This window comes from Heptranchias perlo, chromosome 26 (genome assembly GCF_035084215.1).
Source record: "Heptranchias perlo isolate sHepPer1 chromosome 26, sHepPer1.hap1, whole genome shotgun sequence".
Classification (NCBI taxonomy): Eukaryota; Metazoa; Chordata; class Chondrichthyes; order Hexanchiformes; family Hexanchidae; genus Heptranchias; species Heptranchias perlo.
In genome coordinates this window covers 38,884,863-39,020,171 of record NC_090350.1, presented here as the reverse complement: position 1 = coordinate 39,020,171, position 135,309 = coordinate 38,884,863, and the positions used below count along the sequence as shown (strand labels likewise).

The 135,309-nt window shown below is 41.8% G+C and overlaps 1 protein-coding gene across 6 annotated transcripts; it reads left to right on the top strand.

Annotated features, from left to right (window-relative positions):
* Nucleotides 1-15,569: 15,569 nt before the first annotated feature.
* On the top strand, nt 15,570-135,065 carry LOC137342716 (cAMP-dependent protein kinase inhibitor alpha-like). 6 transcript variants are annotated; one of them, XM_068006856.1, is made up of 5 exons: nt 22,469-22,621; nt 47,782-47,888; nt 48,931-49,044; nt 127,468-127,636; nt 130,273-135,065. In XM_068006856.1, exons 4-5 carry the CDS (start codon nt 127,492-127,494, stop codon nt 130,353-130,355), a joined length of 228 nt encoding a protein of 75 aa, XP_067862957.1. In that variant the 5' UTR covers nt 22,469-22,621; nt 47,782-47,888; nt 48,931-49,044; nt 127,468-127,491; the 3' UTR covers nt 130,356-135,065. The 6 variants fall into 6 exon arrangements, with proteins under 6 accessions (XP_067862956.1, XP_067862957.1, XP_067862953.1 ...); XM_068006852.1 differs by lacking the exon at nt 48,931-49,044 and adding an exon at nt 28,844-29,000 and having other exon boundaries at nt 22,470-22,621; nt 130,273-134,955; XM_068006853.1 differs by lacking the exons at nt 22,469-22,621; nt 48,931-49,044 and adding exons at nt 28,573-28,637; nt 28,844-29,000 and having other exon boundaries at nt 130,273-134,955.
* The last annotated feature ends 244 nt before the right edge of the window (nt 135,066-135,309 follow it).

The following is a 135,309-nucleotide window of genomic DNA, read 5'->3' as shown; positions in this document are numbered from 1 at the left end:
CTGTGATTCGAGTACGTCACATATAACGATGATTATCAATCACCTTGTGCTTTTCTCAGCAGTCCAGACGCTACGCTGTCTGTAATCAGTGCAGCACTTCCAACACTGAGTAACGAGCTTCATCCAACCTACTTGTCTCCTTCAATAACCCACAGAGCTATTTGTGGGGTAATGTTTTTTGATCAGGGCAGAGGGCAAAGGGGAGGAAAAAGCAGCCAGAGATCCCGCTTCTGATCACTATCCATTGAGTTGTGCTAAAAAATGTGCATGTGTTGGCATTGGGTAAGGACAGGATTGGACTCAGCTGTGATGCTCCCTCTCCTGAGGCCAAATATCTTGCCAACACTCACTGTCTAGGCTCACACGTGAAGATGGCCATTTGAGTGAGGTACTGGGAAGGTTGCTGGTGCTTGTGGAGCTGAATGCCAATAAATGTCAGCATCTTCAGGAGAGAAAGGAAAAAACTGGAAAACAAACAGACTGATGCAAAATGAGCAGTAGTTGAGATTGGTTTGTTGGACTCAATGGCTGTTTCCTGTTCCTAAGAATTATTATGCTCTTTTCTAATTAAGCTAAACTCAAACAGCTTATAATTAATCTGAAAGTAAAAACAAAATGGTGAAAGTGCCAATTATTTAAAACAAAAACGTAATAGGGCCGATTCCCTAATGTTGCATTCAGGAGGTGACCCCTCACAGTTGATGTAGAATCTATAACCTTTTGTTATTTTAAAGACCTAAAATTGAACGCAGTAGGAAAATAGGCAAATGGCACCTTTTTCCATTTCTTGCGTCTTGATTTTGGAGCTTATACACAGACTCTACATTTATCTGTTATTCATTTTCGGGATGTGGGCGTCGCTGGCAAGGCCGGCATTTATTGCCCATCCCTAGTTTCCCTTGAGAAGGTGGTGGTGGGCCTTCTTCTTGAACTGCTGCAGTCCGTGTGGTGAAGGTGCTCCCACAGTGCTAGTTGGGGAGTTCCAGGATTTTGACCCAGGGATGATGAAGGAACAGTGATATATGTCCAAGTTGGGATGGTGTGTGACTTGTAGGGGAACTTGGTGGTGTTCCCATGCACCTCTGCCCTTGTCCTTCAAGGTGGTGGAGGTCGCGGGTTTGGGAGGTGCTGTCAATCGAACTATCTGCACTAACTTATTGCTGGCTGAATTGGATGAAAGTGAAGATAAGCAGGAGGTTGCACCAGCATGGGGCTTCTAGGCTGCATACCAACTAAATGCCATGGGCTTCACTAGCTTTTGTTGAAACTGTCAAGAAGCTGTGAAGATTTGAGTGTCCTGAAAAGATTGCAGCAGCTGAAAATAACATTTTTAAATCTTAGATCATTAAAGCTAAAATGAATGTTGTCACAATTCTGTCAGGAACTCTCCACTGCAATGAGTAAATATAGTAAGTACACACACATATATAGATATATATATAGTATGTGTGTATATATTATATATATATGTGTGTATATATATATATATATATATATATATACACTATAAATATATTTGGGACAGGAGGAAGGAGAACTCAGAGAACTTTAGCTAAAGGATTCTTCTCCATACTTGAAACTGAGTTGTAAAATCCAAGCGTAATCTATAACATCATATTTGTTTCTGTCTGAGTTCTACTTGAATGTCACTGATGGGGAATGCTGTGCCCATCCTGGGATTGAGCAGGTCACCTGTCCTATCTTTTTCTTCCCCTCTTTTTCTTCATTCTTCCCAGCTTTGCTGATTCTTTCTTGTTTCTGATTGGTGGGTTACTTAAAAAGAGGATTGCAGTGAGTCTTATAATGGTTCATTAACATCAATGGCCATGCTTTAAAAATAATAAAGCACTTTGGGATATCCTGAAGACTTGATGAGGTAAATGCAATTTCTTTCTTTCATTGAAATATTTGCACCGCATTTTATGATTTTTACGTTTTACATATCGAGTGCATGGTCATATGGTTCATTGTTTCTGACTGTAGTTTGCGGTTCATTAGATAAAAGTAACATTTTGTTCATTTAAAAAGAATCTCCTTGGTGTTTGGGGAGACAGTAAGATCCATCAGTGACACAGTGTGGCAAAACTTTAGCTACATTCTATAGCCCAAATACAAGAGCAACAGTTTTGATGAAGGACCTCTACCTGTTTTTTTTTCCTTTTCAGAGGTTGATGGATCTGTTGTGTATTTCCAACATTTTTTTGATTTTACGACAGGAACCAGAATGTTTTCCATTAAGCCTCACAATGACCGCAGTATTGAGAGTCGTGACACATGGCCCCTTCTCCGTTTCTCCAGACTTGTCTGAAGCCAAAGCAGATTATAAGAGTTCCATTATACACAAGGGCACTTGGGCAACATTGGCAATGATTGTTTTTCCAACTTCTCAGTTTAATGTTTTTCTTTCATAGATGGAAATGTAACATAACTTTCACCTTAACTAAACATGGTCATACTGTACAAAGAGAGCTACATTCCCCCCTTCAGAATTACTCAGTCAATAGAAGCAGCTCCAATTCACTGTACCGACTATTTTCAGAGAGGGGAAAGTATTTCAATGCAAAAGGAGCCAAACATTGAAAACAGGTCATTTTTAGTCGTATTGCTTTGGTTAATTGTGTTGGCATCAGTCTTGACAGAGATCCTATGACTGCCGGTGCAAACAAAATCTTTGGTTTGGTACTACTGATGTGCTCCCAAAACTATTCAAGGAAAGCAAACCCTCGATATTTACGGGGAGGTGGGGAGGGAGCGGGGGTGAGCTGTGGTGGCCAAGAAACCCAGAAGTACGGGTTTTCCGGTGGTCCTGCCGAATTTAACGGCAGGACCGGATTTAAATTTTTTGACTCCGTTTCCAGGCCACAACCAGCCAGATTGAGAGGCGGGAAGGCCTGAGGCACCAGGCTGCAGACAGGGAGCAGAGAGGAGGGAGAGATCGGGGGTCAGGGGGTGGGGCCCAGAGAGATCGATCAGGGGGGACAGCGGGGGGGGGGGGGGGGGGGCGGAGAGATCGATCAGGGGAACATCGAGGCGGGGGGGGCGGAGAGATCGATCAGGGGAACATCAAGGCGGGGGGGCGGAGAGATCGATCAGGGGAACATCGGGGGGGGAAGGGGGTGGAGAGATTGATCAGGGGAACATTGAGGCGGGGGGCAGAGAGATCGATCAGGGGGGACAGCGAGGGGGAGGGGGGTGGAGAGATCGATCAGGGGAACATTGAGGCGGGGGGCAGAGAGATCGATCAGGGGGGACAGCGAGGGGGAGGGGGGTGGAGAGATCGATCAGGGGAACATTGAGGCGGGGGGCAGAGAGATCGATCAGGGGGGACAGCGAGGGGGAGGGGGGTGGAGAGATCGATCAGGGGAACATTGAGGCGGGGGGCGGAGAGATCGATCAGGGGAACATTGAGGCGGGGGGCGGAGAGATCGATCAGGGGGGACAGCGAGGGGGAGGGGGCGGAGAGATCGATCGGGGGGACAGCGAGGGGGAGGGGGGCGGAGAGATTGATCAGGGAAACATCGAGGCGGGGGGTGGAGAGATCGATCAGGGGAACATCGGGGGGGGCGGAGAGATCAATCAGGGGAACATCGGGGGGGGCGGAGAAATCGATCAGGGGAACATCGGGGGGTCGGAGAGATCGATCAGGGGGGACAGTGAGGCGGGGGGCAGAGAGATCGATCAGGGGAATATCGGGGGGAGGCGGAGAGATCGATTGGGGGGCAGCGAGGGGGGGGGAGCGGAGAGATCGATCAGGGGAGCATCGGGGGGGGCGGAGAAATCGATCAGGGGAACATCGAGGAGGGATGCCAAACAAATCAGTCAGGGGGGGACATCAGGGGTGGGGGGGAGGGAGTGAAGAGATCTGTCAAGGGAGACATCAGGAGTAGTGGGGCCCGAAGAGATCGGCCGGGGGGATATCGGGGGAGAGGGGCCCAGAGAGATCGGTCAGGGGCTGGAGCAGTGGAGAGGGTGTCCAACTGATTGGTTGGGGGGGGGGGAATGGTGATTGTGATTTTCCAATCGAGGGGAGGTTAACAGGTTAGCTTGATGGGCCGAGGGGAAGCATCCTGCTCCTCCTGGCCCACGAACAGCGCTGGAAAGGCACCTACCTTTTGGATCCAGCTGTTCTCACCTCCCTTCAGCTGCCGGGTTTCCCGGGGCCTGGGAAGCCTGACCGGCCAGCGTTAAATCTGAAACAGAAGTAAAATTTGAGCCACGCAGCCTCATTAAAATATTTAAATTAGGGACCCGCCTCTAGAGAGCAGGTTAGTCGCCCATCCCCCAACCCACTTATGTTAAAACTGCAAATGGGCGCGTTGGAGGCGACTTGGGGCTGGGTTCTCAATTTTTGAAATTTTAATCCCCCCCCCCCCCCCCGCGCATCCTGCGGGGTTAAAATTCCCCCCAAGAGTCTGCTCTGAGGATCCACTGAAAGAGTATTTGGGCAAAAAATGTTTAATCATTAGGTTTGAAATCTTGTGCATTCAATGATCTCAATTGAACTGTTGAGATGTAGGTTCACCCCCAAGACTCCAATATGATGAGTTCCCAATCTCAGAGAGGTCATCAAGGAGTCAACCAGGGCTGCCCCCCACACTTTCTAGTGTCCAGACTGCCTGTTCATCACTCCTGGGTGGGAAACGGTTAGGTACATGGCAAATGGGTACCTAAAGAGTGGAGAATTATAATAGTACTTATATTTATACAGCTGCCTATTCCTGTTATGTTTTTGAATCTTTTCTGCAATTCTCATCCTTGTTTTCAAATCCCTCCATGTCCTCGCCCCCTCCCTATCTCTGTAACCCCCGCCAGCCCTACAACCCTCCGAGATCTCTGCGCTCCTCCAATTCTTGCCTCTTGCGCATCCCCGATTTTAATCGCTCCACCACTGGCGGCCGTGCCTAAGCTCTGGAATTCCCTCCCTAAACCTCTCCGCCTCTCTACTTCTCTCTCCTCCTTTAAGACGCGCCTTAAAACCTACCTCTTTGACCAAGCTTTCGGTCATCTGTCCTAATATCTCCTTATGTGGCTCAGTGTCAAATTTTGTTTGATTGTGCTCCTGTGAAGCGCTTTGGGATATTTTACAATGTTAAAGATGCTATATGAATGCAAGTTGTTGTTGTCGTCGTCGTCGTCGTCGTCGTCTTGTCCTATGTATGTCGGCTTCTATAGTTTAGACTACGTTTATATGGGCTCACAGCCTCAAGAGTACTTTCACTGCCACTGATATCCAGCTAAGTTTTGGTAATATGCCCAGATTAATGACCAGTAAACTTTTCTTCAAAATTTTCTGTAGCTACTGCATCAATCCATTGCGTCCACAGAATCCTTCTCATGACTTTGAGAAGTGGCAGAGTATCAGAATGTAAGACTTTGTTGCAGACTTTAACTATCAAGCGAGTGTATTGAACTGTTTCCCATTCCTACTCCACAAATGATAATATAAATGTGCAGAATCTTCACAAAGTGAAACCGGTTCTCACAGATCTACGCTCATTGGTGGCTGCAGAATATACTATGGGTGGAGCTGGGATGAGATCGGAATCCTATTGGATCCACTCAGACTAACAGGCAGCCTAAACTGGGCATAGTTCGAGGTCCAACCCTCTAATTTTTTTCTCTCTTTTCCTTATGTTGGGGTGTGTTTCCACGGTCACTGGCAGCTTACCAGTACCCCACACAACTGGCCACAAGCAGTGAATATCGGCAGGCTGTTCAACCACAGTTGATTCTATCTTCGCCCAACACCCACACACTATCCGGCAGAAGTCAATGTATGGTGATCAGGAATGGGAGCTATGGTTAATTTTTTTGCCCCCCTCCCCTCCTCGAACCAGGGGTGCTGAGGCTGTTTGTAGAACCACGACTGCTACACAACCCGAGATCAGCGAATTAATCCCGAGAAACTTTAATCCCGTTCTTAGCCAGATATTTATCCCGTTCCTTTTTAAGGGAGTTAATTTGACACTTGATGGCCCTGTTGAGGCCAGGGACTTGCACTTTACCAACTTATTACCAGCATCCAGATCCCCTTGTTCCTTTCTTTTATAATCTGTCTAGTCTTGTTCCATCTTGTTTCAGTGGTTCCTACATTATAAAATTCTGGTGACTGAGTAATGTGAAATACCCCTGGAACCTCAATTCAGTTGTTAGTTGGCCTGGGTCCAAAGTACTAAACTACCATTAATTAGCACTAAATTGGCAATCTCATTCAGAGAAGCCACAGTCCCAGTGTCATCAAACAAAAAAGAATCCAACAAAAATGCCCCCTTTTAAAGGGGCACAACTAATTGAAAACGAAATCATAAAAAACAAAGGAAAGTTATCACCTGATCTCAGAAGGCAGATACCCTTCTAAGGTAGGGGTGTCAACTCTTGTTGGACGTATTCCTGGAGGGTTGATCGTGACATCTGATCACGACAGAGTTTATGAGTTTTGGACCATTTAGAGTTTGTCGTTGGGCAAGGAGGTTGTTAGAGATAGCCTCACTCACTGGTTTTCAGTCAGAGAGAAGTTTTTTTTTATATTGTGTTTTAACTGTGGGTAGTGTTTCTTCCCACATCCAACCGAACACTCTCCTGTCGCTAACCACTTTCTAATACCAAAAAGAGTGAGGCGCAATGGTAGCGCCGGATACCCACAATGCCCTGCGCTGCTGAAACTGCTCTATTATGTGAGCTGAGCATGCTCAGACACCCTTCGTGTTGGCTGTGGAAGCAGCTGCGCCGAGTCAGGAATAAGCTGGGAAAGAACAAATTGCCCCGTTCCAGATACAGCAGCAGCAGCGGCAGTCACCAGTCGAGCTTACAATTTTTTTTCTCCCGACTTGATTGCAGGAGTGCCTGAGAGATCAATCCTCAATTCCAGGAGACTCCCGGACAATCTGGGGGGTTGGCAACCCAATTGAGGAACACTATTGGAAGCAGAGTAGAGAGAGCTTTACCCTCGATCTAACCACGCTATCTCTGACCTGGGAGTGCTTTATTGCTGTCACAGGGTGCACTGGTCACTGGTCTGTCATGAGAAATTTTTCATTTGTTGTCATGAATTTGTTTGAATTTTGTTCTTGTGTTACACATGATCACCTGATTAATGCGTTCCCCGTGGTGTAAGCACGGGAGAAATATGAAGAGACGTTTTTTAAAAATTACACTTCCTATGGCTGATTGGTATTTCCTTTATTTTACAGCATTTCTCAGAAGACAGGCATGCCATTGCAGCATGAGTTATAAAGCTCCATTGATTACCTCTACGATAGAAAATTGTAAACAATTTTACAACACCAAGTTATAGTCCAGCAATTTTATTTTAAATTCACAAGCTTTCGGAGGCTTCCTCCTTCCTCAGGTGAACGATGTTAACATCGTTCACCTGAGGAAGGAGGAAGCCTCCGAAAGCTTGTGAATTTAAAATAAAATTGCTGGACTATAACTTGGTGTTGTAAAATTGTTTACAATTGTCAACCCCAGTCCATCACCGGCATCTCCACATCATGACTACGATAGAAACACATTTTTCAGTTTTCTTTCTTACTTGATGTGTGCAGATGTGATTAATGAGGTGAGAGATGATACTGAGGATCATCATTTAATTTTTATACCAACTGATAAAAGTAAGCGCCCCCATATCAGGTATGGCACAAGACAGAGAAAAGAAAGACCTGGATTTATATAGCGCCATTTATGACCCAAAACGCTTTACAGCCATTGAAGTACTTTTGAAGTGTAGTCACTGTTATAATGTAAGAAACGTGGCAGCCAATTTGTGCACAGAAAGGTCCCACAAACAGCAATGTGTTAATGACCAGATCATCTGTTTTTAGATATTGGTTGAGGGATAAATGTTGGCCAGGACACCGGGGTGAACTCCCCTGCTCTTCTTCAAAATAGTGCCATGGGATCTTTTACGTCCACCTGTTAAGATGTTTTGTAATGTCATATTTCAAAAGCCAGTAGAGCTGACTTCTGTTTGTTTCTATAAATGGAGTGGGTCAAAACTAACCTGAACTTAATATAGAAAGTTAGGTCAATCTTTGCTCCAGTACTGGTTTCTCCATGTACTTCTTAGCTAATCTCTTTGATTATATTTTTACCACCTTGTTGGGCTCCTTCTCTGCTGTCTCATTTCTCAAGTTTCTCTTTATGTCTTCTTCCTTTGTCTGGTTTGGAGTGTCTGACACCTTGAATCGCTCCTATTTCTTTGTTGCAGACTTGCAATTAGATCTGCATAGAGCTCAAGGTTGTTCCATAAATGGAATGTAATGTGAACCAGGGAACGAACATTCATGGTGCTGGTGCATTTCTCTCAGTCTATTTTAGAACATTCAGCTTCAGAAGCTTGCAAGAAATTTTTTTTTTTACACACATAAAGGAACAAAGTGTACTTTGAAAGCTGAGATCTATCAGTGCTTAGATGATTCATTTTCAGATTTACATCTCCAAGGTGTTTAATCCAGTTATCAAACTACTGAAGAATTTTCTTGGGGATTTTTAATTATTTTTCAGTGCAATTTTTTCCTGTTCAACGAGATGAGAGATATCAGTGTTGGTGGGTGGAAATCTTACTTCCCAATTTTTGCACTCAGTCAGCATTAAGTGATCCAGGTTAGATATTCCATGGGTAATGCGCAAAGAAAAACTACATCTATTCAGCCCCAACATCACCTGTTGCTCCAGTGTAACATTTCTTTGTTTTTCTACACCTGCCATCCTTATGTTTCCTTGGAAGTTGCCAATTTTGTATCAATTTGTGCCACTATTATTTCTGCACAAATGAGTTTCAGTGTTTGCTGGTTCTTGGCAATTGGTGTAGTTGGTTGGTACACTACTGTGTTGCCCAATAGAGATGCAAGGTATGGGTTTAACCAATGAACGGGAGTCTTCTACATGGAAGAAGGGAAATTGGAAGGCAAGTGAATGCCTCCTAGTAGCAGTCACCCACTTATATACTCAGCAAGGAATGGTATATGGTACAGAGACTTGAAAGACTGGAGAAAACAGCAGAAAACTAACATGGCAAATACCTAATGTCTGCAATAAGTGCATTGGTTGTACTCCTCTTGGTCTATGAAGAGGTACACAATTTTATGAATTGAATATGTCTGATATTTTTCACCCCCTTTCCTTCTCTGACTGTTAAAGAATAATCATTTGGGTGAAGTATTCCATTATGTGTTAGCCTAGACAATCAGTGTCAGCAGGTCACGTGCAGCCGAGCCTGATCTTGTCTTCACCCAACGACCACACATGCGCACTTTTCAACAGAGGTCGAGGATAGCAATCGGAGCGAGAAGCATGCCTGAGGCCAATAGTAGTGCACTAACTGCTGCCCGGCTAAGGTCAGCTAACTCAGCACTGACACAGGATTGAACTTAGGATCCTATGGTCTGCATTGGCCTAGTAGTTTGACTTCAATCATAGGCAACATGCTCGAAGGAATCATAAGAAATGCTCTCTATGATCATGTGGCTACAGAAGGAGTTATCAGAGACACTCAACATGGCTTTTGACAAAAAAAGGTTGTGTCTTACTAACTTGATTGGATTTTTTGAAGAATTTACTAGGTTGGTGGATGAGGATTGTCCAGTCGGCATTGTTTACTTGGATTTTGGTAAGGTATCTCACAATAAGTTCTTCTACATGACAGAATCTTGTGGAATTGGTGGAAAGTTGCTACATTGGATTAAGAATTGGCTGCATTCCCGTAGGCAGAAAGTGGTTATTTATGGTTGTGTATCTGCTTGGAGAATGATTACCAATGATGTTCTACATGGATCGGTTAGGGCTGTTGCTATTCACTGTCTTCACGAATGATCTGGACGTAGGTGTTGAGGGAATGATCCACATGTTTGTGGATGATATGAAGATCTGTGCAAGTATTAGGACTGTGGATGAGAATAAACTATTGCAAGTGGTTCTTATTGCAATGGGGGAATGGACCCACATTTGGCAAATGGTATTTAACTTAGATAAATGTAGTGTTATGCACATGGACAGGACCAACACCACATATACATACACCCTACAGGGTACAGAACTGAAGTCTGTTGAAAAAAAATCTTGTTGTTGTAGTACACAATTCTCTTAAGGTTTGTGACCAATGCCATGAAGCAATAGCCAAAGCAAATAGGGTATTAGATTTCATTGCCAAATGATTCAATATAAAAGAAAACACACCATTTTGACCTTGAATAAGACTTGAGAATACTCTGTCCAGTTTTGGTGCCTTCACATAGTGGGTGATATAGATGCTTTGGAAAAGGTTCAGAGGAGGGCCACAACAATGATTCCTAGTTTAAAACACTTTAGTTACCTAAATAGGCTAAAAAAGCTGGGTGTACTTACTTTAGAGATGCGTAGACTCCAGGGTGATCTGATAGAGGTGTTTAAAATAATGAAGGAACTAGACTTTGTTCTTACTTGATAGAATATTTCAATTAGATAGGTTGGGGAGGACCAGGGGTCATGTGTGTAAGTGAGGGTAGAATTAGGTTAGATGTCAGGAGGTTCTTCTTTTCCCAAGAGGATTGTCGACCTATGGAACAAGTGCGGTGAGTGCTGATTCTCTGCATACCTTCAAAAGAGAGCTGGACCAGTTCCTAGCTGAGACAGAGATCATGGAACACAAAAGATAGGTGGAATACTAAGTAATACAAATCATGGTCAATGTGGTCTCTTGGACTAGTTTTGATTGCCTAAGGGGTGGGGTTGGAGAGGAATTTTCCAGTTTTTTTCCCCTAGATTGGCCATGATGTTTTTATTTGGCTTTTTGCCTCGCCCCAGAGATCACATGACTGCTGGCAGGTGACGGTTGTTGTGAATCACGGCTGTAGGGGGCAGACTCGGTGGACCAGCTGGTCTTTTCTTGTCCATCACTTTCGTATGTTCATATAGAAAGAAAAAACATGCATTTATAAAGCACCATTCACAACCTCAGGACGTCCCAAAGCGCGTCACAGCCAGTGAAGTACTTTAGAAGTGTCGTCTCTGTTGTAATGTAGGAAATGCAGCAGCCAATTTGCAAGATCCCACAAACAGCAATGAAATAATGACCGGATCATCTGTTTTTTTTTTAAGTGATGGTGGTTGAGGGATAAAAATTGTCCAGGGCACCACGAAAACTCCCCATCTCTTCTTTGAATAGTGTCATGGGATCTTTCACATCCACCTGAGAGGGGTCTTGATTTAATGTCACATCTGAAAGACAGCACCTCCCGGCAGATTTGTCCAGGTGGGGAAGTCACCAGTGCTCTCTCTCTCTCAGGTTAAACTAGCAATGATGTCATTGGAGCCTGATTTGCATATTTAAAGAGGACCCTGCTGGCTTAGGGCGGGTGTCCTTGCCGCCTGTAATTGAAAATTGCAGTTGGCCAGATAGGAGCAGGAAAGGAGTGGGTAAGTCCCCCACTCTATTTTAACTGCCCCCGCCCTCGCCTGGTTTTCGCCAAGGGGCTGGAGGAGTTAAAAGTGACCCCTTTATTCCCATATAACCTTTGTTGATAGATTTTACAGTTATTAACTAATCTTGCAAGTAACTCCCTTCCTCTCCTTTCAATCCGTGCTGTTGTCAAGCTGGACTATTGGCAGCAAGTAGAATTAATGATATATGGAATTATCATTATTTTATGTTCAAAACATTTAGATTCCGAAAATCTCATCCAAGATTAGTCACATAATAGAAAAATGGAATAACACATTCACAGCAATGGGATGTGATTAGTTGAAGCAGATGCATCACGATTATTTTATCTGCTTTTAGTTAAGACTTTCTGTGACTCATTAAGTTATTTGCAAGGCTGAGAGAGATGTAACTGGACTAGAATCTATTTGTACGGTCAAGGTGGCTGAAAAGGTTTCTCACAGATTTTCTCACAGGCAGCTAATCACTTACTGGCTACATAAGAAACAAAATTGGGACACATTAGCAACAATTTCCGTCTCTTGGAACATTGACACAAACTGCTGACATCAAGATTATATTTTTATCTGGACTTAATTATAACAAAATGAAATGTTTGAGTCAAACTTTCACGCAAAGTATCGTTTATTGCCAGGCTAAATGGAAGGAGTCAAAGTATTTGATGACGTTACAGGCAAATGATACTGGGCTGTTTGTTTTACAGTTTAGAAATTTCTGTCTCCAAAACGATATGGGTAGTGAGTGTATTCAAAACTACAGAGCCAAAATTCAACAACGTTGTGCCTTTTTATGGGTTTAAAACGGGTGTAGCAATAACCAAATTAGCAGGGCAGAGGCCCACACCCATCAGCATGGGCGTGGAGCCATTGCTCAATTGGTTGGGGCCTTTTTATTAGGCAGCCCTGGTACCCACCTGAAATGAGCGTAGACCTCACTTCAACATTGAAATGAGGTTCCTGCGCCCATTTCAGACCCTGATTCCTAAATTCATTGAGACTAGTCTTGCTCTGACTAGTATTTCCGGGTTTTGAGCTGCCTAACCAGCGGACCTTAAAAGGACCACTGGAGACCACCCCGCAAAAGGTCCCAAAACTTTTTTTTGTGGAGTCGAAATGGTCAGGCGGGCTCCTCAAAACTACTGCCCCTCCCTGCCCCTGCCCTGCGCCCCGCACTTAGCTGTGGCCCACGGCACTGGCCAAAATTGGTTAGGGCTTGGCAGGCTTGATTGGCGCCCGCAGCTCACCTGTATTATGATGATGAGGCCCGAGCACAAATTTAGCTTGGTTCACAGCCCTCTCCGATCTAGCACGCCATTGCTGCTGCTGCTGGAATCGCCCCCAGTTTGGGGCACAAACTAATTTGGGCCCCGCTGTGTCAGGGATTCGCTGCAAAAGACTTTTCTCCAGCTCCCATTGTACTTTCTCAAATGCTCCACGCGGGTGCATGTTGGCGATGTCTGTGTGCACATGCATGGAGCCTTTTCCCTTTGAGATTGGCCTGAGTTAGGAACCAACTTTTTTTTGGGACAATTGTAGGATGTCTTTTATTGTGGCCAGCTTGAGTCTGAGAAAAAAATGGGCAAGTCTGGGATGCATAAGAATTCAGGAAATATCGCAATAGTCATGGGAATTCAGGGAAAGCTAGAATTTGTCAAGTGTATGTTTAAGAAGATTCAATTATAAAGGCCCTCCCTATTAATTTCTACAACGGTAAGTTTGGTTCATTGTTTCGGCATTTTCAGTGTATGCATTAACCACACATACAACAACAACCGCCTGTTGTTGTAGTTTATCATTTTGTAGCCCAGCAACACAAGTAGACAAGTATTCTTCCTGTATCCACGACAGCCTCAAACTTCCTGGCCTGTTTTGATCACTTTTTAAATACAAGCCTGACAACAACAACTTGCATTTATATAGCGCCTTTAACGTCGGTAACTACAGAGGATTAAACAATTAGAAGCAAAATACTGCGGGTGTTGGAAATCCCAAATAAAAATAGAAAATGCTGGAAAAAAACTCAGCATGTCAGGCAGCATCCGTAGAGAGAGAAACAAGGGTGAACGAGTCAGGTTGATAACCTTTCATCAGAACAGGTGATGGGAACGCATTCTGATGAAAGGTCATTTAATTACACAATTAAGGTTATCGCACCTCAACAAGGTGGGGGGGGGGGGGGGGGGGAGCTGATTGAAGACTTGACTTTGCCTGAAATACAGTAACCGGAGCTTTAAAATCGGTACAAGCAGTGCTTTTGTAATTGACATCTATGAAAATGGCAAATAGCTACCGCTAATTGGCCAGTATAAATGGTTGCCTACAATAACCATGGGGGCGTGTAAGTGGTGGGGACTGTATTTCATCTATCCCCAACAGCCAAGTGCTAATCTTCTATGCTACTGTTAGGGTCAGAATGACTGAGCATTTGGACAAATGTGAGCTGATCAGAGAGAGGCAGCATTGATTTGGAAAGGGTAAGTCATGTCTAATGAACTTAGTTGAATGTTTTAAGGAGGTAACTAATATGGTAGATAAGGGAGTGTCTATGGATGTTATTTATAAGGACTTCCAGAAGGCATTCCACAAGGTTCCATATAAGAGACTGTTAACAAAAATGAGAAAGCATGGGATTAGAGGCAACCTATAGGCTTGGATATGGAATTGGTTCGGAGGTAGGAGACAGAGAGTAGGGACAATGGATATGTACTCAAATTGGCAGCATGTGACTAGTGGTGTCCCCCAGGAATCTGTACTGGGGCCTCAGCATTTCACTATATTTATAAATGACTTGGATGAAGGAATAGAGCACCATATGACCAAGTTTGCTGATGACACCAAGTTAGGTAGCGCAGTAAATAGTGTAGATGGGAGTGGAAAGTTGCAAAGGGACATTGATAGATTACGTGAGTGGGCAAAACTGTGGCAGATGGAGTTCAATGTGCGGGAGTGTGAGATGATCCACTTTGCACCCAAGAAAGATAGATCAGAGTATTTTATAAATGGCGAGAAGCCAGGAACTGTGGAGGAGCAGAGAGTTTGAGGGGTCCAAGTACAGAAATCACTAAAAGCTAGTGGACAGGTACAAAAAACAATTTTAAAGGTTAATGGAATGTTGGTCTCAATAGGGCTGGAATACAAAGGGTCGAAGTTATGTTAAAGCTGTAGAGAGATCTGGTGAGACCCCATATGATGTATTGCATTCAGTTCTAGGCACCGCACCTCAAGAAGGATATACTGGCCTTGAAGTGGGTGCAGCGCAGATTCACCAGAATGATACCAGGGCTAAAAGAGATAAATTATGAGGACAGGTTGCATAGACTGGGCCTGTGTTCCCTTGAGCATAGAAAATTATAGGGTGATCAAATTGAGGTGTTTAAGATTATTAAAGGAGTTGATGGGTAGATAGAGAGAAACAATTTCTTCTGGTGGGAGAGTCCAGAACAAATTAGAACTCGGCCGCTCAGGGGTGATGTCAGGAAGCACTTCTTCACTCAAAGGGTAGTGGAAATCTGGAACTCTCTCCCCCAAAAAGCTTTTGAGGCTGGGGGTCAATTGAAAATTTCAAAACTGAGATTGAAAGATTTATGTCAGGTGAGGGTATTAAGGGTTACAGAACAATGGTGGGTAAATGGAGTTGGGATACAGATCAGCCATGATCTAATTTAATGGTGGAACAGGCTCGAGGGGCTGAATGGCCTACTCCTGTTCCAATACTATTAATATGAGAAATTTATATATTCAGTTTTATTTTTTAAATCAGGCCAGGGAAAGATATCCTGATGGGATTGCAAGTTGGTGGTGCTGTAGCAGGAATAACTATGCTCTAAATGCAAAAAGCGGCTAAAAACCAAATGAAGATGATTCATAGCTCTGGCGAGGAGTTATAAAATCTTAGGGGAGGGAGGAATCTGTATCCATGTTACTATGGAATGTTGCCAAGTAGCATTCCTGGCTTATGGCCAGATGGGAAAAAAAGCTGAGCACAGCCTCAAACAGAATGTTAAGACGCTAAGAGATTCTCCTGGGGAATCCTTGCAAAAACAACGGATTGAAAGGATAAAGAAGGAGGGTTTACAAATTGTAAAAAATAATTCAAGTCAATGCAAGGCACAGCTGTGAGGACGTAACAGCCTTCAATTTACTTTCCAGTATTTGCTTAAGGTTGTAAATGGTAAGTAGGACGGCTGTTTCTCTGATATACTGTAAAACAAATATTATTTGCCTGCCTGGTACAAGCATAAAATTATGTCTGCTCCAGTTCAGAATTTTGCCCTTCTGCAAAACTGCAGGCAACTGGTGAGGCCACACCTGGAGTTCTGTGTACAGCTTTGGTCTCCTTACGTAAGGAAGGATATACTTGCGTTAGAGAGGATGCAACAAAGGTTCGCTAGATTGATTCCTGGGATGATTGGGTTGTCCTATGAGGAGAGATTGAGTGGAGTTGGCCTACATTCTCTGGAGTTCAGAAGAATGAGAATTGATTGTATAAGATTGAAAAGTATAAAATTCTTAGAGGGCTTGATGGTAGATGCTGAGAGGCTGTTTCCCCTGGCTTGAGAGTCTAGAACTAGGGGTTATAGTCTCAAGATAAGGGGTCGGCCATTTAGGACCGAAATGAGGAAAAATGTCTTCACTCAGAGGGTTGTGAATCTTTGGAATTCTTTACCCAGAGGGCTGTGGATGCTCAGTTGTTGAGTATATTCAAGATTGAGATCGATAAATTTTTGGGAATCTATTGATACACTAAGGGAATCAAAGGATTATGGAGATAGGGCGGGAAAGTGGAGTTGAGGTAGAAAATCAGCCATGATCTTATTGAATGGCGGAGCAGGGTCGAGGGACCATATGGCTTACTGCTCCTTCTATTTTTTATGTTCTTATGTTCTTAACTAGTCCTGAGGATCATTGAAGAGCAAGAGCCAGCATCAGGCAGAGTGATGGGCACTGAAGCGGCCCTAATCAAAGTCACAAATGACATTCTCTGTGACTGTGATCATAGTGCTTTATCCCTCCTCATCCTTCTCGACCTCTTTGCAGTCTTTGACATGGTTGACCACGCCTTCTTCCTCCATTATTCAGCTGAGTGGGACTGGCCTCACCTGGTTCCATTCTTACCTATCCAGTCATAGCCAGAGAATCTCCAGCTCCTTCTCTTTTCGCCCCACACCGTTACCTCTGGAGTCCCCCAAGGATCTACACATAGCCACCTTATATTTCTCATCTACATGCTGCCCCATCCGTAAACACAATGTCAGGTTCCACATGTATCTGACGACAGCCAGCTCTACCTCATCACCACCTCTCTCGATTCTTCCACTGCCTCTGCACTGTCAGACTTCTTGTCCGACATCCAGTCTTAGATGAGCTGCAATTTCCTCCAGTTAAACATTGGGAAGACCGAAGCTGTTGTCTTTGGCCCTCGCTACAAATACCGGTCCATCACCACTGATTTGATCCCCCCTCCCTGGCCACTGTTGCAGGCTGAATCAGGAGAGCATTGTAATAGTCGAGTCTGGACGTAATAAAAGCATGGATGAGGGTTTCAGCAGCAGATAAGCTGAGGCAGGGATGGAGACAGGCGATGTTGCAGAGGTGGAAGTCGGCGGTCTTTGTGACGGAGAGGATATGTGGTCGGCAGCTCAACTCGGGGTCAAATAGGACGCCGAGATTTCAAACAGTCTGCAAGACTAATTGATAGATATTGATTGCTATCGTCAACAACTCCATTATTGTTGTATAATGCGACACAGATAGAAAATGAACTAGATGGATCGTGTTCTTTTTTTATCCAGCAATTCCTATGTTCCTAGTGAAGAAGTCAGCACATTTAGGAGAGGAGAGCAAGGGGAGGAGAGAAAATTGGAGGAAAAACAATTTGATTGAAAGCCAAACATCTGGCACTGCTTCAAAAACTGACACGAAATTTTGCAAACTCACAGACCTCAGATTCAGTTAGGTTGGTGAGTAAAATGCTGCCAATAAACATAAACATAATCAGTTAAGAGGCAGGAAGATTCTTGTGCTGAAGTGACTGGTCGCTAAAGACAAAAATATTTACCACAATGGAGAAAATTATCAGTAACTTGAAAGCCTGGGTCAGTTATGATCTAATTTACTGGACTGGATTGGATTTGGTAATTTATTATTTATTCTTTGAGCTCACTAATTGTTTAAAGGGGCACTCTCTTCATTACCTGGGTGGGAGAAGAGCCAGACCAGCTATGCATCATTTTCATTGCGAGGTTGACCTTCATGAGGGACACCATAATGTCTTCACAGAAAAAAGAAATGTTTTGAAGAAAATTCTGTTGTTTCATCAAGTTATTGGTAAAGATTTCCCCCTTGAACTTAGAACATAAGAAATAGGAGCAGGAGTAGGCCATACAGCCCCTCGAGCCTGCTCCACCATTCAATAAGATCATGGCTGATCTTCTATCTCAACTCCACTTCCCGCCCTATCCCCATATCGCTTGATTCCCTTAGGGTCCAAAAATTATCTTTCTCAGCCTTGAATATATTCAATGACTGAGCATCCACAGCCCTCTGGGGTAGAGAATTCCAAAGATTCACAACCCTCCGAGTGAAGAAATTTTTCCTCATCTCGGTCCTAAATGGCCGACCCCCTTATCTTGAGACTATGACCCCGAGTTCTAGACTCTCAGCCAGGGGAAACAATCTCTCAGCATCTACCCTGTCAAGCCCTCTAAGAATTTTATATGTTTCAATGAGTTCATCTCTCATTCTTCTAAACTCCGGAGAATATGGGCCCATTCTACTCAATCTCTCCTCACAGGACAACCCTCTCATCCCAGGAATCAATCTAGTGAACCTTTGTTGCACCCCCTCTAAGGCAAGTATATCCTTCCTTAGGTAAGGAGACCAACACTGTACACAGTACTCCAGGTGTGGTGTCACCAGAGCCCTATATAATTGCAGCAAGACCTCTCTACTCTTATACTCCAACCCCCTTGCAATAAAGGCTAACATACTTAGGAACATAGGAACAGGAGTAGGCCATTCAGCCCCTCGTGCCTGCTTCGCCATTTGATAAGATCATGGCTGATCTGTGATCTAACTCCATATACCTGCCTTTGGCCCATATCCCTTAATACCTTTGATTGCCAAAAAGCTATCTATCTAAGATTTAAATTTAGCAATTGAGCTAGTATCAATTGCCATTTGCGGAAGAGAGTTCCAAACTTCTACCACCCTTTGTGTGTAGAAATGTTTTCTAATCTTGCTTCTGAAAGGTCTGGCTCTAATTTTTAGACTGTGCCCCCTACTCCTAGAATCCCCAACCAGCGGAAATAGTTTCTCTCTATCCATCCATACTATTTGCCTTCTTAATTGCTTGCTGTACGTGCATGTTAACTTTCTGTGACTCATGTATAGGACACCCAAATCCCCCTGACTACCAACATTTCTTAGTCTCTCACCTTTTAAAAAATATTCTGCTTTTCTATTCTTCCAATCAAAGTGGATAATTTCACTTCTGAAAGAAAGAATGTGCACTTATATAACACCCTCAGGTCATCAGGATGTCCCAAAGTGCTTCACAGCCGAGGAATTACTTTTGAGGTATAGTCACTGTTGCTTTTGTAGCATACACAGCAGCTAACTTGTGCATAGCATAATTCCATGAACAACAAATAACATAAATGACCAATTAATCTGTTTGGTGGTGTTGGTTGAGAGTTGATTATTGGCCAGGGCACCGGGACAACTTCCTGCTCTTCTTCCAATAGTGCCATGGGGTCTATGTCCATCCACCTAAACAGGCAGATGGGGCCTTGGATAAAAGTCTCAGCACTTCCTCAGCACTGCACTAAAGTGTCAGCCAAAATTATGTGCTCAGGTCCTGGAATGGAGCCTGAATCCAGAACTTTCTCAGAACCAAAAGTGTTACCACTGAACCAAGCTGATACGAATTCTGTAAATTGTTTTGATCTGCTTATCTTCTCAGGGCTAAATTATAGGTGAAGATAAATTAGGTCAAAGGAATTGGGTAGAACTGTGAGTTCTCACAATTCCCATTCAAATCCAACTCAGATCAATGGGATGAAAATCTCCTGACAGTCAGCTGCAAAAATCCTATGTGAAATGAGGCTAGGCAGTCTTTTAAAAACGAAGCACTGAACACCAAACACTGCTTATTACAGATGTAAACTGACAATCTCACTCAGGGAAGTCATAAAGATGGTTGGTGTAGGAAGTGGACTCTCACACTGCAGCAGGAGAGGATGTTTTTCTGACGTTATGGCTGAGGTTGGGACAAAGTACAGGGAACTTTATTCTGCATCTGGTTGTGCTATACCTGACAATGGGACCACAAGTGTAGGACTTGTTCCATTCCAGTAACATCTCTCACCCTGCTGAGCACAAAAAAAGTCAACAAAAATAAGTAAGGTTACATGCTGCAACTCATTAATGACCTTGAACAATGATCCCAATTTTACAAAGTTGATAGTTTCAATCTCTTTGTTAACTTCTGTTGAATGTTTTAATTTTTTGTAACTTCAGGATAGCTGCTCCAGTATAGTACAAGATAATAACACTGGGACTTCATCAATGGTATGTCATTACTTGCCTCATTACATGGGTTCCAATAAAATTCCAATTTAATTTTATTGATTTTATTTTCTTGCATGATGCATTACATTTTCACACTAAAATTCATTATTTTTTCACAAAAAAGTTCTTTCTATGGTGTGATAATTGATATATTTTCATAAAAGTACAAAGCACGAGAAAGCCTTGAATGAGAAAAAAAACTATTTGGCCATTAAAAAAACCAATAGCAATCTTCTCTATTATGTGTCTACTGAATACATTTGATCTGAGGAAATATTCTGCGCTCTCTAAAATTAAATCAAGATAACCTCCATATATATTTCTATTCTTACAGTATATTTCTTAGACTTCCATTGGCATCATATAGCCAATGTGCCAACATATTGGGAGTGATTAACTCCATCCTTAATTATTCTTACACTGCTCAATCCCATTCCTAAGAAGATAATCATTCAGCTTTTTAGAGAGGTTAATCGATGCAATATTAACTGCTTTATTGAAGTGTACAAATACAACAATGATAAAAAGAAATCATTTTGATCTCAAGTCCAGCTTGAGGTTTGTTAACTTTATTCTCATGTCCTCTAGTTCTGATGATGATATTGCTAGTAATACCTGAATTTATATAGTCTTATTACATCAAAGCTTTTCACACAATGAATTACTTTGAAGTGCAGTGACTGTTGTTATGTCAGTTAATGCACTCATGATCTAAGTTAAATGGCTTTAACAACTGTTGAATTTAACACTGTGTGTACAAACATATCAGTCTTATCATAGGCATTTCCAGAAATATATGTCCCATAAGGGTTAATCATATTTTAAAACATTACTCAATACAATTGTTGTATAGCCAGTTTAAAAAATCGCTCCTGTGAAGTGCCTTGGGATGTTTTACCACATTAAAGATGCTATATAAATGCAAGCTGTTGTTGTTTATAGGTTATGAAATATTATGATGATATTAACAGATGTTTGTTGAATAAGACATGGCAGCGTCAGTACACTAATCCTATTTAAAATACAGCCATGTAGTATGCTTCAGTGTCAGTGAAGAACGGTGAGATATATGAAAGTAGTTTACTAGATGACCTCAGCAAGACATAACCAAAGAGCCCAAATCCCTTCACTGTCACATCATTGCGGTTAAATTATGTTTATAATACTTCAGCATTACCTGTTGTATTCATACCATATGTCAGCACAGCACAATCATTTCTGAGGAAAGCAATTGCTTATTTCTTCAAAAGTGCAAGACTTGAAGCCATCCCATACCATCAGCACTACTTCCAGGTCATGAAATGAGCTACCAACCAAACCAAACCAAACGTGGTCAAGAGTCCTCTGGTCCCTATGCACAGTGACCTTGTAAATTGATTGAAGGTTTCCTCTATTGGGTACTTCGAGTGAAATTATAAACGTGCCCTTTTCGAACTGTTACCTGTATTTGTGCGATATAATTACCCGTAGATGGAGAGGAAGTACTGTTTTGATGAAAATTGTGTGGTGCTATTTCTAATCAAATATAGATTAGATTAACGACTCAAATAGCTTTCATTAGCATTTCACCTCTGTAATGGAGACTGCAGGTCCAAGAAAGAACACATTTTATTTATTTATATAGAGAGAGAGAGAGAAAGAGCTGCCAAAATGGTAAGCAGTGACCTATCGTAAAACAAAAAAAACCCTGCGCTTTCAGTGAAATTGCATTTTATTTTGGGGGAAGCTGCCAAAAATGCAGCCACTATTTTGAAAGTTTAAAAATTAGGCTTGAGGCTTCATCTTTCTATGGCTCGCCAATACTTGTGGCTCGGTGCCATCTGCAGTCCATTACTGCTGTAAAATGTCGAACGCGATCCAGTCATTCGGGGAAATCTACAGAAATTACCCCCACCCCACCCCCCCCAAAAAAAAAAGATCTGCAGAAAGCAACCGCGGAAAGAATCCAGGGTCTGCATTAAATATGGTAACATTCGCCATACCATAACATTTTGGGTGGGGGAAAAAAAAAAGACCCCAACTGGGTTAATGCAAAGATCCCGCAGTTGTTTTATTATTCGCGTGTAACAGGCACCAAGGTATGTGTTTATTGGTTTCAATTTCTCACAAGTTGTATGTGAGGGTTTGATCTGCGTGCCTGGTGTTGTAATCTCAGATTCCGCTCATTGTCTGTATTCGCTCCGCGTCTTGTATTTGGCAACACTGGGCATTGTTGTGGAGCGGACCACTTTTTCCAGACAGTAGGGGCGGCGACGGACACGTAAAAAAAAAAAATCAAAAAAAAAACCGAGCGCAGGACATTCCGTCTTCGGATTCAGCACCAAAAAAAAAGTAGACTTAGAGCGGAGATAAAAACACTCACCGTGGACCTCTGCTTTAATTCTCATGGGCATTCGAGACAGCAACCGCTCTTCCTCACCACCCCCCGGTGCAGGAATGGTGGCGGTGAAGTCGCTGTCTTGGTACCCGATACATTGTGTCACTAGTGAAACCTTGAACAGAGTGACGCGGTGTGGCTGCGTGAATTACAAGGGGATTCCTGCCATCTCTTTAACTTGATCTGCACCCCAGTCCCTTTTCAGCTCAAAAAAAAAGACATTTTATTTCTTGCCTCTTCATTTTCATCACTTGGGTAAGCGATGTCGACTGCTTTTATATATATATATATTTTTTTTTTAAAAGAATTTGATGCCAAACTTACATGAATTGCATTCAGGGTTAATAATGTCAGTTTTAGGAAGCGATTTTCACCTTATTTTTTTCTCTCTCTCTATAAGTGAAGACATTCCCCCCCCCCCCATGTTTGGAAAGCCGCGTTTCCCTCTTTCGTCAATCATATAACTGGTTTATTTCAGTCGAATTGGTGTCAGTTTCATGAATTCAAGACCACGGCTCCCTGTTCGGATTAATTTAGAAGCAAAGCAACGAGTCAACGAATTGCAATTAAATATCAGTGGGCCAACTGCTACTGAGCCAAGTAATTGCTATTAAGTGGGGAATTTTTATTAATGGCTTTGAGGCACAAGGAATTCGCAATGTCCAGTTTTTTTTTAAAAAATCGCCCGTCCCCCTAATAAATCTGTGCTGTAGTACATGAAATAGCTCCAACTCAGTTTTTAGTTTCCCCACAGAATCGTTAGTGACTACATGGAAATCACATGCATTCGTAAATCATGTGACTGTTTTGCCCCGCAGAAAGCGTATCGTGTTGTGCTAAGCATGGGGATTTACGCCGCGTCAGGGTATATTTTGTGTTAGCGTGCCAAGGGTATTTCAAGATCTTGGGAGAAGTTGTCTGGTCAGACGCCCTTTTAAATCAGAACGATGTTATTTCATGTATTTAACTCGTCTTTTTGTAATGGTATATTTTCTTAACAACACTGTGTTTGGTTTCTAATTAAATTGATGAACAATTTTAATTGGCATCAAAAAAAACTTTGTACAACAACTGGAAATGAACCTATCCCAACGCTGATGCGTCTTCGTTTTATTGCGATTAAGTAGCTATTCTCTGCCCAGAGTTAGTCTCGCCACTGTTTATACTAAAACTGTAAATATTGGTTCATTCCACATTTCCAGCTGTTTTAAATTAAAACTCAAAACATGGCGGACTGGGTTGGTATTGGGAATGCCCAGACAGGCTGAGTTCCTGGAAGTCAGAAAAAAAGCTTCTTCCCATTTAAAAAGCTACAATTTCGAGTTGTTGTCCTGCCGTGTCAATTTTTTTCCTGCAGCGGATCTGTCCTGGGACAGTAAGAACCTTTGCAGCGCAGTCTATTTATAGGTTGTATTGAAATGACACCAAACAGTGCTGTGTTTACTTGTAATAGTCAATGCACTTCGAAATACTTGTATGCGAAGAGCTTTGAAAGATGTGATAAATGCAAGTCTTTTAAACGAACCAGTTTGTAAAGGTGAGCGCAATGAACGACTTCATCACAACGATAATGGAATGATCCGTTGTGCCTTGTTCCAAATGTAGTAATATGTCTTGTTACCTTGTACTGTGTTGACACTGCCTTTTAAATGATACTGATTGTATTTCTGCTTTATAAAGGATACACGTAAAGTCAGTCGTCCGCCTCTGTTGAACACAATGCTTTAGGATTTTGTTAAACTGTAAGCGTCACATGGAAGCTTCACTCTCCTCCTCTGGACCTTTAAAAGATGGACATTTAGTCAAACTTGGCTTTGAATTTGGAGTAAACCTGGTACATGCCAATTCATTTGGTTCCAATATAGTCTAGTTTGTAACCTGTTTGCTGTGGAATGAAGTCTCTCATAATCTTGAATCAATCTCTCTCTCTCTCTCTCTCTCTCAATTCTCATCGGTTCCTCCCAAGCTCCCAATGTTCATATTTAACGCTCCTCTTCCTCCTACATCCCCACTGTTTTAAAATCAACTCCTTTCCCTGTCTCCTATTCTAACTCATTCTTCCACCTTGAAGTTGTGGACTCCTTGCCTTCTACAATCCACAGGCTTTTCAACCTGAAGCTTGGCCTCACCTAATCATCACGCTGTGCTTTGCCTTGTCTTCTCCCCTTTTCAATCTTTGGTTTTTTGCACTATGGGCCTTCACCAACATTTCTGAATAAAAACGGGTGATTTGCATCCATGCTTGGCACCTGGCTTGTGAGACTCAAGCACACATCTGTTGCAATTGTAATACAGTACTGTCTAATGATTGTTGAAGGAGCACTGATGAGACAAAGCTTAAATGGTAGGTAGGTCACCTCCAGTATTATCTTTCCTAATCCTCGTCACATTGAAAACTATTAAAGAATAACAGCTGCCAGGATTTATTCGCTTACATGTAGAAAGAATGACATCAGTATGCAATTTCTGAAAGACAGATTTTTGTTTCTGTTCACTTTTAAATAAGATGCATTATTAAAACCTGATTTATTTTTAACTGCAAAAGACTGGTCTTCAACTTGATAACCATCTATGAGTGAGGCCTAAGTAAACCCAATGCAGCAGTTTTTCCTGCAGGCTTCATTATTGTGATTGGAGGTTCATTTCTATCGCTCATATTTAACGTGTCTCGGGGGGAGCCACAATGGGAGGGGAGGAGTCGTGGGCTTATTAATATTATTTCCTTTCTAGAATATTTGCTTTTACTTAGAACTAGTCAAAATCAAATATGTAGTAGCTTGCAGTAGAATTGATCTTTTTTTTAAGTAGGTCTCTTTTTCTCCCCCCCCCCCCCCCCCCCTGCCTTGCGATTGGTGCCTAGGTAATACACATAACCAATGGGTGTGGTAGAGATGCATTGGTTTCAGTCTGTGGCAGCTCAGCTCAGCTGGGTGGGCAATAGGGAGTGCAACATGTGGTCTCAGTGTCCCTGGGTTAGGGAAATTGTGGGTCTGCAATGGGCTCAGCTTGGAATTCCCCCCTTCTCTCATGGTTGAGGAATTTCCATTGAAGCCTAGGGTAAGGTTGACACCTTTATGGTTGAGCTGGTGAAACCAGTGAGTATCTGAGCCATACAGAGGAGAAAGCTCCCAGGTTGATTCTCAGTCTGTGCTGCATCAGCTCATCCCAGTAGCGTGGGGATGGGGGTGCTAAAATTGGCCTTAACGTCCTTGGTTAGAGAAATTACAGGGATGTGAGCCAGCTGTGATCACCACCACACCCACCCCCCCCCCCACCTTTGTTTTCCTGGCCCATTGTCAAGTTGCTTGCTGACACTGATAGTTGAAAGTCCTCATACAAATAATGACTGCTTGAGGTGAGGTAGTGGAGGGTGCCTTGCACAATACGCCAGCAGAGAATCATTGGGATATAAATTCGTCTTGGACGGTTACGCTAAATGGGGAGCATTGAGTATTGTGTAGGTGACGTCAATTGAACTGAGTATCATGCAAAACCTGCCCATTATACGCCCTGCAATAACGGCCAAGACACAATGCCTTCAAGAAAGGAGTTGACCGTAGCTAGGGGCAGGGTAGGCTGCCCCAACGACTGAAGTGATAGGTTCGTTGGTAGTTTATCACTGTTTATGTCAAACAGCTGGAAAGGAAGTAGAGATGAAAATTATCTGAATGGATCCTGGTTGTGAACTTGTATATAGAGCAAGCTGGATGAGCGAAATGGTTTGGTTTTGTACTATATACTAAAAACAATTCAGCAATTGGGATGGGGAATATAACACCTAGCCAAACTGCGCATCCCCGATTTTAATCGCTCCACCACTGGCGGCTGTGCCTTCAGCTGCCTAGGCCCGAAGCTCTGGAATTCACTCCCTAAACCCCTCTACCCCTCTCCTCCTTTTAAGATGCTCCTTAAAATCTACCTCTTTGACTGAGCTTTTGGTCATCTGACCTAATATCCTCTTATGTGGCTCGGTGTCAAATTTTGTTTGCTAACGCTCCTGTGAAGCACCTTGGGACATTTTACTACATTAAAGGCGCAATATAAATGCAAGTTGTTGAGTAGAGCAGCAAGTAATCAATGCCTTGGAAAATGGAAAAATGTGGGGTGGGGGAGGAGGAGGAGGAACGTTGGCAGAAAACAAAGAGCGGGGGACATGTTTTGGGGAAAAAAAACTTAGGGCAAGATTTAGATGGTATTAAATTGTTAAAAATATCCTTTTTTTGGCTAGTTGTTATATTCCCCATCATAATTGCTGAATGGTTTTGTACAGTATATTGAAAACAAAACCATTTCGCTCATCCAGCTTGCTCTATATATAGGTTCACAACCAGGATCCATTCAGATAATTTTCATCTCTACTTCCTTTCCAGCTGTTATTGACAGTTTCATTGGTAATTAAGTTGTGCAGAGGTGGGAGTAGTAGCCTGTCGTAAGTGATAATGGGATCAAAAATTTAATGCCACTCTCTCTGCAAATGTACTCAGTAAACTGGGAGAAATAAAGAATTCTGAACAACAGTTGGGAAGGACAGTTTTGTTGAAAAATCACTTAATGATCTTGAGCTTCAACTGGAGTCCTTGTGCTGAAATGTACTCTATACAATTATAACTCTTCTTCCGGACATCCATTTATAATTGCATCAGCATGATTTGATTTGGATTAGTTTTCCGGTGCAAGTGTTATTGGAGAGAACAGCCCCTTTTTTGTATCCTCTAGATCATTTAGAATAGAGAGTTAGCTGTTTCCTTGCATGATTGCCTTTGTGGTAATACCATCGTGTTATTAAAGGCACTTTTGTAACTTAAATGACTTGAAAGGCATTGCCTCCACAGCCACTGAAACCATACCCAGGAGGTAGTTGCATTCTGTGCCTCTGAAGTTGAAGTGGCATTGGTAGCAAAGGTTAGGGTACTGTCACTGGTATTTTCCATCGAGTCTGCCATTTTGATTAAGACCATGAGTGGGTAGTAAAAATGGGGCATGTGCTGTGGATGGGAGCCACACTATTAGTGCTCTATAATAAAACTGGATATGAGTGATATCAGCATGTATTAGTTAGTTCCTTCAGTTGATAATTCTGGTCTGATGGGATAGATGTGGGTGGGTTGTTGTTGTTTCAAATTACATTCTTTGATAAGGACCTAACTTTTTGCCACCAGCTCCATCCATCACGTTGATAATGAAAATGTGAAAAATCAAACCTTTTTAAGAGCTCAGGATATGACTATTCCAGTTCTTTGATAGTATTGATTGCCGTCATCTGAGAAATGTTAGAGACTTTATTTAAAAAAAACAATGCTTATGTAAAGTCTGGAGATTTATTGCAAGGGTGTTGGAGTACAAGAGGAAGGAAGTCTTACTATAGTTGTACAGGGCTTTAGTGAGACCTCACCTGGAGTACTGTGCACAGTTTTGGTCTCCTTATCTGAGGAAGGATATATTCACCTTAGAGGCGGCACAACGAAGATTCACAAGATTAATTCCTGGGATGAGAGGGTTGTCCTATGAGGAGAGGTTGAGCAGAATGGGCCTATACTCTCTGGAGTTTAGAAGAATGAGAGGGATCTCATTGAACATATATAAGATTATGAGGGGGCTTGACAGGGTAAGTGCTGAGTGATTGTTTCCCCTGGCTGGAGAGTCTAGAACTAGGGGGCACAGTCGCAGGATAAGGGGTCGGCCATTCAAGAGATGAGGAGGAATTTCTTCACTGAGAGGGTTGTGAATCTTTGGAATTCTTTACCCCAGAGGGCTGTGGATGCTGAGTCATTGAATATATTCAAGGCGGAGATGGATAGATTTTTGGACTCTAGGGGAATCAAGGGATATGGAGATCGGGCGGGAAAGTGGAGTTGAGGTCGAAGATCAGCCATGATCTGATTGAATGGCGGAGCAGGCTCAAAGGGCCATATGGCCTACTCCTGCTCCTATTTCTTATGTTCTTAGAGACCCAAAAGAGAACAATTAGTTAATATCTCCTGACCCGCATATGAAGTCCTTATGTCGACTGATCCCTTTGAGAGCTAATTGAAATCAAACTCAAAGTACTAAAATTAATCTACTTTTTGGTTCTGAATAAATTGAATTGCAAAATGTCTTTTGATTTTTGCATATTTCATGAATTCCATTTTATTTTACTTAATTACCATATATTCACTCCAATTATTTTTCTTACCTTCTAAGTTCATCCTGTGTCGCTCCTCGTAGGAGAGGGATACAACAACAGGGACAGTTCACAACTTCCATTTTTGAACAAGGACACTCTTGAGTGGTACAAAAGAACTTTTTGTTTGATTCTTGTAGTTCATTTTCTTCTCTGCAACTTCCAGAGAGCAAATATAATAAAACATTCCTGCATTTTTATGATGTAATGTGGGAAATATTGCAACACTTCAAAAATACTTAATTGGCTGTGAAGCGCTTTGGGAAGTCACAAAAGGTGCTATCTAAATGCAAGTCTTTCTTTTCTTTCATTAGACCAAATTAACCAGGCAATTTTTTGGCTTGGCGGGAGCATATGAGCAGGACCTGCGGATGAATAGTTTGAAGATACACTCCATGGTACAAAAGTATTTTTCATGAAAATAAAAAGGATGTTTCCATTCAACAACAACAATTGAAAACAGGCCCCAAGGTATTTAACCCTTGTCCAATGAAAACAGCAGCGCATCAATTCCCAAAGCAAATGCAGATGAATTCCAACTGTCACATTGATTTTCTTTTGTAATTTTTGTAACCAATTGCCTTGCAGTATTGGTTTTATGTTCTTGTCAAGTACAGCTTTGTGGCAGCCATTAATATTAGATACTCAAAGTTTTTATTGACTTCACAGTTGGCAGTGATACTGCTTGGTTCTAAACTTACTCATTGTATAGGCTGGGAAGCAGGGCTATGGGGAGTGGGACTAATTGGATAGATCTTTCAAAGAGCAGGCACGATGGGCCAAATGGCCACCTCCTGTGCTGTATGATTCTACAGGAAACCTGCATTGGAAAATTACAAGGTGCATGAAGGTTTACCCTTTGAAGGACATTCTTGAGTATCAGTCAATGTGTATTTGATACAAAAAAGTGTCTCCATTATCTAATTCCCTGAGGTAAATTGAATTTATGAAACTTGCTTCGAAGGGTGATTATTGCTAGTGGGCAAATTTTAAAGCGGCAATGTCTTCAAGCATTTGGCAAATCTTCGGTTCAAAGATAAAGAGCATATATCATTTTTGTTAAGATGACTTTGCACATAACTGACACAGTGATGTACTTTGATCTGGCTAAAACCAATGTGGGCGGAGTCTTGATTATCCATACAGACTGCTGGCTAGCCCACATCATGTTGGCTATATCAAAACACACCGCAAACTTTAGGCTGGGCCTCATCGTTGCATCCACAAACAGGACAATCCACATCTTGGATACAGCATCAAAACAAACTCAATGTGTGCAGTGTTCATCTGTCATGATTTGTTACACTTGCAAAAAAAAAATTTTTATAAAGAGAAAGGAACGAAGCATTCGTTCTGGCTTCTTTTATCCTGGAGCCTGAAATTTACAAGCAATTCACTGACCTCTAATTCATCTCAAGATTTACAGCTACAATGACTGAGATTCCTGTTAGGAGTTTTTGATTAGTGCTTATAAAAGGCCATGCCAAGTTAGCAGCGAAACATTACAACTGTGCTCTAGATCTTAAATTTCAAATAACAGCATTTATCAAAAGCAGTATTGCTGTCACTAATTATTGCCATGATGTGGAGATGCCGGTGATGGACTGGGGTGGACAAATGTAAGGAATCTTACAACACCAGGTTATAGTCCAACAAATTTATTTTAAAATCACAAGCTTTCGGAGATTATCTCCTTCGTCCGATGAATTATTGCATATGTGCTCATAATAAATGAAGAGTAGACTACAACAATTTGCATTTAGCTAGAGCTTTTAATATAGAGGAACATCACAAGGTCCTTCAGACAGAAATGGATGCCAATACATGCTGATACATACCGTGTTGATGGGCACTACAGTATTTCATTTGATTCACTGTTCATTGCAGTCTGTCAATTGGTGGCTGCTAAACATATAGTCTAGTGAGTGGCTGTTAAGATATAAAATAATTAAGGACTGGGTGTACAGTAGCTTAGACATACTGGCCTGTTACCTCTGAACTTTGGCTCAATTCCAGCCCAGGCTGATCGTATGAAGGTGTTCTCTCTGCTAGCTAGAAATGCCCTGTGTGAAATGAGTTTCCATAGGCTTAGCCTACAACACAAAACAGCCTGTAATTTGGTACTAAAATGATTCTCATACAGAGAGGCCACAGGATGTTGTGAGAAATCATGGATGCATTAGTGCTTTGGACCTGAAGTGCATTGTTGGGGTAAAGTAGAGGAGGCCATACTCTGTGTCTAACTATGCTGTACTTGAGTGTTTGATGTCCAGTACTTGGTGCCTGAAATGGAAAGTGTTCCATTCTTGGCACTGACATGCTGTTCCTTGATGAGCTTCCAAATTCACAAAAAGGACATGTTGATTACAAAAAAAATTGTGGGGTTGTTGCATCACACCATGGCAACAATTTCATAAAAATGAAAATTCCAAATAAGTTTCTACAAAAAGTGCATTTACAGAATTAATAACTTAATGGGGCCTTGTTCTGTAATATTCCGTTAATGCTCATGTTCCTGCACACTCTAGCAGAATTGCACAGAAATTTAATATCAGCAGTAATGGAAAGGACTGGATTAAGTCTGTATTTAGCACAAAACTAAGTAGTGTTCACATCAAGACGAGAGCATTAGCATTATTTAGCATCAACCTTACTGCAATAAAACCCAGTCCATGTAATAACTGATCACACCTCTAATTCATTAAATCTCCTAGAATAACTGCATTGGCATCACAGCAACTTTCTCATCACATTTGTAAAGTGGCTTAACTCCCTGCTGTTTAATTTGAAGTGGACTCAAAGAAACATTTTAATTCATCTAAAATTGGCTTAAGGGCAAATTTTTATTTTTAAATGGCTTTTATTTAGTGAATTTTTGCACTGTGGAAGTGTGGGATGCTAGTGCCAGGGAATGGCACGGTTTCAATCTGTCACTACTGGACAGCATCAAAGACTCCCAAGTCAGATATGAAGATGTGAACATCTGAAAATGATGGGCAGCGAAAGATCATCTGGTCCATCAAGCCTGCCCCACACAGTCGTGATGTCTGAAGCATCATGATTAGACACTCTTTACTCGCCAAAAGCTATGTCGTCATCTTCTAGAAGGGCCAAAAAACAGATAAAAACACAAGGCCAAGCAAGGGAAAAAAAAATCTAGAAAATTCCTCTGTTAGGCGATTGAATCTAGTCCAGGAGACCATGTTGACTGTGTTTGCATTATCTGGTATTTAACCTCCCTTTTGTAAGGTTTAATCTCTGCCCCAGCCAAGAACTGGCTGGCTCTCTTTTGAAGGTATGCAGAGTCAGCACTCCCCTCACCAGCCTGTTCCATAGGTCTACTATCCTCTGGGGAAAAGACAATCTGCCTAACATCTAACTGAGTCCTACTCTCGCGTAACTTGTATGCATGTCCCCCTGGTCTTCCCCAATCTATCAAATTGAAATAATCTATAGGAACACACTAATCCTTTTTAACTATTTTAAAAACGTTTATCAAATCACCCTGCGACTACGCATCTCTAAAGTCAATAGGCCCAGCTTTTTAAGTCTATCTTAGTATCTAAGATTGCTTAAGCTGGTTTAACAGCAAAGTTAGATGTGGAGTAAAGCCCCTTTGGCCCTCGGCTCTGCCTAACATTGTCTTCAGCTCAAACCGTAAAAAGAGATGCCCTGCTTCACCGGTGTGACATTTTTCCATTCCCCCCCATTGGCTATCCTGTGAGCTCTATCAATGAGTATGTCAGTTCGTGCCAAATTAGGGGTAATTTTATGCTATGGATCCATGCACATGTATCCATGATACAGCAGTGAGTAACAATGAAAGGAGCAAATGATGAGGTGCTGCATAGAAGATTTATTATGAAAATTAAGGCACATGATGTTGGATGGATAGAGAGATGCTTAGGTGATAGGAAGGATGGAATGGGGATAAATTGGACAGCTCTTTCATAGAGTCGGTACAGGGGTGATGGGCCAAACAGCCTCCTTGTGTACTGTAAAATCGTATGATTCTTAATCTTCTTAACATCTTAAATCATTAGCTCACTGAACCTCAAACTATCCCAGTGTTGAGAGCAGGTGGGAAATTACACAAGAATTTGCAACCCTCCACTACTACAAGCCAACAGAATTAGAAACAAAGCCTCACTATTTCTGGCATTAATGCCTGTTGATAACTCAATGTTGGGTGTAGCTTCTGGCTAACATTACAAAGGAAAGGAAGTATGATTAGAATGGCTATGTATTGTGCCCCATGATTACTAAAATATTTTCAGGATTTGCTGGAAGTCCTGGTGAAGTGATTTGAGTTTCCTGTCATTAAACTGGTTGTAAACAAAGACAAAGAATGACATGACTAATGATGGAGTAGTATTGTGCATTACTAGTTGAATCCTGACTAAATATATTAAGAATTCTAAGTTCATTTTTAAAGAAAAGCCTTGGCTGCCCCAATGGTTCAGTTGGTAAATGCACTGTCCAGCATGGAACCGAGACAGACAGATAAGGAAGGTTCTATCCTCACTCTGTGCTGAGTTTGTTGATCTCCGCCAAGACAGTACGAGGGCTGCGACAATTGGGCCTTTGGGTTAGGGAGAGAACAAGTCAGTGTGCGGATCCTGATTCTGACTGATGTCCACTGATAATTGCTGGAAAAAGTGCGCAATGTAGGTGTCAGGTAAGGACACCATTTATGCCTTCAGTCCCTTCGCTGTTCTGGGCCAACTCTCACACTCCCTAGGCTCGCACGTGAGGAATGGCCGCTCAGGGGATGTGCTGAGGGTGGACAGTGCCTGTGAAACTGTACCTTGGTAAGATGTCAATGGCTTCGGGAGAAAATTGGAGGAGGATGGGGAATTTAAAGGAAAAAAAGAAAACTGTCAGAACAGTTCATGCTAATGGTATAACAGGTCTACTGAAAGTGAACTTTCCCAGTGGCTAATATGGTGGCTGTGAAATACAGCTGACAAAGCAGACTAATCCTAGCTGATCCAGGGACTGAATCCGCTTGAAAACTCGCTGATGTATAGCAGCTTCGTGTTAAGGAAAGGTTCCTAATTAATCCACTCATTGACCGAACCAGTTATGTGACAGCCTAATAATTCTTTACTTCCTTCCTTTTATTTTTAACAGTTTAAGATAACTCTGGGTGGACTATCTTTTTGTTGGCTCGTTGGCTGACACCTCTTATCATGACAGAGAATTTTGGTTGAGCTTACATTGGGACTGTGCCAGCTGAGCGTTTCTGTTATCAAATATTCCATTAAATATTAAAAGATGAATCTTGTATTCAGAGGCATTAAACTAGCGCCAAACAAAAAAATAATGCTGTGGCTTCCATGTATGCTTTCAACTACTTGTACAGTAATGTTTTGCTGTCAGACTTGCTTTGCTTATGATAGATGCTGAGGATAGCACACCTTGGTTGTGCGCTTGACCTGCGTTTGTGAGTCAGTGCCAATGAAAATGTGATAGCATAACCATCTGCTGTTCCATTTATACTGTGAAACTGATGAGAAGTGTCAGCACTTTTCCTGAAAGGAAAACAAGCTTTTGAAGTCATTTTTTTCTCGTACATTTTCGTAAAGGAACTTAAGTCAAGTATGTAACCTCCTTAGAAACAAGGGTAGTGATGACATTGACACCAGTTTGGATTTGGAATGGGAGCCTATAGTCTGACTGTTAAAATGGCTGAATTTATTACCAATACTGCTTTGTATTGACGAAACCTATTTTACATTTAAGTTGGGATCCTGGGACAGCGATACTGATATAGGGATGTACAAACACTGTACGTCGTTCTCTTGGGTTTACCTTTCTTCCTATTACTGACCATCCAATGGCAGTCGAGGCCACATTTTTTTTTTACCATTAATAGCCAATTAGTAATGGAAGGCAATGGAATATTAACGGTAAACAGATACACAACAGCAGCTCATGGTACGACTCCAGTCTTGTTTATTTGTTCTTGGGAGATGGGTGACACTGGAAAGGCAGCATCTGTTGCTTGGTCAACCACATAGTGTGGGACTGGAGTCACAGGTGGGTAAGGGTGGCAGGTTCCCTTTCCCAATCTTAACAGCTTTCATGGTCATTTTTTTTTCTGCGAACCCAAAAATACTAGACTTACTGAAATAAAAACAGAAAATGCTGGAAACACTCAGCAGGTCAGGCAGCATCTGTGCAGAGAGCAAATGTCAATGACCTTTCAGAATTAGAAATTTATTGAATTCAGCTTCACAACTTGCCATGGTGGGTCTTGAACTCATGACCCTTGAGTTATTAGTCCAGTACTATAACCGCTAGGCTACTGTACCTATGAGATGATGGAGGCACCATCCATGCCGGAGGTACTCATGGTTGGAACCAAAACAAAATCCTGATAGGGATGCCACAACCTCACCCAATTGCCTGCCCCACCAACATGCCCATTAACTATTTCATTAATCTCATTATTGCTGAGGCAATGAGCATGATCTCCTGTGTGTAGGATCTTTCAACAGGTTTGTGTTTCAAAGAGCAGCACATACCTGGTTTTGATGAACAAATACTGAAGAGAAACATCTCTTAACAATACTTTGACTTGTTACTGATGCTGCTACAGCCTGTCTGAAGACATTAATTGACAGCCAACCCACAGACAGCAGCCAGTCCAGACCACCCACCCCATGGTCGGCTACAAGCAGGCAGCTGGTCCACAGTCGGCAGCCACCCACTTGCAGTGAACCACCAGCTAGTCTTCTGCAGCAGAACGGGGTAAGGCAGGACAATGACGAGGAGGAGGAGGACGTTGTCTGTTCAGGTGCTATCAGTTGCAGGAGTAGTGAGTGTCAGAATCAGGGGTGAGAGGGGAGCAGCCAGAATTGGGAATTTGGAGGCAGCAGCACAGGTACAGTATGAGTTAATACGCAGGGGAGGCAGAAGAAATAGCACAACATTTCTATAATGGACAGAGGCACACAGACAAGAGATAGATACATACGGGGATCAGGTTAGAGAGAGTAAATAATGTCCAGCAGTTAAAAATAGCCCAGACCTTTATTTCTGCAGCAGCGGGTGAGTTTCCAACTCGCCTTGCTACCCCCCCTCCCTCCCCCCGAGTTAAAATCGGGGCCCAGGTCCCCATACCAATTCCAACAGTATCCCTAAAGCACCCTGAAGGAAATTGGCTTCCTGACTTTCTGCGTGCAATGTTACAGGAGATCTACTGGTCTATTTTATTGTTTCTAGTTTTCTTCTCCCTCTCGAAAGTGCTGATTTTTGCTGAGGTATGATTGCAGACCACAGCAGCCTGTGACCAATTGGTCACTTTTTTCCATGACTAGATGTCCTGTGTGGATCTCAGGTGAGGACAGGATTGGATGCAGCTATGATGCCCCCCATGTTGGAATAGCCTGATATTCATTACCTAGGCTTGCATAGAAATGTCTATTAGAAAAGAATAGGAGTACTCCTGCCATCTGGGTATAAGGTGCCCCCCTTTTCCCTTCCCCTTCAGCAAGGGTCACTGCTGTTAGGAAAGGAAGAAGAAAATTGGGGAAACAATGGGGGGGGGAAATGTTTTTAAAAAATCCATTGGTCAATCAAAGCAAAATTCCCCCCACCCCAAGGCCACTTTATTACAAATTGTCAGGTGTGACCAAGAGCTGCAGAGAAGGAGGGAACTGATCTTCATGACTCCATCTACCAATACAAAGGTCAGTAACCCTCTCCAGCTGTGGAACAACATGCACCACTACGTTGCAGTGAGACACTTACATGCTCCAGTGATTGCTGATACATTAAACGGTGCATGTGGTCTCCTCGGTGATGGGCTGCAGGAGGCAGGTTTTTCCATTACCCAGTGGTAATATTACCAACGTCACATGACCTCAGGTCACACGAGGGGTCATAAATATTGCAGCATTAATGAACACGTGCATTTGTCAGCATAAATTAGAAATACAGTAACTTGGAAGCAGTGGCGCAGGCAAGAAAATAGAAATGTTCTCGTGAAAGTCTGATAGAAACATGCCAATCGCTGAATTTGCATTTAAACTACTGAAGCAATCGAATCCCAGTTAAATGGCTGTCTATATACAAAAAAAAATTAATCTAGGTCCATAAAAATATATCTCTGCCAGACAATTATCAGAATCTCAATTAAAAGTCACTGCTTGATGTCCAAATATTCACTGCTGCAGGTAAACCCCATTTTTGACTATTTAAAGGGGAAATGCAGTCTGCTAAACTGACCCAGAATCCTAAATGTTTTATAAGAGGCGGTGTCCACCATGAAGAACACAGGCTTGATTTCCATTCTTGGTCACCCTCCAGAGACCTCTGCTGGATGTGGACGCTAGGTGAGAAAAGGTATCAGGCTTGGCTGTGATGCCCCATGCTGTCGAGCAGTCTGCCACCAATCACCCTCTTGGCTTACACTTGAAGAAAAGTGCCTGAGAAGAGGTTTCCTGTTGTGCAACCACTGGACTGCCCACTGAAAAATGCAGCTCATAGACTTCCATGATGTGCATTTCTTTCTACGTGAGATATTGGAAGTCAAGTCAGCTGTGTCATGGTTTGAGACACTTACGTTTAAACTGTACAAACCAAGCTGAGTTTTACAGTTCATTTGAAACCACTGAAAAGGACATCATTTACACTCACACATAATCTGCTCAAGGCAGCCATCTCCCCAACACAGCTGGATACCAGAAATCACAGATTTATCAAAAGGGCGCTCCCCCCGTCCCACCCCCATTAAATTGGACAGACCTTTGTTGTTTTATCTGTCATGTTTTAATTTAAATTTTATCTGCTGATTTTGGGGGGGGGGGGATATGGATGTTGATCTGATTCCAGATGATTTTCATGATATAATGATACAATCTTTTGTAGGGCACAATGACCTACTTGGAGAAAGAAAATTAAAAAATTCAACTATAGGAATCACAAGAAAGCATGATGGCCGTCAAGCCCATTCCTTCCACAGTCCGAGCACAATTTTTATCAATCGATTTAACTTCCTGAGGGAGAGTTTTGGATAAATACTCAGTAATCCCTGAAAGTGACCAAGCAAAGCTTCAGAATATTCACCCATACTCACCATTCAACCCAGAGCTGTTCACCTCCAAAGATAACATTCCCACGTGAATGAAGCTCTGTCTAGTGGTAGAAGTGTGCACCTGCAGGTGTGACTGTGACAGGTGGTTTTATAATAGGAAAATCCCATTGACAAGCCCCCCTCAAGGCATGACCGAATGGTGATGCCCAAATAAGCTGTGTGTAACAAACATGGCAGATTTAATACATTATAGATGTCTTTTTGGCGGTGTGTTTCGATTCTGGGAGCTGCAAAGGTTTGCTGTGTACACTTCATTGTACATTTGCATGACCTAGAAACTGAGCCATTTGCAAGGTGGTTTCCTTGCTCTCATTCTATTTTTGTATCAAGTACAAGATGTGTGTTATTGTATCTTTCCACTCTGAAGCATTGACTGATTATTATTTATTCCTTTTGGTACATTTTATGTGCAAGGCACAACCAGCTGGCAGCATCTAAATTAGAAGCTTGTGATGTGGTGAATTCAACAGTCTGTTCTCCATTTTAAAAAAATGATTGATTTGTTTGGATTTTCCCCTTTTCCTAAATAACAACCATTCACTTTCTGTACATCAGTTTCATTGGCATCGAGGCAATTGATCGGAACGAGGTGGCTTGCCTGTGGAAGCCATTTTTCACTTGGATCTCAAGATGAAAGAGACAGAAAGACATACAAAAGCGAATTGATGACTGTCAGCCTGTTTGCTCCTCCTTTTCTGACATTAACCTTAACTTCCCATTTGACCGTATCTCCTGGCTGTCCATCAATAGGTCTTGCCCCTTCTCCTTACATTGCGAGCAACCTTTTTGAATAGATTGCACATCCATTAAAAGTGTTTTGAAATTGAGATTCAAAATTGACTGCACTCCAAAGTACCTCTGGCTGTGAAGCGCTTTGGAGTATCCTGTGGTCATGAAAGGCATGATATTAATGCAAGTTTGTCCGTTAGTTCATTTGTTACTTTTTTCAACCCCAGTGATCTCCCGCAATATGGGCCTTTACCCTTCATCTTGTGCTTCCTGATTTATATATATATATTTTTAAAATGCCTGTATTCTCCTTTTTTGGTTTGCAAAATGCTCCAAGGCACTTTGTGCATTAGTGTCATTGTCACATGCAACTGATGTATGTATTGATGCAATTTGCATTATAGTGCTGATTCCACATTGCAGGAAATTATGCTTATCTGTCCATTATATTTTAATGGACACTTCCTGTGAGTGCCGCTTCCGACTGGGAATATGCAATCAGACCTTTTTTTTGATTATGTACAAACAAATTAAAGGTTTGCCAAATATGTTTTCCATGAAGACGTTGCCTCTTTAAAACATTTGGATCTGACACTCTCTCTTGAAATTTAAGTACTCCAGAATAATCTTGTGCAATGTTGCATTTTGCTGCCTTCTGACTGATGGGACTTTATCTATTTTCTGTGTTAACATGGTTAAAAGTAGTGCCTTAATGTATATAAGTGGTGTGTGTCTTTGTATTTGTAAAACTTGTGCTGAGCTAACAACTGTGTCGAATTAAGTAAAATGAGATAATGTTAAATGGGCGATTTTAAAAAAAATATTGTCAGTGTGTAATGTTGAAACTGAAACAATTTCTCCTTTGATGTCTGTTATAAATTGATTATCTTGTAAGGCAATAATTCCAAACTGCCTTCTGTGGTTTGGGCTGTAAGTAACAAGAGGAGGGTTGCTTTCTGTACATTGTCCGCTGGCAAATTTGGCAGCAGAGCACATTTGCGGTCTTTTGCACTAAATATTTGTACTAGGTGCATAACTCACACATGAAAATGATAATAATTGGGGCTAACGGGTCCCAGTGATGGCTTGTGCTGGGAAAGGAGAAGAATAAAGGAGTGAAGGCTGCTCACATGGTATAAATCCCACCCCAATCTTTCACACAAAGGGTAGTAGAAATTTGGAACTCCCCCCACCCCGGCCCCAAAAGGCTGTGGATGCCAGAACAATTGGAGCTTTCGCGACATGGTATTGACAGATTTTTGTTAGGTTAGGGTATCCAGGGATATGGAGCAAAGGCAGGTAAATGGAGTTGAGGTGCAGATCAACAATGATCTAATTGAATGGTGGAGCGGGCTTGAAGGCTGAATGGCCTACTCCTGTTCCTATGTTTAGACAGTAAGAACATAAAAAATAGGAGCAGGAGTAGGCCATACGGCCCCTCGAGCCTGTTCCACCATTCAATCAGATCATGGCTAATGTTCAACCTCAGTTCTGCTTTCCTGCCAGATCCTCATATCCCTTGGTTCCCCTGAAGTCCAAAAATCTACCTGTTTCAGCCTTGAATATATTCAATGATTCAGCATCCACAGCCCTCTGGGGTAGGGAATTCGAAAGATTCACAACCCTTTGCATGAAGAAATTCCTCCTCATCTCAGTCCTGAATGGCTGACCCCTTATTATGCGACTATGCCCCCTAGTTCTAGACTCTAGCCGGGAAAACAATCTCTCAGCATCTACCCTGTCAAGCCCCCTCATAATCTTATATATGTTCAATGAGATCACCTCTCATTCTTCTAAACTCCAGAGAGTATAGGCCCATTCTACTCAATCTCTGTTCATAGAACAACCCTCTCAATCCAGGAATGAATCCAGTGAACCTTCGTTGCGCTGCCTCAAAAGCAAGTTAGATAAGGAGACCAAAACTGGACGCAGTACTCCGGGTGAGGTCTCACTAAAGCCCTGTACAACTCTAGTAAAACTTCCTTACTGTTGTACTCCAACCCCCTTGCAATAGAGGTCAACATGCCATTTGCTTTCCTAATTGCCTGCTGTACCTGCATGCTAACTTTTTATGTTTCTTGGAGGACACCCAAGTCTCTCGGAACACCAACATTTAATAGTTTCTCACCATTTAAAAAATATTCTGTTTTTCTATTCTTCCTACCAAAGTGAATAACCTCACATTTCCCCACATTATACTCTATCTGCCATTTACTTGCCCACTCACTTAACCTGTCTGTAGCCCTTTGCAGACTCTTTGTGCCCTCCTCACAGTTTGTTTTGCCACCTAGCTTTGTATCGTCAGCATACTTGGATACATTACACTCTGTCCCTTCATCAAAGTCATTAATATAGATTAGAAGTAGCTGAGGCCCAAGCACCGATCCTTACGGCATCCCACTAGTTATAGCCTGCCAACCAGAAAATGACCCGTTTCTCCCTACTCTCTGTTTTGTCCTTTTAACCAATCCTCTATCCATGCTAATATATTACCCCCAACCCCATGAGCCCTTACCTTGTGTAACAACCTTTTATGTAGCACCTTAACGAATGTCTTTTGAAAATCCAAATACTACATCCCTTTATCTACCATGCTGGTTACATCCTCAAAAAACTCTAATAAATTTGTCAAACATGATTTCCCTTTCATAAAACCATGTTGACTCTGCCTAATCATATTATTCTGCATGAAGGGGAACAGCGTGATAGCCAGAACAGAATGGGCTTCCTTACTCATGGGTTATTTGAACTTCACTTGTCAACACTGGATTCTCCGTTACCTTATACCTCTGTTTTACTCCTACCTGCAAAACTGCTTTTATATTTGCAGCCTGGAGAAAACCTGTGCAGAGGAGATTTACTAGAATGGTACCAGGGATGAGGGACGTCAGTTATGTGGAGAAGCTGGGGTTGTTCTCAGAACAAAGAAGGTTAAGCGGAGATTTGATAGAGGTGTTCAAAATCATGACCGGTTTTGATAGGGTAAATAAGGATAAACTGTTTCCAGTGACAGAAGGGTCGGTAACTAGGGGACACAGATTTAAGATGATTGGCAAAAGAACCAGAGGCGACATGAGGAAACTTTTCTTTTTTTACGCAGCGAGTTGTTATGATCTGGAATGCACTGCCTGAAAGGGCGGTGGAAACAGATTCAATAGTAACTTTCAAAAAGGGAATTAGATAAATACTTGAAGGGAAAAAAACCAAGAGCTATGGGGAAAGAGCAAGGGACTGGGACTAATTGGATAGAGCAGGCACAGGCACAATGGGCTGAATGGCCTCCTTCCATGCTGTAAAAAGCCAATTAAAAAATAAAACTATATTTTTAATCCTGAGCTGGACCAGGTTAGTTTTAAGACTCACGTTTTCTCCAACAGGGAGGGGAGGGCAGAAGGTGAAATAGGCTGTGGAAACATGTGCAAAAGATGGACAAAGGCACAAATCCTGATAAAAGATTTTTAAGAACAATGAATCGAGTAAGACTGTGAAAAGGTCCTTTTTTAGTCTATCTAGCTTGTTTCATCATCCATGATATCTTCAGGACCCAATCTGACCACTTTATTTTTATCAAAATATTTTCTTGGGTTCTGATGACTCTCTTCTCTCCCTCATCAGCTGTAAATTGATTATTGCTTGAAACCTCCGCACTAGCAGTCACACTCCAAGTGTGTTAGTCCTACTTATCCACCCGTGTGTAACGAGAACACCTCCCACACATTAGTAACGCTGCTGCCGCTTTCTGAGAATAAACTGCATTTCTGAAGAATTACGGTTTACTGTATCAATCTGCTCTGTACATGCCAAACTGCAATGAGCAAAAGCCGATCGTCTGCTTCAAAAAAGAAAAGCTGGCACAACCCCAGAAAATTTGACAACTCAAAAAATGGCCCTGGATACAAGATTATCAGGCAAAACATGCAGCAGGACAAAAGCTTTATTGCAACTTAAGCAACAGATATCCCCAGCATTCCACACTTGGAGTCCAAGTAAAAAGGGCTGAAGTACAGAAAAAGCAGTTTGTAGCAGTGATAGGTTTAGAAATGTCGAAAGGGGATTGGTGAGCACCAACGGTGCAAGATTTATTTTCTGTTGTGATTTTGGTCTGGGAGCATCTGCCCTGAAAATTCTTATTTTTAGCACTGGGTCTAGGGACGTTCCTTGATTGTCTGTCTGTTTTGTTTTCTTGGAGCATTTTCTTTTGGAACTCTGCCCCTTAACGCCAAAAATAACATCCTGGAAGGATTGCATTTATTTTCAACAGGAAGCTACAGACTTTAATAAGACTTTACAAGATCCAGCTCCTTCCGTTAGGAATTTAACTTCCGATAAGCCATGCTAATCTGCTAATTCATTCAACCTGCACCCACAATAAACTAACAGTTGAAGGTGCCTGGTCGACCTTTATATAAGCAGAGATGGGATCTAGCCCTGCTGATGGCACTAATCGACCCATTTGTGTCAGTGTGAAAGTTTAAATGTGGCAGCGTATTTGCAGAGAGAGGGTAAGAGTCCCTCAGTGTTGGTGTGGCCATGACCTGTCCATCCAATTCCCAAGAGCACCATCATTACTGTAGTAACTGGCTGCAGTCAGACAGCTGATGCTGTCAAATTAGTAAGGGGGATGCTGCCACATTCCCTGCATTCTCCCTAAAAAAAAAAATTGAGGGTGGTTATCAGGTCATTTTTAGCTGAAAACCAGGCAATGTAAGGGTAATTCCACAATCCCAGCTTTGTTTCTGGGTTTCTATGATACTAATCGATGGTTTCCATTTATAGAGCATTCATGTTTCTCTCCATCAGTATTGGGACCCATGGAACTAGGTCCCAAGACATTCTCACTGAAACTTCCAGATTCATACAGTGTCGTCGTGTGTTGCAGAGAAATGTGAACTATCTTGAGTTAACATAATTTCCCCTCTTCTTCACCTCCTTTGAAATCTTTGCTGTTGAAAAGTGTGGATCTATAACCCTCCTTCCTCAACCCCACATAGTCACAAATCAGAAACGAGAGAGGCATCCTCTTTCTCCATCTGTATTAAATCCCTTCACTGCCAGAGCTTAAAACCAAATCTGTATTCTTTAACTTGTTATGCTACTCTTGGGACCATCTGACTGTCCTGTTCAGTCCATGTTGCCTTCCAGCAATCTGATTGATTGATTGGTGTGACCTGCGAATAGGTGGGTACTTACTGATTTATTTTCTTCTAGTAACAGTGATCACTCTTCATGCGTCGTCTCCTCCCGGCGCTGCTATCACCTCATGTCATCTGCCAGGGGCTACAGGTTCCTCACTCTCTCTGACCTCCTGCTCAATAAAGAATTTTTGTATTAATTAAAAATGTTAAATTTGGCACTCTGCTCCATTTTCCAGGCATGAACTGAAAATGGATAGGAACACAGCATGCCTGCACTCTGATCCAGGCTGGGCAGCTAGTTCCTTCCAGCTGTGACCTTCTGCTCAATCCTTCCCTCCCACTAGTAACTCCCAGTGCTGGCCTTCCGCTCTCCCCACCCTGGCAGGCCTGCCTCGAATGCTCTAGCTCTGCTCCCTCCCTTCCACAAGTGCTCTGGGCCCTGGAGTGGCCAATCAGTGGGGAGCAAGATAGCCTGGGGGGGGGGGCAGCTGAGAGGGTAGATCCCATCTATTAAGCCTTTGAGCTTACATGGGAGATTCACTATTTGTGTGTTAAAATGGATGGGAAAACATGTAGCTCCAGCAGCTGAGTTTGAGCCACCCGTAGCACCAGTGATTGAGAGTGTCTGCCTGGTGTCACTGTCATTATGGTTTGGGCTGTCTGCTGTGCTTGGCCTCGATTGGAACTGGGCTCATGTACGCAACTATCTCCAGCAGCTAGGTATGAGCTGATGAATGAGACAACCGTGCTCGGGTCCTTTTTAATATAATAAAATGCATCCACTACGATAAGATTCTCAAATGCATTATATTCAGTTCTATTTATAATAATTACAACAATCAATATAATGAGAGAGAACCCTGCTAAAACTCACTGGATTTCCCCTCCTTTTTAATAATGGTTACAGCCCTAACACTCCCAATGTCACTGCCACTCTTGCTGGCCTCTGTCCTGGGTCCTCTCTAGATCTGTTCCTGACTTCAGCCCCACTGCTTCTGTGTTTCGTCCCACTGATACCATTTGCTCTATATCTTGGATGTCCCTGCTTCCAGACTTCATGCGTTAGCAGATCCATGAGGTGTTGCACCATGGTCCAGTTTTCATCTAGCTGCCAGCTCCATTCCTCATTTAAGTGCTCTGCTCCCCAGTGCCAGGTTCACCTTCCCTACCTACCTGCTCCGCTGCCCATCATGTGCCCTGGATGACCCATAAGAAATGCCATGGGAGATCTGCTAATTATTGCTTGCATAACAAGACCATATCATGCAACCCCAAAAAGCAGGGTGTCAAAGTGTGCCTGTAAATAAGAAAAGCACAGGTGTGGAGGGAAAAAGCAAATCCGAGAAAAAGCCTGAGAAATGTGGAGATGCAGAAAGACCAAGGGCGACAAATGGAAATGGAGAGAGACAACAGAAGCTCAAAAATCAGAAAAAAGTCAGGAAAAGAAAGAAACAGACAAAGATTAAAACACAAAGACTGAAGGAGTGAAAGGGGACAGACAAAGAGAATGAGTATTTGTTTGTTTGTTTGAAAATGACAGAAAAATAAAAGCATTGAGGGACAACTCCTCTTTGGATCAGGAAGATAATTGCTATGCAACTCTGCAATGTCACTGCATAAACAGAGTAATCCATACTGTAGCATGTAAAGATTTTCTTTTGGTAGCCACTGTTATAATTCTTCACTATGTCAAGGTGTTACCTTCAGGGCCAAATTGACAATTTCACTGAAATGCATTCTTTAACACAGTGGCTGCCATTTACATATAACTGGTATCCCAGCATGTGTACTGGAACCATTTTAAAATCCAGACTTGCTACATCCTGTTCTTGACAGTTACATGGCCTGAAGCAGTATTGGAATCGTCTGTGTAACTCTGAAGTCCGGGATCTGCAGAATAACACTGCCACAAACAAGCAGCTAACTGCTGCAGAGGTATGACCTTAGGATCATTTTTAAACCTACAGATTTGTTTGTCTTAATCATTTTACAATTGAGGGTGAGAGCAAATATTACCAATTACGTTACTGATACTAGAGCTGTGCTGTTTTCACAGTACAGGTCAGTGCAGCTGTACATTCATCATGGATTTTCATGTATTTGTTGCGCACAGTCCCTAAAGTTGCACAGGCCCTGTCAAATTTTTCCACATCGTTCACCTGAGGAAGGGGGTAGCCTCCGAAAGCTTGTGAATTTAAAATAAAATTGCTGGACTATAACTTGGTGTTGTAAAATTGTTTACAATTGTCAACCCCAGTCCATCACCGGCATCTCCACATCAAATTTATCAGTGATGTCTGTATTGCCATTGATGAATTTTACAGGGTCTCCCTGATCTCTGACTCCATATCTGTCTTTGGTTCGTTAGAGTTAAATAACGTGTCAGTCTTTAGTTAATTGATCACAGCTGTAAATTCAGTAGAGGTGTTATGATTGGCCTCCGTCCCCTTTGGGTTAAGGAAGAAAAAATACATTAGACAAGGTTTGTGAAGCTGCTCGCTATCCAGTGACGCCCCCCCCCCCCCACACTCCATTCTCGTTACTGGAAAGCATGCTAGTGTGATCGTTGCATAAGGACAGGATTGGGCTTGGCTGAAGTACGTACAATGGAAGAATAGCCTGCAAACACTGATCTAGGCTCACACATGAGAGATAGCCACTTGGGTGAGGTACCAGAGAATACCTCAGCAAGGGCAAGCATATTAAGGAATGGAGGGAAGAAAAATAGAACTGAATAATACAAATTATATCAGTGTAGTCACATCTGTGTTTGGAAAACTGCTAAAGTAACACCCTTATTTAAAAAGGGTAGTAGGCCAGAAGGCTGGAAATTATAGACCAGTTAGCCTAACATCTGTGCTGGGTAAAATTTTGGAGTCTATTATTAAGTAGACGGTAGTGGAACATTTGGATAAACATAATTTAATAGGACAAAGTCAGCATGGTTTTAGGAAGGGGAAGTCATGTCTGACAAATTTGCTTGAGTTCTTTGAGGACATAACGTACAGGGTGGATAAAGGGGAACCAGTGGACGTAGTGTATTTAGACTTCCAGAAGGCATTCGACAAGGTGCCACATAAAAGATTATTGCTCAAGATAAAGAATCACTGGATTGGGGGTGATATTCTGGCATGGGTGGAGGATTGGTTATCTAACAGGAAGCAGAGAGTTGGGATAAATGGTTTATTTTCGGACTGGCAGCCAGTGGCCAGTGGTGTTCCGCAGGGGTCGGTGCTGGGTCCCCAACTCTTTACAATCTATAACGATTTGGAGGAAGGGACAGAGTGTAACATATCAAAGTTTGCAGATGATACAAAGAGGGGAGGGAAAGTAGAGAGTGAGGAGGACATAAAAAGCCTACAAGGGGATATAGTCAGGCTGGGTGAGTGGGCGGAGATTTGGCAGATGCAATACAATATTGGAAAATGTGAGGTTATGCACTTTGGCAGGAAAAATCAGAGAGCAAGTTATTATCTTAATGGCAAGAAACTGGAAAGTACTGCAGTACAAAGGGATCTGGGGGTCCTGGTGCAAGAAAATCAAAAAGTTAGTATGCAGGTGCAGCAGGTGATCAAGAAGGCCAACGGAATGTTGGCTTTTATTGCTAGGGGGATAGAATATAAAAACAGGGAGGTATTGCTGCAGTTATATAAGGTATTGGTGAGACCGCACCTGGAATACTGCATACAGTTTTGGTGTCCATACTTAAGAAAAGACATACTTGCTCTCGAGGCAGTACAAAGAAGGTTCACTCGGTTAATCCCGGGGATGAAGGAGTAGACATATGAGGAGAGGTTGAGTAGATTGGGACTCTACTCATTGGAGTTCAGAAGAATGAGAGGCGATCTTATTGAAACATATAAGATTGTGAAGGGGCTTGATCGGGTGGATGCGGTAAGGATGTTCCCAAGGATGGGTGAAACTAGAACTAGGGGGCATAATCTTAGAATAAGGGGCTGCTCTTTCAAAACTGAGATGAGGAGAAACTTCTTCACTCAGGTTAGTAGGTCTGTGGAATTTGCTGCCCCAGGAAACTGTGGAAGCTACATCATTAAATAAATTTAAAACAGAAATAGACAGTTTCCTAGAAGTAAAGGGAATTAGGGGTTACGGGAAGCGGGCAGGAAATTGGACATGAATTTAGATTTGAGGTTAGGATCAGATCAGCCATGATCTTATTGAATGGCGGAGCTGGTTCGAGGGGCCGATTGGCCTACTCCTGCTCCTATTTCTTATTTCTTATGTTCCACTAACAATCTTTCTGTTCAACTTCTATCTTTCACAGATTGGCAGCAGTCAATATTAAGATGGAAAGATTCTAACCTTGGAAAGCAACAGATTGGGACAGAGCCATTTTGAAGAGTACGGAGTACTAAATGAGCCTGTGAGGAGGTAAGTTGCCTTTTTGCCCCCAAATTATTTAGATACTTAACACCACCGAAGGATTCTCAGAGAACTGTATTAATGAATAGTGGAACGAGGGAAGAGAGGAGGAGGCAGAAGCTAATAACTTAGATTTTTTTTTGATTGTCCATGAAATATGTTGATAAGACTATTGCCCTGTACCTTACCCTTCTTTCAAAGAGTGATGCTTGTTTAAATATGGTGCAGATCCCCTTTAACACTGTGGAATGAACCTGAATGTTAGGTATTCCAAGAGCTTGTGTGTTCTGCTTGGGAGCAGGCAGTAAGAAAAAGAATGACAAAAGGCCATTCATCCCTGAAGTATTCTAGAGCTGCTACTGTACTGCAGCCTTAGTCTTGGGAGAGGGAGCTGCCTGCACGCTCTCCTGTATTTAATTCTGGATGGTACAGCTGGTCTTACTTTTAACCTAGCTGTATGATGTGGCTCAGTATTGTGCACTTGTCCAGACTGGCTGCGCAATTTGCCTAGTGCATTTGCATGAAGTAGTAACATCATGGCGTTGTGTTTGTAATGTCACTGCCCCAGAAATATCTACGGCAGTCAGATGGACCAACTTAAAAAAAAAAAAGGGTTTTCCAGAGTGCCCGTCTAAAACTTGTCCATTTAAAAAAATCTAAATGTTGTTGCTGGTTTTGCAAAACGGGTGTTATGGGAGCTGATGCCTTAAAACCAATATAAAATCAACTTCACTCTCCCAGGCTAGCATCAAACTGCATTTTGAACTTCCTGAATGCCTCAGCTACCTTGTGTACCAGATTATTCCAAACATTCACCATCCTTTTCAGTTTTTAAAAAAAAAATCCTTTCTAATACCTGTGCTAAATTTATTTTTCACTAACTTAAATTTATGCCCTCTGATCCTCTCATAACCTTGCTCAACACACGTGGACATCATTTTCAGTGTTGTTAGTCCTTATAATCTGCTTTTCACAGGACCTTTTTTTTTCTTGCTGCTGTGTAATGCATTGTGAGTGCTCCAATCCCAGTGTTTGGGACCCTCTTTTTCAGATATGTCAGTGCTGGACTGTCAATCAAGCTCTTTTAGCACTCTGGTGTGTTTTTCTATCAGTCCTTCAGATTGCATTTCCAAGAGTCACCGTGGAGGAAGAATTACTGTAGTTGGTATGTGCAGCAACATTGTAAATATGTTCCATGACTTTCCCCCTATTTATTTTTCTACACTTGCTATTACCATGATATATTATGACCAATTGATATTGGCAGTGCTGTGCCCACAGAGTGGTGGGAAACAGTTCTTAATCTGTGATTCCCCACAGAACAGCATCACTACCTCAGCCTCGCCAGTGAAGTGACGTCCTTCATTACAGAGATGGGGGATAAAAAAATTGAAGATTAAGTCAAACAGGTTACTCCTGTGTACTTGTTAATGCCTGACCCCAGCAGAGTAGGGAGAGGTCAAAAAGATTGCCTGCTCTTCCTCTTGGCTGGGGCAGATGCATGGTATAGGGAATCCTATAAAGGAAGTAGAATATGGGTGGAAATATGAGACTTACCTGTAAGCATCGAGGAAGTAATTATCAAACTGGACTGCTCGAGTGGATTTGATCCATGTATGTAAGTCGGCAAGATAATGGCAGATGACTTTTAACGCAATCGAGTTTAATGTGCCTTGGGTGCATGGAGCAGATGCTGATCATTTTGGTACCACATGATTGTGATGAGGATATTCATTATGGCAAAAGCAATGGATTTGAATTGTTGGGCGGAATCGCTGGAACTAGCCTTGAAGAAACTGGGGTGGAAATATGACGGTGCCTGGTTTCGAGTGCGAAGGCGGAAATGCAGCCACAACGCACGCCTAAACCGGAAGGCCCGAGACCAGCCCAAAGTTGGGCCACGGGCCTCACTTAAATAACCTAGCCATTACCCCTCATTTTAATATATAAAGAGACCTAACACCTGTTTTAGATGGCCACCAGGGACACCTGAAAAATGACCCCATCCAATTTTGCATTGGACAATTCTCAGACATAGAAATAGGAGCAGGATTAGGCCTTACGGCCACTCGAGTCTGCTCTGTCATTCAATCAGATCATGGCTTATCTTTGACCTTAACTCCACTGAACATCCTTTGGGTGCAGGATGTTGGTCCCCAAAATTGGGCCTCGTTGCACTCAATAAAACAGGCACAACGAGGTCCAATTTCTACTCCTGTGATTTGCAGTGGTTGGTGTTGAATTGATCTCCAACAAACCTGAGTATCCTTTGGGTTGGAGCTAACAGCAAAGTAAGTAGTCTTAAAGCTGGATTTATTATGTTTGTGGATGTAAGCAGGTAATAGTGAAATACTTTGGATTATGAGAGTTTAGGGTTTATTTGTTTGCTTTTGCTTTGTTACTATGGTGACTGCGCTGCTATGTTTGCTGATTGCTTTTGGTACTGTAAATCACTGCAGCAGCTCTCCAAATGTCCCGAGTGTTTTGACATGACATGATGTCTGGCCTGTCTGTGCCTTACAGGCATACAGACTATCTCTCTATAAGCTTGTGTGCAGAGATGATTGTCATTTCTTACTGAGCATATTTTTAGAAACAACCAGATATCGGGCAACACGTGTCGATTTATTGCAGTTGACTTTCCTGGGAGTTATGTGTGCATCCAGGTGCTAAATAGCTGTCATGGTTGCAGTTCAGATGCTCCAATGAATATTTGTAATGATCAAAACAAATGCACCCTTCAACAGATTCTATAAATAAGTTACACAGCTTGACACTGCTTTGATAAGGTGGTTTAAATGGTTATCTTTTTCCGTTACAGATGATCAAGCCTATGCAAATTGTTTTATGATTGAGATTCACCAGAATGATACCAGGGCTCATAGGGTTAAATTATGAGGACGGGTTGCACAAACTTGGCTTGTAGTCCCTTGTTTATAACACAACTTGCATTTATATAGCACCTTTTTAACAGAGTAAAACATCCCAAGGTGCTTCAGAGGAGCAATTATCAAATAAAATTTGACACGGTTGAGGGGTGATCCAATTGAGGTATTTAAAATGATTAAGGGATTTGATAGGTTAGATACAGAGAAATTAGGTTCATTTCCTGGTTTGTGCTCAGCTAACTGATCTCAATCAAGACAGTGGTTTTGGTGGTGCTACTATTTGCTTCAAAGGTCCCCTGCTTTAGGATGGAGGAAAATCAGTCAAAGTTACTGCACCTGATTGTGATTCAATAACAATCAGGTTTGGACAGGAATAGGTTAGGCAATAATGGTCCTTGTGGCTGAGTAACCCACCAACACTCACTATCCAAGTTCGTGTGAAGTACCAGAGGGTCGCTGCTGTTCAGAGGATTGTACTCCGATCTGAAGAGGAAGTAAAGGGGAAAATAAATGAGGAAAATGAATTTTGCAGGTAAATCCATGCTTGCATGAATTCAGGGCAATATCTGCAATGTTTATGATTTTCTCAATTACATTTGACAGGAGGTATTGCAAAAAATGTAATACTTTTGCAGGGTGAATAGATGCATAAAAACTGTGAACCATTACTTTTCTGCAAGTATTTTTAAAAGGATCTGTCTTAAAGATAGGTGTGTCATAAGTATAAAAGGAAGATTATATGTTTCATAGTCTGTCTTTAGCACACAGCATAATTATACATCCTAGGGACTAAGATAAATGATAGGTATGATATTAATTTCAGCTTCACAAAAGGTGCATTTATTGTTTTTGAAATGCTCTGTGGCTTTGAATAAACGTGAGTGTTTTTTTTTTGAGTTCCTGATGCAAGTTGACTCTTGTATACAACCTAAGGCATGTTTCGCCCCTCATCGCTATGCTTTCTGCAGCACAACAGAATGGGGTTGGACATAGAAGCTGATCCCCTGATTCCTAGAGCAATGGAACTGAATGTCAATCTAACACTATCAGAAATGTGGTGATGTAAACCACTGAGTCTGGCTTCGTAGGAATGTAGTTTTTTCACTCCATTGGTCAGGAAAATTGCTCGGAACCGCTCACGCTCTGGCATTACTTCACCATAAGTTTCCAGAATTTCTGTTGCAATAACACCAGCAGAGCGGGAGCAGTTCTGAGGAATTTCCCAGCCCTAATCTTGAATGGTGGCCAATGGTGATTCTTTAGCTTGTTTAGTCGATACATTAGTAGAATTTGAAACTGGTTGACTAGTACCACTTAGGAAACAAACAGTGGTCTGTTTCTCATGTAGGTTTCCAAGCAGCAGACAGAAGCAGACTGTCAGGCGACATGTTTCATTAAATTTCATGAAAAAACATCTCTTGTGGCAGAATAACTTCAGGAACGGGCACGTACCCTGCAAGAAAATATGAAAGGTCATTGAAGTCTGAGGCTGTTTGCTGATGGACTGCATGTTAAACATAACATGAACACACGATAACTGCATGCACAGCATGAAGGAATGAAAACAATCTACCTTTTTGCTTTTGCTTTTGTTCTGATAAGTCACATTTGTTTTTCTCCTGGCCCCTTCTTCAGGTATATTCAGCTGACAAACATTTCCCTGCAGGAAGAGGGAGGGGACAGATGAGCTGTACTTACGCTGCTAGGATCTGTGGGATATCAGCACAGGATAATTCAAATGTTAATGGCAAATGGAATGCTACTATGGTCAGTGTTCCTGAATTTTCCCGTCTTAAGCTCCAAATACACCATCCTGCGCACACTTCCTCCTCCCTGCATCCTCAATATGTTGAAATCAAGATCCATTACATCATCTGTACCTCCTACTGCCTCAGTCTTTACTTCCCCCAACAATCGTCAGGCTTTTAAACTTCAAGATTTTACTTGCTGTATCGCTGCTTCTCGTCACTTATTCTTTCTAACCTTGGCAGTGGTGTGCGTTAGTTTCTTTGGCCCTCTACCTGGATTCCTCCGTTTTTAAAAAAAAAATGTGACTTCCCGTCCCTCTCTGTGAGATAGCATCTTACTTCTGTTCTGCAACTGCACTTCATGGGACAGCTGAAATTAAAAGTCCATGGTGTTAGGAATCGGGTCATAAATCTGATGTTTTTCTACCTGGGGGTATCGAATTGGATTTCTTCGTTGGAACTTGTCGGCTCAGAATCTAGGATTGTTTTGACCAGACTTGATACTAATAATTTGCTGGGTATCTCTTTCAGCCAACCAAATTCTGGGTCGTGATGGACTCCAGATTGTCGTTGGTTTTACTGGTTAAAACACCCATTCAGAAAATCTTCCTTTTGGATCAGCTTACAAAGTTAATCAACATTAGGTTTATATTTTCAAATGTTAAGCTTCCTTTTCGTGGCATCAACACATTGTTCTTAGTTGTTTATCAATCTAAAAGAATGGGGAAAAGACATTTATTTGCTGTAGCACTACTGATGTCTCCAGTATAAGTGCACTGCAGCCTCTTTGGGAGGCTTCTGCCACTAACTGGCATTTGCATTGCATCCAATTAAAATCACCACTCAGAACCTGAGGTTCTGCTATGTTGCAGCAGCCATGTTGGAATCAGTAATGGTGAATAATTGGGTGTCAGGTTCAAAACTAAAGGTAACCAGCCATGTTTTGTTTTGAAAATTAATGAAAATAAATTTTGACTTAGAGTCTTGTCACATTCACGACTGGTGGCCAATTTTATGCCTTCAGCTCTGCTGTGGCTGTTTGTGCAACCAGCATTGCAGCAATATGTTATCCAAAATTTGGGGAGCTCAGCAAAAGTGGGTTTCATTCCTTCTCCCTCCTGGCCCAATCCTCTTGCGCAATGCAGAGACCAACTCCCAAAAGATAAAGCCACTATTACATTACAATCTTTGCTAAAGTAAACCCTCTGTTTACTCCTGAGCTGGACTTGAAAATGCTTCAGCGGTGCACAGCCAGTGTTTGGTTGGCTCAGCCTAGTGGAAAGCTATGTCACACGCGTGTTCTCTGTATAATACAGTAGCATGAGATAATTCTCGAAGTGAGCAACATTGCAAAATCAGACTCCCACGTATGTAAAATTATTAAGCAGAATGCCATCATCCATCCAATCAATTGCCAAGTTTCCGTTATGTATGTCACAATCAGCTAAAGATAGGGACTTTCCTTTCTCAGTGATTTTGTGCATCTGAACGCGTAGGTAATAAGCTTGTTTACCATCCGCTTTTATCCCTTTGTTGAATAGGTGACTGCATAGCTGCCTTCCTGAATTTGTCAAATTATCCAGGGATGTTTGGGCATATCAATAAGATGAAATTAACCTTTTGCACTGGGTGCTGTATACTCTTATAAGTTAATGAACTTATAACTTTCAATTAACATATAAGATTGTGAAGGGGCTTGATCGGGTGGATGCGGTAAGGATGTTCCCAAGGATGGGTGAAACTAGAACTAGGGGGCATAATCTTAGAATAAGGGGCCGCTCCTTCAAAACTGAGATGAGGGGAAACTTCTTCACTCAGAGGGTAGTAGGTCTGTGGAATTTGCTGTCCCAGGAAGCTGTGGAAGCTACATCATTAAATAAATTCAAAGCAGAAATAGACAGTTTCCTAGAAGTAAAGGGAATTAGGGGTTATGGGGAGCGGGCAGGAAATTAGACATGAATTTAGATTTGAGGTTAGGATCAGATCAGCCATGATCTTATTAAATGGCGGAGCAGGCTCGAAGGGCCGATTGGCCTACTCCTGCTCCTATTTCTTATGTTCTTGTGTTCTAATTCATTTTTATAAAATCCTTTACGGAAAAACACCTGGGCCTTGCACAAGTTTGCATGCACCTTCATTATGTTTGAGGTTGAACCAAGTGTTTCGTACCATTTAACATTTTTTCTCAAGTTGGCAACTAAATAGCAATGGCAGTTCATTGTTAATCAGTCAGGCTGACATATCTTTGCTCGTGGGATAATTGATTGTTAAAAGGTCAAGAAGCAGACTCCAAATTAGCACATGCAGTAAGAGTAAACTGGCCTTCTGGGTCATACAACCCACTTTTAATTTTTTTAGAAGCTTCAACTGGATTAAAATGAGATTTTGAGATACTGGTAAGGATCTTGGATATCTATATAGGCAGACTTTGCTGGTAAGAACTTGCCAGAATCAACTACATAAGTATCCTAAGGCTCCTATTATCAAGACTATCATGTAGCAATCGATTCAAAAAATATTATTAATAGGTACTCGTAATGGACTAAAATCCAGCGGTCCAGGTCCAGTTATTTCAATTTCCTTGCTTGGAAACCCAAAAACAGAATTTGGAAGCTTTCCAAAAGTGTCATTATGGGAGAATGTGGATGCCTGATGTGCATGTTTCTTGCTTTGAATCTTCCCTCTGTCTCTTTCTGTCCTTCTACTCTTCTTTCCATTTCTCCTTTTCTGCCATTATTTCTCTCTCTTTCTTGATGGATGAAGTAGCAAAAAATAAAAGTCAAATAGCAATTGCTTGCTGGGCAAATGCACTTGAGGGCAGGGAAATCATTTGAAAACCTAAATGTAAATTTGTTTCCAATCTACTAAAAATAATAGTGAACCAGCTGATTTACCATGGTTACCCTTGTGGTAAGTTGGATAGTACATTGTTTTATAATGACAGCAGCATCGTACCATGCAATGTGTGCATTATTCGCAATGGCGGAGCTCTGCCTCTTTAAGACCACAAGGTCTAATTGCAGTAAGTAGGCAAATAGTCAACGAGAGGTTAATTGTTGCTCTGTGGATTGGCCGATAGTTGTAAATCTGTGGCCATTTTCTAAGGTCCGAAAAAACAGCAAGAAATGATAGGCTTTCTCTATATTTTATGCATGCAAAAAAAGTGGGAGACTTTGGAGTGTGACAAGGCTGGAAACTTTTATGTACACTTACTATTTAAAAAAAAAATTTAATTTCCAAAGTGTTTAGAATGATATTTGGGATCCTTACATCGTAGGAAGTGTCTCCTGTCCGACGTTATAGGGCTGCTTAGCTGAGGCATCACACTTCTACACTTCAAAAAGTACTTAATTGGCTGTAAAGCGCTTTGGAATGTCCTACAATCGTTAAAGGCACCAAATAAGTGCAAGTTCTTTCTTGCTATGCAGAAGGGAGTTTGGGAACTTTCACAATGGAGGTTAGAACTTGCAAAATTCAATGCTTTGGATGGAATAACTACATTACAGCTCGTACTGTGCAACAGTTTTATTTAAAATCAATAACTAGAAAAATTCTCGAAGTCGTCTTGGTCAAATCTGAATTAACTACCACCCCCAGACTTTGAGAAAACATAACTTTATCAAGGGAGCAACTCGAGATTGCATTATTGAGGTTCATGGGAAACATAAAAATATGGCCCAATTTAGAACATTTGTAGCCAGCCTCACTCACCCCTGTCTAACAGTAGAGCAGTACTTGCACTATGTAGTCATTTCCCAGGTTTTGTATACATTTTTAATGAGAAACCTAGATGAAGGGTTTAGTCCAGTACACCACCAAGGTAAAAGAAAATTGGGTGAATCAAGAAGTAGGGGTTAAGTAATGTCGAGATGGATTTTTAAACTTGTCGATTGTAGGAGAAAGGGACAGAAGAAGGCGATGAGTTCTATAGCTCTGAGGTCCTGGAAAATAGACTAGAAGATAGTGTTGAAATCAAAACTTATCGCACTGTGAGAATGCAGGGGGAGAAAGGATAATGTATTTGGATTATTGGTGAAATGGAAGAGGAAAGCTCAGGAGTAGATCATAATAAATAGAAAAAGTCAAGAATGTGAAGGAGAGCGCGATGTTTCCTTGGTAGTCAAAGGACTGGAGGTTACAGTTTAAGTCATCTATTTCTTTGCCTCATGATTCTATTAGTTTTTTTTTAAATTGGATGTTCAGATTTTCACCAAATTCTCATGAATTTGACATAGAAAATAGGAGCAAGAGTAGGCCATTCGGCCCTTCGGGCCTGCTCCGCCATTCAAAATGATCATGGCTGATCGTCTAACTTGGTACCCTGTTCCCGCTTTTTCCTCATATCCCTTGATCCCTTTAGCATTAAGAAATATATCTATCTCCTTCCTGAATACATCTAATGACTTGGCCTCCACTGCCTTCTGTGATAGAGAATTCCACAGATTCATCACCTTCTGAGCGAAGAAATTTCTCCTCATCTCTGTTCTAAATGGCACACCCCATATCCTGAGACTGTGACCCCTGGTTCTGGACTCCCCAGCCATCGGGAACATCCTCCCTGCATCTTGTCTGTCTAATCCTGTTAGAATTTTATATGTTCGATGAGATCACCTGTCATTCTTCTAAATTCTATTGAATATTGGCCTAGTCAACCCAATCTCTCCTCATACGTCAGTCCTGCCATCCCAGGAATCAGTCTGGTAAACCTTCGTTGCACTTCCTCCATGGCAAGGACATCCTTCCTCAGATAAGGAGACCAAAACTGCACACAATACTCCAGATGTGGTCTCACCAAGGCCTTGTACAACTGCAGTAAGACATCACTGTTCCTGTACTCAAATCCTCTTGCAATGAAAGCCAACATACCATTCGCCTTCCCAACTGCCTGCTGCACCTGAATGCTTGCTTTCAGCGACTGGTGTACAAGGACACCCAGGTCTCGTTGCACCTCCCCTTTTCCTAATCTACCACCATTCAGATAATCTGCCTTTCTGTTTTCACAACCAAAGTGGATAATCTCACATTTATCCACGTTATATTGCATCTGCCATGTTCTTGCCCACTCACCCAACTTGTCTAAATCACATTGGAGCCTCTTTGCATCCTCCTCACAGCTCACATTCCACCCCAGCTTTGTGTCATCTGCAAACTTGGAAATGTTACATTTAGTTCCCTCATCCAAATCATTGATTATATATTGTGAATAGCTGGAGCCCAAGCACTGATCCCTGCAGTACCCCATTAGTCACTGCCTGTCACCTGGAAAAAGACCCGTTTATTCCTACTCTCTGTTTCCTGTCTGTCAACCAATTCTCAATCATGCCAGTATATTCCCCCCAATCCCATGTGCTTTAATTTTGCACACTAACCTCTTGTGTGGGACCTTATCAAAAGCCTTCTGAAAATCCAAATCCACCACATCCACTGGTTCTCCCCTATCTATTCTACTAGTTACATCCTCAAAAAAACTCCAGTAGATTTGTTAAGCATGATTTCCCTTTCATAAACCCATGCTGACTTTGTCCAATCCCCTTAATGCCTTCCAAGTGTTCTGTTATCACATCTTTTATAATAGACTCTAGCATTTTCCCCACTACTGATGTTAGGCTAACTGGTCTGTAATTCCCTCCTTTTTTTAAATAGTGGGGTTACATTTGCCACCCTCGAATCTGTAGGAACTGTCCCAGAGTGTCTAGAATTTTGGAAGATGACCACCAATGCATCCACTATTTCCAGGGCCACTTCCTTTAGTACTGTGGGATGTAGATTATCGGGCCCTGGGGCTAAAGGCTGACAAATCCACATTAATTTCCCAAGCACTTTTTAAAAAAAATTAATACTGGTCTCCTTCAATTCCTCTCTCTCACTAGACCCTTGGTTCCCTAACATTTCTGGGAGGTTATTTGTGTCCTCCTTTGTGAAGACAAAACCAAAGTATGTGTTTAATTGTTCTGCCATTTCTTTGTTCCCCATTATAATTTCCCCCGTTTCTGACTGTAAGGGACCTACATTTGTCTTCACTAATCTTTTTCTCTTGACATATTTATAGAAGCTTTTACAATCAGTTTTTATGTTCCCTGCTAGTTTACTCTCATACTCTGTTTTTCCCCTCTTAATCAGTCTCTCTGTTCTCCTTTGCTGAATTACTCTTCACATGTAAATTTTAACCAGCTATCTATCCTGTTACTTTTCCCATGTTTCTTCCTACCTCAAAGCATGAGGAAACAACACTGTTCACACTGAACATAGTGGGATTAGCTATCTGTGTGCAGTCAAAGGCACTGATAAAGTAAACATTATTGGGTTAGAGTTTTAACACAGTGGTGTTTGTTTTGGCATGCAATACAGGCATTGAAAGTCGCCTTTTTGTAATGCCTTTTAAAGAGTTAGAAGCAAAATGCAATTTAGCTTTCAATGAGCATGAAGTTTGCAGCATATAATTATTTTGTGATTGGCCTGGAGCTTGAGAATAAATGGAAAATATGAACTGTGGATACAGGAGCACTATACTCCAGCCAGGGTTGAGATGTAAACAATTTTACAACACCAAGTTATAGTCCAGCAATTTTATTTTAAATTCACAAGCTTTCGGAGACTTCCTCCTTCCTCAGGTAAAAAAAAAGGAGGAAGTCTCCGAAAGCTTGTGAATTTAAAATAAAATTGCTGGACTATAACTTGGTGTTGTAAAATTGTTTACAATTGTCAACCCCAGTCCATCACCGGCATCTCCACATCAGGGTTGAGATGCACTGATGTCACGAAAATTTCCAAAATATTTTCCTCATCAGAAACGTCATTAGAAATAGGAGGATAGTGCAGATGAATGTGTGGCTGGAGAGATTGTGCAGGAGGGAGGGCTTTAGATTCCCGGGGCATTGGGACCGGTTCTGGGGGAGGTGGGACCTGTACAAGCTGGACGGGTTGCATCTCAACAGGGCCGGGACCAATATCCTTGTGGGGAGATTTGCTAGTGTTGTTGGGGAGGATTTAAACTAGCTTGCCAGGGGGATGGGAACCTGAGCATAGATTTAGAAGGGAGAGAAGCAGAGCTGGAAATGGAAGGCACAAAATTAGTAAGTGAGTTTGGAAAGCAGAGGAAACAAAGGTTAGAAACTAGACAACAAAGGACTTGGCAGTGCTTAATGGTATATACCTCAATGCAAGGACTATTGTGATTAAGGCAGATGACTGAGGGCACAGATAGACACTTGGAAGTATGATATCTTAGCTATTACTGAGACATGGCTTAAAGAGGGGCAGGGATGGCAACTCAATGCTCCTAGTTACAGGATTTTCAGACGAGATTGGTGGGGGGGTGTGTGGTGGCAATATTGGTTGAAGAAACAATTAGGGCTGTTGGAAGGATCATCAAATGATGCCATATGGGTTGAGCGAAAGAACAAAAAAGGGGCAGTTATACTGCTGGGAGTGTACTATAGACCCCCAAACAGAGGGAGATAGGAGAACAAATATTTAGGCAAACTTCTGAATGCAAAAACAATAGGCCAGTAAAAGGGGATTTCAACTATCCTAATATTAACTGGGATACAATCAGTGTAAAAGGTATAGAGGATGCAGAATTCTGAAATTGGATTCAGGAGAACTTTTTTTAGCCAGTATGTCGCAAGCCCAACAAGAGTGGGGGGTGGGGAGCAGTTCTGGATTTAGTTTTAGGGAATGAAGCTGGGCAGGTGGAAAGAGTATCAGTGGGAGAGCATTTTGGTGGTGGTGATCATAATTCAGTTAGATTTAGCATAGTTATGGAAAAGGACAAAGGAAGAACAGGAGTAAAAGTTCTAAATTGGGGAAAGACCAATTTTACTAAGCTGAGAAGTGATTTAGCAAAAGTGGACTGGAATCTCCCCCTTGAATGCCTCCCACTGATTTTTGCCTTCAAGTAGCTGTTTCAAGAGGTTCAAAGTAAGCATGTTCCCACAAAGGAAAAGGGTAGGACTGCCAAATCTAGAGCCCCCTGGATGACGAGGAGCATACAGGGTAAGGTAAGGCAAAAAAGGGAAGCTTATGTCAGACACAGAGAGCTCAATACTGCAGAAAGCCTAGAGGAGTATAGAAAGTGCGGGGGTGAAATTAAAACGAGAATTAGGAAAGCAAAGAGAGGGCATGAAAAAATACTGGCAAGTAAAATTAAGGAAAACCCAGAAATGTTTTATAAATACAGTAAGAGCAAGAGGATAACTAAGGGAAGAGTAGGGCCTATTAGAGACCAAAAAAATAACCTATGTGTGGAGGCGGAAGATGTGGTATGGTTCTTAATGAATACTTTGCGTCTGTCTTCACAAAAGAGATTGTAGTTAAGGAGGATGAGTGTGAAATATTGGATAGGATAAACATAGTGAGAGAGGACGTATTAAAGGATTTAGCATCTTTGAAAGTAGATAAATCGCCAGACCCGGATGAAATGTGTCCCAGGCTATTAAAAGAACCTAGTAAGAACGGGATATAACGCTCGACTCATCGATCGACAGTTCCGACGGGCCACAGCGAAAAATCGCATAGACCTCCTCAGAAGACTAACACGGGACGCAACCAACAGAGTACCCTTCGTCGTCCAGTACTTCCCCGGAGCGGAGAAACTACGCCATGTTCTCCGCAGCCTTCAACATGTCATCAATGACGACGAACACCTCGCTATGGCCATCCCCACACCTCCACTACTCACCTTTAAACAGCCACCCAACCTCAAACAGACCATCGTTCGCAGCAAATTACCCAGCTTTCAGGAGAACAGCGTCCACGACACCACACAACCCTGCCACGGTAACCTCTGCAAGACATGCCAGATCATCGACACAGATACCACCGTCACACGAGAGGACACCACCCACCAGGTGCACGGTTCATACTCCTGCGACTCGGCCAACGTTGTCTACCTCATACGTTGCAGGAAAGGATGCCCCAGAGCACGGTACATTGGCGAGACCATGCAGACGCTGCGACAACGGATGAACGGACACCGCGCAACAATCGCCAGACAGGAGGGTTCCCTCCCAGTCGGGGAACACTTCAGCAGTCATGGACATTCAGCCACCGACCTTCGGGTAAGCGTACTCCAAGGCGGCCTTCGAGACACACGACAACGCAAAATCGTCGAGCAGAAATTGATAGCCAAGTTCCGCACCCATGAGGACGGCCTCAACCGGGATCTTGGGTTCATGTCACGCTACACGTAAGCCCACCAGGGAACAAAAGCTATCTGTTTTTAATATAACGGGTCATTTGCTGGCTTTCTCTGCCTTCCGGATGTTTCTGCCTCTTTTTTCCTGTTTGTTTTCTTTTGTTGACTGTACATTCGGGGGCTCTGTAGGTAACGCCTCTCTGTCTGAACACGATGATTGCCTTGGCAACGGGCAGTTGCAAAGACTGTCTGTAATCACCATGTATTGTTCTGTGATTTATAAATGCGTAGGCTTCGAGGAGTTCCTGACATTTACCTGAGGAAGGAGGAAGCCTCCGAAAGCTTGTAAATTTCAAATAAAATCGTTGGACTATAACTTGGTGTTGTAAAATTGTTTACAATTGTCAACCCCAGTCCATCACCGGCATCTCCACATCATATTAAAAGAAGCAACAGAGGTCAGAACCTCCGCTGTCATTGTCCGTCATTTTCGAATCCTCCCTGGCTACATGTGTGGTGCTGGAGGACTGCTAACGTTGTACCGTTGGGAGAAAAGGATAGGCCTCGTAATTATAGGCCAGTCAGTCTAACCTCGGTGGTGGGCAAATTATTGGAATCAATTCTGAGACAGTATAAACTGTCATTTAGAAAGGCACGGATTAATCAAGGACAGTCAGCATGGATTTGTTAAGGGAAGGTCATGTCTGACTAACTTGATTGAATTTTTTGAGGAGGTAACAAGGAGGGTCGATAAGGGTAGTGCGATTGATGTAGTCTATATCGATTTTAGCAAGGTTTTTGACGAGGTCCCACATGGCAGGCTAGTCAAAAAAGTAAAAGCCCATGGGATCCAAGGGAAAGTGGCAAATTGGATCCAAAATTGGCTCAGTGGCAGGAAGCAAAGGGTAATGGTCAGGTGTTTTTGTGACTGGAAGATTGTTTCCAGTGGGGTTCCGCAGGGCTCAGGACTATGTCCCTTGCTTTTTGTGATATGTATTGATGATTTAGTCTTAAATGTCGGGGGCATGATTAAGAAGTTTGCAGATGATACAAAAATTGGCTGTGTGGTTGATAGTGAGGAGGAAAGCTGTGGACTGCAGGAAAATATCAATGGACTGGTCAGTTGGGCAGAAAAGTGGCAAATGGAATTTAATCTGGAGAGTTGTGAAGTAATGCATTTGGGGAGGTCAAACAAGGCAAGGGAATACACAATAAATGGGAGGATACTGAGAAGTGTAGAGGAAGTGAGGGACCTTGGAGTGTTTGTCCACAGATCCTTGAAGGTAGCAGGACAGGTAGATAAGGTGGTTAACAAGGCATACGGAATACTTACCTTTATTAGCTGAGGCACAGAATCTAAGAGCAGGGAGGTTATGCTATATCTGTATAAAACACTAATTAGGCCACAGCTAGAGTACTGCGTACAGTTCTGGTCACATTACAGGAAAGAAGTGATTGAACTAGAGAGGGTACAGAGGAGATTTACGAGGATGTTGCCAGGACTGGAGAATTTTAGCTTTGAGGAAAGATTGGATCGGCTGGCGTTTTTCTCTTTGGAACAGATTGGACGCTGACGGGTGATTTAATTGAGGTGTACAAAATTGAGGGGCCTAGTTAGAGTAGATAGGAAGGACCTATTTCCTTTAGCAGAGAGGTCAATAACCAGGGGGCATAGATTTAAAGTGATTGGTAGGAGGATTAGAGGGGAGCTGACGAAAAAACTTTTCCCAAAGGGCGGTAGGAGTCTGGAACTCACAGAAACCCTCATCACATCCTTGAATATGCATTTGAAGTGCCATAACCTAATGCTACGGACCAAGTGCTGGAAAGTGGGATTAGGCTGGGTGGCTCTTTTTCGACCGGCACGGACGCAATGGGCTGAATGGCCTCCTTCTGTGCCGTAAATTTTCTATCTTTCTATCTCATATCAGAATGATGCTGAATGCAAAGTGGAAATAAGTTTCTAAATGTGTCCTACCCAAGCTTGGGCTTGCTATGTAGCATGATCTGTTTAAAATAAATCTCGGTTATAGAAATGGCAAGTTGAGAGATTTTCTTTTCCAGTATGCTTCAATGAACAAAAATCTTTAGATTCAAGTATCTACAGGATCTCTTTTTGCATAACTGTTTGTCAAGAGTTTTCAAATGATGGATTCTTAAATATTTATCCAAATTTATTATTTTAACTTTTTAAAACTGGCTTTATCCAAAGGGTTTTTCCCTTCTACTGAGTAAGCACTCAGTTGGAAGGATAGGCAAAGAAAGGACAGATTCCTCCATTGGTTTCATTATCAGTGAATGTTCACATTGCAAGCCACCAATAAGCCTGCTACCAGATAATGCATCCATGTAATCCGAACTGAGTGATTGAAATTGAGATAATGTGAATTCTTGATTCACCCTATTTCTGCATGGTGGAATTCAACAAACAACTTCTCTTCCAGTTACTGACATGAGAAACTCACAGCTAGACACAGTAGAGATCTATCTGACTGTTCTATTATGTTAAGTGCCAACAGCACTGTTTCACACTGTATGCATAAAATGAGAACAGAGCACAGTGTGATTTTCTTAAAGGAGGGGCTACCCAAAACCCAAACCAATGCAGAATGGGTGGAACATTTGATTTTTCCCAACTTGTCTGAACCTTGATTGGTTTTAAATTTTTCAGATTCTGTTCGCCGCTGAAAGCTATAGCTGGTATTTGTGCCATGCCTTTCACCTCCAAAAGTCATCCTTAACGTCCTGAACTGTTAGCCGTGTTCCCTGCAGGTGCAAATAGTTGACCAGCCAAACCTTCTAACCTATTAACTCCAACCTACTTTATATATTTCTTTTGAAGTTGGCTCCTGACACAAATCTTGTCATTAAACTGAAAAGAGGGTACTTAGACCTGTCATTGATGTGAGAAAAAGTTAAACCCCAACATATGCCAAACTGCATACTTGAAAAAAAATCCACTGGAAGGGATGCCAGAGTGCCCACCTGTTTAACCCAGGCCACCGACATTATTCAAAAACTTCCAATGCCCGTATTTCTGGGGGCGAGAACATGGGTGTTAGCCACTGCTAGGCCTGAATCCCACAGTGGTACGGGTGGGCACAATCCTCTTAATTGACACGTTGCCAGGCCAGCAGACATCTAACCATTTGTGGCAAAAGTACAAAGCTCTTGTGTAGTTTTGGCTGTGTGAAGCTTTAAAACACCCAAATTTTGTTACATTTGAGTTTTGATTCTTCGGGGGGGTAATTTTGACTCTGTGCAATAGTGTAAAATGGGTGACTGCAAATTGGCAACCTGTTTTACACCTCTCCCTGTTTTTATTTGTGTTGACTGACCTTGAGAGAAGTGTTCTGTTCTCTCAAGTCAGGAAGAATACAAAAATAGCCCAACTGCTTTAGAATTATTGACATTTTCTGTGTGTTAAAGGCAGAAAATAAATTTGATCACTGTTTGAAAATAGAGTTCAGATTGCAGCTTGACCGAATGCTGTACTTATCAACTTGACCTAACAAGTTATCACTTACTGATTGTTATTTTCTCAACTCTTCAGTACTTCATTCCAGCAATGTGGTCGATATTCTCAGATGTGTTTGGTTTGACCTGGGCAGCATGCAGCTACATCTGAAAGCTGGACAGGACCAGAAAGGCAAGGTGGTGGTTGAAACATGTACACCACCTGGCAGCTGATTACTATTGGCTGAGGCCGGAGAACAGCTCGCCTTACTGCTGCCTCAGGTGCACAGCTGTACTACAGGTTATGTTGCTGGCTGCACATTACACACTGACTGCTGCTTGCTGGGAGAGTGTGGATTTAGTCTTAACATTAAAAAGATTCATGTAGTTTGAAACTTGAATACACACTGGACTGCAGTTATACTGCAGCGTGCAAATAGTATGACATTGGTGCAGTCCGCAGTCAAATTGCGTCCTGAGTTGTACAAATGATTTTGCATTGACGTGCATCCAAAATTGGTGTGCCTTGGCGCAAAAGTATTCAAATTATCCAACCAAAGAGGGATTGGCACATGGTCTGGGGAAGGAGAAAATAATATCAAGATAGAAGGGAAATAGAACAAAAGTATAGTTAGTTATCATTAGTTTGGCTGCAGTTAGAATATTGTGCACTTAGGGAAGTTATCAAGACTACGGAGAGGATGCAGAAGAGATCCACTAAGGTGATACCAGGGATGAGAGACTTTAGATAAGTCTGGAAGAACTTGGGTTCTTTTCATTAAAATAAAGATGGCCAAGAGGAAATCTGCTAAGTGTTCAAAATTCTGAGGTTTTTTTCCTAAGGTAAATTTGAGGGGAGCAAAAACTATTGGTTGGTAACTAGATGGCATAAATTTAAGATCATCACTAAAAGAATGAAGGAAGAGGCTCGGAGAAATGTTTTTACGCAGAGGGCTGTTAGGACATGGAATGCCCTACTGGAAACCATGGTGGAAACACAATCTATAATAGCTTTTAAAAAGGAAGCAGATAAATATTTGAAAAAGAAAAAAATTAAAAGGGTATGGGGAAAAGGCAGGGGAACGGGACTAAGTGGATACCTCTTTCAGAGAGCTGGTGCAGCACGGTGGGCCAAATGACGACGACCTATCCTTAAAAAATTCTATGATTCTATAAAACAATGTTATCCAAGCTGTGCAGCTATTTTCAGAAAGGCTGCGATAGATAGCATAGGTGACGGAGCATGTGATTGCGATAGCTGCTGGCTAAAGAGCATCATGACCCTTCGATCCACCTACATGTTTTATCACTTTTTAACTGTCTCACTGGATGGGGTATTGCACAGTGAAGGGATGTTCCAGCTGAGGGGAGGTGAGGGAGCAGAAACAACAAAACAAAGTATCTGCCAAACCCCAGTTGCAAATGCACTGAGTGTGGGCTGAACATAGAACTGGTATTGACTGCAGCCAAGGAGCAGTGAGCAGCCTATGGTCTGCTTTCTTCTGTCTGGCATTGGCTGATGCTGCAGGGAAAATTGGAGAGTTAGAGATAAAAGAATAAACTGGATTATAGTGCAGAACTGTACATATTAATAATCCTGTTCAAAAATACTTGATACTGAAGTAAATTATAGTCTTGCTTCCTATGATAACACTATAATTGGATGACTCTGAATATACGTTATTAGTTGATGTTAGAGAAATTATTTATAAATTCTAGGTGGTGTTTCGGCTGCTTGGAACATGTTGAACTTGCAAGTAGACATCTCTCTCATGTCACAGAATTCTATTGTACTGTTGCAAAATACAAATGGTGTACAGCAATGTGAAGTACTATTTCTGAGTAGTCTTTTTTCAGCTAGAATCTCATTTCCTGCAAACAGTGACCTGAAGGAGATACTTTTGGGAACTGGCAGTATATCATTAAATCTCTGCATTCCACTTTACCGGCTACCAACAACTTGATATCAAGCGTTGGGATAACCTTACACAAATGAAATCACATTCTGATGGCCTGGAGCCAAATTCTGATTTTAAACTTTGGCCGATGCCAGTTATCTCAGCTCTGCAATGCCATAGCCATAGTCCTCAGAAAGCTGACCGTTTTGGCTTCAAACATCCAAATCAAATGTCCTGGAACCTGAGCTTCGCTTAAAGCACATTTGAAAAAAATTCAGTGCTCATCTTAAAATTGGACTTTGGCCATTGAGTGTACTTTGGGTTTTATTGCTACTAATTTGGGCTCGGCACTGTGTATAATTGCAGACATTAAGCATTACCCCTCCAGTAGATAATCAGCAGTTAAACCTCTAATTTGTGATCATGACAGACAAAATGATGTCTAGTCACAATTTCCTATCAGATTTTGAGCAGCAAACATGGGTTTTATTAAACTCCATTTGAAATAAAGTATGTTTCTTCATGAAAGAAATGTTGGTTGCTGATGTGCGATGCATCTCCTGCTACACATGAAAGTGCTGTATTTTTAGAATTCATTGACCTTGACTTTGTTGAAATCTTAAAGGAGTTTGAGGGAGACCGTTGCATTGGCTTAGATCCTATCCTTTTATCTTTGGTAGCTGAGTTTATAATCAGCTCAGACATATTGAAAGGCTGCTTTGTGTGAGTTGTATGGAACAACCTTTATTTAACAAGTTTTCAATTGAAATGGCTAAAAATATTATTCATACTTTTACACAGGGAAAAAGCATATACTATAATTATTCGCTTGCTGCGTCTAATTGGTAAGTAAAATCAAATTTCAGTAAAAATTTGTAGGGAGTTCCTTGGAATGATTGGAAAAGTGAATTGATTGGGGGGGGGGGAAATAGAAAATTTTCTGGGTTCACTGTGTCCATATTCTGTGTAATAACCAGATTGTGTATTGTATGATTTTTATTGTATTCTATTAAAAATTATCCTGTGTATATTCCATAATGTTGCTTTTGCAGGAATCTTGGGTAAGTTTTACAGTGTGTTTCTCATTTTAAAAAAAAAATTTTGCTTAAATTCAGCTGTTCTTTTGAAGTCTGATCTGAATATGTGTGTGCTTTATATCCTATTGCACTCCATCTGCTTTATAATTTTTCTTGTATGGCATTTAACATTTTGATATCAATTTGTTTTTTTAAATATTGAGAATGAACAGAGTGCCCTACTTTTTTTTGCACAAACATGAATTAAAAGTGAATTGGTTTCTTATATGGCTGGTTATAGGGTGATCATTAACAGAATATTATCTAATATATGCCATTCTGTGTTTGAAACTGGCCTTAGGGAAATTTTTCAAACTGACTGGTAAATGAATCTAAATATTCTACTGAAATGTGATGTAACCTTGCATTAAAACTGTATCTAAGTGTTTTTCTGCCATCTCCCTCCAACATCCATTACCAGAACCTTAAATGAGCATTGAACCTGTGTAGCAACACACTGCTTTCATTACTAGCTCATAGTCCTCCAGCTTTTTTTTCCCAGATTCTTTTTCCGCTGCTGAATAACTAAACATGTTGCAAAATGTCCCAAGCAACTTCACTAGGGAGGAACCTACTCTTTACTTATTTTTGTGGACCTCCTGAGTTGACATTACATCTGCTGTAACATTCCTCTCCCTCCCTAAACTGCTTGTGGTGCATTTGTGTAAAAGGAGAGAACCTCCTTCGTCACCCAAATTTTCTTATTAATCAAACTGTTCAAAACATGTACCTGCTCTGAATTCTGAGAGTGTGCTTCCACTCAGCACGAGTAACTACTGATTACTGTTACGGATGGCACTATTTTACATGGGAATTATCAGTGTTCAATAACACCTATACAATATAGAGGCAGTGCAAAAGGCCTATATTAATTAGTACAGTGTCACGATTGGGAGATGGCAGAGACAAAAACCTCAGCTTAAAGAATGTACAAACTTTGCTATTTGGTTTTGCTCCGCAATAAAACCAATGCTACCGTGATTAATTCTGCTTAAATAGCGTCTTCTCCTGAATCTCCAGTTATATTCCTGGACCTCGATTGAAATTGGTATACCATATTTTGTTTTAATAAGATACATCTACTTAAAACAGTTGAGTACTGATTAAAATAGAACCCCTGAGCTGCACACTTAAAATGTTGTGGAGATGCCGGTGATGGACTGGGGTTGACAATTGTAAACAATTTTACAACACCAAGTTGTAGTCCAGCAATTTTATTTTAAATTCACAAGCTTTCGGAGGCTTCCTCCTTCCTCAGGTGAACGAGGATTTCATTTCGTTCACCTGAGGAAGGAGGAAGCCTCCGAAAGCTTGTGAATTTAAAATAAAATTGCTGGGCTATAACTTGGTGTTGTAAAATTGTTTACACTTAAAATGTAGCCACTGAAATGACTCCCACAGCTGCTGGAAAGTCTGTGGAGTAATAAATGTATTATTAAACAATCAGAGTAGATTGGAGTTTAGATGGAGGAAAAAACGTGCATCAAACTCACCTGTTCCAATTACTTATTTCTTCTCTGACACAAATAGCATGAAACAGTCCCTCTTTGAATTACATAGAAATTAGAACATAGAAACAGGCCATTCGGCACAACCAGTCCGTGTTGGTGTTTATCCGCAAGACAAGCAGTAGTCCTAAACCCATGTGCCCATCATGTTCCTAAATCCCTTTATCCCCTTTCCTTCAACCACCTATCTATCCTTTTATTAAATGCTGACATGGTCTCTGCTTCAAACGCTAACTCCAGCAGTGAATTCTATAGCCTCGAAACCCTCTGTCTAAAAAAGCTTCTTCTAATCTCTCCTTGCGTTTAATCTTATGGCCACTTGTATTAAGTCCCCCAACCACTGTACTCTATGTACTCTGGCCCATCACTTCATACCTCTGAATTGTTGGTTCCTTTAATATCAACTTAAGGAGTTGTGAAAGTTGTTGGGTTTCTTTGCTGATGGCTCCACCATTTTAAGCTGTCTCTTTCCTTTGTTTAGTGGATTTTTAAAAATATAAACATGATTTCCTTATGGCTGCGGAATTGTCATTTAGTGAAATCTGCTTTTGGGTTGTATTTGTTTGGTTAGAAGGAGAATGGATCAAATTTTGATTATCAGAAATTCGTCCTTAGTTGATACTTCCTCACTTTACAAGCCATTGAGGCATTGAAGCTTTGTGATATCACTGAGTGCTGGTACCTCCTGTGACAAGCCTACATCATTGATGAAAGTTAAATCGAAAACATGGCAAGTGGCATTGTTGGAAGGGTAGCTGCACTTGGGCAATTAAAAATTACAGTTTTGCAATTCATATTGTTCTGGTCTAATTGGTTTGTTCTCAATTTTGTACATACTGGTGTAAAAATATTTATTTCACAGCTTTCTCAGCAGCTTTGGAGCCTCCTGTTCCAACTGTTGCTTCCTTTTTGTTTTCCTCTCTGTGAAACGGTGTCTCATGAGATTCTCTCCTTGCTGCTGTTTTTCTATATGCTTGCCTTCCTCATCTGTGGCAATGATGCAGTATCCCATAGGTCGCTGCCCTTACTTACCACTTCGACAGCTTTTTGTCATCTTGCCGCATTGCTGATTTTTACCGATGCTGATCTGTTTGTCTTTCTACTCATCGGACTAACTGCTTAATTTGCTTCTCTTGACAAACTCATGAGTATCATTTGCATTGGAATTTAGCCATTTCTCATCTGCACCCTCTTGATGCTTCCTCATCTGTTATTTAATGTAAACTGACGTTGGTTTTTTTTAAGTTACAAAAAATTATCATTATATTTTCAAGCTGTAGCACCACTTAATTTAAATGTTCTTGTACAGGTATGGTAGTGCTAAAAGCCTTCCTGTGTAAAGACTGTAACACCACATTAACCATTTCAAACGTATCTTCAAGTACAATGTAATATCAGTCTGGCACTGAACTCGGTTATTTTTCCTTGAATTCTCACCCCATGGTTGGCAAAATTTAAGATGAAGCGTTGACTTCAGTGCCATGAGTAAGCTAACTATATAGAGCTAGCATTAAGTTCTGCTGCAAAAAATCCCCATCCCAATTTTCTCCCCTTTTCACCTCTCCTCTCCAAAAGGTATTTTTTTTATTTGTTCATGGGATGTGGGCGTCACTGGCAAGGCCGGCATTTATTGCCCATTCCTAATTGCCCTTGAGAAGGTGGTGGTGAACCGCCTTCTTGAACCGCTGCAGTCCGTGAGGTGAAGGTTCTCCCACAGTGCTGTTAAGTAGGGAGTTCCAGGATTTTGACCCGGCGACGATGAAGGAAAGGCAATATATTTCCAAGTCAGGATGGTGTGTGACTTGGAGGGGAACGTGCAGGTGGTGGTGTTCCCGTGTGCCTGCTGCCCTTGGCCTTCTAGGTGGTAGAGGTCATGGGTTTGGGAAGTGCTGTCGATGAAGTCTTGGCGAGTTGCTGCAGTGCATCCTGTGGATGGTACACACTGCAGCCACAGTGCGCCGGTGGTGAAGGGAGTGAATGTTTAGGGTGGTGGATGGGGTGCTAATCAAGCAGGCTGCTTTGTCCTGGATGCTGTTGAGCTTCTTGAGTGTTGTTGGAGCTGCACTCGTCCAGGCAAGTGGAGAGTATTCCATCACACTCCTGACTTGTGCCTTTCCTGATGGTGGAAAGGCTTTGGGGAGTCAGGAGGTGAGTCACTTGCTGCAGAATACCCAGCCTCTGACCTCCTCTTGTAGCCACAGTATATATGTGGCTGGTCCAGTTAAGTTTCTGGTCAATGGTGACCCCCAGGATGTTGATGGTGGGGGATTCGGTGATGGTAATGCCCCGGTCTCCTAAAGGTACTGAGTTTTGGTGGGATATTGGCAATTATAGCCCTCCAGCACCTCATCCAAGTGGTCATTATTCATTTGTCAACCTCAACAGTCAGTATTGGCAGGTTATTTGACCCTGGAGAGCATCGCAGCTCAGCTTAATCCCGTTCTTGCTTGATAAACATATGGCAGGAGTTGCTGTATAGTGACCAGGGTGAGGAACTATGGCTGTTCTCCTGCCTTCCCAAACCCCAGTTCAGAGATGCAGTTACCAGTTATAGTACTGCCAACAGCTAACTCAACAAAGGTTGGGACCTTCTGAGTAGATGGCATAGTGCCATACCAGGTAGTATATTTACTCACTAGGCCATCAGAGAGCCATCAAAGACTTTTTTTCCATGAAGTCTTTGCCTTTTTAAATGGTCTTGGAACAAATCCAACAGGATTCTGGCAAGAAACAGTATGTGTCCTTCCTATAATGTGATTACTCTTTATAATTCTGATAATGGGGATTATGTAGCCTGATCCTGCATGGGCACATGCACTGTACCTGATGACTGCAATACTCCCAATCAATAAAGAAAAGAATAAAGAAGGGATTTCTTCACAAAATTAGCACATTTTCCCATGATCCAGTTTTCTATTTTTACTACAATCTTAGCAAATTACTCTGTGGCATTAAACAAAGAGCAGTGGATTTTTAGTTGGGGTAGCCCGGTGTGAATGCCTTCTGTGAACAGCTGGCCCATTCTTTTGGTATAAGCTACCAACTGCTGTGTTACTGCATTTTATTTTGACTGATTTCTTTGCAGAGATGAGATGTCTGTGAAGCTGCTGGGATTTTGGCAGATGTCTCTACTTTTTTTTTACTAAAGTGAACTCATGCAATTAATTGCATATTGTGGCTCTTTTGGTTACTGATGCCAAATAATAAATTTCAGGGAAATTTTCCAACTTTAGGAAATATTCAGGGGTTCGGTTAATCAGAGAGTCACTGCTGAAATTGAGGGCAACTTCAGAAGTTGCTACAAAAAGGCCTAAATGTCTTTTTATTTGAAAATGGAGGGGTGGGGGAATAAATTCCAACGTACTGCTGGAGTGTAACACTGGCATTTCATGTCTGGTTGGAATGGAAAATTTGGCAGTTTCGATAATGAGCGTCAGACCCCCCAACAGTGGTAAGTTTAAAATTAACTTTGGATTCTTTTTTGTTTCTCTAACACTCCTGCAGGAGTGGCTTCAGTATCGTTCCACAGGTGCCAATTGCCTTCTGGTGCATTGCCCAACTGGCCATTCTTCCTGGTGTGAGTGTGAACAGTCAGTGCTGGCAAGTTATTCAACTCTGGAGGACATCACAGCTGAGTACAATCCTGTCCTCGCTTGATTTTCACACCCCAACTGAGATCCACTAACAGCACAGGCCTAGGAGTGAACCGGGGACATTCTAGACTTCTGGCGCAGCTTCTCGCTGCTTTACCAGTTGAGCCGTTGGGGAAACAAATGTCTTTTAATTGCCACCAGCAGCTAAATGTAGGTCAGTAAACTGACTGGCATGACAACATTACAAAGCACCATCATCATATCATCACTTGCTCTCTGCCTGTACTTAACTTCGGTTGCTGCATATGTATTACACAAAACAATGTAACTGTTGGAAAGAGCCTGAACATTTGCAAGTGCCAGAATTAGAATGATTGGTTAAGAGTTCAATACTCGGACAGGGAGGAGCCAACATTAGATGATCAATTTGTACTCTTAATTCGAATCAGCCCTGAATATCATCCCTGAGTTATGAGGGAGGTGTATGATGGCATGAAATGGCTTAGGTAACTGTACAATCCAGAGAAATGTGACCAGAGAGACTGGAAGCCTGAGGATAAAGTGATTTCATTATGAGAGACTTGTTGGGGAGAGGGGACATGAATTTTACACTAGAAATAGTCAACGCCTTAGCTTAAAAATAGACAAAGCTGAAGAATTATTTGTCACCCTTATGTCACCATGACAACAAGAAGTGATGATCACCATGACAGACATTTGGATTCAGTTTTGTAAAATCTTGAATGGAACAAAACAAAATTCAGCTCAAATTGCTTTCCATTTACACAGGAACATCTGCTCCTTGTGGAGTAAGCTACCAGGGAAAGTGATTGAAGTGGACTGTATAAATGGGTTAAAGAAGCAATTACATGTGTTTCTAGAGAGAAAGGATTGAGAGAAATTACGTGAAGGCAGCTAGGTAAGGTTGATGTATCCAGATGTGAAAGACAGGACGTAATAGCTTTTTTTAATGTTCCCAAGATTTCTTGTGTTCTTAGCCGTTGTGCCCAACCTCGGGGAATGTGGGTCTGGAGGCTTGCTGAGCACAGGATCTGGGTTAGGTTTGAACAGCATTTATTCTCTGGAAGTACTTTGCATCTGTCTTTACCAAGGAAGATGATGCTGCTGCCAGAGTCTCAGTAAAGGAAGAGGTAGTTGAGATACTGGATGGGCTAATAATCAATAAAGAAAAGGTACTTAAAGTAGATAAGTCACCTGGTCCGGATGGGATGCATCCTAGGTTGCTGAGGGAAGTAAAGGTGGAAATTGCGGAGGTACTGGCCATAATCTTCCACATGCCCTTAGATAAGAGGGTGGTGCCAGAGGACTGGAGAATTGCAAATGTTACAACCTTGTTCAGAAAAGGATATAAGGATAAACTCAGCAACTATAGGCCAGTCAGTTTAGCCTCTGTGGTGGGGAAACTTTTAGAAACAATAATCTGGGACAGAATTAGCAGTCACTTGGACAAGTGTGGATTGATTAGGGAAAGCCAGCACAGATTTGTTAAAGTCAAATCGTGTTTAACTAACTTGATAGAGTTTTTTGATGAGGTAACAGAGGGTCGATGAGGGCAATGTGGCTGATGTGGTGTATATGGACTTTAAAAAGGTGTTTGATAAAGTGCCACATCATAGGTTTATCATCAAAATTGAAGCCCATGGAATAAAGGGGGCAGTAGCAGCATGGATACAAAATTAGCTAAGTAACCGGAAGCAGAGAATAGTGGTGAACGGTTGTTTTTCAGATTGGAGGGAGGTGTACAGTGGTGTTCCCCAGGGGTTGGTACTAGGACCACTGCTTTTCTTGATCTATATTAATGACTTAGACTTGGATGTACAGGGCACAATTTCCAAATTTGTAGATGACGCAAAACTTGGAAGTGTAGTGAAAAGTGAGGAGGATAGTGATAGACTTCAAGGGGACATAGACACGCTGGTGGAATGAGTGAACGTGTGGCAGATGAAATTTAATGCAGAAAAATGTGAAATAATACATTTTGGTAGGACGAATGGAGAGGCAGTATAAACTATTCTAAAAGGGGTACAGGATCAGACAGATCTGGGGGTATATGTGCACAAATCGTTGAAGGTGGCAGGACAGGTTGAGACAGAGGTTAAAAAAGCATACGGGATCCTGGACTTTATAAATAGAGGCATAGAGTACAAAAGCAAGGAAGTCATGATGAACCTTTATAAAACACTGGTTCGACCCTGGAGTATTGTGTCCAGTTCTGGGCACGACACTTTAGGAAAGATGTGAAGGCCTTCGCGTGGGTGCAGAAAAGACTTACTAGAATGATTCCAGGGATGAGGGACTTCAGTTACGTGGATAGACTGGAGAAGCTGGGATTGTTCTCCTTGGAACAGAGAAGGTTGCAAGGAGATTTGATAGAAGTACTCAAAATCATGAAGATTCTAGACAGAGTAGATTGAGAGAAACTGTTCACATTGGCGGAGGGGTCAAGAACCAGAGGACGTGGATTTAAGGAGATTGCCAAAAGAACCAAAGGTGACATGAGGAAAAACTTTTTTACGCAGCGAGTGGTTAGGATCTGGAATGCATTGCCAGAGTGGGTGGTGGAGGCAGATTCCATGGTGGCTTTCAAAAGAGAACTGAATAAGTATTGAAAGGAAAAAATTTGCAGGGATATGGGGATAGGGCGGGGGAGTGGGACTAGCTGGATTGCTCTTGCATAGAGCCGGCATGGACTCGATGGGACAAATAGCCTCCGTCCGTGCTGTAACCTTTCTATAATTCTATGATTCTAAGCACTGAAGTAGGCATTGGGAAGCTAGGGCTTCCCTGGCAGTCTGTGTTTCATTAGTGCAAACTTGTATTTCCATTAAGTATAAAATGACGAGGGTAATTTCTGTTAAATATGGGTTTTGCCATTTACACTTGATTTGTAAATGTTAACTGATTTTTTTGTAAATCGGGACTATGGGGAAAGAGCAGAGGAGTGGGACTAATTGGATAGCTCTTAAAGAGCTGGCACGGGCACGATGGGCTGAATGGCCGCCTCCTGTGTTGTGCCTACTATGATACTATCAACCTTGAGAATCTAACCAGTACGAATGTTATTTTAATGCTTTGCTCATTAGAGAGCAATAATTATATTAAACGTTTTCAAATAGTTAACTTTTTTGCTCGTATGTCTAACTAGTAAATAGAAACCTGTGCAAAATTAGTTAACAAATTTAGCAGGATTACTTTGGACTTCAGCCTGTGTCCTCTTTTTAAAAGCAGTATGTTTTGGGAAATTATTGTGCTGATCAAGGTGAGAGGGGTCAGTGCTGGAGAGTTTTTCTGCTTTGTCATCATCGAGTACTCCTGGGTCAAATAAAGAATAAAGCTTCCTTTACCCTACCCAACAATGTAGCTTAACACTAGATTTAGAAGAGCACCCCACTGCATCCATGTGAATTTATGTGCTCCCCCTGCCTACCAACCACTCCTCCAGTCTGAGTGAGGTTGCCAATTAAGTGTCAAGTCATGGGTAGTTTTGTGCTGTGGGCTCATTTCCTGTGGGACCCTCAGAGCAAACAATGAAAGAGTTTTATTCCATCAATCTGGGTTGGGTTTGAACCTACACCCTAGAAGTGAAAAGACAGTAAGCTAACCCACTGCCTCATGTGGTCCTTCCCCAAAGTACTGTATAATGGAACATCACTTGTCTTATCGAATGGGAGAGACTACTTGCAGAGAGCGGCTGGTGAGCATGCACAAATTAGAACTTCTTATTTTGATTTACTATTAGTGTCCAATATCCAATATACTGCCATTGGTGATGGATGGAACTGTTGCATCACACCGGGTGATGCAATATGTAATTGTTTATAGTCAAAAAGTGTTCAGTGTATAATACAGACCTATTAAAATGTAATGAAAGAAGAAAAAAAAAGAAATACTCTCATTTATATAGTGCATTGCATGACCTCGGGACGTCCCAAAGTGATTTACAGTCAGTGATGTACTCTTGAATTGTAGTCACTGTTGTAATGTAGAAAACGCGGCAGCCAATTTGAGCACAGCAAAGTCCCACAAACAGCAATGAGATAATGGCCTGGACTAATATTCCAGACACGAGTTCAAATCCTGCCACGGCAGTTGGGGAATTTAAATTCAGTTAATTAAATAAAATCTGGAATAAAAAGTCACTATCAGTAATAGTGACCATGAAACTACCAGATTGTCGTAAAAACCCATCTGGTTTACTAATGTTCTTTAGGGAAGGAAACCTGCCGTCCTTACCTGATCTGGCCTATATATGATGCCAGACCCACAGCAATGTGATTCTTAACTGCCCTCTGAAATGGCCTAGCAAGCCACTCAGTTCAAGACCTTCTCAAGGGCAATAAATGCTGGCCTTGCCAACGATGCCCATGTCGTATGAATGAATAAAAAAAATGACCAGATAATCTGTTTGTGATTGAGGGATAAATATTCACCGGAACACTAGGGAGCACTCCCTTGCTCTTCTTTAAAAGATCCCATGGCACTATTTTGATGTCCACCTGAGTGTGCAGATGGGGCCTCGGTTTAATATCTCATCTGAACGATGGTACTTCTGACAGTGCAGCACTTCCTCAGTACTGCACTGGAGTGTCAGCCTAGATTTTTGTGCTCTGGAGTGAGACTTGAGCGCATAACCTTTTGACTCAGAAGTGAGAGTGCTACCAGTGAGCCACAGCTGACATTTCTGTCAGTTAATGGTATCTCTTCAGCTGTCCTTCCTCAGAGGATTTCAGTCATTAGGAATATCACAACTGCAAATGTCAAAAGAATTATCAATGCAGAGCTTTAATTTCTTTGTTCCTCATTGCCAATTTAATCTTTCCTTCTACCTCTTAGTGACTGCCACGCTCATAGAATAAAATCAAGTGTTTGACAGTTCAATTATCATTTAAGCAATGAACAAAGAAGCCTGTATAATAAATTTTTTCTCTCACAGAATTGTGGCTGGCTGGGATTGATAAAAGGAAAATGATCTCATTGAGGCATTCAGACAGTGTCAAGAACAGTTTATTTTCAGGGATGAAATTATTTTCATCCACCCGTTATATTTCTGTAATTAGGGTTGCTAACCCTCCGGGATTATCAGAGAGTCTCCCGGAATTGAGGATTGATCTCCCGGGCACTGCTGTGAACAACCGGTAGAAAAATTTGGAAGCTCGCCTGGTGCTGGAATGGGGCAATTTGTTCTTTCCCGACTTGGTGCAGCTGCTCCTACAGCCTGCCTATAGAGCGTCTGTGCACGCACAGCTGGTCCCCTCATGCAATAGAGCTGTTTCAGCAGGGGCATTGGGGGGGTATCCTCACCACTACGGCCTCACTGTTTTTGGTATCAGATATTACGTGATCAGATGTCACTTTATCAAACCTCCAGGAATACGTCCGAGAGTTTGCAACCCTACTCATGAGACATCGTGAAGTGTCTGCCCAGTGACACCATGTAGGAGGAAATGCTGTGCAGCGTCTCCACTGATAATGCCACTTGGGAGTTCTCCACAAAATACCTGCTTCCAGGCTCTTTCAACCCAACAGTTCTAGAGCATAATGCAGAGTAAGAACACATGATTGAGAGCTAGTGTCCCGCTGTATGACAATTTAACAGCAAGTGCACTTCCTCTTTAAGACCACATCCTAAACTTTTTGAAGTCAGCATTAATCAACTGCACAAATGTTGTTGGAATTAATTCTTGAAATTGTAACTGTTAAAAGAAAAAGGAACAGGAGTTCTAAATGTAAAAATGACTCATCCTGAGCTATTATCTTGTGGCTGTGAGTCATGTTCCAGCAGGTTCTGTGCTTTGGACCTCTTTTTGCAGCTGTCAGAATTTTTTTTTCCTTTTTCATGAAGTGTGAGGTTTGTGCTTATCGAAGCGAGGTGAGGGATGTTAGTGCTGAGTAATGTAACACTTTCAATTTCTGCTTCCCAGTCTCGGCATCAAGCAAATCCAGATTAGGTATAGCCTCAACAATGTGCCTTAGCTCCAGCCATAGAAGAACACCCCCTACTACAGCAGTTAATGCCAATCTGTGCCCTTCTGCAAGCAATATTGCCAATTACTGTCAAATCTGAACTTGTTTTGTGTTGTGGGCCTATGCTCTCTAGAAACTGGAGTGAGACTGCCCAAACTCATTTCACAGAAGAGTGTAATAGCCAGCAAATAGAAAAAAAGTTTTGTCCCATTAATTAATCTAAACTGGAATCAGAGGTGAGGTGCCACTGTTTAATAACCCATTACACAAACCCCTTTTGCATCCCAAATTCCACATCATTCACTTTCACTGGAGAATCTTATATGTTGATCGAGGGCAATTAGGGATGGGCAATAAATGCCGGCCTTGCCAGCGACGCCCACATCCCGTGAACGAATAAAAAAAAAAGGTCCAATGAAGGCAAGAGAAAATTTGTAAAAGTGTCTGCAAACCAAAATATTTCATTATTACAACAAGGTGCATTGGCAGTTTGCTTTCAGCTCGCTTGAACACAAAATACAGTGCTCACAGTGGATCTGCTCAGTGGTTCAAATTTGCTCAGTCTTGCAATAAAAAGTTATTTTAAGGAACAGTTTGCGGCATTTGCTAACAAATGGAGATTATGTTGGTGGTGGGAATTGTTAATAGACTAAATGTGTGAGACTAAGGTGATCGAGGATCCTGCACATCAATTGCTATTGAAACTTGTAGAGATCAAACAAAAAATTGATTTTGGTATGCATAGTAACACACTGCAGTTAAACATCAGAGAGCAATCAATGGCCAGGTCAGTACCAGAATGACATCTTCATGCCACAAATACACTTATCGCAACAAATTAACTTCCTTTTTAATCATAATATTGAATTAAAAACTATAATAATTTGAAAGCCAGCCCACACGAGCAGAATGTGCATGCTGGAAATAACTAATTGCAGTTAATTATCATTTGTCTGTCTGCACTGCACAATGTGATTTTGAACACTTTAACAACTGCCCTTGGGTGAATCAGACAGGACCTGTTTCTCCTCACTTGCTTGGATGTTGCAGCTGCAACAGCACTCAAGAAGCTTGATCCAACTATCTTGCTCCTTTCAGCTCTTGATCACCTCCCTCCAGTGACAGCAATTGATTTTTAGCTCATGAATTGAATCATAAGCATTAAAATTAATATCCCTCCATGTGTTTTTTTAAAGTGCCACTTCTTTCTGTCCCTCTGGAACTTCTTCACGGCTGAAAATCCATCATTTGTTGCTACAACTGCTGAAGAGTAGATGATTGTTTAAACTTTGTGTGCCTTGCCTGGCAGCTTATGATTTGGTGGTATACTACCCAGCTATGGGGTGTTTATAACCTTTTGCTTGTTGATGGTTGGATTACACAGGCATTCTCTGACTTTTTATTCCATCTTATCTGATTACTTACATGCTTGTGGTTGGGAGGATGTGTGCAAATATCCAAGAATCCCCATATGAAACAATTTTGTGTCAATGTCCTCATTTCTTTGTGAGCAAAATGGTTTAGGATTTTGTGTTTGTTGCAGCAAGAGTGTCATATCACTGTGTATAGGTGGCTGTGTGGTTTTATTTTAGTAATGCTTTATATTTGGAATTTCCTCACTACATAGAATGTACAGGCCATTTGGCCCAACAGGTCCATGTCAGCGTTTATGCTCCACACGAGCCTCCTCTCACTGTTCTTCATCTCACCTCATCAACATATCCTAGTTCATTATTATTCTGATAGGAAATGTACTCATTAGCTGCTATACAAATGCCTTATCAGAAAAGCTTAATGAATTACAAGACAAATGACTGCTTCATTGTGCTGGTACACAGTAATAAGGATTCATCATTAAGCACAGATTGTCGCTAAACAAATAAGGCAATTATTGAAATTAATTTTCTAAAATGATAATGGGGTTTTAAATGCAAACTGAGGCTTGATTGCTGAGAGATTTTTACAGTGTTTGTGCTCATCAAGGTTAATGCCTGAGAGTAGAACACTTTCCATTTCGGACATCAAGGTTGGGATTCTCTCTCTCCCTCCCTCAGTTGATTTTTTTTTCCCGGTGGTAGAACAGCCACAAATTAAGCCCCAGGGAAGGCCTGGGCCTGGCTTAATTTGTGGCTGTTCTACCACGCTCCCACCAGAGTCACAATGAGACTGCACAGAGCTCTGCGGATTTTCGGCCCGGTTAACTTGGCAACTCGGAAATTAGAATAAACAGACAAGAAATCGTGCGGTTTAGATGGCAACGCCTGCATCTTGGACAAATCACAATAAACCTCATGTTTATAGCAGCAGGCTCCTTACTGAGAAGAAGGTAGTGAAATACTGTTGCTTACTACACTGCATTCTGTAAGTGGGAACAAGAACCAATGCATTCCGTTTTCATTCTGAAATACGGTTTTGAGTCCGATGGGCGCCTTGTTGCACTTTAATTATCCCTTTCACGAGATTACTGGTGCTGATCAGCAATTTAAATTCAGTCAATTGGTGCTATAGAAAATGTCTTTGACCAATGTGCCATTAACTGTGACCCTATTAACACCAGTATTTTTCTACTACAAATTGCCAACACTCGCTTTGATATCCTTATCCTGAAAAAATGTAATCTATTATATATTCATCCTGTGGGCAGGTCACTGTCAACAGCCTCTGAAGAAAGAACTTGCATTTATGTATCGCCTTTCATGACCGCAGGACTTCTAAACGCATGTCAGTTTTGAAGTGCAGCCACTGTTGTGATGTAGGGAAACAATGGCAACAACGGCACAGCAAGGTTCCACAAACAGCAATAATATAAATGACCAGATAATCTGCTTTAGTGGTGTTGGTTGAGGGATAAATGTTGGCCAGGATACCGGGAAGGACTCCCCTGCTCTTCCTCAAAGTGCCAGGTGGTCTTTTATGTCCACCTAATGTCTCATCCGAAAGACGGCACCCCAGCATTTTAAAACTCTGTAAATACTATTTACTTTTGAGCGTCAGATCTGCTTCATGTGATCCTGTCGCTGTCAGCACTTGCATATGTACGATGACGCCACCAGTGATGTGTGGTTGATGAAATCAGCACAAGGTGGCCTGGTTGCAACTGTCTCCTCAGGTGCTTGAGAATATTCCAAGTGGAAGTTCATCTTTAGAACAAGTATTCAAGTAGGAGGGTCCGATCCTGAAAGCTGGTCTTGCTCCAGTTTCTTCCACTTCCCCTGGTGACAGCTTTAGCTGCCATTTCAAAAAAGGTGGCATTACCTCTGGGATGTGTACAATCTCCAGTTTGAAATGTGCATTTTATTTGAGGCAATAAAGAAAGTGTGCAGGGAGCTGCTGTTTTATCCAAAACAGTAGATGTTAAACGGATTATCCCTGATACTTTCCTCTGTGTTAGTTGCACAATTTCATAAATGCATGTTTTGGACCATCTTAAACAGAGGGTACTGCTTTGGCAGTACAGCAGTTCTAACATTTTTCTGGGTAAGTAAATCTAGGTGAGTGGACAATGCAGCTTGAAATGGTACTCAATGCTGTTGCCTGAGGTTGAGTTTTGGAGTCTCTATTTAAATTATATGTTATGAAAATCAAAAACTTGAACATTGTGTTTTTTAGATAGCTGATCTCTCCCTTCCCCGCCCAACCCCCACCAGCCATGGTGTTCTTCATGGGTAATCTGGGGTCTGGAGCAAAGATGGAATTGTGTTTAACCTGGTCTTTCCTTTTTAATTGTAAACAATTTTACAACACCAAGTTATAGTCCAGCAATTTTATTTTAAATTCACAAGCTTTCGGAGGCTTTCTCCTTCGTCAGGTGAGTGTGGGATTCCATGAAAGGTACCGCATATATAGTCATAGAACAATGCCTGGTGATTACAGATAATCTTTCCAACTGCCCGTTATCAAGGCCATCAAATGAATTGAATAGTGTTCAGATAGAGAGACATTACATACCAGACTACTGAATACACAAACGGCCAGAACCAAAGACAGACAGACAGAGAGGGAGAGAGAGAGAGAAACATCCGAAAGGAAGAGAAAGAGAGAGAATGACCAGTTGTATTAAAAACAGATAACTTTTTTTTCCGCTGGTGGGGTTACGTGTAGCGCGACATGAATCCAAGATCCCGGTTGAGGCCGTCCTCATGGGTGCGGAACTTGGCTATCAATTTCTTTTTAAAGCGAGCTGCTGAGGTGCTCCTTGGTCTAAGTAGGCACATACTGAATTGACGTCTGACTGAATCAGGAGAGTCCATGTTAATGCGGATGTTCCAGATAGCCCTGTCAAATGTATCTCACAGATTTCTTAATGGAATAGATTCAAGCTGCTGCTCCGTTGGCCACACAGGTTTCCGTTTGAGTCCTATCACTAAGATGTTTTTCGATCTATTTCGGTCTGTCTCTGTCTCTGTCTCTGTCAACTTTACTTGCATTTATCTCCCCAGTGCAATCGCTGGTGGAAGTGTGGCAGGGTGGTGTGGGACCAGCACCCACCCAACTGCCTCAGTGCTGATCCTGCCTTGGGGCGTCTTACTTCGTTAAAGGCACGATATAAATGCAAGTAGTTGTTGTCAGATTTTCTAGGGTCAGCCTAATTTTAGTATTCCGGGAGGGCTTCTGGCTTTTACAACTCCGACTGGGAGTTCCTCTGTTTGAAGACAAGAAATGGCGCCTTGCTAGAATTATAGAATCATGGGATTTTACAGTGCAGAAGGAGGCCATTTGGCCCATTGTGCCTGTGCTGTCTCTGAAAGAGCTATTCATTTAATAGCATTCCTCTGGCCTTTTCCCAAATCCTTTTCATGGATTTAAATGCAGCTTAAGGGGCCATGCATCATCAAAGTTTTTTTTTGTAGAAGCAGTATGCAAATCTTTGCAAAATGTCTGAGATCAGATGGGATCTTTTACAGCCACCTGAATAGGCAGACAGGACCTCAGTTTAACATCTCATCTGACACAGTATCTTCAATTGTGTGGCACTCCCTCAAGTACTGCACAGAAGTATCAGCCTACATTGTGTGCTCAAGTCCTGCAGTAGAGCTTGAGTGCCCAATCTTCTGATTTGCCTTTGTTGCCTTTGTTGCTCCTCCTCTTGCTCCTTCAAAAGCAAAGGTACAGGAGTATTCCCAATGGGAACCTTTAGAATTGGGGAAGGGACAAAAGCAGATGATGAAGCAGTTGTCAGCAGCAAGAAAAAAAACACACAAAAAATTGATATTGGCTGAGAAATAAGTTTTCTGTGCATCCTTTGATAAGTCACTTGGCCCTTTAAATACTTTTCTGCCTTTCCCTTACTGTCTGGCAACACTGGGCACCTATTTTGTATGGGCACGATTTGCGTTCAGCAATAACAGTGCGATAATGATAGAAAATAGGATGTGTAATATGTTACCATGTTATTTCTGCCTCATTTAAGTACGCTTGCCCACTTTTGGGCAAGTACTTCTACCCAAGGACAGGAGCAATGTTGGAAAATTGGGTAGGCAGATATCTGGCATAATGGGAACCTGCCCTGTTTCCCATATTGGCTGTCCCAATATTGCACAATAATCGGGTTGTACGAAGAGAAAAATCCAGGTACACGTATCTGTAATACTGTCGGATTGTTGATGGGTCTGTGCTATCCAGATGAGCCCATGGATCATTTCTAGGTCTTGCCCCAGTTGTTGCTCCATTTCTTCCCCCCCTCCCCCCACCACCACTGTAAGACACACACACAGTGCTCTAGCTGTGCTCCTCTCACTCTCGTGCAAGTCCACCCTGCATGCACCAACTCTGGCTCCACTCCTTCTCTCCTACTGAGATCCACTCCATTTCATCTGAGACCCGCCCAATTGCAAATGAAAATAAGGAAATGGCAGACTTGTTGAATAATTACTTTGTGTCATTTTTCACTGTAGAGGAAGAGGTTAATATACCTGACATTCCAGGGAAACTAATAATGAATCAAGGACTGGAACTCACTGACGTTAACATAACATAAGCTAGAAAACATAATGGCACTAAAAACTGACATTCCCAGGACCTGATTGTTTCCACCCCAAAGTTTTAAAGGAAGTAGGTGAGAAAATTGCAGATGCTTCAGCCATAATCTTCTGAAGCAAGCTCGATTCAGGAAATATCCCTTTTTCAGATCGGAAAATTGCAAATGTAACTCCATTATTTAAGAAAGGTGTGAGAGTGAAACCAGGAAATTATAGATCTGTTAGTCCTATATCTGTTGTGAGAAAGTTATTGGAATCTATAATTAAGGACAGAGTGACTGAGCACTTAGAGAAATTTGAGCTGATTAGAAAGGGCCAACATGGATTTGTCTAACAAATCTAATTGAATTTTTTGAGGAAGTAACTGAAGTAGTAGACAGGGGAATGTCCACGGATGTAGTTTATATGGACTTCCAGAAGGCATTTGATAAGGTTCCACATAAGACACTGTTAGCTAAAATTAAAGCTCATAGAATTTAAGGCAAATTATTGACCTGATTAGGCAATACAAGAGAGTAAGAATAAAGGGTGTGTAATTGAATTGGAACAAAGTGGCTAGTGGTGTCCCACAAGGATTTGTGCTGGGGCTTCAACTACTCACTATATTTATTCATGACTTAGATAGATAACTCTCTATTGTGTTATCTAAGTTTGCCAATTACACAAAGATTGGTGGCATAGTAAGTAGTGTAAGACGGGAGCATAAAATTATAAAGAGACATTGATAGATTAAGTGAGTGGGCAAAACTGTGGCAGATGAATTTCAACGCAGGCATGTGTGAGGTTATCTCTTTGGACCAAAAAATGATAGGTCCGAGTGTTTTTTAAATGGTAAAAAGCTAGGAACGGTGGAGGCCCAAAGAGATTTAGGGGTCCATGTATGCAGATCACCAAAATATAGTGGTCAAGTACAAAAAAAAATGAAAAAGACTAATGGAATGTTAGCCTTTATATCTAGAGGGCTAGAATATAAAGGGGAAGAAAATTTGCTACAGCTAGACCACATCTGGAATACCGTGTACAGTTCTGGGTACTGCACCTTAGAAAGGATATATTGGTCTTGGAAGGAGTGCAGCGCAGATTCACCAGAATGTTACCAGGACTCCCAAGGGTTGGATTATGAGGAGATATTACTTAAACTAAGGTTCATATTCCCTGGAATATAGAAGGGGCCTTCCTATCTCTGTAACCTCCAGCCCTACAAATCTCTGAGATCTTTGCGCTCCTCCAATTCTTGCCTCTGGCACATCCCCAATTTTAATCGCTCCACCATTGGCGGCCATGCCTTCAGCTGCCTAGGTCTTAAGCTCTGGAATTCCTTCTCTAAACCCCTCTCTCTTTCTTTAAGATGCTCCTAAAAGCCTACCTCTTTGACCAAGCTTTTGGTCACCTGTCCTAATATCTTCTTATGTGGCTCGGTGTCAAAATTTGTTTGATAACACTCCTATGAAGCGCTTTGGGACATTTTACTATGTAAAATGTCGTTTTCTTTTTTTATATAGGTGCTATATAAATGCAAGTTGTTGGGGGGTGATTTGATTGAGGTTTTTAGGATTTTGAAAGGAATTGATAGTGTAGGTCGAGAAACTTTTTCTGCTGGTGGGGGAGTCTAGGACAAGGGGACATAACTTGAAATCAGAGCCAGGCCATTCAGGAGAGAAGTTAGGAAATACTTCTTCATGCAAAGGCTGGTAGAAGTGTGGAACTCTCTCCCCACAAAAAGCAGTAGATGCTAGCTCAATTAATAATTTTAAATCTGAGATAGATAGATTTTTGCTAGCCAAGGGTATTCGGGGATATGGAGCCAAGGCGGGTGGATGGAGTTAGGATAATGATCAGCCGTGATCTCATTGAATGGCAGAACAGACTCGAGGGGCTGAATGGTCTACTCCTGTTCCTATGTGGCATCTGAGAAGATTTTGTCCATTGTGTCCTGCAGACCTAATTGGTCATGCTAACCATGTGATTGTTAATACATTGGCTACGTGGTTAACTCGGGATTAATTCCAGTCCATCCAAACCCACGCTGTAACCCTTTCGACATCTTCGTGCAAAAGATACAGCCCACCCACTCCCACTGAGACAGGATAATTTTGTCCCCTGTCAGAGGAATGACGGTCTGAGTCTGTGCCCAGGTCTCTAAGAGGTGAGAGGAAAAGGAAAGAATCCGACTTGCAGGAAAAAAAGAAAAAGACACCGAGATAGAGAGAAAGTGTGTAAGATAGAAAGAAAACATGAGTGCCAGTCATACAGATAAAAAGCAAGCCAGACTAAAAGATGGGTATGTACAGAAAGAAAAAGAAAATGTGTGAGATGTACAGAGAGTTTGATACATAAGAGAGAGACAGGAATAGGAGACTGACAGAAAAGAAGAGTGCGCAAAACCACACGGTGGCAGATAAGCAGACAATTACAGGATAAGAGAGAGAACTTTTTTAGTTTTGGCCACAAGCAATGCCAGCCAATTGGAAGCCTGAAAATGCACAGCAGGATGATAAGCATTGATAAGAGAAAGATAGGTTAATACTCTAAGTGAAACACTTCAGGGCTGGCACAGTCAAGCTGGAAAAGCCACTTCTATAGGCTAGACAAGGATAACATTTGCAGTTTTATTTTTACCCCTATTGTTTGACTAGACTTTTTTGCTGTAGAAAGTAATTCTCCCAACTGTGACGTGACATCACTGGAATTCAACTGCAGATGTGTGATACGTGGTTCTCAGGTGCCCAGTACGTGAGCTCCATATTTTGAAAACTGTGATAGATGGTCCAGTGCCAGGAAAGCACAAAGGGGCAGAGACATCAAGTAAACAAAAACATTCACATCTGAATTTGACGTTAGTTTCTTGAAGGACCGTGAATGGCTGTTTTCCCGTTAGGAGGTAACTGCTTTCCTACTTACAGTTTGATGTTGGAAAGATTGTCTGTCAACAGGCAGCCTGGTTTATTAGCTGCAGGCAAGCAGTTAGAGCTTCTCAAAGGATGATATCCTCTTGTGCTAATTGTATTTCAGACAACCGAATTCCCTGTTCTAACAACCCTCTGCATAAAACCCTCATCCTTCATTGTTTTGGTGATAACTGTAAATTTATGCCCACTAGTTATTAACCAATAGAAATTTATCCGATCAAAATCCTTCATAACGTTGAACCCTTTTTTTTCAGATCTCTTTTAACCTTCCTTTGTTCCAATGAAAAGAGCACCCGTTGTCCATGTTCTTGATTGAAAGCAATGAGTTGTATGAAGAGCCCCACAAAAATTAATTCTTGGTTTTTTTTGATACATCTGCATGTTTGTAAACCTTAGCTTTTCGGTACCTTCAATCAAGAACATGGACAACTGGTGCTCTTTTCATTGGAACAAAGAAAATTAAAAGAGGAAGGATTTTGATGTGATAAATTTCTATTGGTTAATAACTAGGAGGCATAAATTTAAGATTAAAACCAAAACAATGAAGGGTGAAGGTTTTATACAGAGGGCTGTTAGGACATGGAATGCCCGACCAGAAACTGTATTGGAAGCAGAATCCATAACAGCTTTTAAAAGGAATATGATTAAATATTTGAAAATAGAAAAATTTGTAAGAGCTAGGGAATGGGACTAAATGGATAGCTCTTTCAGAGAGCTGGCGCAGGCAAGATTTGCTGAATGGCCTCTTTCTGTGCTGTAAAATTCTACGATTGTAAGTCTGTCTTATTTTTTTTTCCTGTGGTTGTGGGTAAATGTACTGCCCGGTGTGGTATTGGGCCAAACAAATGAGTATCGACTCGTGATTGTTTCCTAATTTGTGCTAAGTTGGTTCATCTCAATCAGGGCACTGGTGAGGGTACTAAACCCACCCTCTGTGTCCCTGGATTAGGGAGAGGAAAACAATTGGCCAGTGTTCCTGGTGATTTTTATTGAAAATTACTTTTTATTTCCAATTTAGGAATTCATAATTTTTCTTATTTTAAAACTTCTTCCAGTAGCTGTAAATAATCTACTGGGAGAAAACTTTAATTTAAAAAAAAATGCTTGATCATTTCGTCAGGGCTGTAGGCTGCAAATTGTTAATATACACTCCTAAATGCTACTTCCTCCCTCATTTCCATTCCCCTTGTTGCCCCCCACCCTGTGAGGCATCAACTGGTGGCGCATCTCCATCAGGAGGGTCGGGCCACAGAAAAATTAGAATTTTTGCATCAATTTTAAAGACTTCTACCCTTCACAGTTGATACATCTTTAACCTTTTTTTGTTTAAAAAAAAGAGGAAAAATTGAGCAATGAACAAACTGAGCAGCCCCAGCTTCCCCAAAAACTGCCTCAACAGTCACTCTCTGTTTCACAGAGGCAATACTCTCTCTCCTTCATAGACGCTCTCTCCTCCTCCAGTCCCTTTCACATTCCATTGATACTCTGCCCCCTCCAACCCTCTTCTGGCTCCACAGTAGGATCGCCAACTCTGGTTACACGTATTCCGGGAGCTTCCATCACATGACCTCCAACCACCATTGGCCACCCGATACGTCCATTCTCACAGTGCACCGCCTTCCCTCACCAATTGGAAAGCAAAGAAGCTCTTTGTTACCCGGGTTGGTTAATTCTTGATTGTCAGTCAAACAGCCTTTATTCCCATTTCCAATATTTCAAAAATAAACAAACAATAATGTTCAAAAATTTTTTTTAAACAATTAAAAAAAAAATACGCCTTTTGATTTTTCTTTTGAGTTGTTTTCAGCAGTAATAGGGAGATTAATCTTTAGTTCCTGAAGGGTTGGCAACTTTACTCCAGTTACAAAGGCACTCTCCAAGGCTTCTTCGACAGCACCTCCCAAACCCCCGACCTCTACCACCTAGAAGGACAAGAGCAGCAGGCACATGGGAACAACACTACCTGCACGTTCCCCTCCAAGTCACACTCCACCCCGACTTGGAAATATATCGCCGTTCCTTCATTGTCGCTGGGTCAAAATCCTGGAACTCCCTTCCTAACAGCACTGTGGGAGAATCTTCACCGCACGGACTGCAGCGGTTCAAGAAGGTGGCTCACCACCACCTTCTCAAGGGCAATTAGGGATGGGCAATAAATGCTGGCCTTGCCAGCGACGCCCATGTCCCATGAACTAATTTAAAAAAAAAACTTTTCCATGCAATCCTCCTAGTTCTCTCCCCTGTCATCTTCCACCTCAATTCAATCCAGTACTCTCCTTCACTCCCTAGTTTGATCTGATGTGGAGATGCCGGTGCGGAACTTGGCTATCAATTTCTGCTCGACGATTTTGCGTTGTCGTGTGTCTCGAAGGCCGCCTTGGAGTACGCTTACCCGAAGGTCGGTGGATGAATGTCCATGACTGCTGAAGTGTTCCCCGACTGGGAGGGAACCCTCCTGTTTGGCGATTGTTGCGTGGTGTCCGTTCATCCGTTGTCGCAGTGTCTGCACGGTCTCGCCAATGTACCATGCTCTGGGGCATCCTTTCCTGCAACGTATGAGGTAGACAACGTTGGCCGAGTCACAGGAGTATGAACCATGCACCTGGTGGGTGGCCTACATTTCTTCCATCCGCTGTTCAAGCTGGCGCTCATTTCTCTTCCCCATTCATGAAAGCACTCCTCCTTATCTCCCCTCCCATCAATTCAACATAGTACTCCTCCCACACCCCATGAGTTCAAGCTGGCAATATTCCTTTTCAATTCAACCTGGCGTACCTCCCCTCTTCCCTTCATGCAGTGCATTTTTCTTCTCTCCTCTCCCAAAGTTCAACCAGTAAATCATTTCTCCCTCTTTTTCTCCTCGCCACCCCCCCCCCCCCCCCCCCCGCCCCAAATTCAAGCTGGTAATCTTCTCTCCAACCACCATGAACTGGGGGAGCGGAACGAGTACCATGTTGAACAGGGGATGGAAGAAACGTACCAATTCAAGTTGGTGGTATTCTTCCACTTCCCATTCAAACACACCCCTCCCCCTGCTCCTGGCTTCCCCCTTCCCTCCTCCCGTGGTCAGGATTGGGCTGTACTGTGCTGCTCCCTTTGGTCAAATAGCCAGCCTGCACTCACTAGAGAATCCTACACCACCACAGTCAAAACCTTCAAGAGTGGAAAGAAGTACATATATCCAAAATATATACAAGCTTATAAAAGGTTACCAATAACTGGTTACTGATTTTATGAAATTTACTTCCGAATCAGATCTTCATGTTGCTGCTGGCTTTGAAATCGTAGCATTTTAATGCTCGTAGTATTGATATTTTGAGCTGGTGAGTGGGGGAAATTCTGGTTCCCAAATTGCTCACACTTCAGCACAGCACAGCAGTTTTCACTTAGCTGTCCCTATGCAAAGGACATGCCGAAGGAAATTATGGATTTCAATATAGACTACAAAAGCAAAGACATTATGGTAAATTTGTATAAGTCAATGGTTAGGCCACAGTCAGAGTACTGTGTGTAGTTTTGGGTGCCCCATTTTCGAAAGAGCATATGTAGGTTCTCCAGGACAACAATGGGGTGGGAAATTACAATTATGAAGAGAGACTTGAGATACTGGGACTATTTCAACTGGAGCAGAGAAAGCTGAGAGCAGATTTAATCGAGGTTTTCAAAATTAAAGGTAAAGTAGACTATTTCCTCTAGCTGGAGAGGCAGTGATGAGGGGTTATTAACTTAAAATAGTCACAGAGAGATGTTAGGAGAAATTTCTTTTTGCAGCAAGTTGTTGGAGTATGGTTTGCGTTGCAGTTAAGGCAGAAACCATGCCAACTCTTAAGGGAAAAGTGAATAAATATTTGCTTTTCGACATTACAATGGTTACTACACTTCACAGCGTATTTCATTGACTGTAAAGCACTTTGGGACGTCTTGAGGCCGTGCTACATAAATGTCAGTTCGTTCTTCTTTCTTTTGGAGCAAAGGAATGTCTAGGCTGCGGGGCAATGGGATTAGTTTTGGATTGTTCTAGCAAAGAGCTGACACAATATGCTGAATAGTCTCCTGTACTGTAAACGAATATAGTTCTTTGTAACTAGGACTTCAAGTTGAACCAGATCTCGGTCCAAGGGCAGTAGTGCCCAATTTTGGAATATTTAATGTTTCAAACAGATATCAGACTCTTCAAAGTTAGCATTGAAATCTCACACTCGGTGGCCATACTATTTTGGGTGCAGCACCCTGAAATGTAAGTTGAGTTCTATTGCCGTGTTTGGCCTCAGAAATGACTTGTGTGACACGTGGTGTATCTGAGGCTGTTAACATTGCTGAAATATCAGGAGTGAAATTCTGGTGGGGGGGTGGTGATTTTCATTTTGGGCAAACATTGGGTGGGGCGATTGCATCACTTGCACGATGTTGCCAGTGGGAGGCCCGATTGATTTTGATGATCGGGGCCTCATTGTAAGAAAATTGACCAAGCTGCCAATGGTAAATAAGAGCCGACTGGCAGCTTGCTGATCAGGACGGGGGGAGAATCCTGGAGCTCCTCACAGGTTTGCTTGTAACTTATGCTTCCTGAAAAGCCATTAGCTTCAAAGTCCTGGGGTACTTGTGCAAAGACATTATTCTACCACTTCAGCTGGTGGTTTGCATCATCCATTCAAACAGTAAGGGCTGTCTGAATGTTCTTTAGAATACTGATTGCATTACTCCTTGTTGAATAAATGTCTTAATTGCCTTTTCTGTATGCAACAAAGAGCTGATTGATTTGTGCCTGCTGTCTAATTATAGCTCTGGGGTATTGAATGTTTTCCCTAAAGCACCTACAAATCTGTGCTGCTCCTTATGATGTGGCTCATCTTTGAGGACACTGTGGATTCATTAGTTTGTTACCAGCAGGATCTCAATTTCGGATTTTGGCCTGCAGTTCCTGTGAATATACTGAAACAGTTCATTACGTTACCTTCCGAATGTCTACCCAGCCCTAAAATAAAAGGGGAGGGGAAATAATTGATTAATAACTGAAAGAAAAATGTATTGCATTTGGCAAGCTCTACTTTGTGTTATGAAGATTCCAGGAATTAATCACTTTTTTGCACCACCAGTACACATTTAAATCCTCAAAATACAGCTGTCTATGGGCAAAGGCAGCATTGAGCGGCATGCCTCAGGAACCAGCAAACAACTTCATGAAGAACCAAGATCTGCAGAAGGGTGGCATTCTTGTATTCAGGAATCAATGTGCAAGTTTAATATTTTATCCTGTGGGATTAACTTGCCACAAAGGTACAAAGGCAGGACTAAGGACTCGAGACTTTTTACAATTTGAATCTAACATTCTCCAGTGATCAACAACCTGATCAAAGATGAAATTAAGGCACGGTTTACGAATTGGACTACTGACAAGATTGCACAGTAGTTGAAGGAAGGAAAGCTGCTGCATAAGTTTCACCAGTTTAAAATTTCAGCAATAAGAATATAGGGGGAGAATTTCAACCGCTGGCTGCCCAATTCTCGCCTGACAAATGAGCAACCAGCAGTTGAAAGTCTGGTGGGGACCTTGTGCGCCCATTTGCCCATCAGAATCGGCTTTTAGGCAGCCCTTTCAATGGGTGCCCGACTCTCCCGCCCAAACCAGGTGAGAGGCTGTTTAATTATGCAAATAAGGGTCATATGCCTGTTGTGGGATACCGATTTGCAACTTTCAAAAGAGCATGCACAGTACATGCCAGTCCCATTTCTCCAGGTGTTGATCGGCCTAACTGGCAATCCTTAAATGGATGGTTAGAGGCATCTCTGAAAAGGTAAGTTTCTTGTCCTCCTTAAGATATTTGTAGGGCTAGGAGGAGCAGGAATGCTTCTCCGGGCCCCACAAAACTCTTCCGGCCCACTGCCAGCCCGTTCTCACTGCTGTTAATAAGCCCGAACCTGAAAGTGGTTCAGGCCTCCCAACTGCCATATTGGTTGGGAATTGTAAACAATTTTACAACACCAAGTTATAGTCCAGCAATTTTATTTTAAATTCACAAGCTTTCGGAGGCTTCCTCCTTCGTCAGGTGAACGATGTGAAAATGAAATCCTCGAAATGAAATCGCATTTATATTTCACAGAACAATGCTTGGTGAGTACAGACAGTTTTTTCAACTGCCCGTTGCCAAGGCAATCAGTGTGCAGACAGACAGGTGTTACCTGCCAGGTCTCACAGAATATACAAATCACCAAAAAAAAACAACAAACAAAAAAAAACAGAGATAGAGAGGTAGAAACATAGAAAAGACAGCAACTGACCCGTTATATTAAAAACAGATAACATTTGTTCGCTGGTGGGGTAACGTGTAGCGTGACATGAACCCAAGATCCCGGTTGAGGCCGTCCTCATGGGTGCGGAACTTGGCTATCAATTTCTGCTCGACGATTTTGCGTTGTCGTGTGTCTCGAAGGCCGCCTTGGAGTACGCTGACCCGAAGGTCGGTGGATGAATGTCCATGACTGCTGAAGTGTTCCCCGACTGGGAGGGAACCCTCCTGTCTGGCGATTGTTGCGCGGTGTCCGTTCATCCGTTATCGCAGCGTCTGCATGGTCTCGCCAATGTACCATGCTCTGGGGCATCCTTTCCTGCAACGTATGAGGTAGACAACGTTGGCCGAGTCACAGGAGTATGAACCATGCACCTGGTGGGTGGTGTCCTCTCGTGTGATGGTGGTATCTGTGTCGATGATCTGGCATGTCTTGCAGAGGTTACCGTGGCAGGGTTGTGTGGTGTCGTGGACGCTGTTCTCTTGAAAGCTAGGTAATTTGCTGCGAACGATGGTCTGTTTGAGGTTGGGTGGCTGTTTAAAGGCGAGTAGTGGAGGTGTGGGGATGGCCATCGCGAGGTGTTTGTCCTCATTGATGACATGTTGAAGGCTGCGGAGAACATGGCGTAGTTTCTCCGCTCCGGGGAAGTACTGGACGACAAAGGGTACTCTGTTGGTTGCGTCCCGTGTTAGTCTCCTGAGGAGGTCTATGCGATTTTTTGCTGTGGCCCGTCGGAACTGTCGATCGATGAGTCGAGCGTCATATCCCGTTCTTACTAGGGCGTCTTTCAGCGTCTGTAGGTGTCCATCGCGTTCCTCCTCGTCTGAGCAGACCCTGTGTATTTGCAGGGCCTGTCCATAGGGGATGGCCTCTTTGACGTGGTTAGGGTGGAAGCTGGAAAAGTGGAGCATCGTGAGGTTGTCCGTGGGCTTGCGGTAGAGTGAGGTGCTGAGGTGCCCGTCTTTGATGGAGATTCGTGTGTCCAAGAAAGAAACTGATTCTGAGGAGTAGTCCATGGTGAGCTTGATGGTGGGATGGAACTTGTTGATGTTATCGTGCAGTCTCTTTAGTGATTCCTTGCCGTGGGTCCATAGAAAGAAAATGTCGTCGATGTATCTGGTGTATAGTGTTGGTTGGAGGTCTTGTGCAGTGAAGAAGTCCTGCTCGAACTTGTGCATGAAAATGTTGGCGTATTGGGGTGTGAATTTGGTCCCCATGGCTGTTCCGTGTGTTTGAGTAAAGAACTGGTTATCGAAGGTGAAGACATTGTGATCCAGGATGAAGCGGATGAGTTGTAGGATGGCGTCCGGAGATTGGCTGTTGTTGGTGTTGAGTATTGATGCTGTCGCAGCGATGCCGTCATCGTGGGGGATACTGGTGTATAGTGCCGAGACGTCCATCGTGGTGAGAAGTGTTCCTGGTTCAACTGGTCCGTGGGTACTGAGTTTTTGTAGGAAGTCTGTAGTGTCGCGACAGAAGCTGGAGGTTCCCTGTACGATGGGTTTCAGGATGCCCTCGATGTATCCAGAGAGGTTCTCACACAGGGTTCCGTTGCCTGATACGATAGGACGTCCGGGTGTGTTGGCTTTGTGTATCTTTGGGAGGCAGTAGAAGTCTCCCACGCGGGGAGTACGTGGGATGAGAGTGCGTAGGATGTTTTGAAGGTCTGGATCGAAGGTCTTGAACAGTTTGTTGAGCTGGTGGGTGTGTTCTTTGGTCGGATCTGCGGGTAACCGTCTGTCGTGTTCCTGGTTGTCCAGTTGTCGGTATGCTTCTTTGCAATAGTCCGTTCTGTTCTGTATGACTATGGCTCCTCCTTTGTCCACTGGTTTGATGACGATGTTGCGGTTGGTCTTGAGAGCGTTGATGGCGTTGCGTTGTGCTCGGGTGACATTCTGGACTGTCTTCTGAGTGCGGCTGATGAATCTGGCATTGACGCATTTCCTGACAGCTTGAGCATACATGTCCAGCTGAGGGCAGCGACCCTCCGGAGGAGTCCAGTTTGACTCTTTCCTCTTCGGTTGCTGTACCGCGGATCCCTCTGTCTGCTGTTCCGGATCGTCGATTGTCTCATTGGGTTCGCTGCTGAAATCTTGGGGTTTGTGGTAGAATTCCCGGAGCCTCATTCTCCTGATGAATTCCTCTGTGTCCGCCGCGAGACTAGTGGGGTCCATTTTGGTAGTGGGGCAGAAATTGAGCCCTCGGCTGAGAACTTCGATTTCGTCTGGTTGAAGGGTGTGGTCGGACAAATTGACAATAGACTTCCCTGTGGTTGCAACCGTGGTACCAGGGGAAGCTTGGTCGATGCTGGTGGTGATGCCGAGTTTCTCAAGCTTCCTGCTCTTGGTTTTCATGTAGGCAGCGTAGTTCCGTTGCCTCGTCTGTTTGGCGGTATAACGTAGCTGGTCTGCTGTGTCCTGAGTACAGGTTGAGAGTATGGACTCTATCTTGGTTTCGAGGTTGTGGCGTCTGCTGTAGAGTTGGTGTATGAGATGGTTGCGGAGTGTGCGAGAGGTACGGCGGCAGAGTTGGTTGAGCACAGCAGGCGTGTTGCCAATATCTCACCTATGTGGTGCTCCAAGTGAAAGTCTCCCCCATATTCTCAACATGGATACGATCTATGGAAGTATTGGAAATTAATTTACCACAAGCATAATGTAGTTTTACAGTAGGTTATTGCTTCGCTTGTAACTCTTCATCAGAACACTTTCTTTCTCGTATCATATTCCCTCCTGCTGCCTCAGTGTTTAACTCAGCATTCTATTCCACTGTGGCCAGTCCTTTGTGGACTTCTTGGATTCCCATAGAAAAATTTACACCTGAAATCTTAACCTAAAATCGTAACCTATCTTTTTCTTTCAAATGCTGATTTACCTGCTGTACATTTCCAACACTTGGTTCTTGTTTTGCCTCTGTTTGTCTTTTTTTCAATTCCTCTTTAAATTAAATTTCTTCTCATCCCTGCCGGCTCACATAGCATTAGGTCCAACATTCCATATCTTCCTGACACACACTTTTCATCCCAGTCCCAAGTGAAATTGATTGATGACCACGTGGTTCCTGTATTAGTTCTGCCACTGATAGTAAACAAGCATTTTAGGGCAGGAAGATTGTGGTGGATGAAGGCACAGGTATTGTTTAACAGAAGGTCAAGGAAAAAGATAGAATAGGAAAGATCACATAGCAAAGCTAAGATGGTGGGACTTTTTGCTGAATGAATTGATGGCAATGGGGAATTGGCAGAACAAAAGCACAATGCAAGGTTTTATGATGTGTGTCCAAGCTGGTTATGACAATTGCTTGAATTATACAGTGTTTCCTTACAGTAATTGTGGTACAGTTTGCATTTCACAAGATAATTACAGGTGAGGAAAGCCATCTTCTTTTATCCATCATAGATGCTGATTTACCTGCTGTACATTTCCTCCATTGCGGTATCTAATTGTTTCTTGAATGATTCCAGGTTTTTTGCCTCCATTACTCTATCTGGCAGTACATTTTAAGTTTTGATCATTCTTCGTGTGAAGAATTTGCTGATATCAGTCTTAAATTTATCTGCAAGATTTTTCTCTTACATTATACAGCTCCAGTTACTACGCTCGAGCATATTTTTCAGACAATTACTTTAACGTCTTGCCTGCCATTTTGCAGAATACATACAATGATGTAACAAAAATTTGCTCTATTTTAAATTCGAAACCAAGTCCTTCAATTTTCATGGGGTCCAAGTTGAATTTCCAAGACATTACACATGTCAGCATGTGAATCAGAATCATTCTGCCTCAAGAAATGGATTCTTCTCACTGGGTCCCTAGCTATGATAGGCAACAGAAAGACGTAGTAACTTGCAATCATATAGAACTTTTCATGGCCTCAGGATATCCCAAAGCACTTTACAGCAAATTAAGTACTTTTGAAGTGTAAACACTATCGTAAGGAGACGCAACAGCTAATTTCCACACAGCAATGAGATAATGACTAGATAATTTTTTTAAGTGATGTTGGTTGAGGGATAAATATTGGCCTGGGGACCAGGAAGAACTCAGCCTCTCTTCAAAATAGTGCCATGGAATCTCTTATATCCACTGGAGAGGGCAGATAGGGCCTTGGTAAAACGTCTCATCCGAAAGATGACCTCTCCAACGGTGCAGTACACTCAGTACTGTGCTGAAGTGTCAGCCTAGATTTTTGTATGCAAGTCTCTGGAGTGGGACTTGAACCCACAACCTTCTGACTCAGATGAGTGTGCTATTACTGAGCTAAGGCTGACACCTAATAAATAAACACTTGCTCTGGGTTGGCAGATGGGGTGGTATAATTGACTTCGGTTTGTTTTTCGCTTTCCCTGACCTATGAGTCAGATGTTGCCCGCATCCAGAGAAACATTTTTGACTTTGTACAAAGTCATTTTTAAAGTGATAAGCCAACCAGGATCCAAAATGTGATTTATCGTAATTGTTCACAAATCAATCCAAAATGACCCAATTCGCATCTGCCCAAGTTAAGAAGTTGGTTTGGTTTATGTACCTATTTATCCTGTACAATAAGACAAACATTTTATTAGATTTAAACTTAGTTGTTTGCTTTATTTTCTCTAATAACTCTCTTATAGTCTTACATGATCCAGCTTCTCCGGCCTAGAAAACAGGCTGGAGTTTAGAAGAATGAGAGGTGATCTCATTGAAACGTATAAAATTCTTAGAGGGCTTGACAGGATAGATGCTGAGAGGCTGTTTTATAACTAAGGTGAGGCAGAGGCCTCAACAACGTTGCTATATAGCTATTTCCTAGGAGGTTAAGAATTCTATCCTGAATTGTCCTTCAAATTTCCCCTTTCTCTGGAAAAGCCTGAGACTTTCTTCAGTGCCTTTCCTGTTGGATCAGGAACCCACCATGTAGGGAACAGTGAACCCATAACTGCATTCTATATTTCTATGGTGAATTGGACTGGACCGCCAATGCGCTACCATACATGTTCTGTATGGCAAAATATCATTAAGGATAATTTTAAGTAAATTTCAAAATGATCAACATCTGTTTGCAAATGTATGGTCTGTTGAACCTTATTTAACAATTGTTTACTGCACAACATAGGAACATAAGAAATAGGAGCAGGAGTCGGCCATACGACCCCTCAAGCCTGCTCCGCCATTCAATCAGATCATGGCTGATCTTCAACCTCAACTCCACTTTCCTGCCAGATCCCCATATCCCTTGATTCCCCTAGAGCCCAAAAATCTATCTATCTCAGCCTTGAATATACTCAACGACTCAGCATCCACAGCTCTCTGGGGTAGAGAATTCCAAAGATTCACAACCCTCAGTGAAGAACTGCCTCCTCATCTCAGTCTTAAATGGCTGACCACTTATTCTGCGACTGTGCCCCCTAGTTTTAGACTCTCCAGCCAGGGGGAACAACCTCTTAGCCTCTACCCTGTCAAGCCCCCTCAGAATCTTATGTTTCAGTGAGATTACCACGCATTCTTCTAAACTCCAGAGTACAGGCCCATTCTACTCAACAGTTATTCCCTAGCCAGGAATTGCATCATGGTCAGCTTTGATTTTCTTAAAGGGATAATTAGTTGAGTGGTGACCCACCTGTGGTAATTAGTTGTTAAATATTTTGGTTACAGTTTTGAATGATTGGACCCAACTTCTTTCTAATGAGCACCCCACGTGAATTGGAAATGGGATTTGCTTGGAGTCTCTGCTGGGATTCAGTGTAATTGTAATTCAGTGTAATTGTTTCAATGCACTTTGAGCAATTTTTTTGCCTTGTTTCTCTATAATGTTCTTTCAAAGTCCTTTGTTCACTTGCTCAGAAGTCCCTTAACCATACCTAATCAATCAATTTTTGCTATCCTAGAAGGAATGAGAAAATTGCAGTGCACACATCTTGAAGTATACAATTGATTTTTTTGCACATTCAAATGTGTTTACACTTCATGATACAGAAGACACACTGCAGAATGCCCAAATATTTATAAGACTGTGACTCATTATTAGCTGTAGGAATGAGAAAGCTGCTGGGAGTTTTCAGGCAGATTAAGCTTGTGGAATAGCAAGGATAAGGTTGCTTTAAGAGGCTTGAACTCACTTCTGTTAGCAGCCAGGGTTTGTATGTTCTTCTGCTACAGCTTGAAGTTTTACAATTTGATGAATCCAATGAACGTTGCTTCAAATGGATAAGCAAAAAGTGTTCATTGCAGGACTGGGTATTTGTCTATGCCAGTTTTGCATTATTTCTTCCTCCCCAGGATGGAGAACACTATCACCATAACAACTGCTACAATTCAGAATTAGAGATACAAAGATCCCTCCCCATTTTGTATTTAAAATAAAATTGCTGGACTATAACTTGGTGTTGTAAAATTGTTTACAATTTTGTATATTAGCAATGTAGACCAGTATCTGCTTAGAGGGAGTCATTTAAATTTTGTATCACTGAAGCCATTGTTTGGTCAACATTGTGCCACTTATTCCTTATGCAATTTATGCTTTGATTAGATCAATTAGAATATACCGGTAAATGATTCACTTTCCTTATTTCATAGGGCAGTAAAGGCCACAATGATCTTTGTTTCAAATCAACATAACATCATCAAACAATCAGGGTCTGGGGTTATTCAAGATCAGAGTTGGTGCAAAGCCTGGTAGTTAGCCAACTATACTTAATGTTGAGAAGAGAAGGCCGTGTTGCCTGTGAACAAGATTATGCTAGACAAATTTCATTTTTAAAAAAGCAAGAAAAACTTTAGTGTCAGAAAGGAATTCTATGCTTTGGTATAAAGTCACTATTATACTTATTTTGCTGCTATCACAATGCATTGTTAAAATCACTTTAAAAAAAAAGTTTTATTGGAACTATATTTTTCAATATATTCCATGGTACGGTACCAGGTATAAACAACAGCAACAACATATATTTATATAGCGTCTTTAATGTAGTAAAACATCCCAAGTCGCTTCACAGGAGCGTTATCAAACAAAATTAGACACTGAGCCACATGCGATATTAGGACAGGTAACCAAATGCTTGGTCAAAGAGGCAGGATTTAAGGAGTGTTTTAAAGGAGGGGAGAGAGGTAGAGAGACAGAGAGATTTAGGGAGGGAATTCCAGAACTTAGAGCTTAGGGCCTCGGCAGCTCAACGCACAGCCGCCAATGGTGGAGCAAAGATAATCAGGGATGCACAAGAGGCTAGAATTGGATGAGTGCAGAGATCTCTGAGGGTTGTAGGGCTGGAGGGGATTATAGAGATAGGGAGGGGCGAGGCCATGGAGGGATTTGAACACTAGGATGAGAATTTTAAAATCGAGGCGATGTAAGTCAGCGAGCACAAGGGTGATGGGAGAACGGGACTTGGCGCGAATTAGGATATGGGCAGCAGAGTTTTGGATGAGCTCAAGTTTACGGAGGTGCAAGGTGAGAGGCTGGCCACGACAGCATTGGAATAAACAAATATGTTAAACTGTAGCAAAATACATGAAATTGTCAGGTGATTCTGGAGATGGTCAATATACTGAAATGATTATTGAAATTAAACATACCCAAATTCTTAAAATACACATAGCTATACAGCTGTGAGTTTTCATTGTAACAGTATTTATACTAACCATTCCTGATGGCGGCAAGAGTAATAGAATTAAACGTACTAGAATACATAGAATATGTGCCGATATTATTTCTCCTTCACTTCTGAGGTGCATTTATGTTGTAAGGCTGTGTCCTTCAACTGCAAGCAGCGAGGAGGACTGTCTTTGACCCATCAATCTCTCCACTGAAGTCATCAATACTGCTCCTTAATTAGCATACAGGGCAGGTGCCCTTGTTGGGGTCAGAGTGACCTTTCTCCCCTGAGGGAGAATGCTCTGTTGCCATGCATTGCCCCTCTCTAGAAGTTTTGCTGAGAACTGCAAAACTGGTACAACAAGGGCAAAAAAATTACAATGTCAGCTGAGGATAGGATTTAAGCTGATGCTGTAAACTGAATGTTTGCCAGTAAACATCTGCATGATTATCAATTATGCCAGGCATCAGCTCCCAGTGCTTTGATTAAAACATGTGGGAATAGAATAATTACATTGTAGAATTGGATGGAAATTGTGTCAACTATTACTATGTTAACTATGATGTTAAGTGAACGTTACTTGATCAGAATGCTAATTAACTGATGTGTACTGAAGCTAAGTGTCTACCACGTTGCTGTATGATTACTTTACGTTCCTGGGAGCACAGCAGAATAAGGTCTATCTTTGCTGTGATATTTCAAAGTGAAGTAGAGCCAACTCTTTGGGTTACACTTAAAAGTTTCTCTCACAGATGCTATTAAATATTAACAAAATGTGAAAGATTGAGGACAAATAAAGTTGCACTAAAGGATTAATTGTCTTCTCCATACTGTGGTGACAGGGACACAAAAAGACCTGCAAATCACAAGTGTTGGGAGTGTGCTGATAAGAACAGCCATCCAAAGGGCACTTTACAACCATTTGATTTGCTGTCCTTAAATTGTGATTCAGTGTCATCTCGGTCTTTATGTTCCTCATGGTATTAGCTGATTTATTGAGGCTCAATTGTAAGGATGTTGAGATTCCGTTTTTGAATAATTTGTGATGTGTCTGCCAGCACTTTTTTGTTCGGGGCCCAGCCTGCAGACATCGTCACGGATATCACCAACAGTTCTGTTTGAGTGATGTACGTTAGTTAAAGCTTCGTTTAATTTTCTGTCCCTACTCAAACAATCCAGCTGAGACTAGCTGAAACTTACTTTTTTTTTCAAAAAATATACTTTATTCATAAAATTTGCAGCAGTACATACATTCCAAACAATATAGATTATGCAATTTGCAGGTTACATCAAGTACAGTTCAATGATACACATTGGACATAATTACAGTTCATGACACTCTAAGGTGCCTCATTGCCTCACAATCAATACAGGTGATTCATTACAGATACATTACAGATTTATTACAGTTACAGTACATCAATTTGAATTTTACATTCTGCCCGAGGGGGTTTTTCCCTGATTGCAGTCCCTCGGTATACAATGACGGGAAGGCTCCAAACGGTTGCCTTTCCCCACAGAGCCTTTGCGGTGGCTGCACCCATCCTCAGTGCGTCGCTAAGCACGTAGTCCTGGACCTTGGAATGTGCCAGTCTGCAACACTCTGTCGAGGACAGCTCCTTGCACTAGAAGACCAGCAAGTTTCGGGCAGACTAAAGGCTGAAACTTACTGTTGAGACAAAGACCCTGCATGAATTTTAGCCCGGAGGATGATTTGAACTTGGTTTCCACAGTTCGGAGCCCAGTGCCATTAAATCTGTACTGGCTTTTACTGTAATAGGGTTCTTCTATATCAGTAAGCGTATCAGTCAGCAGCTGTTCAAAATACTACACCGACATATGGAAGAAGAATGTGACATGAAATTTATATAATTATATGTGTGTGGTGTATTATGAATAATTCACAGAGTAAGTTCAGAGTAGACAGCAGTTAATGATGCAGACAGACTGTGTTTTGTAAAATATAATCAGTCATCAATCTTGTTTCACATGAGTGTCACACTTTTGCATGTCAAAGAAGATCAAGTAATTACCACAAACAGCTTGGAGGAATGCAGATGTCTCAAAATTAATTTCACATACTTGATTGCAGCAAGTAGTTTAAGTCTATTGACTGCTTGCATCAAGTAGAGACAGGATCTCTCCGTACAAGTGGACTACAAAAGCAACTTCAGCACCGAGAAGTGAAAAAGTATCGGTATTATTTAATTTCAATTAGCTGCACCTTCAGTATTTGTTTTGCGTAGTGTGGTTGGATAGTGTTTATATTTGGATTTCCTTGGTTGAATAGATGAGGGCTAAGGAACCTTCAAAGTTAAAGAAAGAAGCACAGCTAATTTGAATAGGAGCACACTTGTATTTTACCCCACATCAATTTTGTCTGCACTGATCACTGTTTCTATACACACTACGTTCCCTCACTGGATGACACTACTTTTCAATCCACTTGACCATATACTGCTATTTAATCAATTCAGGTTACCACCAACGAATATTTAGTGTCACAAGTCACCACTGAGCAACATTGGGGTGGGTAGTAGTCGGGGCCCCTCAAACATTTCCTCCTCTTTGCATTTTCCATATACTTGGATCTGACTCTTGCTCTGCTTATCATAACATCACATAATGAGATTGTACGTCATTAGTCAGCCAGTCTCATTTCTGATACTTTTTGCTTCTCTGTCTGTGTGGCTGATCTACTGCCAGTCCTGATCACACTAAATTATGTATGACTATGATTCCGCTGTCTTGATAATTCTGTGATTTTGTAGTTGAGCATTAATCTACAGGGAGGTGGCAATATGTTGCCTTATGATGGATCTCCGCCTTTTGATCCCTAGTACTCCAGTGACGAGGAAATGGGAGCAGTCAGTAGATTTATTGTCTATGTAATTGCTTTTAATTTGAAGCATGCAAATCAAAACAGCCTAGTTAATACTCCTATTTCTTTGCACAAATGAAATTGTTGTAAGGAGAATGTATTGTACAGTCACTATTTCAAATTGTGTAATGCAGAATTAATATTTAGATCTTGACACCAAAGCTACGTCCAAATCTGACATCTAAATTTTATTAAAAATTAAGGCCATTTGTAGAGTGTTCTGTGCGTTCTGGAAATCCTTCAGATTCTAAAGGCAGAAGTTCGATAAATGACTGAATGACATACTATAGAGTCGAATCATAAAATCTTGCTGTAATAAAACTAAATTTGTGAGTAGTCAATTGAATTTTTTAATCTCTCTATTTCTGTGTGTGTGTGGTGGGTCTGATGGCAATGTTTGAGTAACAAAACTGTGGTATTACATAGACTCTTGTGGGCTGCCAATCCTTTTTTTGTCACCCTTATTTTTAAATTTGCCAATCAATTGCATCTGATCCAGAAATCATGCTGCCCCAATACATTACCATTTGCAGCTAAGGGAGACCTGAAGTTGCCGTAAGCTTCTTCAGTTGCTTAATCCTCAACTTGGGAATTGCTACAACGGGAAATGAAGTCCACAGCTATGTGCCAATCTGTAAAGCAGTCAGTGTGCAATTACCATAATCTTTACGATCTAGAGAAATATCAGCATGTTTGTGTCAATAATATTTCAACTCATCTGCAATTTTAATCAGAATCACTTTCCACTTGTTCTTTAATGGTGCAACTGAGAGATGTAAAAAAAAAATGATCAGGGATGAAAGAGAAAATTGGAAAACCAAAAAGTGTTCCCAAGTATATAATTAAGGTGGTTGCAGAGGCATCTGACTGTGGAGGAAAAAATAGTCGGCACTGAAATAGCAATTAAGAAATTAGAGTGCTTTAAGGTTCATGTAGCACCAGCCCAGATGGAAACACTGCAAAACTCAATAGATAAAAGTAATAGCAGAAGTCAGACACACAGCTACTGTAAATCCATCCAGATTTTTTTTTTAAAAAAAAGACACCCATATGATCCTAGCATCATAGGCTTGAGTCAATTATAAATAATGTAATTCAGCGATACTTGCAAGAGTAAGGATAAGTATTAAAATAACCAGGGTTTATGAAAAACAAGTTGCGCCTTTTAAACTTACAATTTTTGAATCTTTTTTATTCATTCATGGGATGTGGGTGTCGCTGGCGAAGCCGATATTTATTGCCCATCCCTAATTGCCCTTGAGAAGGTGGTGGTGAGCCGCCGCCTTGAACCGCTGCAGTCCGTGTGGTGAAGGTTCTCCCACAGTGCTGTTAGGAACGGAGTTCCAGGATTTTGACCCAGTGACGATGAAGGAACGGCCATATATTTCCCAGTCGGGATGGTGTGTGACTTGGAGAGGAACGTGCAGGTGGTGCTGTTCCCATGTACCTGCTGCTCTCGTCCTTCTAGGTGGTAGAGGTCGCGGGTTTGGGAGGTGCTGTCGAAGAAGCCTTGGCGAGTTGGTGCAGTGCATCCTGTGGATGGTACACACTGCAGCCGCAGTGCGCCGGTGGTGAAGGGAATGAACGTTTAGGGTGGTGGATGGGGTGCCAATCAAGCGGGCTGCTTTGTCCTGGATGGTGTCGAGCTTCTTGAGTGTTGTTGGAGCTGCACTCATCCAAGCAAGTGGAGAGTATTCCTTCACACTCCTGACATGTACCTTGGAGATGGTGGAAAGGCTTTGGGGAGTCAGGAGGTGAGTCACTCACCGCAGAATACCCAGCCTCTGACCTGCTCTTGTAGCCACAGTATTTATATGGCTGGTCCAGTTAAGTTTCTGGTCAACGGTGACCCCCCAGGATGTTGATGGTGGGGAATTCGGCGATGGTAATGCCGTTGAATGTCATGGGGAGGTGGTTAGACTCTCTCTTGTTGGAGATGGTTATTGCCTGGCACTTGTCTGGTGTGAATGTTACTTGCCACTTATGAGCCAAAGCCTGGATGTTGTCCAGGTCTTGCTGCATGTGGGCACGGGCTCGGACTGCTTCATTATCTGAGGGGTTGCAAATGGAACTGAACACTGTGCAATCATCAGCGAACATCCTCATTTCTGACCTTATGATGGAGGGAAGGTCATTGATAAAGCAGCTGAAGATGGTTGGGCCTAGGACAGTGCTATGAGGAACTCCTGCCGCAATGTCCTGGGGCTGAGATGATTGGCCTCCAACAACCACTACCATCTTCCTTTGTGCTAGGTGTGACTCTAGCCACTGGAGAGTTTTCCCCCTGATTCCCACTGATTTCAATTTTACTAGGGCTGCTTGGTGCCACACTCTGTCAAATGCTGCCTTGATGTCAAGGGCAGTCACTCTCACCTCACCTCTGGAATTCAGCTCTTTTGTCCATGTTTGGACCAAGGCTGTAATGAGGTCTGGTGCCGAGTGGTCCTGGCGGAACCCAAACTGAGCATTGGTAAGTGCCCCATCCACCTGGAAGGATGCTGACAGTAAGTTGGTGAGCATAATGGCGGCGATTTTCAACTATCGACCGCCCATTTGTTGCCAGGTAAACAGCAGCTGAAAATTGGGGTGTGGGCAGCACCTCGGCCAGCCCATTAGCGTCCAAGGCCCGTCTGATGCAATATTCAACTGGGCCTGTAAATGGATGAGTCCCAGCTGCCTATTTCTGGCGGGGAGGTTGCTTTGAAATGCAAATCAGAGCCAGTTGCAATTTTCAGGTACAAATTGTACCAGGTGTTGAGCGGCTTAACCAGTGGTCCTTAAAGGAGGCAACTCAAAAAAAAAAAAAAAAAAGGGCTGAGGAAATTTTTAAGTTTTATTTTTGTGGTGCCAGAAGGAGCAGGATTGCCCACAAAGAACCTCTGGCCCTCTGCCAGTTTGTGTGAAGCACTTCACCGAGATTGTCTGCCCAACCACCCAGAGCTGCACCATGGAAAAAATGACACTTAATTTTGTGCCTGGGCAAAGAATACTGCAACACAAATTGCATTCTTTCTCAAACACAAACAATGTAAAATCTTTCTATGTTGTTGCTATCTTTCTGTTATAAACAAACAATACTTTCAACTTCTAACAAGGTGAAAAGATAGCCACAGCTCTAAATTAGATTCAGAAGGCATTCAGCACGAGCAGCAAGAGTATTTGCTGGAAAACGATGAGAGTGAAAAGCAACTATGTCCATCTGAAAACTTGAGGGATTGATAAATTATAAAATTTGAATTCTGTGGCTTAGGGTTGTGGTTTTCTCACTAGATCTTAACACCTCCAACTGGCCCTGATATCTCATGGGAAGGTAATGAATGGTTCCTGCTTGGTATGTTAGGAAGGTTGGCCATCCAAAAGCATTTCCAACTGCCATCAATGCAGTGTCTTTCTTTTTTGTTTTTAGAGAAGAAACTAAAATAGCACTAAAGGTAAGAATTACTGACCATATACAGTGGTAGTGATAGAACTTTAAAGGGTTGGAGGTGCAGTGTCTTTGAAGATTTTTTTTCACTTCATTTATAAGCATCAGAGTACATAATGACTCCAAAATCCCTCCGCCATGGGGGTACATCGGAGCTGTTATCTGGATGAGCGAGTGGAGTTTGGGGTGAGACCTGGTTACGCCAGCTCCCTGCCTCAATTTTAAAATGTTTGGTGGGTGAAGATTGTCTGTTACATTGCTAACAGTTGGGAGGAAACTCTGTATCTAGCCGAACTCTGTCTCCTACCGGGCCAGATCTTAGTTGTGAAGTCTCTGGTGAGGGGTAGGATAAAAACTGCTAATACCATGCTGAAATACAACGCCTTTTGACCAATCATAGAACAACAATGACAGCAGATGCAACAAAGCTTATCTATAAAGTCCTTTTCTAGTCAGGTTTTATTGTAATACCCTAGTTGTTTTGGAACAGTTTATACTATTCGCTTGAATAGGTTTACTGGATTAATTTTTTTTACTCATACTTTGTGTAAAGAAGTTATGCTTGACTTCCCTTCTTAGTCTGAACTTTCTAATACTTGTATCTTCTGGTATTTGAATCCTTTGCCACAGTGAACAACTTGCCTTGCATTGGAAATTTCCGGTCTGCAAATCATAAATTACACTTTTTCCCTCCCGTTCTACATTTCCTACTGTTTAGATTTTCCCTATGCCATACATAATTTTTTGACCAAGAATCTGAGGAGTTTACTTGCTCCTAGGCCTCTGCCAATTATAAATTGGGATAACTCATCCTCATGTGATCCTGCCTTAATATTTTTTTAAATTCTGAAATGCAGATGAAGGGCCTACACCTATAGTGCAGGACAGTGCCACGGTTGAAAAGAGAGAAGACAAGTTAAATCCAAAGGAGTAGTGGTTAGTTCGACGACAGGGCTTGGGTTTTGAAAGTTATCTAAGTTGTACATTTGCGTACATGATCTGCTTTGCCTCAGTTCAGCACACTTTCTGGCAACCAAGCTAAGATTTTGAACTCTGTGTGGAGAACCATAGATACAAATGCACATGCTGCCAACCTGTGGGAAATAGTGCACTGATAGGCCAATGCTTAATGCAAGTGGATCACCAGCAAGCCAGAGAATTTTAACAGCAGAATGCTATTCTCTACCCCTTCCCATCAGAGGAGTCAGCAGTAGAGGGATTAACCTTCGATTGGTATGTTGCATGCACCATTTAATAATCCTATGAGGGCTCCTTTCCATATTAATCATGGTAGACTCACGAGGATTCATCATTGTTTCACAGAAAATTTTTATAGGTCGAAGAGTTATGTTATTATTAACAGTAACGTCAAACATTGGCTGAAAATTTTGGTTCCTCCTAGTTCCCTGCAGGAACCCCAATTTGCAGCCTGCTAAGGGAGTCTGGACTGAAAGCAAAAACATCACAATTTTTGCTATCAAACAAATTTAAAAATGTTGTCGAGAATATTAATAAGAATCCCATATCAAACTCCCAGCAAATAACCTTTCTGTTTAAACTGAAAGCATAATGACCTTGTCCTATTTTCTAAGTAATGAACTGTACACCCAACTTAGATCAAATACATATTAAATTCAATACAAATATTCAATTCTGCATCAGACAGTATGGAACAATGTATGTCATTGTATAAAACTGAGGAAAGTAGGTTTAGTGAGCTCCCTTTTCAAGTGGAGAATAATAGTGTTGTCTTGTGAATGCTACATCACATGCTAATCTAATATTTAATCTAATATTGTCATTATTTAAATTTTAAGATCAGTTTCAATTCAGCTCCTCCTCATTATAGGATACTCAGTTTTCACCACATGATAGCTGCCTTAATAGTAAATAATAATGAAGAACATAATCAGCAGCTGTCTTCTTTTCTTCTGCAATCGGGTTTTTGAAACTCAAGCTGGGTGTCACCTAACACCTACTTCCTGCTTTATTTTGCAAATCCATCAGCATCTTTATAAAAGGAAGCTACCTCCTCTGTCTAAAGAACTGGCAAGGTTCCACACTGAAAAGATGAATCTATCTTTCTCCTTACCGATGCTGATGGATCTGCCGTATGTTTCTAGCATTTTCTATTTTTATTTCAGCTTTGCAGTTTTTTTGTTTCTCATGATTTACCATTTCTTGTCTTTCCAACTTTGGTGGGCACTGCACTTAATGGAACTTGATCGTTCACCCAAGCTTCTCAATTTAAAAATAAACTGTTGTGGAGTATATGTTTCTGTCCAAATGCAATCCATTTCCCCACTCCAGCACTGAAATTTTCCACACACCTTTTAGCTTTTGCTCCACAAAAATTGTGTTTGTCAGTGTAAAAAAAAATCAATGCCACTGAATTAGATTACTGATTTTTGAATCCCTATTTTTAAAAATTGTTTTTATTTTGATTTTTCCTATTGTGCCATTTTCATTGCATGTCACTTTTACGGTTCTCTTTGTTGTTGCCTCAGATAAGCAATTGTAAACAATTTTACAACACCAAGTTATAGTCCAACAATTTTATTTGAAAATCACAAGCTTTCGGAGACTTCCTCCTTCCTCAGGTGAATGTGGAAATGAAATCCTCGAACCTTTCGCATTTATAAATCACAGAACAATTGTTGCGCGGTGTCGCCGCTGCGACAACGGATGAACGGACACCGCGCAACAATCGCCAGACAGGAGGGTTCCCTCCCAGTCGGGGAACACTTCAGCAGTCAAGGACATTCAGCCACCGACCTTCGGGTAAGCGTACTCCAAGGCGGCCTTTGAGACACATGACGACGCAAAATCGTCGAGCAGAAATTGATAGCCAAGTTCCGCACCCATGAGGACGGCCTCAACCGGGATCTTGGGTTCATGTCACGCTACACGTAACCCCACCAGCGAACAAAAGTTATCTGTTATTAATATAACGGGTCATTTTCTGTCTTTCTCTTCCTTCCGGATGTTTCTATGTTTCTGCCTCTCTCTCTCTCTTTTTTGGTTGTTTGTATATTCGGTGGCCCTGTAGGTAACACCTCTCTGTCTGAACACTTTGATTGCCTTGGCAACGGGCAGTTGGAAAGACTATCTGTAATCACCAGGTATTGTTCTGTGATTTATAAATGTGAAAGGTTCGAGGATTTCATTTCCACATTCACCTGAGGAAGGGGGAAGCCTCCGAAAATTTGTGATTTTCAAATAAAATTGTTGGATTATAACTTGGTGTTGTAAAATTGTCAACCCCAGTCCATCACCGGCATCTCCACATTTCAGATAAGCAAGACCTTTTGTTTGCACAGCATGACTGCAGTTGAACCATTAACATCAGCCAAATGACAGCTGACAGATAACTAGCTGGGAAACAGCACTGCTAGTTAAGTTTCACTGTGGCTGACGACTCAATTGGTAAATAAGATGCTGTTGACGTCTGATATCAAAATGAAAATATTTGAAAAAAACAAACACAATGGCCTCAACTATAACTCCGGGTGGGTTTTGAGCGTGTGGGCAGCAAGGTGAGTGCGAAATGCACCTGCTGCTGCAGAAATTAAACTTGGGCTATTTTAACTCCTGGACATCATTCAAAACCCCCGCTGGCTGACTTCCCACCTGGAACGACGTAAAATTGTGTGATCCAGAGGCCGCTGGGGCTCATCACATACGGCCAGTGTGTGGAAAGCGAGCACCCAGATCCGGACTGTATGTGGAGCCAAACACCCTGTGGCAGTATAACATCAGCAACACCATTGGCAGCAACAGGGCGGTAAGTCATATGTAGCCATTTTTGGAGTGCCACCGCCTCATTTCCACCAGGCAGGAGGCCTCAAAATCTCCCCATATATATGTGTCTGTATCCACGTCCAAATCTAAGGGGGTAATTTTAAAAGCTACCAGCAGACTCCCCTTGCCCACATATTCAAAATTTGCATGTGCACTGCTCACAATTTTCCAACTATTCATGTTACTATTTGGAAAATTGTGGGCGGTGTGTGTCTGGATTTCCAGTGCTCGCCGTAAGGGGCACAAGTTCGTAAAATTACCCCGCAAGTATCTCTCTCTCTCTCCCAGTATCTGAATATATTTGTTTGTCTCTGTTTCTGCATCAGTGTGACTGTATCTGTTTTTATCTTCATCTGTGTGAGATGAATCTATACATGAGTAACTAAATGGCTGCAATGTAGCCAGTGTAAGAGGCAGACAAAGGCATACCTGCATGCTTTTAATCATTTAAACAATAATGCATTCGAAATCTTGTTATTTCCAGCCCTTTTAATGAATAATTTGATATCAGACAACATTTTTTAACGGGAAGCGTTTACCACAGGGATGGTGTATAAGTCTTTTTCTCATCTGCTGGTGTGGCTGAGAAAACTGTCAAAATGTAGTGAAATTGCTGTTCAAAGTGTGCAATTTACATCCATGAAACACTCTTCGGTTCCTTGGTCCCTTGTTGCTGATTTATCCAATGTACAGAATCAGATAATCACCTCCCAGTCTTTAGTTTTCAGTTTTTAATCTTTGTGTGTAGCAGTGAATGTTAAATAAAAATTATCAATTTCTGATGACAGATTTGCAGCTAGCAGGTAAAGCAAAGCCCCCGTTGTGGGAGCATCGAAGGGCCTTGATGAATTAGAACATTACATAGAGTTGCATAGAATGTACAGCACAGAAACAGGCCATGCGGCCTAACAGGTCCCTGCTGGTGTTTATGCTCCACTCAAGCCTCCTCCCTCCCTACTTCATCTAACCCTATCAGCATATCCTTCTATTCCTTTCTCCCTCCTGTGTTTAGCACCTAGCTTCCCCTTAAATGCATTAATGCTAGTCACCTCAATTACTCCTTGTAGTAGTGAGTTCCACATTCTAACCACTCTCTCTGGGTAAGAAGTTTCTCCTGAATTCCCCATTGGATTTATTAATGACTATCTTATATTTATGGTCCTTTAGTTTTGGCCTCCCCCACAAGTGGAAACATCTTCTCTACGTTTGAAAGCATTTTCTGGTTCGTGGGAGGATCACAACAGCATTTTCTGCATTTATTTAATTAGTTAATTTGCCTAGCCAATTCCTCATACTTGCATTGGAGGCAGTTCAGAGAAGGTTCACTAGGCTGATTCCAGGTATGGACGGGTTGTCTTAGGAAAGATTGAACAAGTTGGGTCTATACTCATTGGAGTTTAGAAGAATGAGAGGAGATCTTATTGAAACATAGAAGATTCTGAGGGGACTCGATAGGGTAGATGCTGAGAGGATGTTACCCCTCATGGGGGAATCTAAAACTAGGGGGCATAGACTCAGTATAAGAGGTCGCCCGTTTATGACGGAAATGAGGAGGAATTTCTTCTCCCAGAGGGTCGTGAATCTTTGGAATTGTTTACCCCAAAAAGCTGTGGAGGCTGAGTCATTGAATACATTCAAGGCTGAGTTAGACAAATTTTTGATCAGCAAGGGAGTCAAATGATATGGGGAAAGGGCGGGAAAGTGGAGTTGAGGTAAAAATCAGATCAGCGATGATTTTATTAAATGGCAGAGCAGGCTCGAGGGGCCGAATGGCCTACTCCTGCTCCTATATCTTATCTTTTGGTCTACCCTATCAAACCCTTTCATAATCGTGATAGAGATCTGTAAGATTAAGTGTTTCCAGGATATAATTGAGCTATAGTCAGTACACATTTGCATAGCTGTATTCAGCTGAACCCCTTTTGCAGAAATAACAGTAAAAATAAGTCTTCCACTGACTGTGACTGAAAATTATTGTATGATTGGACCATGGAGCTCCAGTGCACTGTGACATGGATTGATGTGAGCTTATTCCTGTGATTGCTCACAGTTTCATATCTCACCTACTCTATCATATGAAGGCAACAAGTGTAAAAACGAAAGGGAGAAATATTCCCTCCCATTCCATCTTGGGCCAGTCTTGCACACCTCCTAGCATCCAATAATATTTTTACATTGATGGTATGCCATCAGCATCTGTTAATGGCAGCATGCTATTGATATTAAGGTGACAGACTCTGCACCTCCAACACAATCTTTTGTGAATCCTGAGGGTTGCTGTTAGTGATGGCACAAATTGTGAATCATCATCCTACCGACCCTCCAAAGGGCCAATAGAGACAACTGGTGCATCGGTAAAAACAAAGGAGAGGACAGAGCTCAGATGTCATGTATCTCGACTTTCCCACCCTCCCAAAACAATGAGCTGCTGATCACTGGAAATACACGGGCAGCTTGCCAATACAATGCAAATGAGGCCTGACCATCAAAATGGTTCCGGCCTCTCGCCAGCGATGTTGGGCAGGTGTTCCGCTTGGTCTGCCCACTGCCATCGATGTGTGCCAAAGATGAAAATCGATCCCGAAGTGTTTGCAGATGGCCCTGATGCTCTGCTGAAAGATTTGTATACTCCTTGGATTTTCTTAAATTAGCTGCTGTGTGATAACCCTGCTCAGGTAGAGGGGAAGTGTCTTTGACAACTTTCAGAAGTGAGGCCCAGTGTTCGTACTGACAGCTGAAAATGACACACCGGATTAATAATAATATTAGCATCAACAGGTTTCAGCTTGAACTGCAATTGAAGGGTTAAGTTCTAGGAGGCTGTATGTTGTTAACTGAATATGAAACTCAAAAGAAGGGACAATCGGTCCAGGCTCCTGCTTCTGATTGTCATCCAATAATTGCTATTGGGAAATGTACTGGGTGAGGTTAGGATTGGATTTGGCTGTGATACACCCTGTGGTTGAATATCCTGAGGATGCTTTGATAGTGAGGAGGAAAGCTGTAGACTGCAGGAAGATATCAATGGACTGGTCAGGTGGGCAGAAAAGTGGCAAATAGAATTCAATCCAGAGAAATGTGAGGTAATGCATTTGGGGAGGGCAAACAAGGCAAGGGAATACACAATAAATGGGAGGATACTGAAAGGTGGAGAGGAAGTGAGGGACCCTGGAGTGCATGTCCACAGATCCCTGAAATTGTAGCAGGACAGGTAGATAAAGTGGTTAAGAAGGCATATGGAATATTTTCCTTTATTAACCGAGGCATAGAATATAAGAGCAGGGAGGTTATGCTGGAACTGTATAAAACACTGGTTAGGCCACAGTTGAGTACTGCGTACAGTTCTGGTCACCACATTACAGGAATGATGTGATTCAGAGATGAGAATTTTAGTTATGAGGAAAGATTGGATAGGCTGGGGTTGTTTTCCTTGGAACAGAGGAGGCTGAGGGTGATTTAATTGAGGTGTACAAAATTATGAGGGGCCTAGATAGAGCAGATAGGAAGGACCTATTTCCCTTAGCAGAGAGGTCAATAACCAGGGGACATAGATTTAAAGTGATTGGTAGAAGGATTAGAGGGAAGCTGAGGAAAAATGTTTTCATCCAAAGGGTGGTCGGGGTCTGGAACTCACTGCCTGAAAGGATGGTAGAGGTAGAAACCTTCAACTCATTTAGAATGTACCTGGATGTGCACCTGAAGTGCCGTAACCTACAGGGCTACGGACCAAGTGCTGGAAAGTGGGATTAGGCTGGGTGGCTCATTTTCGGCCAGCGCGGACAGGATGGGCCAAATGGCCGCCTCCTGTGCTGTAAATTTTCTATGATTTCTATGGGCTGAATTTTCTGCCCATGAATAATGAATTAGTGGGAAATCTAACTCTAATGTGAATAATCGCCATTTGGTGAAGGTACTGGACAGTGGCCAGGACCCAGGAAACCATAACCCAGCATGAGTCATTGCCTTAAGGAAGGAAGGACAAAAAGGAAAGAAAATTGGAAGAAGAAAAAGAACAGAACCTGTTGGTTAAAGTTGGAGTAACACATGGAAACGATTTGTTTTCATTTGCACAGGTAACCAAGGCCAAACATTGTTCTGTTGTGTTCAGAAACTGTAGTCACAGTGGATATGTTGCTACTGTTCTACACTTGTCTACATTTGTGATAAACAGTGAGCTTGCCATTAAAAATGTATTTGTGATCTGGTATTATGGGGTGAATTTTAACCCACCCTGCCCCGCGCAGTTAAAATAGTTGGGCAAAAGTTACCGCACCGTTCCTGCCCCGAGACCTTAACTGAGCCCGTTTTTTTTAGGCGGCCGAAGCACCCACCTGACTGAGGTGGGTGCCTCATTAATATATGCTAATCGGGGTCCTATGACATCCATAGGGCCCCGATGGCATTTTAGCGCCTACTGAGCAGAGTGATCGTGGCGGGCGCCTCACTCTTTAAAACTTGGCAGGGAAGAAGAGGAGATCCTCTAAGGTAAGTCAAAAATTTCCCTTAGTGGAGCCAGGAGGAGCAGGCATGCTCCTCTGGGCCCCACAAGGAAAGATGGGCTGCAGCTGCTCCAGCTCCTTGCCTTCCCACCCGCAGTTTGGCCCTGCTCCCCGTCTCATGACATACCTTGGTGCCAGTGGGTGACTGGCACGCCCTGCGATTTTAACCTTCTAGAAGCCGGCCAACTGCCTTTCTTTGCCAGTTTTGGGCAGGCAGCTGGCTGGTAGGATGTAAATGAGCCGTTAAAATCGACCAAGACCACCCACAGAGACCCCCGAGCGAGAAGGTTGTTGACTCCCCCTGGCTTTTCACACGTGTTAAAATCCACGCCCATGTCTTTCAAGATATTTTACCATGGCTGTATGCAGAGGAATACACAATACTGCAATCGTTTGTGATTAAGTATTTGCATCACTGATGGTGTATGCTGCAAATTAGATTTTCTCACCTGTTCCTACCTTACCTGTCAGCTTGGCTCAGTTGGTAGTACTTCTTCCTGTCAAATGGCTGTGGGTTTGAGCTAAGATGGCAGTAGTGATGGACTGCTGCATTTTTGGAGGTTCTATCCTTTAGATAAAACTGAGGTCCTGTTCTGATAATTCAGGTGGATGTTAAAAGTCCTATGACCATTTGAAGAAGAGCAGGAGTTATTGTGGTGACCTGGCCAACATTCCTCCTTCACCAATAATACAACAAGCTAAATAACAGTCAGTGCAGACTTGGTACATGGACTGACAAAATCAAAAAAGTGAAGGGTTTTTAAAAAAAAAGTACATCTGCTCACGAATAAATAAATGTTGGTGCTCCTATCCCTGCCTCATACAGGACAACAATGCCCTGTTTTACCAGTTTAAGTTTTATGGTCATGTTATGCATGCAATAAGCTGTAAAATGAAACTACAAAGGTATGTTTTTTCTTCCGAGAACTTACATGCCTTCTCGGTAAAGGCTGGCAGAATTCTCATTATTTGTTAATTGTAATTTACCCAACGTTTGTGTACAGTATACATTACTCAAACAAGAGTGCAAAGTACTCTTGTTTGAGTAATGTATACTGTACACAAATGTTTTCAGATTAAAGGTGTTTTTCCTTGTACACAGCACATCACAAGATAAAGAAGGCACTTCAGCCTATTTAATTTCATTCTTCTGGAATACCAACCCCACCATCTTATAGAAAGGTTACAGCACAGAAGGAGGCCATTCAGCCCATCGAGTCCACACTGGCTCTATGCAAGCGCATTCCAGCTAGTCCCACTCTTTTCCCGTAGCCCTGCAAATTTTTTCCTTTCAAGTACTTATCCAGTTCCCTTTTGAAGGCCATGATTGAATCTGCCTCCACCACCCCTTTGGGCAGTGCATTCCAGATCCTAACCACGCGCTGTGTTTAAAAAAAAAAGTTTTTCCTCAAGTCACCTTTGGTTCTTTTGCCAATCACCTTAAATCTATGTCCTCTGGTCCTTGACCCTTCCGGCAATGGGAACAGTTTCTCTCTATCTACTCTGTCTCGACCCTTCATAATTTTGAATATCTCCATCAAATCTCCTCGCAACCGTCTCTGTTCCAAGGAGAACAATCCCAGTTTCTCCAGTCTATCCACGTAACTAAAATCCCTCATCCCTGTAATCATTCTAGTAAATCTCTTCTGCACCCTTTCTAAGGCCATCACATCTCTCCTGAGGTACAGTGCCTAGAACTGGATATAATACTCCAGTTGTGGCCAAACCAGTGTTTTATAAAGGTTCATCATGACTTCCGTACTTTTGTACTCCATGCCTCTATTTTATAAAGCCCAAGATCCTGTATGCTTTTTTAAACTACTTTCTCCACCTGCCCTGCCACCTTCAACGATTTGTGCACATATACCCCCAGATCTCTCTTCCTGTACACCTTTGAGTTGTGCCCTCTAGTTTATATTGCCTCCCCTCATTCTTCCTTCCGCAATGCATCACTTTGCATTTTTCTGCGTTAAATTTCATCTGCCACCTGTCCACCCATGCCACCAGCCTGTCTATATCGTCTTGAAGTCTATCACTATCCTTCTCACTACCCTTCCCAGTTTCGTGTCATCTGCAAATTTTGAAATTGTGCCCTGTACACCCAAGTCCAAGTCATTAATGCATATCAAGAAAAGCAGTGGTCCCAGCACTGACCCCTGGGGAACACCACTGTACATCTCCCTCCAGTCCGAAAAACAATCGTTCACCACTACTGTTTCCTGTCCCGTAGCCAATTCTGTATCCATGTTGCTACTGCCCCCTTTATTTCATGGGCCGCAATCTTGATGATAAGCCTACCGTGCGGCACTTTATCAAACGCCTTTTGAAAATCCATATACACCACATCAACTGCATTGCCCTCATCTACCCTCTCTGTTACCTGATCAAAAAACTCTATCAGGTTAGTTAAACATGATTTGCCTTTAACAAATCCATGCTGGCTTTCCCTAATCAATTCACCCTCATCCAAGTGAATGTTAATTCTGTCCTGGATTATCGTTTCTAAAAGTTTCCCCATCACTGAGGTTAAACTGACTGGCCTATAGTTGCTGGGTTTATCCTGACACCCTTTTTTGAACATTAGCTCTTTCTTAGATGAGCCCAGTGTCCTGGGTTCAACAACTATGCCTGGTAGCCTGTTCCAGTAGTTGATCATCCTCTGTGTAAAGAAAAGCTCAAAAAATTTGTTCTAAGCTTGCCCTTCACAACCTAGAACTTGTGCGCTCTTGCCCTACTAACCTGGAATAGCAAGTAACATTTGTGCCACACATTGGCCATCTTCAAAAATAAAAAGTTCAACCACCTCCCCCTGACCTTCAGCAGGACCACAGTCACCAAGTCCTCCACCATCAACACCCTGGGAGTAAGTGATCAGAAGCTTAATTGAACCAGTCATATCAACATCATAGCTACAGAAGCAGGGCAGAGGCTGGGTATTCTGTGATGAGTAGCTCACTTCCTGATCCGTAGGAACCCCTCCACTATCTAAATGGCAAAAGTCAGGTGGGTGATGGGTGCAGACACAACACTTGTGAAGCTCAACACCATCCAGGGCAATTTGATAACCTGAACAGAAATTTGTGGTGCTTGCACTCCAGAATTCCCCAGATATCCAGGATATTGGGATCTGGATTTCTGCTATTTACATATTGTTGCAGCTACAGTGCTACTAAACTTGGATTTTCAGCTACAAATAAATAGATACTTAGTGCCATGGATCTACATTCCCCTATCTTGGAGAAATCCCATCCTTCATTGAACTGAAACCCTCCTCTCCCCAGTGTCTCACACATGTCAGATGCTGCTCTTCTCTGACATCTAATGAGGGCTGCTTCCAGCATCGATCCACTAGATCAATTACATCTCCTGCATCATAGTGTGCAGGCTGAAGAGGAGACTAGCTGTGGCTCTGGCCAGATCTGGACAAGACACAGAGAATTAAGAAAAAACATCATGGGTTGGAAGTGGAGCTGGTTCCTGTTATTTTCTTAAATGTGGTGACGTGCACATGAGATCAGCAAAGTGAGAAATTCAATCCACACACTAACCCATAAAACATGTTATTTATAAAAGGTTTACATTCTGTGGTATGTGACCATGACAACCAGAAAATCATAAGTAATGTTGTTGACAAATGGCCAGGAAGTAATTCAAAACATCTGATCTGGACCAAAAAATGATCTGCATATCTATATGTTTTGAGTGTATCGCCATGTAACATGTATCTATTATTCTCCTACTAAGGAAGCACTTCTATTTCCCTGACCTGTTCCTTTAAATTTAATTTCCGAGGTCACACTTGATGTCACACTTGAGTGTCAACGTATATTTAAAAAGAGAGAGAACATCAGTCACTTATTGCTGATTTCTGTTGACCTGGAAATATATAAACACGTACTAACCGGTGAACTTTCCTCATCACCAGCAGTTTACCTCTAATTGGAATCAGGATGTTCAGCAATTAGATTATGTGGACTTAAAGGATCAATTACATCTCCTGCATCGTAGAATGCAGGGTCAACACAGTCTTAGCAAAAGAATAAGTATAATGCTCCTGTTAAAAGTACCATGAGCAACACCATGGAAGATCTGACTATTCTCTATCTGCTGGATATATATGTAATTACTTCATATATTTTAAACATTTCAACTTGGGAAACCCAATTTGGCTGTCTTTAAAATCCATTCCCCTCAATGGATAAGTCTCAGTACTTATTAACTGCGTTGAGTTCTTGTAAAGTTTTCTAATAATTAGTGGACTTCTTTGTGCATGGAACTGGATGATTTGAAATGGAGAAAGTATATAGTTGCTCATTTTCAATGTGATTAAGCATGAATAATAAAATAGCCATTTCTACATGTGGGGTGCAATTTAGCTATTAGTACAGATTATAAATGATGTCCTGTATTCGCTGAGAAAAATGCAGTTGTAAGGAAAACATTTGCAATTTTTACACCTTGCTAGTGACACCTGAATGTGTATAAGTTTAAATTAAAGAAAGAAAAGAAAGAATTTGCATTTGAATAGCACCTTGGATGTCTCAAAGCACTTCAAAGCCATTGAAGTTTGGTCACTCTTGTAATGTAGGCAAATACGGCAGCCAATTTTCACACAGCAAGGTCCCACAAAGAGCAATGAGATAAATGACAAGATGATCTATTTTGGTAGAGTTGGTTGAGGGATATATGTTGACCAGGACATCGGGAGAACTCCCCTGCTCTTCAAATAGTGCCGTGGGATCTTTTATGTCCACCTGAGAGGGCAGACTTCGCCTCGGTTTAATGTCTCATCCAAAAGACAGATTAATTTTCTTAACCAACCTTCATGTTCAAACCAGAAAATGGCCAGCATGTTCTTGAGGACAGCCTGCAAGTTGTTGATTATCAAAATTAAAATCTATTTGTCCGAATGATGCGAGATTTTAAGAATGGGTGCCCGTAAAATTGGAGGCTTCATATCAGATGGCATTAGGTTGTGTAATGTGCTTGTAGAGTGCTGATGAGTCAACTAAAGCAGATTTTTGAAAAAACACGGAGATATGTTTTTGCTGACATTGGATAGATTTTGCTGTTTTACATGGTAAACAGCAAATTTGTGTTGTGTATCACACAATTGTTTATTATTTTCATAAGTATAGTTATCAGTCATAATGACTATATGCAATTTTTTTTTATCCAGCATTCTAAATAGTTAACAGCCATTAATGATTAACCAAACCTGCTACACTAATTAATGTATAGTGTCATTCAGATTTTCAAAGTCTGGACTTGAGATGGATATAATTTACATGCGTACCCTTTTTATCCAGAACTTTAATTTGGACTGAAAGGAACTGTCGAAATGGTCCAAATTATCTTTACATGTGTTACAAATGGGAGTTTTATAGATTTTGTATTTTATAATCTGTTACTTTTATATACTGATATTCAAGGGTGTTTTATTACATAAATATTAAATAATTTTCCACTAATATAATCTGTACAGTTCATTTCTTTTAACTCATGGGAGGAATGAAATGCAATCGCTTGTTAGGAATGAAATGCAATCCATGAGTTAAACGGAGTCACATGGATTGTCTTCTCATTGTACTTAGATAATATATAGCTGAAGGGAGTTTCAGTCTCCTTAGTCAGGCAATTTTAAAAATTGGGTTTCCTTCAATCTCATAATCAACATACAACTGAGTTAACCAATCTTGTATTAAAAATAGTATGCTGTATCTCATTAATTCAAGTTAGCAGAGAGGTGACAGATGCTGTTCAATATACAGAAATGTGAAATAGTGGGTTTTGGGGATAAGAATAGTGAAAGGAAGTATAATTTAAAAAGTAAGATTCTTAAGGGTGAAAGAGAGATCTACATGGATCTTCATAGAAGGGAGTGCGGATAGAAAAGGCCATAAAAAGGTAACTTACATTCCAGGTTACATATGTAGGGAAATTGAATGCGTAAGGAAAGAGATGGTGTTGCATTTGTATGACATTGGTTAGGCCACAGTTGAAGTAGTGTGTGCAGTTCTAAACCCTCCCAATATAGGAAAGATATTAGAGCTCTTGCGAAAAATAGTGAAAACTCATCAAAATAATTCCAGGAATGAGAAGTATATAGGGGCAGATTAAGGAAAATCCAGCTCCAAATGTTCTTTCCTCCATGTTCTTTTAAAATTTTCTAGTAGATTCAGTGAGTTACATTTAATTCTGAAAGTATGTGGTGGTTGTTATTAAGGCCAATTAGTAACAAACTAGAAAAGATTGCAGGGCTTCATCAGCCATTTATAGTACACAACATGCAGCTTTCGATCATAAAAACATTTTCACATCAGAGGGAAACGGTCAGGAAACTTCCTGTACCTGAGTATGGATAACAAGTTACATCAATATTGATGCATTAAGTATTTGAAAGGGAGCATATAAAATAACTGGGGGAAGTGTGAGCTTGGCTCATTGGTAGCACTCTCATCTCTGAGTCAGAAGATTGTAGGTTCAAGACAATCCAGGACTTGTACACATCATTTAAGTTGACACTTGAACGCAGTACTGATGAGGCACTGCAATATTGGAGGTGCTTATTTTCGACCAAGATATTACACCGAGGCTCCATATGCCGATTCAGATGGACTTAATAGATCCAAAGCACTATTTGAAGAACAGGAGGGGGGTTCTCTTGGTGGTGTGGCTATTTGTGGGACCTTGCTGAGTGCAAATTGACTGCCATGTCTGCCTACATAACAAAATTCATTGTCTATGAAACACTTTGGGAAGTCCCAAGGATGTGAAAGACACTATATAAATGCAAGTTCTTTTCTTTTCAAAGCACAGGGAAATTAGATTACAGCAGACAGTTCCCGCTGAAGAGATAACGCTGCTCAGGCCCGGTGGGCCGAGTGGCCTCTTTCTATGCTGTAAATTTTATGATTCTCCGAGGAGTTTGTCAATAATTTCTATATTACAAGCCAGATAATTCTGATGTAATGAAACTACCAATTCTACAGATCCCAATGGGAGCGTGAACTCTGTTCCCAGTGAGATTTTTTTATAATGGCATTTTAGAAGAGCTTAGAATATAAGAGTGCCTGTCAAGCCCAATCCTTTACCCAGCCCTGTTCAATCTCTCCTATCAGGGACTCCACATTTAATCTCCAGGTCAAAAATCAGATTCCCTGATCACCAATGGTAGTCAATCAAAACTCCAGAATATTAATCAATCCTCGCAGCTCAATGGTCAATGCAAATTCAGATTTCTCTATGAATCTTTGCTGTCGAAGCTCATGCATGACTATGCCTGGGCAAAGCACCAGAGGGATATAACGAAATTCATTGATGATATTTTTCAAAATAAAACTGTCAAAGCATTGATTGCTCTTAATGACCTTTTTGGCTATTAATGTAGATTTTCTGATTAATTTTATTTAAAGTGTGTTAACATCATCTGAGGCATTGAATTGGGAGTCCTGCTACTTGACGCTACACAAGAAACCTGATTAAACAGATGATTGCTGAAGCACCTTGGGTTAATGACTATACCTACTGATATCAATACAGCTCCCTTATACTGTTTAGCATTAGCAATTTTTCTTTATTCGTTCATGGGATGTGGGCGTCGCTGGCAAGGCCAGCATTTATTGCCCATCCTTAATTGCCCTTGAGAAGGTGGTGGTGAGCCGCCTTCTTGAACCGCTGCAGGCCGTGAGGTGAAGGTTCTCCCACAGTGCTGTTAGCTAGGGAGTTCCAGGATTTTGACCCAGCGACGATGGAGGAACGGCGATATATTTCCAAGTCGGGATGGTGTGTGACTTGGAGGGGAACATGCAGGTGGTGGTGTTCCCTTGTGCCGGCTGCTCTTGTCCTTCTATTGTAAACAATTTTACAACACCAAGTTATAGTCCAACAATTTTATTTTTAATCCCACAAGCTTTCGGAGGCTTCCTCCTTCCTCAGGTGAACGGTGTGGAAATGTCCTTCTAGGTGGTGGTGTTCCCATGTGCCGGCTGCTCTTGTCCTTCTAGGTGGTAGAGGTCGAGGGTTTGGGAGGTGCTGTCGAAGAAGCCTTGGCGAGTTGCTGCAGTGCATCCTGTGGATGGTACACACTGAAGCCACAGTGCGCCGGTGGTGAAGAGAGTGAATGTTTAGGGTGGTGGATGGGGTGCCAATCAAGCGGGCTGCTTTGTCCTGGATGGTGTTGAGCTTCCTGAGTGGTGTTGGAGCTGCACTCATCCAGGCCAGTGGAGAGTATTCCATCACACTCCTGACTTGTGCCTTGTAGATGGTGGAAAGGCTTTGGGGAGTCAGGAGGTGAGTCACACGCCACAGAATACCGAGCCTCTGACCTCCTCTTGTAGCCACAGTATTTATATGGCTAGTCCAGTTAACTTTCTGGTCAATGGTGACCCTCAGGATATAGATGGTGGGGGATTCGGCGATGGTAATGCTGTTGAATGTCAAGGGGAGGTGGTTAGATTTTCTCTTGTTGGAGATGGTCATTGTCTGGCACGAATGTTACTTGCCACTTAGGTTGTCCAGGTCTTGCTGCACGTGGGCACGGACTGCTTCATTATCTGAGGGGTTGCGAATGGAACTGAACACTGTGCCATCATCAGCAAACATCCCCATTTCTGACCTTATGATGGAGGGAAGGTCATTGATGTAGCAGCTGAAGATGGTTGGGCCTAGGATACTGCCCTGAGGAATTCCTGCAGCAATGTCCTGGGGCTGAGATGATTGGCCTCCAACAACCACTACCATCTTCCTTTGTGCTGGGTATGACTCCAGCCACTGGAGAGTTTTCCCCCTGATTCCCACTGACTTTAATTTCACTAGGGCTTCTTGGTATCACACTCTGTCAAATGCTGCCTTGATGTCAAGGGCAGTCACTCTCACCTCACCTCTGGAATTCAGCTCTTTTGTCCATGTTTGGACCAAGGCTGTAATGAGGTCTGGAGCCGAGTGGTCCTGGCGGAACCCAAACTGAGCATCGGTGAGCAGGTTATCGGTGAGTAGGTGCCGCTTGATTGCACTGTCGACGACACCTTCCATCACTTTGCTGATGATTGAGAGTAGACTGGGGCGGTAATTGGCCGGATTGGATTTGTCCTGCTCCAAACTGTGATCTTAAGTGGCTATTTTAGATTTAAATAAAATGTATTCTCCAACTTTAATCGAGAGCACGTCACCTCCAATTTATTTTCATTTTTTTCTGCCCTGTGGTCCCCTGAGCAATGCACTTCCAACACCTGACAGGGCAGGCCTCCACTGATACCATTCTTCAGCAAGCCACTAGAGGTACGTGAACAACCTGGGGAGCATGCTCTATCTGGGTTTTCCTTTCCCACCTCTCTGGAGAGATGTCTGATGGAGAGATTCACTCAGCACCTCACCACACCAGACAGCAAGTGTGGCTAAGGTTATGAATTGTGTTGAGTGTATGGATAAAACCCCTTCACTTCATGGCCCATGCAATTATACCCCTGTTGACTGTGCCACTTTACTCTTTTTAAAAAAAAATGTTTTTGAGGTTAAAATAATTGATGAATCAATGCAGCTGAAACTGCCTTCCTCTAAAACTACTGGAGTGCCACACATTTGAGCTTGGGACAGTAAACAAATTACCAGCTGTCAGGCCTTTACCAATATCTCTCTGGAGCCGGGTGCTAGAAGGTGCACAAAATCAGCCCAGAATCCTTCACTTTCCAGTTCCAGATTGCCCTTCCTCCTTCTGAGGAAATGCCTTGCTATGCCTGAGCTTGGTGTTTCCCACTGACCGTCCAGCTAAGCAATTGGAAACAGAAGTGCGTGCAATAATCAGGCGTCTTAGTGAATAGTCATACTAACACTACCCATGACTAATTGACAAATTTAAGTGAAGTGAATAATTGAATTCCCATCTGACCAGCTCATATAGCGGGAGGCCTGATACAGAAGTTTATTTACAGTGACCTGGTCTCACAGATCTAGTGTATCAAACACTTTTTTAAAAATAAAGAAATCTAGATGAAAACACTTAGTGTAGGACACCACTGGAGCCGAAAAGAATAAACTAGATGCTGAGGTAGATAATTCTAAGATTGGGTTTTTAAAGCCTGTAGATTGTAGAAGGAAGGGAAAATTGATGGAGGTCAAGAATTTCAGTGTTGAAGTCCTGGAAAAGGATGAGAATAAGAGATGGTGTGATTGTTAAAATAAAAAGCAAACACTGAAATATATATTGGTTTACTTGAAACAGGATGGAATCTCTAATTTCAGGTATTTTGAACTCAGCTAATAGATTTGAAAACATACGTCCTCAAAGGAACCTGTTCAATTGAAACTATTTGCATAATCCCAAATTGGAACCTTCCAATTCATTAAAGGAAGATTGTTGCTGTTTTGGGAAGAGAAACCCCCTCTATGAGCTGTACATGTCAATGAAGTCAGGTGCAGCCACCACATTGATACTGTCATTGTTTCAGTGATGTCATTGTGCCTTGTTTTGACAGAAGGAATCGAGTTTCCTTACAATTGTACAGTAGCAACAATGCCATTTAAAGTGCTTGTTTAAAAGCATTCGTGGCTCAGTTATGTGGCTGTGGATTCAATGTGAATCAGTTGTACTTGTTGAACAGATGGTGAATCTAGTATCCTGTGGCTGTTGGTCTAGATTTCTAATTCAGTCCTTTGTTTCAGTTTGTGCCCCCTTCTCCTCAGACTCTGGCCTCCTTCACATCTTCCTTCCTTCTGCTCCACCTTCAATGGCGGAGCCTTCTGCAGCACTCTCCTAAACCCTTCCACTTTCAAAAGCCTCCTTTAAAAACTTATTTCTTTGATCTTGTATTTATCATTATCCTTTTACCACCACTTAAGTATCTGGTTATTTTTGCCTCTGTGAAGTGCTTTTTGGAATGTTTTATGATGTTAAAGGCTCTATATAAGTGCATGTTGTTGAAGTACTCACGTTGCTTTGTCATATCCTTTCAGGTGGTGTAAGGACATTGTGTTGCAATGACTGAGGTGGAGCCCGTGCTGGACTTCGCTACGTCGGGACGGACAGGCCGAAGAAATGCTTTGCCTGACATTCTGGGCTCGCCTGCTGGGGTCAGTCCATCAGAACTTCCCATGAAGCTGGCAGAACTATCCATAAATGCAGGTATGACTTACTTGTGTCTAGTCATTGTATGTGCTTTTTGAGAGGAATTTGTGTAGCTATGGACACTGTTCCTGTTTCATGCGCACTTGAAGTTTTTTTTGTATGAATAAAATTTTGGTAATGCAGCAGTTATTTCCAAATAAAAAGCAACAAATTACTAATTGAAATAAAAATTTCATGGTTAAAATTGAATAGTTCCATCTCAAATAGAATAGTTTTACAGGCCACTGCACTTAGGTGCAAGAAGCAGCAAAATAAGTTTGCTTCATCTATGAATTGTTGTTCTCTACTCATTTCAATGACATTAACTGTTCTTACAAGCACCTTTTCTTTAGCAGCAGTGCACCCCAGTGATTAAAGATGGTATTACTACTTAGTTTATTCTAATTTTTTTCCCCATCTCTCCTGATAGCACTGACTCTTGAGATTTAGTTTCAAGGACACTCTGCATCCTCTGGTACTTGGCCAACTGGCTATTTTTCATGTATGAGCTAAGACTAGTATCACACCTGTGTCCGTTTCTGTCCTCCACAGATGCCCACCCGCAACATGTTTCAGCAGGAGTCACTACGTAGCTATCTAGATTGGGTATCTTAGCTAATTTTTCCCATTATAGAACGATACTGCACAGAAGGAGGCCGTCTGGTCCATCGTGCCTGTGCCGGCTCTTTGAAAGAGTTATCAAATGAATCCCTTTCCCCTGCATTCTTCATCAAAGGCTCAGAAGCCAATTGCAATTTCTAAACTGCTGCCGTGGTTGAGATCAGCTAACCTAGTAGATACTTTCTGGTCTTTGTGACGTACAGAAAGTTTGCTTTTATGTTACATTTATTGTAATATGCCGGATGCTATTGGTTATCCTTCTTTAAAACAAATGGCTTAAATGCAATTTCACACAGTGCAGAAAGATTTAGCTCAGTTTTAAAGATGCACGAAAAGTGTTGGAAAGGTAAAAATGTAAGAATATTTAGGAACAGGAAACGTCCATTAGCCTGGCCCTTTTTTTTAAGATTATCCACACCTACCCAACTTTTCACAATATCCCCCAATCCCTAATTGTCTCTTGAACCTATTCTGTTTGATTCAGTGGCCTTTCTTGGAAGCCTATTCCACAATTCTATGCTCTTTGGGTTAAAATGTTCTGCCTGACTTCCCTTCTGCCCCAAACTTTCTAACTTCTGACATCTGTTCTCCGGTATTTGAACTTCATCATAGTGAATCATCATTCCGCCATGTAGAAGCGATTACAAATAATTATATAGCATAGTGAAGCCAATCACAGCATGTGTGCGCACACACTGGGCAGAATCTGCCCCGTCACACTGTTTATAACATAGCAATCAGTGGAGACTTTTCAATTGTACAATCCAAATCAATGACCCAGATAAACAGTTCATAAATGCCCTGGATGTTAATGTATTGGTTGAAATGAACGATCGTATTTTTGATCCACATTTTTACATGCTTAACCATGGCTATGGCTTGTATTGTTTTTTTTTAAAAATCACTAAGAATTAATGAAATAGAAAGAGATTTTAAACATGACCAACTTAATTTTTAATGCCTGGAATTTCTTTACAAGTGTCATTTCACTGACAACTGTATCCCTTATTAACTCTCCTGCATCTTGTTTCAAAAATATCTCTTACAGAACAGGCCTCCAGGTGAACTGTAAGTCTGTACCATAGGCGATTGATACTCCAACCCAAGTAGAATCACATTATTCCAGTTGGCCTTTTTATAGTCTATATTTATTGGTTTCTTTATTTGCTTAAGAGTTACAAGACAGCTTTCCTGATGGCTCAATTGGTGAAGGCAAAGACCATTAGGTTCAACAAGCCTGACGAGCCATACTCCTGGATTGAGGAAGGAAAAGTCGGCCAGGGTTCCTGCTCCTGGTCACTATCCAGTGATTCTTGCTGAAAAGGGTTAACATGTGCATGTTGGGTAAAGCAAAGATTGGGCTCAGCTTTGATGTGTATTACAGTTGAATAGCCTGCCAACACACTCAGTCTAGGCTCACACAACCAAGAATGATTAGAGAGGTGAGGTACTGACCAACCTGTGGAACTGAATCACAGCAAGAGTCAGTGCCTCAGGAAAAGAACGTGATAACTGGAGTGGAAATGTCTTTTTAAAACGTTATAAGACATCACAAAAGCAACAGAAATTAGATGCTAGAAATGTAACAAGTGCTATAGTTAATGGTATTCCATTTAGAAATGCATGAATATCATTCATGCCCATAATATTTAGGTAATTACTTGATTCTGTGTTTCTGACCTTTGCTAACAGACAGATTATAGAGGGCTTTTTGTTGGGTAAATCATTATGGAGATTTGATAGGATGAGATTGGTTTTGTAATTTCTTAGCTGGTACAACATGTACTGTGTTATTTGCTAAGAAGATGAAACAAACATGGAGATGAAGTAATGGTAACTTTTAAACTGACTTAAAAATAGGAAACTTATAGGGACCTGTAAAACTGTGTTATCCACAGGCTACATATATGTTGTCTAAGTCTGTTCTGTAAGGGATCAACAATAAAGGGCTCATTCTTCAGATCTAAATTTCAGTTTAGCAAGCACTAAAAGTACTAATTTTCATTTTCCTTACTGTTCTATTATGAATAAAGAAGGAGCAGAAGGAACTCCAACACCATCAACAGAGGTGCCACTGGAATCAACAGAGAGCCCAGAGCCAAAAGATGCATCGTAACAACATGTCAAGGAAGGACCTTTACACTGAAGACTGTGTCAATAAAGCTTTAAATCAAGTGATCTGAAAATCACCAGGATTCCTTGGCGCTATGTGTCAAGTTCACCTCTGAGCCTGGCGGGTCAAAAGGGAAGGCGGAATTTACAGAACTGAACAACATAAAATAAATAAATCAACATTGCGGCTTGGAAAGGAAGCGTGGAAGACGATCAAGATGAAAATGAAATCGAGAAGTTAATCTTCAAGCCTAACATTTAATGAACTATCACATGGATTAAGCCCTAGAGGATGATGGGGAGGATAGTTTAACAGTTTAATTGCCAGCTATCAGTCACTGTGACCGCTCTGGTGCAAGTTTTTTTTTCTCAATGTAAATCTTTATAATCTGTCAAATCAGTAAGGATACACACATGATAACGTAAGCATCGCTATACATATATTGGCCTGTTTTAAAATCACAACCCAATTTATGGACTTTTTCTGACTTTAAACCACTAAAATATTATTTTAAGACAATGTCTGACATGTCAACATTTTGCCTTCATTCTTAAAATGGTCCATTTTGTATGCTTGTGCTTTAGTTCGCTTGAAAATTTGGGGCGTTCAATTTTCAAGCAACAACTTCATTGGGGCAAAATTGTGCTGTTTGTATGAAATTCTTCTATCTGCTAATTTAAACAGGCACTGACTGACCTGTTTGAAATCACTGCTTGATTTTACCCCATGTTTTTGTATTATTTTGTTGCTTGTTAGCTAAATACTGCAATTTATACAGCACCCCCGCCCGCCCCCAATGCCAGTCGTTTTGTCAATATGGCATCATACCACCATATCCTTAATCAGCTCTACTACCTTCAATCAACAATTGAAAATATCTTTCAGCCCAGTGTTTGAGGGGGTGTAATAATTCTTAAAGCTACCAACATCATGGAAATGTTAGCAGCGAAAGTTATGATCAAAAGAAGTGACAGATCATAAACCCACTTAAATACATGGAGCGATGTTTATTTTTAGGAGTGAAATACATCAAAATAGGCTTAATTTTTAAACCAAAATGAATGAATCTTGTTTGAAATGAGAGAGTCAATACTTTTTTTCTAATAGTGTAAGCTGTATACATGTATCCTGCTCCAACAGTAAGATTGGTGTTGTCAGTGGAAGCTTTAATTAAGTTCCAACTTTCCTTCATACCCCAGCCTGTCACAGCAATCTGAATCTGGCTAAGAACTACTTTGAAACCGGGGGTGTTCACACTGACACTGAAGTGAGCTGAAACGTACAAGACTTGGTTAATTTTCTGCAAAGTTTTCAGATCATTTTTTTCTCTTAGAAAGCATGCTGGAACAGGAAATGGTGTCCTGATATCCAGATGCATATATCAAAGCTTTGTGATTTACACATATGATAGGTTTGCAATACTAGAATTTCATGGAAATATCCCTGGGTATATGTAAAGGTTCTGGATACATTTTAAAGGCGCCATGTCTTGATGTTTATACCCAAGAGGAGTAACACCTTAAAATAGGTTGAAACTCCCATCTATTAAGGATTTAATTGTGGGTTGTAGATTTAACACCGTGAGACTGGGGATGGTTGAGAAGTTATTTATACTACACACTAAGTAAAAGGTAATAACTCATACTATGTATACAGTGCACTCCTCAGTGTCAACTCCTACACATTATAAATTGAATAGGTTGTGCCTATCCGGAGAGCTAATAGTTTAGAGTAGAACAACCTGTGTTAAGTCAATAAATTTATAATTACATTAACTGTCAATCTCAAACAATGTTCCAGTTTCACAGACTTGACAGCAGCAGAAGGATTGCTAATAGATTACAGCCCAGATACACAAGGGGAAAGACTACTTTCCTTGAATATTTGGGTTTTACATTCTCCTTAGTGTGGAGTTGTGGGTATGGATTAATGCAAACTTGAATGTGAAAACAAAACTGATTTATTTATTTGTTGGGGAGGGGGAACTTTTCCAGGTTGCTCTTTTTCAAAACCAGATGTAGCTTCATTTTGAAAATTCATAATACTTTGAACAACTTTCTTCTTTGATCTCATAAAATTAATATCCTCTCTGCTATTGTATTTTTTTAAACTCAATTAAGCATTATAATTTAGTAAAGAAATTAACTGACCCATGTCAATGATGTGATGAGCAATAACAACCAGCTCATAAATTTAAACATTTTACATCAAAGGGCAGGATCACCATTACCCCTAATAACTCATCATTCTCTATTAAAGGATGTCAAAATATTTTGCTCATTTCAAATAAGATCTTATAAAAGATATTTAACATTGTAGCAAAAGTAAATGTGAAAAAATCAAGGAAACACAGGTTCCAAGCTAGTGAAAGGCAAATTCAGGACTGATATCAGGAAGTTTTTCTCACATCAACATGTGGAATGGAATTCAAGGTAGAGGAGTAGGGGTGAAAACCCTGCAATCAATTGAATGCTATAATGGAAGGGGGTGGGGTGGGTGGGTTAGAGATGAACGAAGCAAGATGGGCTGAGAGGCCTCCTTATCCTTAATTATCTTGTGATGGATTAAGTGAGATCAGTAATGCTAATATTGATCTACTTCTGGGTTGCAAAGCTGGTGCTTATGTTCAAGCCATTTTCAATTAGCTCCTGCAAGAACTAATGTAGCCATTTGCAAAGGAAAGCAATTAACTGAATGGATCCCAAACTGCTGCCTGGCATATGTTTTGAAGTATGTTGGTGACATAATCAAATCAACAAAACTTTGCTTCTCACTTATTTCAATTAATAGTGCAGCCACATGCATTTGCAGCTGTTTGCAGCCTATCATTTCTGCCTTATACATTCTAGGAATTGGAGCAGAAATCTGATGAATAAAATTTGCAGCTAGCAACAGCAATAATTCCATCATGATTTCACTGGACTTGCAGTGAGGCATTCAGGAAGTTTATTTTACATCACTATTCCCGTGTCAAAGTATAGATGCAGTGTTGGAGCTGCATATTAGTTCTGGTGCATCATTTGGAAATAATTCAACAAACATTGCTAATTCTCAACATATTCTTTCATAACATATTCTTTCATAAAAGGAAAATATCAACCTCTGACTATTGATGTCCGTCAAAGTATCCTACATTCTCCTCATCTCTGCTAGGGCAGTAATCTGGAGAAGTGGATCAGGTGGCCTTTATAGAAATTTTACTGAACTCAATAAATGAAAATCAGGTGGGTTCTATGAAGGGTGGGTAATGTCTCCAACCAGACTACCACCAAGGCAGTGAAGATGAAAATGCACCCCAACAAAGGTGCTATTGCTCGAAAATATATCCAACAACTTTTGCAGTAATGCAAAGTTTTAAAAAAAATACATAAATATCCTTGCCATTCTTCAGGTAGCTATCTGTGCCTGGAAATTGCAGTTGTGCCAATGTACTGCCAGATATGCAGCTGGGTGGGACCTCTGTCTCCCAATCTGCATATGCTTTCCCAGTCCCAAGGTGGGGTCACTCCCATAAAAGGGGCAGCTGCTCATGCCATTTACAGCGCTCCGTGGGTGTCCCTCATTTGTCACGGGGATGGGGAGGTAGCCGCTCCTCTGTCATTGCGCTTTTCTAATGGCATTTGATCCCTCTGGAAATAGCATTGTAGGTTCACTTGAAGACACGGCCATACACTGAGTGAAACTGGTGGGATTTCCCACGTGCAAAGTCTTTCTCCCAGTCATGCCTTTTACTGCGATGCATGACTGGTGAAGCGGGGGGCGGAGGTTGTGAGCAGATGAGGTGCCTCTACCCACTCTGTCAGAATTTTTGAATGTGGCCAGAAAGGGGTGAATGACCTGTGAAAATGGGTTCCACCCTAAATCCCTCCCCCACCCCCATCCAGCCTGCATAATTTCTGCACCACCACTGGCAGGAGGGTGTAATTACAGCATAACAAGTTTACACAGGCAGTTTCCACTACAAATGTGGATATTGAATTTAATATGAAAATAAGAACAGAATGTATGACTTAGAATGGGGACTGATTTATGTCTGCACACCCTCACCCTCTAACCTCGCTTCACCTAAGAATACACTTGGTTTTGACTCCACATGTACAATGGCAGATTGTATTCCATGGGAGATCCACTAGTGGTCTAATAAATACTTAGGTAGTAAATGGTCTCTAGTGAGGCTGGGGAACTCGATGCCTGATCACTCAGGTGCAATTAAGTTAGTCCTAGGAGACCAGTAGCAACTGGGGAAGAAACTAGGGGTATTTCATACACTCAATATGAAAAAAAAAAGTCAGACATTGCCTTTGAACAACATAATCTGCAACACTTTTGCTGATGGACTTGTTTGAATGTGCTTCAGAATTGGTCATCTCCACTGTGCGCCTGTAAAAACAATGCTGTAATTTTTATGGTAGACAGTGACCTCTGCTGGTGAAATGATTGTCTAATATTCCTATCAATTTCCAGTGCTTTCCGAATAGACAAAATATTTTAGTAATCTTAGCAACAATCTGTGTATCCAGTTAATTTATATGTTGTCTTTTTTTAAATTGGCTTTTAATTACTGTACTGTCTTTTTATTTGTATAAATTTTAAAAATTGTGAATGGCTGTGTGGTTTTCTATAGTGTAGCTCCCTATAATGCTACCATTTTATAATTAGAGGTACTTTTAATGGGGTGGGGGTGGAAAGCAATAAAAACGTGTTGGTACAGTTTGCAAAGTGAATGGGACCTTTTTTTTAAAAAAAATGAACTTTCTACTCTTGAGAAAGTAATTGTTAGCCTGGTGTGCTACATGTCTTAAGTTTATTTTGGCACAGCAATAACACTGATTTAACATTGTAAGTGCCAATTGGATGGTATTCCAACTTGAAAGCGAGGTTGAATAACTGAAGGAGAAATTAACTGCCATTACCTGTGCTCAGTTAGGGGGATCAAAATAACATTGATTTTTCCTTT

Excerpts from the sequence above, each read along its gene's own strand:
- LOC137342716 (XM_068006856.1), top strand. The coding sequence starts at position 127,492 with ATGACTGAGGTGGAGCCCGTGCTGGACTTCGCTACGTCGGGACGGACA. Across the intron at positions 127,637-130,272 it reads AGAACTATCCATAAATGCAG|AAGGAGCAGAAGGAACTCCA; the intron begins GTATGACTTACT and ends TTATGAATAAAG.